Genomic DNA, 144,179 nt, shown 5'->3' with positions numbered 1-144,179 from the left:
AGTGAAGAAAAGATCCCACTGTTTTTAATAGATAGCAAACACAGCGAACACAATACGCAAGCCAGTGCCTATCGTGCGTAGCACCAGCCGACAAATTTAGAGCTGAAACGTGGTAACTACTGTGCACCATTAAAAGGTGCATCGCTTATCAAGATCACTGTTGAGGTATGAAACGAAAAAAAGGAAACGATCAGAAGTAAGCCATAATTATGAATTTTCATATATATCGAGAACAGGCCGTTGTACATGTATTCCCGCAGGCCGACGTAACCTGCAATTCCCATGGCGCTCTAATGAGTCAGTTGTTCGGAAAATCTCTATGTGCGTAAGAAGACCACAATTATTAGTGCACGTCCCTGTTTGTGCAAAAAAACATACGATTAATGCGTTCTAAATAACGATGTTGCTTCCTTGAAACGCAGTTCTCCAAGATCGACGCTTATCAAGTAAAAGTTGTCGTTGTCTTAATAATAAAATTTGTCATCAACTTCTTGCAGTATATATTTCATAAATGAATTTGAACGGTACTTCAACTGCGCCGACATGAAAAAAAGGAAAAGCAAGGACAGCTGTACGATTAAGAGAAGGCATTTTAACAGGTTTTTACAGCACTGTACACTCGAGACATGCTGTAGTGATGACCTACAAAAAAAATTGCGTGGATACTTTGGCAACTAAAGTGTTGAGATGCGAAAGCCGAGGACACTATGCCGTGACGACTTCCGGTGGATGTGACGTCAAAATGTTCTCGTGGCTATACCGATACCCAAATTGTACATCTTTCGGGGATCTTAGGTGTTAATTATGCTTAATTACGCATTTCTCCGTCTAATTTGACACAAGTACGACGTTTTCACGACCATTCTGTGACAATTTTCACTACGCCGTGACGACTTTCGGTGGATGTGACGTCACACCATTCCCGTGGCTATAGCGACGTCCACGCTATTTCGACGCAATTTTGACATTTTTCCCTACAATTCATTAACTAATTAACCTACAGTCATCAACCTTGGCTTCTAGATTCATTTTTCCTCCTCTATCTGATGAAACTATTGGTTTTCTTCTATCTATTCCGTTCTCCAGTTAAACGCGTGTGACACGTTTTGTTAACGGACAACAATATGAGGCATTGAAGGCTTTCGCCTTAAAAAAAAAAAGTTCATCGCTTTTTTTTTTTTAAATACGTCGCGAAAGCACTGCTGTTTCATATCACTGCCACTAGAAGACGCCAGGTGCTAACCATTGAAGCTTGCTCTGGAAAGAAGAGGCAACTGTGGTTCCAGGCAGAAGGCGGCTGCACCTGCTTCAATGTCGGATTTGCTTCGGTTATGGTCAAGATGATGAGTATGATTTCCAGTCTGCAAAGAACGAAGAGAAACGAAGAAAGTATTTAACAATTCAAATGCGTAACCTGGTCCAAAATTTGGTGGAAACAGAAGCCGCAACTTCTACCCATATTTGATGCCAAGGAACACTTTTTTCGCAACGCCACCTATTGCCCGCCTTGTCCGGAACTCTGGCGGAGTGTGCTAGACAGCATTGCTTGTCCAGAAAAACTTTCCTACTGCTAGTGTGAAATAGTTGCATGGTTAAGCAGATAGTTTGGTTTACTTTCTGAGGTTTAACGTCCCAAAGCTACTCAGGCTATGAGAGACGCCGCAGTGGAGGGCTGCGGAAACTTCGGCCACTTGGGGTTCTTAAACGTGCACTGACATCGCACAGTACACGCGCCTTTAGAATTTCGGCTTCATAGAAATTCGACCGACGCGGCCGGGATCGAACCCGCATCTTTCGGGCCAGCAGCCGAGCACCATAACCACTGAGTCACCGCGGTGTAAACAGAAGCCGCAACTTATACCCATAATTGACGCCAAGGAGCACTTTTTTCACAGAGCCACCTCTTGCCCGCGTTGTCCAAAACTCCGGCGGAGTGTGCTACATAGCATTGTTTGTCCTGAAAAACTTTGCTACTGCTAGTCTAAAATGGTTGCATGATTAAGCAGATAGGTTGGTTTAGTTTATGGGGTTCAACGTCCCGAAGCGACTGAGGCTATGAGAGACGCCGTAGTGAAGGGCTCCGGAAACTTCCACCGCCTGGGGTTCTTTAACGTGCACTGACATCGCACAGTACACGGGCCTCTAGAATTTCGCCTCCATCGAAATTCGGCCGATGTGGCCGGGATCGAACCCGCGTTTTTTGGGTCAGCAGCCGAGCGCCGTAACCACTCAGCCACCGCGGCAGGGCCGTATAAGCAGATATTATAGTCTTGTGCGGCCATTTCCATAATTTAAACTGGATTAAACGTCCCGGCTCCCGATTTTTTTTTTTAGCTCACCGCAGACGGTAGGAGCAGTCAACTAACGCGTGGAGTTCTTCTCAGGCAGTCGCTTGGCGGTTTCGCTATCGGTTTTATTTTGTTTTTTAGGTTTCCGTGAATAAATAAATCCATTCAGAGGCTACACAGTGTAAATTAGGCCCACGGAAATAAAAAAACGCGTGTACTCTGCTTTCGCCGATCGCTAAGTATCACACCGCCGACGGCACAGCGGCAAGCAGCCTCGACACTGGCTAAAAGGTTGGTTGACTCCTCCTACCGTCTGCGGTGAGCTAAAAAAAAAAAGGCGGGAACCGAGATGTTTGATCCAGTTTAAATTATGGAAATCGGCCACACAGGGCAATAATTCGAAGTTTCTAAGAATGTTCGGAAAGTGTACATCGAGTTCTCGCGTTAAAAAGACGAGTTCCGATTCCTGTATAGTGCACCTTTAACTACCCTTTGTGCAGCATTTAAACATTGCCAAGTGCGCAAGGCGTGCATTAGCGCCGCCAAAAGAGATTCATGTGTCCTACTTACTGGCTGATATCTTGCAAAAACGCACGGTAGGTATCGTAGACGATGTTCAGCGAACTTGGCATAAAGCCAAAGAAGAACTCAGTCGAAGGAGCCTGAAGTTGTGCCAAAACATCCTTTGTTTTCTGGAAAGCACAATAGCAGAATGGTGAACAATGGAAGAAGGTAAAATTAGCGCTGATGCGGGTTTTACGAGCGAAGACTGTATTTTTTTTTATTTATTGGGGTTTAACATCCAAAACCAGATGCATGCGATAAGAGACAAAGAGGGCAATGTCATTAGCAATATGGATAAGATAGTTCAAGTAGCCGAAGAGTTTTACACAAATCTATACTGTAGCGATTGCAATCAGAATGTTACTTAGAGAGGCAGTGGAACACAGCAATGGGACATCCCACCAGTAACAAAGGAGGAAGTAAAGAAAGCCTTGGGACCAGTGCAGAGGGGGAAAGCAGCTGGTGAGGATCAAGTAACAGCAGATTTGTTGAAGAACAGAGGAGAGATTGTGCAAGAAAAACTAACCACCCTGTATACGCAATGCCTTGTGACCTCGAGCGTACCTAGAGCTTGGAAAAACGCTAACATTACCTTAATTCATAAGAAAGGTGACGCCAAGTACTTGAAGAATTACAGACCGATCAGCTTACTGTCTGTTGCCTACAAGGTATTTACTAAGGTAATCGCTAATAGGGTCAGGACAACCTTAGACTTCAATCAACCAAAGGACCAGGCAGGCTATCGTAAAGGATACTCGCCAATGGACCATATTCACGCAATCAATCAGGTGGTAGAGAAATGCGCAGAATATTTCTGCGCATTTCTGCGCAATAATACTGGGATGCGATGTTATCTCTGGATCACATGACTTTGTATAATACATTTCTTGCAAAGTTGCACCTAATATACTCGACATCATACAAATCTGTCAAAATTAAACAAAGAAAACCAGACAACCACTGGATAACGCAGGAAATTATGGAGTTGTGTTACTTAAAGGATAAAGCCTGGCAAAACTGTAGGAAGGACCCTGAAAACACTGCACTTAGACAGCAATTTCGCACATTGCGAAATCTTGTAACAGCCAAAACGCGACTGGCTAAAAGAAGATACCTATCCCAGCAGTTTGCACTGAACAAGAACGACGGAAAAAAGACATGGAAATTAGCAAACAGTTTAATGGGCCGGGTCAAACAGTCTACGATTGAGGAGACGATCGAAAAAAACTTTCCGAAGGTAGAAACACAGTCATTGTGTGAACTGTTTAACGACACATTCATTCACGCAACAGATAAGCTGCGCGTCGCTCATGGAACAAAACGTCTAGAATACAAGCCAATACTTACATGCGCACAAACAGCGTACCTTCCCGAGTTAACAGAGACTGAGTTGTGGAACATCATACGTAGAATGAAGATGTTCAAGCCGCCAGGTTTTGATAAGATCCGTGTGCGCGATCTGTACTGCAACTTTAACATATTAAAAGGTGTGATCCTCAAAATACTAAACGGCATATTAGAAACCGGAATAATGCCCAGACAATTGAAAATATCGATAGTGAGGCCTGTGTATAAAAGCGGAAAAAGAAATGACTGCGCAAACTACAGACCGATTTCTATTATATCTGCTATTGCGCATATTTTGGAAAAACACGTGGGATTAGTTATGCAGTCTTTTTGCGAGAAGTTTTCTTTAAATAACCCGGCACAATACGGCTTTACAAAGGACCGGAACACAACTACGCTCTTAGAAGAATTCTCGGATTACGTTAACACCGCCATTGAAAACAATCATCTTACATTAGCACTATTTTTAGACCTATCGAAAGCCTTTGACACTATTGATCACGCATTAATGTTGCAAAAGTTAGAAAACATGGGTTTCCGGGGACGATTTCATCAATTCTTTCAGGGCTATTTCACAGACAGAGCACAGTGCGTTAGAATTGATGATAAATACAGTGAATTTAGGGCGATCAAATTTGGTGTTCCACAAGGAAGTACACTGGGCCCATTACTATTCAATATGTACGTCTCTGAACTCGGTTTTTTGAAATTAACGTCGAGAATCTTTCAGTATGCAGACGACACAGCACTAGCACTAGAATTCACTGATCTTCATTTTGCAAGCAAAAGCTTTCAGCAGGATATATGCAAGGTAATAGACTGGCTTGCTCAAAACTCAATTTATTTAAACCAGCAAAAAACGAAACTTCTCTGTTTTAGAAACCCGCACAAGCGAGTACTCCTAAATGAGTCACTTTTTTTACATGGCTCGCATTGTGATTCGTGCACATGTAATGTCATACCATTTGAACCTTCAGTAAAATATCTCGGAATAATATTTGATGAGCATATGGCATGGACTAATCATGTGCAGTATATATGTAACAGGCTTAGAGCCGTGTCCGCGATGATGTACAACCTCAGAGGTAAGACTTCGATGCACTTAAGGCGCGTCATATTCAAGGCACTAGCTGAATCTATTATAACCTACGGCATTACATTATATGGCACCTGCTCTGATCACAAAATGGGATCCATAAATCGCATAATTAAAAGAATTGTAAACAGTATAACTTATGGTACTATGCTGCAGGAGGTTGATAAGGAGGAAAAATACAGTATACTAGGTGTACTGGAAATGCGGGAACTATTTTATTACACAGTGCTCACACGTCATTACTTTACAAATGCTTTCAAAATACCCGTCAAGAAAAACGCTGCCTTAAGAAAGACAGAAGCTTATATTAAGCCGCGCTGCTTCACGCATTATGGGAAAAAGATACGGAGATATTACGTGCCACAGGTATTCAATACACTTGGTGAAGAATTTTACAATTTCAAAACAAAACGTAAAATGACTAAAACAATAAGAAAATGGTGCATATCCTTGCAGATAAATCACTGATGGCCTCTTACATGTTATAATCTACTTTCTCTGTTTTTGCTATAATCTACTTTCCCTTTTGCTTCAGATTTTAGAGTTGTTTAGATATTTTTAGATTTGTTCAGTTGTTTAGATGGCTCATTTCAAGTTGTGATGACGTCTGTTCATGTTTGTTTTCGTTTTTCTCGAGTTGCATTCCTATTTGCTCAATATGCATACATAATTTTTGTATAATATGCATGCATTAGTGTTCTCAAATTTATTGTTTTGTGCATAATTTTTTGTACACATTCGGTGATTCACTGTACTGCCTGAACAACCAACAAGCACGCTGTGCTTAGGTTGGACGGGAAAACTCATGTACTAAATGAAAATGAATAAATTTGATTTGATTTGATTTGATTTGATTTGATTTGAAAATAACCAGCCCCTATATATAGCGTTCATTGATTGCGAGAAAGCATTCGAATCAGTAGAAACCTCAGCAGTCATGCAGGCATGGCGGAATCAGGGTGTAGAAGAGTGGTATGTGAAAATATTGGAAGATATTTATAACGATTCCATAGCTACCATAGTTCTCCATAAATTCAGTAATAAATTTCCAATAAGGAAAGGTGTCAGGAAGGGAGACACGATCTCGCCTATGCTATTCACTGCTTGTTTACAGGAGGTATTCCGGGGCCTGAAATGGGAACAGTTTAGGATAAGAGTTAATGGAGAATACCTAAGTAATTTGCGATTCGCTGATGACATTGCCTTGCTAAGTCACTCAGGACATGAACTGCAAAGCATGACCAATGAATTAGACAGGCAGAGCAGAACGGTGGGGCTAAAAATTTACATGCCGAAAACCAAAGTAATGTTCAACAGCCTAGCAAGGGAACTGCACTTCGCAATTGGTAGCCAGGTGCTGGAAGTAGTAAGAGAATATACCTACTTAGGGCGCGTAGAGACAGCTGATCCAGATCATGAGAGGGAAATAACTAGAAGAATAAGAATGGGGTGGAGCGCATATGGCAGGTTCTCTCAGCTCATGAATGGTAGTTTACCAATATCCCTCAAGAGAAAAGTATACAACAGCTGTATCTTACCGGTATTCACCTATGGGGCAGAAACGTGGAGGCTAACAAAGAGGGTTCAGCTTAAGGACAACGCAGCGAGCTATGGAAAGAAAAATGATAGGTGTAACGTTAAGGGATCGGAAGCGGGCGGAGTGGGTGAGCGAACAAACGCGCGTTAGTGATATCCTAGTTGAAATCAAGAGGAAGAAGTGGGCTTGGGCAGGGCATGTAATGCGAAGGCAAGATAACAGCTGGTCCTTAAGGGTAACAGAGTGGATTCCAAGAGAAGGCAAGCGTAGCAGGGGGTGGCAGAAAATTAGGTGGGCGGAGGAGATTAAGAAATTTGCGGGAATATAGTGGCCGCGGCTGGCGAAGGACAGGGTTAATTGGAGAGACATGGGAGAGTCCTTTGCCCTGCAGTGGGTGTAGTCAGGCTGATAATGATGATGATGATGATGATGATGATGAAGATCCTCTACAAAACGTAAAAGGAGGAGGCGGCTATCAGAGGCTGCAAACGCACCCATGAGTGGAAAAGAGATTCGTTGTCAAAACATACTACTAAAACATAGGTTAAGTGCTAATAAAACACAAACAGTACGTAGAATCATTCACTCCTAAGTGGAGTATGACGTCTATTATAAAAGCGCTGCCTGCAGGACTGGCCCCTAACTGAGCCCAAGTTTGCTACGGCAGTCTCATTCTGCGGGCACCCCAGCACTTCGACACTTCCACCCATGATGATGATGATGATAATGATAGATTTGTAAAGCACAAGGGCATCTGTGGCCTAAGCGCGCCATCACACAAGTTGCTTTTCGACTATTAAAGGTGGGGTCAAAGACCCATTTTCTAAGCATTTAAACCCAGAAAAGCCGAGCACCAGACTAGGAGAAAGCTTGTACCGTATCACCGGTGGGTACCCGGCGGCACAGGGGATCGAACCACGCACCTCCCGCACGCGGGGCGGATGCTCAACCATTTGCCCATCGCTGCGGGGCTACACAATGCAAAATGGCACTGCGCTGAAATCAGCAGTGTTTAACTCCAGCAGTTTATTAGCAACTGCAGTTCCGCCGAGGATTACACAGGCGCTCTCTTCGTCCCACACAAAATTTCAGTTGGGCTTCAGGAGCATTTTCTACCTCTTCTTTGAAAAAGTATTTTTATGGTTCTATGTGCTTTAACAATCCAAAACGACTCAGGATATGGGGGACACCAGACTCCGGATAATTTCGACTACCTGGGTTCTTTTATGTGCATTTACATTGCATAGTACACGGGCCTCTATCATTTAGTCTCTATCGAAATGCGACAGCCTCGGCAAGGATTTAAGAATCTTTCGCGTCAGCAACCGAGCGCCATAACCACTGAGCCAGCCCGGCGGCATCTTTGAGAAAGTAGAAATGACATTAAGCGGGTATGCTGCACCGTAAAACGCAATTAGATGAAGATACTACCAGAGTGTATTCCAAGAGAAGGCAAGCGCAGCAGGTGGCTGAAGAAAATTAGTTGGGGGAATGACATTAAGAAGTCTGTGGGGATACGGTGGCCGCAGCAGGCAAAGGACAGGGTCGACTGGTGAGTCATGGGGGAGGCCTGTGCCCTGAAGTGGCCGTAGTCAAGCTGATGATGATGATGACTACCAGACTGGCTACTTGATTCCTATGAGATGCTCCGGGAAGTTGAACTGTGCCAGTTAAAAGGCATTGCTTGTATGCTGAACAAAGAAAAGGAATTTTAATGAGAAAGCGCTACTTCACTAGGCCTAATCTGAAAATCTCGAGCTTGAGGATGACTTTGGTCAAACCATAAATAAATACAAAACATGAATAGTGGCGCGACTGGGATTCCAACCCGCTGTAGCACGAACAGAACAGCTTCGCTGGCCACTGCACGAGAGCACTATGTTATCACCGCCGCTGATCACGCCTCTTGTTAAACTGCAACCCACTCTCGCGCTGCGCATTGCACATCGTGGCCGTCTTCGAGTAATACTATTTTCAGACTAATATGCACACTCGCACGCTGTGCACTGCACATCGTCGTCTTCGTCAACTAATACTGCTATCGAACTAGTACTGTCACCTGTCGGCGCCTGTAATCGTTAAGCACGTCCCCCCCCCCCATTAATGCTTTGTTTGAGCTGAAGTTTATCACTGTTCAGAATAAGACAACGGGGCCAACCACTCTTGTACTTCAGGAGTGCACGAAGGCTTCGAATTAAGTGTGATCTTCTCAATGAGGTACCACGGCGTCGCAAACTTATATAGTTTACGGCTCCAGCACTTACCTCAGAGATTTGCTGAAGGGCCAGTTTTTCGCTCGACCAGTGAAAGGTAAAAATGCCTGGGGATTCCCGCAAAAGGCCGAAGCCCCTCAAGTCCAGATACTGGCGGATCTCTTGGGCGCTCGAAGCGAACTGCGGTTGGTTAACCAGGCCGTTCGCCTCCGCCACTCTTCCAGTGAAGCTGAGAGTGAAGAGGTACTTGCTGTCGTGAGGCTGGAGGAACAGGTACCGGGTCTCTGCGAATCCCGAACAGTTAAAAGACTGGAACATGACCAAATGAACAGATCCTCCGCAGATGGCGGCCTTAATCGTGTATACTCCCTTAGCAACCAGGAACGCAAGATGTTGAGGGCTCTCAAAATAAAAGAATTTGCTAGAAGATGGATGCGTTGTGGTCTTTCGGAGATGTCTAGCGCAAAATGCAATATTTTCACTACAAGCTGAAAACAGTGGACCCTGCGCCACTGAGGAGCAGACAGCTGCATCTTTGAACGAAAAAGCGTGCCTGTGTTTTCTGGCGCGTCTTCTCCCTGATTGGATCGTTAGCTCGCAACTGGTGAGAAGTACAAACAACCAAGATACTGTCTTGTCTTGCGCGGTTGCACAGAACGTTGGATTGAGGCATGAAATTGCATGAACGCTACTTTGCGGCAGGTTAGTATGTGCGCATGAACGTTATTTTATAGGAACGCTACATTTGGTTTTGCCAGCGGGCATCTATTCTTGGGCGATAAATGAGGCCACAGGTATTGACCAAATTTTTCTATTAAGGTTCTAAATTGGACGAACTTTGGTGAAAGAACTGCGCTGGAAACGGTAGTTAATCGCCATTGCAGGGCCTTCAATGCGTTGAAGTAAATAAAAAAAGAAATAAGCTTGATTCCGAAGTGGCTGACTCACTATTGTAGCTCCCGTCCGGTGACTGCAAGATATCAAGTATGGTGTAGTTGCATATGTCCGGAGAAGGTAGCCGCTGCAGTATGTAATCTGCGCTGCGACTGGGACCACTAGGGGCCTTTATCGTGCACAGTAGGGTCCCTGCCCCTGCAACCAACGGCGTCACTGTATCTAGAGTCCGTCACATGAGAACAGTTTCTCGGCCTACATGCAGAGAGCTCGAGACAGTGCTCAACGCTACCTTTCAACAGAAAAAATTGAATCCGACATTCTCTTTTCGCCGTCAAGGTGCACATCGGAATTTTCATGCGGTAACTGCAATTATATTTTATGCATATTGCTTACTGGCAGTTTCTCTGCACCTAACATATATATATATATATATATAGGAAAGGGGAATGAGGGGCTCGTTAGAAATATGAGAGAAGCCAACAGCCACAGAAACCAAGGAGCACAGGGGATTTTTTTATTTATTTATTTATTTTTTGTGGTGTTGATCAAGTAAGAATATTACTGTCGCTTTAAGCTAATTGATTAGAAAAGCAGAAGAAAAAACAACCACATGCCGCCGGTGGGATCCGAACCCACGACCTCCGAGCTTTAAGCGACAGTAATATTCTTACTTGATCAACACCACAAAAAAATAAATAAATAAATAAATAAAAATCCCCTGTGCTCCTTGGTTTCTGTGGCTGTTGGCTTCTCTCATATTTCTAACGAGCCCCTCATTCCCCTTCCCTTGTTTGCTTAATTGCTTAGCGAGGGCCTCGGTTCTGGCAGCCTTGATGCCATGAAGCATAAGAGGGTTCTCACAGCTTCCACCCTCGCCGTTCGATGGCGTTCTACGTCACACCAGCGGTAACTCAGGACGTTCCACGTCCGCCGCTTACGAACGTGGGTGGCGCTGATGAACACTCTCAAGGTTAGGTTATTTATAAAAAAAAACATAAATACCCCCCAAAGCAGAAGGTTTGACAGCCGTCGCCGTAGCTCAGAGGTAGAGCACCGGACGCGTAATTCGGAGGTCGTGGGTTCGGATCCCACCGGCGGCATGTGTTTTTTTTTCTTCTGCTTTTCTAATGAATTAGCTTTAAGCGACAGTAATATTCTTACTTGATCAACACCAAAAAAAAATAAATAAATAAAAAAAATCTCCTGTGCTCCTTGGTTTCTGTGGCTGTTGGCTTCTCTCATATATATATATATATATATATATTACAGGTTGCGAAAGCATGAAGTACTTGACTGCTTGCAATAGTATATAGCGAAGTGTACGCTTCGTTAAAGGAAACATATTTATTCGACTCGACGTTTCGATCGGAACACCGATCTTCTTCAGGAGAAGGTAGCCCGGTAGGGTCTACCTGAGGATCGGAACGAAACGTCGAGTCGAATAAATATGTCTCCTTTAACGAAGCGTACACTTCGCTATATATATATATATAGTAAGAACGTAGACCAACGTTTGAAACGCTTGAAACAATTTATTGACGTTTCGACCGTGGAACGGCCGTTGCACGGTCTGACGAAGGCCGTTCCACGGTCGAAACGTCAATAAATTGTTTCAAGCGTTTCAAACGTTGCTCTACGTTCTTACTACTACATACCGTGCAAAGATTTCCCCCTTTTTTTGCTGCATTATATATATATATATATATATATATATATGAAGCCAACAGCCACAGAAACCAAGGGTCACAGGGGATTTTTTTTTTAATTAATTAATTTATTTTGTGGTGTTGATCAATTTAGAATATTACTTAATATGTCATCGCTTAAAGCTAATTGATTAGGAAAGCAGAAGAAAAAACAACCACATGCCGCCGGCGGCATGTGGTTGTTTTTTCTTCTGCTTTCCTAATCAATTAGCTTTAAGCGATGACATATTAAGTAATATTCTAAATTGATCAACACCACAAAATGAATTAATTAATTAAAAAAAAAATCCCCTGTGCCCCTTGGTTTCTGTGGCTGTTGGCTTCTGTCATATTTACAACGAGCCCCTCATTCCCATTCCTTGTTTGCTTAATTGCTTAGCGAGGGCCTCGATTCTGGCAGCCTTGATGCCATAGGAAGCATAAGAGGGTTCTCACACAGCTTCCATCCTCTCCGTTCGATGACGTTCTACGTCACACCTGCGGTAAATGAGGACGTTCCACGTGCGCCGCTTATGAACGTGGGTGGCGCTGATGAACACTCTCAAGGTTAGGTTACTTGTAAACATAAATACCCCCGAAAGCAGAAGGTTTGACAGCCGTCGCCGTAGCTCAGAGGTAGAGCACCGGACGCGTAATTCGGAGGTCGTGGTTTCGGATCCCACCGGCGGCATGTGGTTGTTTTTTCTTCTGCTTTCCTAATCAATTAGCTTTAAGCGATGACATATTAAGTAATATTCTAAATTGATCAACACCACAAAATAAATAAATTAATTAAAAAAAAAATCCCCTGTGCCCCTTGGTTTCTGTGGCTGTTGGCTTCTGTCATATTTACAACGAGCCCCTCATTCCCATTCCTTGTTTGCTTAATTATATATATATATATATATATATATATATATATATATATATATATATATATATATATATATATATATATATATACATGCATGCTTGCGAAATTGAGAAACGCTTCATTTATGTAAACATTTATTGCTAGTTTAATGCGAGCCTGTCCTTTCTTGAAAAAGGACAGGCGCTATGCGAAACGTCGACTAGCAATAAATGTTTACCTAAATGCAGCGTTTCTCAATTTCGCATTTTACCATATATATATATATATATATATATATATATACATCGTTAGCCACTGGTGACCTCTCACTGATATGCTGACATGCCAGTGACATGCTGACAACTTCACCATGTCGCGTACTATGTTCTGCCCACTGTGCCAAGTTCACGGCGGCCAGGTTTTCTACTTTCGAACCTGGACATGGTTCGCCTAGGCTATTTTTGCAAATGTGCCTCAGACGCGATGGCAACCGTTACATTCTGCATGTATTTATTTTTATTCTTACCTTGAGTTGTTCGACACATTTTCACCATAGGGTAACCCAGCTTTTATTGTCAGCAGTGAAAAAAATTCAGAGGGCACTTTGACTGTCTAAAGTGCGTAGAGGCGAAAGCGTTTTCCGCACGACTCTGCCTATGTGACACTGGTGACGTCACTACTGGATGACGTCACACATAATTGATGACGAAGTAACGACAAATTACTAAGTAATGACTAATACTGATTAATCACTCAACATTAATTGAGTACTAATTAATGGCGCTTAAGCTCCGCCTTCAGGAGTGGAACGCGACAGCGTGTTGTAGCGCTGCCAGGGAGTCCACGGAACGCCACCATCCGTTCGGCGCGATGCCTTGCCCTTTGAACGCAACGCTTTTTGAGGAAAGGAAATGGCGCTGTAATTCTCAGCCATCTCGGTGGACACCTTAACCGCACTGTGCAGGAAGGGAGGAAGTGGCAGTGAAAGAAGAAAGAGGGGCCGTAATGAAGAAAGTGAAAATTGTATTTGAGGAAAGGAAATTACGCAGTAACTGTCTCACATATCTCGGTGGACACCTGTCAAAACGCGGACACATCTGTCGACACATCTGTCCACACGGCTGCCGACACGGACGCAGACACGGCTGCCGACACGAATTGCTAACGACAGCATGAGGCATTAAAGGCTTTCGCCTTAATATTCTCAATCTGTGACGATTCTACTGTTACCCTGGTGTCATCCCTTTTCGTTAAACACAGTAAGAAATTCGGTTGCACGCGCAGGCAGGTACCAGGCCGGAAACCCGAGGAACGAGTGCAATGACCCGTCAGAGCAACTCCAAGTTTCAAGCTTGTAAAAACGTTAATGAAGGCAAACAAAGCTAAACGAGGGCAAGCGTGCAAGCTTCGTTCAGGCGCATTTATCTTAACCGGTTAAATCGGGGGCAAATTTGTCCCGTTCCGGCCTGGAGCAGTTTTCCCCTCCGAAGACACTAAACCCATCAGTTCATCTCCATTCTACAGAGCGGTTCTTCGTGCTGGATCACGCTACCTGAAACAGCGTGACGCCAATTTTATCGCTGGTCGCGAGTATTTTCGACAAACGTCACGCGGCATGCAGAGTTGCTCGAGGCAGACACATGTCGATGAGGTAATTAATTGAAGGAAAATAAAATTGCAACTCTTAATCATCTCTGGAGATACACAATTAGCTCGGCACATTTCCCAGACTTCCTGAGGCTAACTCTATTGCTTGTTTGTATTATGCGAAGCATACTACTTTAGCTACCACTTCAGCCCTTCACCGCGGTTATGCGCCTCCAAATCACGTGATACATGACGTCACACCACGTGACACGATGACGTCATGACAGTAGAGAAACGGGGCCCACCTCGCGCCGTCGCTGTGGTTGTGCGCCTCCAAATCACGTGATACATGACGTCACACCACGTGACACGATGACGTCACGACAGTGGAGAAACGGGGGCCCACCTCGCGCCGTCGCTGTGGTTGTGCGCCTCCAAATCAAGTGATACATGACGTCACACCACGTGACACGATGACGTCACGACAGTGGAGAAACGGGGGCCCACCTCGCGCCGTCGCTGTGGTTGTGCGCCTCCAAATTACGCGACACGATGATGCTTCGCATTCTCCAGGCTTAACCAAGTTAAGCCTCAGCCATTTTTTTGCAATGTTAGAAATAGTAAGGTTACTTGCATAACGTTAACCCTAACCGTTTTTGTCTTTCACAATCTCACCGCCAACATTAGAGCAGGAACTTATTTACGCCCAGGTTCCAGTAACGCCTCGAAAACTCACATTCCTTTCGCTTGGTGGGGCTAGTCGCCGTTGTAGGCCTTGATGTTACGGCTGTGGTGGTTGTATAGCTCCGAGGCTCTACAGAGATCACAGAGAGGGAATGGAAAGGGCTATAAGAGATGCAGATTTTGATCTAACATAACAGAATTTGCTTCAAATTTCATTTTTCTTGAACCTATCACTCCTTAAAAGGTTTACGTGCTGAGTGCTAATGTTTAATGCAGCCATCATGGGGTGGCCAGATACCAATTCAATTACTCGAGGTGAAGTTTAGCGCAAAAATGGCATACGACGGCAATACTATACATTGTTTGGATAAGGCACTTGCATGATTGAATGAGAATTAATTACAACTTCGAGCCATCTACAGGATCGGAGACAAACAAGCAAGCAACTTCCTCGACGATGGTACTGGTGGCGCCATCTTCTGCCTACGAAATTAACGATTGTTTTCCCGTTGAAGCGCGATGAGGGGGTAAGAAGTGAGCGGCTAATTTCAAGATGCTTTCTCGACTGCTTTCGCTGAATAGTATTAAAGCAGTCATACGGACCGACCATTTTGACTCGCCTATAATCAAGCCATTCGCTAACTGTGCTTATATATGACCTTACAAAATGGCGTCCACATCTGCGGAATCCTCGATACAAAATGGCGTCCACATCTGCGGAATCCTCGCCGAGAACCCAATCGTCATGGAAGGCGACTGCTATGATTTTTATTCATGGAAGGCGGCCAACAACCCGATTGCCTTAACATGCGCCAGGCGATAACTTTGACAGCACAGTATCAGCACGAATTACGTTCGTACTTCAGCAGTAGCAAGCTGTTACTCGCCGTCCTAGGCGACTGCACAAAACACAGGCAAGAATGCAAGTACTTTTTCTCAAAATCTGTTCTTTTTCTATGGCAACGAAACATCAGCCAGCCTGCATGCATTACTGCATTGAGGTAGTAGAGGTGCAGCACGGAATACACGGGTACTTTTTTTAAGTGACCATTTTAATGGCTTCATCGCATACCAATTAAAATCGAAATAAAGAGAGAGCTTTTTACTGAGGCGGCCAACTTGAAAAACAGGTTCATAAATAGTTTCAGGGCGTGAGATGCAGCGCCCTTTAAACGTAGTTCTTGAATTTGTGGTCTCATAATCGCTAGATTAATGCAAATAATTCATCTGTCTTCTGAATTGCGTAGCACAGACAAAATTCTAGGCCAATGTATTTTTTGCTTTGAAACTGGAATAAACGAAAATCGGTGGCGCGCTCGCTTTTGCACTGCATGCCGGTAAATTGTTCTAAATTTCCCTGGTTGTTAATACGTCGACCTGCTTCTTCGGAGTAAAGCTGGTTCCGTCTCTGGCAACTCATTCCAAATGCGCTTTTAGAAAGCAAAGGCACAGGCATGAACTGACGAGATTTCCGATAATCTGATTTTGCGCAGTGTAGTTAAGATTGGTTTCGATATCTGCAAACAGCACAATGCCTAAACAGTTCAAAAAGCTATAGTCGCGAACCGGTGCTTATTCTGTGGTCAACGCAACAAGGGCGCCAATTTAGAGCAGCATCCTAGTAGAGCTCAATATTAAATCAAAACAAATGAATGAATATCAGAAGAGTAAAGCAAAATATAAAATTAAAACTTTACTGGCGTTGATTCCATGAGTTCGGTAGCCTCACAGGTGATCAAAAATTTCCGAACCAAACCATGAGAAAACCATAAAGATACTTACGAATGCGGCCTCTCGCTTATGTAGTTAAGGGAATAAATAAATTTTGGTGTCAGGAATGAATGCAATATCTCAAGTAGTCAACAAAATATAACAAGGAACGCGGTATGCATCAATAAGCACAACACATAACTGCCGCGCAGATCTGTATCAATAAGCACAACACATAACTGCCGCGCAGATCTGTATCTGAAATGCAACATAGGGTTGCATTCGAATGCAACATCGGGTGCTTAACAGGTCGCATCTCTCTATTTATAGCGAACCGAGTGGGATTTAATGATACCTAGCAGGTATCACTGAATTCTAAAAATTCTGGAGGTCTCTTTGGGTGTCGCATAAGTGCTTCACGCAGCACATCGGAGCGTTACACCTAGGAGAGAGTGTGTTCCCAGATCCCAGAGTTGCACGAAAACTCTTACCTCGTTTGGGAATGTCTAGCAGGAGGTGCCATGCCAAAAATAAAGCTCGCGCTTTTGTAATCTTACACTGAATGGCGGCTTCACCTTCACGGGTGGACCACCATGTTGCCGCTGACTAGAAGAAAATGCAGAAGGTCCTCCTACATCAAAGAAGATGCGCTAATTGGTTGATATTTCATACACCACGGAGCGAAAAGTTGGCATGGAATGCGCCAAGCGCAGAATGGGACATAACGCTTCGGTCATTCCTTTTAAGCCGTTTCAGTGGTTGCGACTAGCAATTCACTAAAAATACCAGCCTACACGAAACTCCTCTAATATGAAAAACATGGCAGCTGTAGAGGATCTTACGTGTAATACGCTAAATGTAGCGTTAACATCCTAGTTATCAGGTTGCTCGAAATCTAGTTTAGAATATTTCCTACCGTTGAGTGATCAATTTTGTACGCAAAAGTTTCTCCACTTAAATATTTTGACTTACACCTTGCGTAAAGCTCGCCCCAGTGATGCTAGATTTGCAAAAAACATAAGCTTGCGCACATACATCGAGGATAATTAAGTAAACATCGACCACCAGGAAAGTGCGTGAACTTTCTGAGCTACACTCGTATTGCCAAGTAGAGGCTCTAGCAGACATAGGCATACAAAAAGTTAGAGTGGGCGATTAAAAGGAATGAAAAATAATAATGCCCCGCCCGCACCGCTAAAAGCACAACGGGCTAAACATAGGCATACAATCACCATCAACCTGATTACGTCTGCAACAAGGCAAATGGTTCTCCTATGTCTCTCCAATTAACACTGTCCTGTACCAGCTGCGGCCAACCTATACGGGCAAAAACTTGCCACCGTATACGAGCAAGAACTTCTTTATTACATCCGCCCGCATCTTTCACTTTCTGCTTTCTACGCTTACCTTCTCTTGATATCCAGTCCGTTACCCCTAACGACTATCGGTAGGCTTTCCTTAGCATTACATGCCCGGCCCAAGCCCATTTCTTATTCTTGATTTGGACTAGGATGTCATTACCCCTCGTTTGTTCCCTTACTTACTCTACGTTCTTCCGTTTCCTTATCATTACACTTATCACTTTCCTTTCCAGCCATTACTTGTTCGCTCATGACCCGCAGTAGACCACTGCAAATAAAGACTCTACGATAACGGCGGATGTCGTAGTCTGGCGAGAAGACCATCGAACACCTTTTTCTCCATTCAAGGTAATCGAACCGCAACGCCCACGTTTAATTTAGACGCACTCTGCCACTTTAGATTCGCTTCGGACGCCTGCGACCCCTTGCCGTTCCACACCCGAATGTACACCCGCTATCGCAAACCGGAGCAGACGCACTTACGCGTAACCAGTCCATGACAACTAAGCTTCCTGGAAAAACTGAGGTGATGGACGTGGGCGGTTCCAAAGCGGTTCCCTACATCACTCGTAGCTTTTTCTCTCCTATTCTGTCGCACGCTTCGAGTTGTTCCCGTTTCGAAGTCCTGACCGTCGGAAAACTGGTGGCAGTACGGATGCTTTAGAGCATGCTTTAGTGTGAACCGCCAGTCCTTGGCGTGGCGAAGCCTGCATGGTACACCAGCGGTAGAGTTTTTAGGCTTCCTTCTTATGTGCTTCGGCTGTACGGCTGTGCTTCGGCACTAGTTAACTAGTTAGGCGACCCTGCATCACTCTAATATCAAGCAATCATTTGACAAACTCACAAGCCCTGCCTTTTGTTCACTTATTAACGTGTAAGCCTTACTTGCCCCTGGAAAGTAAGCGTGGATGAGGCGCCGTTGGCCGGCGGCCCCCTGTAAGACTCGATATGCGCCAGTCTCCATCGCCGAAGCGCAAGCCACTGGTGTCCTGGAATGAGGAGCCCGCGCACAATCCGCTCCGGCCTCCTTTGATACAATAAATGTTCATTCTCTTTCTCTTACTCGCACCATTCAGCGAAGACTGTTCTGTGTGTGTGTAATAACGCTCGATGGTACACAAAAAAATGGCCCGTTCATGCAACCTGGCCGGTAGCGGTTAAATTAATGATTGGTCGCGCGAGGTTGCTCGGTACACAGCTTAAGCGTTGCACCGCTGAGCCAGGAGTGGTATGGGTACTCCCAGGGATCTATGAATGTTTAGTAGGGAACGACCAATTCTGCATATATTGGCATTAACTCATAAGCTATAGCGTCATACTCTTAAGGCGAATCGGAGCACAGATCAGAAAGGGTACGGCGGCGTCGCGGCGGCGACAACGCAGAGCCATGTACAGGCAGAATTGCGAGATACGCTGCATTGGGTTGCATCATGCCGCAGCAAGAGGTGACAGTGTTCACAAAGCAAGCGCGCGGGCGTGCGCATTCTCACACATACGCAGTCTTATTTATCTCCTGAGTTTTGCACCTCATCTTCCATTGCACTTCCTCAATGGTCAAATATCCGTGGCAAATAACCACTAAGCAGACGGAATGATTGCGTAATCAAGAAAACAATCAACAATACCTTGTACACAAATGCGTATTGCTTCATGTGAATGCAGCAGAGTCTTGCCCCCACGCTTGCCACGACTGCACGGGTTGGCTTAGTGCTTCGTTGTTATCTAAATGGGCTGCGCCATGCCTGAACAAAGACGAAGCGTACGAGCTGCCCGCGCTCCGATATTCATAATTTTATAATATCGTTTCACAAGTAAAAGATTGGACTGCCAACCGAAGAACCACGATGTAACGAAAAGGGATCACACAGCGCCTATTTGTTTTGTACAATTTCCTCCATCTTCCTGCACTTTTCCACCAGTTCACGCACACATTGCAAACTAGCCAAGCTTTAGTTTATCCAAAGCTCCCCGTTTGTTTACATAGATCAAATATTTAGAAGGAAGAAAAATATGGCCTACAATGCTCCGCTTCTCAGCGATGAAACTAGGTGACATATAATGTCCAGAACTTTTGCGCCAGTGCTGCTCTTATTTATAGTTCTTATATTTATATTCTTATTTACCACAAAAAGACAAGGCCACCTTTAAACCTAGTCGAACGAACATGCACATTTTCCTGCACGTCAATTTTTCCACGCAATAAAGGAAAAAATGCCTAAGTGCTCGAGAATATGCGAGCCCGGCTCAGGACTCAAGAGGCAGCAATTCGAGCCCCAGCTGGACCATTTTTCTCTTTGGCGCAATTGCTATTCTTTGTTCAGGGGCCCGTAATGGTTTTGGTATGACGCCCCGAACATCTAAGCCCTTGAAGAATTGTGTCGTGACATCACCGCTGTTATAACGTGCGATCCTTGGCGGCTGTTTGAATTACTCGCGCGAGGTCATCTGGTAGTGACGTCATTACCATCTCAATCAATCCGGATTTTCTAGGCACGCCAACACAAACTACGCCGGTTTCTGCGCTGAACATGACCCTTAATGCTGGCGAGTTAACGTTGACAGCGTTGAAACATTGAAAACATATGAACCACATGAGTACATCTGGAAACCGCATGCCATGAGGCCAGCGTGTCAGTGGATATGGTGGAAGCAGCGCGGTCCAGGCAATGGCTCGAGCGGCGCCGAGATGACCGAAGTTATTCACATTGGCAAAAGAATTTGGAGGTCGTAGTACTCGACAGTTTTTTGGCAAAAGGTGGGACTGGGCACCCCAAGAGAGCACCTCAGTCGCCCCCACGGTATGCTAAAGCTGTCTGCTAAACGTGTTTGAACACCTGTAGCATACTGTGTACCGCGTTACCGCTACCGTTACCGGAGTACCGGGAACCCTCCCACTGGCGGTGAGCACGCGCTGATTGGTTCCGACAACGCGGGCGCGAGCACAGGATTGGTGTATGGATAGGAGCGCCCCCTTTGAAACGGGGTGGTGGCAATTGCCACCATGCTCAGCTTTTCTTTATTTTTTTTTAACTATGTTGTCAATTTTCATTAAGATCTGCCATCTTCTTTGCCTACGGTTTCCTACACTTCTAACCTTATGTCACATCTCTGCTTTTCAGCCACCAATCCTCCAATCGCTTTTTGCTAACTTCCACTGCAGATTTATTTACATGACCATTGTTATCTTTAAACCCTAGGGCCTCCGGAAGAGTGACTGTGCCTGCATCGACATCCGGATGGATACCATCGCATTTGAGTATGAGGCGTTCAATTGTTTCTACAGATCTACCACACACTGCACATGTGTCATCTTCTTCCCTAAATTACTTTTTGTAGCTGCGCGTTATAAGACACCACGACCTTGGTTCCAAAAGTGGGGCACTGCCTCTTGAGTTATCATAGAAAAATTCTTTCCTGATCTGCCTTTTCCAGTATCGATATAGTTCTGGACTATGTTTATTTTCCATTGAATTAATCCAATTTTTAACTTCCGCGTTTTTAACCTGTAGTTTAATGCTCTTTCTTTCTCCGTCCTCATGACCGCCATACTTACTGGTTAGTGTTCTAGTTCTTTCCCGCCACTGTGAGTCAACGCTCTTTCTGTATAAATAAGCTGTATAAGCTTCCGCGTATGTGGCGCCATCTGCCGCCGTCAAGGCAATTTGCGCATGCGCATTGTCTGCACGCAGGCTCCCGGTACCCCGGTGAAAGTAAAGGTAACACGGTACACGGTATACTAAAGGTGTCTTGATTACCTGGCTGATTACAGGGGTCCGAACGGTAACTCGGACCTGCATCTCGTCGGTCACCGCATCCAATGTCGAACTTCCCATGTGCGATGTGCTCTAACCTGAGAAGATAATGCAGTCTGAGGTGTGTTCGTTTCGAAGTGCGCGAGAGATTGAGTGTCGCGCCCTATCTTCCGAAGGAACGCGGCAGCGTATCGCGTCTGTCAGACGTGTGGCGCTTCGGCTCCGTCATTTTTTGACAGGAGCCACGACTCAAGTTGTCGGACCTCATCAATTTTGCTCACTTTGGATTCGGCATGCTGATCGCCATCCGTGGACACCAATTTCATTCAGGTGGGCCCAGTGTTTCAAATTTTAAAGCGGGTTTTCCTTCCCGCCTCCGGGGCCTACGCTAAGGCTAACGGCTGCGCCGGCGTTCGGCTGCGAGGGAACTCCTGCTTTCTGCAAGATGACGGAAACGCCCGTTCAACGCGGTTATGACCCGGACGCCATGTATTGGTCGACCGTTCCCGTCACTGTGGAACCCAAATCGGCACCCGCGGACCCGATCCGCAATGAATCTCTCCTCCGTCTACTTGAGCGTCGCTCCAGACGAGAGGCCAAAATAGCGGCGGACGCCTCGGCAACCGCCGAAAATGCTACCCGCCAAGCTCCCGCCTCGCAAGCGGCGAAGGACTCCGGCCGTAAGGGCCGCAACCCAGTGACCAAGTGGAGGTCCAAGCCTTTACCAAAGTTTCAAAAGGACGAATTTGTCATCGTGATCAAGCCCCGGAATTCGTTGGCCATCCGGGACGCCTTTCAACACGGCGAGCTCGGTGCCGCGTTCGGCGCTTTCCTCGGGGCGCCTCAGGCAGCCGAGTTGAGCCTCCTTTTAAGCAAGGAACAAAATTTGATCCTCGCCAGCACCCGGAACGCTCACGTCGCATCGCCATCGGGCGGACACTTGTCCCAACCCAACACAAGACAAGTGTGGCCTGTGTGGACAGCAGGCACCCATAAAAGAGGAGGTGCGGGCCCCTCACCAGTGTATGCCAAAATGTGCGGTTTGTGGTGGTGGCCATGCCATGAACTCGCGGGACTGCAGTGCTCAATATCGGCATACCAAGCAAGCCGCCCCTAAGGGCGGGAAATCCAGCAGGTCGGGCAGGCAGCCACGTCAACCAAGCAGCGATGCTTCAAAACGACAGACGCCTACCAGCCGGAAGGACGTCAAGAGCTGTCCAGTGCAACCACCGCCCCCACACGGCGGCCAGGAGAAGCAAGCCCGCTCCCAAGACAACAATGGCGCGGCCAGTTCTTGGGCCAACGCCGTCAAAAATGGCAAACAGGTGAGCGGTTCAGGCAGGGTTGCCTCCTCCTCCCACCCCCTCTCCCCTCCCTCTCGCTCGGCGGCTGACGCTGAGCTCCACAACCTTGTAGCTTCTCTCCGGGCACAAAACGAGATGCTACTTGCAAAAATTGAAGCCTTAGAGGCTAAAACAACTCCCCCTCCCCCTAGTCCCTCCGATACGGACGCTATGGAGAGCGAGACGGCGGCGACGCCGACTATGGAATCTTCCCTTGCCGAACTCGAAGCCCGTCTTAATGCCAAATTTAACACCCTATTAGAAACTGCGATGGAACGCCTCATCGCTAGAGTCATGGAGGCCATCCCCTCTATGATCGCTCAACACGTCGCGACTAACACCCGCCTTTCTCGCAGAACCGGTCCACTTAAGGACGTATCTGGTCGGCCCTCGAGATTGTCCCGCCGAGTAAATAACCTTGACAATGACGAAGACAGCTGCCCCTTTCCAGTTGCTGAGCTTCAGCCCCTGGTATCTGGCTCGGGGGCAACCTCACTTCCACCTCTCACCTCTAAATATGAGCATGGCGGGACACCACCGGTGTAGGCGCTCCCCTCTTTCCAAATCGGCTTCGCCCATTATGATTACTCAATGGAACTGTCGGGGGCTCCGGTCCCGTTCCAAGCGGGCCGACCTCCGACTTTTCCTTTCAACCTTTCAGCATTTGCCTGCCGTAGTTGCCCTCCAAGAGCCAGGGAAAGGCGCCATACTAACAAATTATACGACGTTCCAGCAGGACCCCTCGTCTTGTCTATTAGTCCATAGAAATTATACAGCCAACCAGGTCGACTTAGACATGCAACTTGAATACTCCTATGTAATGGTGACCCTCCTCCCACTCCGCAAACAGGACCCACCGCTATACATACTCAATGTATACTGCAATCCGAAATTGCCGAATGTATCATTTGCGGACCTCTTTAGCCGCGCACTGAGAGTTGCGGGTCGAGACCCCCCTTTTGATTGTGGGCGATTTCAACGCTCACGCTCGGATGTGGGGTTACTGCCGTGAAGAGAAGCGGGGACACAAGTTGGCGGAGCTTGCGTCAACGCTGGGCCTCACTCTTCACACTGACCCAGTCCACCCAACTCGTATAGGCAACTCCGTGACTAGGGATACATGTCCGGACTTGACCTTCACCCGCAAAATTCAATATGCAGACTGGGTCAACACCGAGGAAACCCTCGGCAGCGACCACTGCCTCCTGAATACTATGATTAGGATCCATCCTTTCGCGCGACCAACAACACAAGCCCGACTCCCAGATTGGACCAAGTTCAGGCAGAATTATAACAATGTCACACCCATACATGAGCACGGCTACCAGTCTTGGTCACAACAATTGGTCTCTGGCCTTCGCTCCTCCGAAACTCAAATTCAGCTCTCAGAGGCGGTCTCGGATGTGGACAACCACCTGCTCCATCTCTGGGAGGCCCGGCATTGCCTCGTCCGTCGGTGGTGCCGGCAAAAGCACAACCGGAAACTTAAAGCTCGCATCGCCGAGCTCACACAACGAGCGGCTGAGTATGCGGCCCAACTCGCCGACTCCAACTGGGTGGCCCGATGCAATACGGCCGCGCGGCAAATGTCCGGCCGGAACACGTGGCGTCTCTTTCGCGCCGTAATTGACCCAACGCAAACACGCACGGAAACTCAAAAACAGCTCCAAAGAGCAATACACAGCTTTCAGGGCAACACAAATCATTTGGCACACAAGCTCCGGGACCAGTACTTGTGCACCACCCACGACTCCCGCGGGCCGGCGTACTCTTATGCAGGTTCTGACAACGTTGAGCTGTATCAACCGTTCCAGCTTCACGACCTCAAGGCGGCCCTGGCAAAAATGAAACGCGGCACCGCTCCGGGTCGGAACAAAATTAGTCAAATTGTTAGCCAACCTCCCCGACCCAGCATACCTGTCTTTATTGAATTACATTAACTCAATCTGGCTTGGGGAAGTGCCACTACCCATCGAGTGGAAGACCGCCCTGGTCACCTTCATCCCTAAAGCTGGCAAGGCCATCAACACGGACAACCTCCGCCCCATCTCTCTGACTTCCTGTGTGGGCAAACTCATGGAGACGATGGTACGTGACAGGTTGTCCGAGTTCATGCAATCCAAACGCCTATTCGCAGACACCATGTTCGGGTTTCGCCCACACAGATCTGCACAAGATGTCCTGCTACAACTCAATCGGGCTGTCCTCGACCCCGTGGAATGCCCTCACAATGACAAGGTCGTACTCGCCTTGGATTTGAAGGGTGCATTCGACAACGTTACCCACGAGATCATTCTTACCCACCTCTCTCAAACTAACTGTGGCAGAAATGCCTTTCAATACATTCGGCAATTTTTAACCGACAGACAATCTTACATTCGGATCCAGGCTAAAGAACATGGCCCTTTTCATTTAGGAACCAAGGGTACACCCCAGGGCGCGGTGCTCTCTCCCCTCTTATTCAATTTGGCTATGATGCGCCTACCAGCCCAGCTGGGCGCTGTCGCCGGTGTGCAGCATGCGCTGTATGCTGATGACATCACCCTGTGGGCCACGCAGGGTTCCCTTGCAGACATTGAGGCTAACCTGCAGGAGGCGGCGACCATAGTGGACCGTTATGCTCGCCGCTGCGGCCTCCAATGCTCCACCCAAAAGTCTGAATTTGTGCACATACGCCCCTCACCAAAGTGCACAGCCAAAATTTCATTGTCTCTCGAGACAGGTCCAATCCCTGAAAATATCGAAGTCCGGGTACTGGGGCTCTTTATACATCGAGACAGACGGTCAGAACCAACATTGGCCAAACTCCGTCAGGTGGGGGACCAGGTGGGCCGCTTGGTCCGCCGGGTTTCTAACAAGCGCGGGGGGTTACGATGTAAGGACGCCTTGCGGCTGGCGCATGCATTTGTAACCAGTCGAATTCTATATTCGACTCCATACCTTCACCTGCGGAAGCAAGACGAGGATGCACTCGAAGTCATCCTCCGCAAAATTATTAAGCGGGCTCTAGGCCTCCCCGTGACCACCTCCAACAAGCGCCTCCTGGGGCTAGGCATGGTGAACACATTTCGGGAGCTCAGGGAAGCCCACTTGACTAACCAATACACACGTCTCTCGAAGACATCGTCGGGTCGCCGCCTCCTTGCCCGACTACACATCAAACACACCACTCTCATGGAAGAGCGCGTACGTATTCCATCCCAGTGGAGATGCGCCCTCCACGTGCGCCCTCTTCCCGCGAACATGAATCGTGAGGACCATAATGACCGGCGCCTGGCGCGGGAGGAAGCCCTGGCCCGCCACTATGGATCGAAACCCGGCGTATTCTACGTGGCTGCCTCAGGCCCCCACCATGGGGGATGGTACACAGCCGCAGTCGTCCACCAATCCAAAACAGTGAACGGCCTTACTTTCCGAGCCCGCGACATAACACACGCGGAGGAGGTCGCCATTGCGTTGGCTGCATCTGATTCCAATTCAAAAACAATTATTTCCGACTCGCGAGGGGCATGTCGGAACGTCGAGCAGGGCTGGGTACCGTATCTAGCCTAGCGCATTCTTCAAAACAGCGTCTACACCGGTGACCCCGCGCACCGGCGTATCGTTTGGGCTCCCGCTCACATGGGCCTTGAGGGAAATGAGGCAGCTGACGCCGCCGCTCGCGCGCTCTCTCACCGGACATTCCCCTCCGACCCTGACGATCAGGAACTCGCATTTATTCCAGCTTACACCTTCAAAGACATCGTTTTACTCTATCAATCTGGCCATAGTCTTTATCCCCGCCCGTGTAAAGGTCTGTCAAAGGCGGAGGAGCAGCTTCTGCTCCGCCTGTATACTAATACTTTGCTGTGCACGGCAGCTCTGAAACACTTCGACCCTTCTTTCTCGGGCAGCTGTCCGAACTGTGCGGAGAAGTCTTCGGACATCTACCACATGGTGTGGGCCTGCCCCTCCAACCCTGCTATCCCCCCTCACCCCAACCCAACCCGGGAGGACTGGGAGGCGACCCTGCTCGGCTGCTTTGACCTGCAGGCCCAACGGGCCTTGGTCGCGCGAGCCTGGGCGGCGGCCGATGCCACTGGGGTCCCGAACTAGGGACCTCCACCTAGTATTTGTAAGGGCTGGCCCCCTCTTGGTCAGCTCATGCATATCCTCCTGTATTATACCTGTACATAAATGTTTTCCACCACCACCTATCTTCCGAATATCTAGAGTAGCATGTACTCTGAGAGTGAATCGGGCCCAAAATGAGAAGCTTCCCGCTCGCTACAGCTCATTCCAGGTGAGTGCTGTAGAATGGCTAGCTTTAGTGTAAGTACAGCAGAGCTGATGACTGCAGCCGTTAGAAGGGTTTAATAGGCCTTATAATGTCTGGTGTGAAGCCCGAAAATAATACGCGCTCGCGTAATGTGGCGCGTTCTTTAGAGCCAGCTCTTAAGATAGCCGTGGAATGAGATGAGTCTTGAGTAAATGGTACAATGAGTAATCTCATCGAAGACAATGTTCATGTGGCTCTGAATTATGGTGGCATGAGTTCCAGCTGACGACGAACGCTTAACCTCGTTGCAGGGTTCTGGCTATAGCCCTGTCCCTACATGGCCCATTCCGGTGATATCAATCTTCCTCTTCGTCGCTTTCCGCGCACCACAACCTTAACGATAATATTACTATGTCTAAGTTGTTTTTATGTCTCATGTTAGATAATGTTAGATAATAATGTAGATAATGTTAGTATGTCTAGTATGTCTAGATGTCTATATCGCAACCAGGAACCTCCTCTCCCACAACTTCCCCTCTCATTGTGACAACCGCTGCCACACACTAGATCTTTAGGCGCACGTTTCCTTCGTCCTGCGCTTTTAGCGGTAGTATTCCGGTTCTGAGTGCTTTAATGTCGTTTCCTATTTATTTTCTCTCATTACTAGTGTCGCTATAGAAACCTACATCGTTTCAGTTGCTCCTTATTGAGTACACAATTGTCAGCCGAAATCAGTAACCATCACAGCTTGATCTTTTAATCTCGTACGTTGGATAATATTTCAAAATCTAGCAAACAAGAACACAAAAGGGGCCACAGCGCTACCTCGCAACTAAAGATTTTTGTCCTCACAGGTTTAAATATATAGACAAAAACCAACAATACAGAACAATCACACTCGGTGACCAAACTTCTACTTAGATGTCCTCTTGCGTGTCTAGAAGATGGACATTTGTCAGTGGCCTCCACAGAAAACCTTCTCTTGTAAAGCACCGAGAGGCTGTCACGAAGCCATCTGCCGCGAGCCGAAAGCCATGTAGATGCTCACGCCAATGTTCAAGTCGCTGCCGTCAGCGAACATCTTGACGGTGTCCATTTCGAGGGTGATTCCATTGCCGTTTTGCGTCGGGGCAATGCTATCATGGACACTGCGGGCCATGGCGTCCAACGCTAGGCTCTGGTATCGGTTTCTGAGCTCGAAGCGGCAGACGAACTTCAGAGCCTCCCTCCGTGGGCCGACCAGCTGTACAGCGGCGAAGAAGCGATGCTCCTTGGGCGGGAATCCGTGCTGGTACTTCCTCATCTGGACCACGAAGTGATGGCCGAAGCAAGATTGCAGAGCCACCCAACCGAAGGGCTCAGGACGGTTGAAACCACCCGCGCAGATCACGATGCGCTCTCCTGTGGAGAGAAAGGCCGTTTCACCGTAAAAGAGAAGCGCGTAACAAGTGTTTCATCAGCGGTAACTGTGCACGAGGCGCTCTCTCTATCAAATACTGTCGCTTTCGTATTCTTAAAAATTGGTGAAGGAAAATTGCTATATTATTGCGAAAGCAATACTACGCTAGGTTTCGAGCCTTCACCGTGGTCTCGGCGGTAGTCACGTTTGATGTTTAGACGGCCTCCAGTCTTTGACGTCATAATGAGGTGAAATCTGAGCAACCAAGTCGGTTCGTCGGCACGGCCCCAGCGATACAAAGCTTGCACGTGACGTCACTTCCGCCTCCATCAAGCGCTTGCGGCCATGCTGCCGAACCATTCGGCCGTCTCCGCCCGTCCATCCTGTGACGTCTGACCACACCTCGGACGCTTTGGTTTACTTTCTCATCTTTCGGGCGCGATGCCTACTCCACAGATGAGTGAACCATTCAGTACAGGTTACTGCTCTGAACTTATTCGATCGGCGCGCGCACGCTACGCACACAAAGTGAAAATTTGCGACGATACAGATCCGTACACGCTGCGACCGGGAGTCGACGATGCGTTGTGTTCTCTGAAGTGACCCAGGGGGATATCGTGTACTCTTTCCAGCTTTGTGAATTTGGAAGAAATGAAAGCCATCTAATCAATGGAGGCACACAACGATTTCTGCAGTAGGTAGGTTAGGAGCCTGTCTGCAATGCGCCTGCGAGACGAAAAGCTCGGTCTCGGCACACCGCTTTCTCTGCCGTCATTGCTCGTTGCGGTCGTGGCGATCCAAACCGGCTTGCCTAGTGCTTTATCTAGGATGCAGCGACGCGGGACCCAGTCTGGGTTTGTGTTGTCAGAGAAATCGGATGGGGTCAATCAAAACAGCAACCTTCACTTCAGGGTGTAACCATTGCTTCCCACGTTTTCGCGAACATTTAGTTGACGACACAAGCGTCTTACCTGTCACAAAGTGCGCTCCGCACACAAGTAAATTTGAGTTATCGGGGTCCAAATTGTAGCGCTTAAAGCGAGCTAGCCACAGCTCGCGCAGATTCGTACTGAGTCATGGATCGCTCGCACTTGCATGCCTGCGATTATGTGACGAATGCAGATGAAGTTCGCGTTAATGGGCTCCTTGTTTCACCTGGACCAGTCGCTATGGTTGGAGCAGCTAAGGGTGGCACACAAAACCGTACTGAATCTACGGATGGACGAGAACCAACACGATGCGAGCTACCATAGGCAGCGGTAAGCTAGAGGCGGTCCGCCGGTGGTTCGGCAGCATGGCCGACTAGCAGCCGACGGCCACCGGATGTGACGTCGGTGCAAGCTATGTATAGCCATGGAGCGCCGCAGATCCCAGGCAGTAAGAGAGGAGACTGCTTTAAATTCGAGGAAAGGAAAGGCGTCTTACCAACTCTTTGGTTTAGTGGACACCTCAATAACACTTTAACCTAATTCCAGCGTTCATACATCCTTTCTGACCTAGACAGCGTTGTAGACAGCGTTGATTTGGAGGAAAGGAAAGGCGCCTTATCAACTCTGTGGTTTAGTGGACACCTCAATAGCACTTTTAAGCTAATTCCGGCGTTCCGTGCAGCACTCGGGCTTTAGGCTTTCACTACTTGAGTCGCTAAAGTTGCTCGTAATTTGCTTTCGCAACCTTCCGCGCTTAACCAAGCTAAGCCTCTCCCAATTTTAATTTCACTGTTTTATCCGCTATGCCTGGCTATCTTTTCTCCGATATGTCTGAGAGCAGTTACCTCCAATAATACAACGCTAACCCTCTAACGCTAACCCCTAATTTCTTCTCAAAAAGTGCATTTTTTGCTCCCGAAAAGACAAAGCAACCTCAGAAACAGCCGCAGAATCAATATTCGCAAAGAAAATAATTTAATTCGCGTTTTAGTTACTGACCCTTTACGCACAGTTAAAGCTGATTGAGCAAACCAACTCCCCTGCAACGATTGCCTTGGCTTCCACGAATGACACCATGACCGAAGATCCAACCTGAACACATAAGCCTACCTTGCATATAAAGCTTGTCAGGGGTTAACGTATCCCAAATGCGGCATATTGGATTTGCGAAAATGCGTGGCATTCGGTGCCCTTTTTAGGGAGTTTTAGCGAGCCGCAGGCACAATAGTGCCATTTTTATCACAGGAGTCACTTGAGAGGTGCGCATACATTAAACCTACGTGAAGAAGGCCAGTACTGTGCACGCAGCATCGGGAGACCAACGGTACCTGGTACACGCCCCATTGAGCACGATTCAGGTATGCTATAAGTCACTAATATAAAGTGCGTTTGGATTCTACTCACCTTGAAATCTGGGGACAAATGTGTGTCTCTTCTCGATGTGAGAGATGAGTTCGTAAAGCGAACCCTGCCAGGCACAGGTGTCCGAACCCAGAACGCAAGGGGAGGGTCTGAGAAATTTTCAAGAAAATGAAGGCAAACTGCCTCAGCAAATGACCTTTGGTTTCTTGGTTTTCTGTATCAGGGCTTAAGTTGCACTTTAAATGCTTTTAGAAACATAATCCCAAAAAATGTGACTTCAGATTTCTTTTTTTTAACTGACACGGTGTTCCGTCTAGATCATAGCGCCCGCACATACTTTCGGCACGGAATAATTAGTCAGCATGATACACCTGCGCAAACACTTTCCATTATAGGATCGCCGTTGTAGATATGCAAGCAGGTATGCATCTGTCCGGCGTACCTATAATACCTATTTTTCTATAACACATTACCTTGGTGTAGTTAGCACACTTTGCAAGGATCAGTACTGCAGGCATGCGCTAGAAGGACGGTTTGAAGAGGGCCTAAACGTTAATATGACCGACAGGTCGTTGGCAGCGGTAGCAGAGTGGTGTCTTTCCTTCAGCACTTCTTGTGCGTTTTAGTGAAGTGAAGCAGAATAGAACTAGGGGAGGAAATGTATACGACGAAGGCGGGGGCTAAAATTATGAAATATCCGGCGCCTCTATCAGTTTTCTAAGAGGTATGAGCTTCTCTAGCCTGGTGCTCTATTTATGAAAACCATATGATAATTTCCAAAATAAACCTCTGGCCCCACTCAACAGAGCAAACACATTACATATGATGCTATTTAGATACGCTGCCTTCCCTCGAACCAAATCAAGCATTCGCTATCATCATTACTTATTTGCACACCATGAACGTGTGCTTAAATTGGTTTGGTTTGTTTATTGGGGTTTAACGTCCCAAAGTGACTCAGGCTATGAGAGACGCCGTAGTGAAGGGCTCCGGAAATTTCGACCACCTGGGGTTCTTTAACGTGCACTGGCATCGCACAATACACGGGCCTCTAGAATTTCTCCTCCAAAGAAATTCCGCCTCCGCGGCCGGGTTCGATCCCGTCCGCGGCGGCCGAATTTCGATAGAGGCGAAATTCCAGAGCCCGTGTGCTGTGCGATGTCAGTGCGCATTGAAGAACCCCAGATGGTCGAAATTTCCGGAGCCGGATGGTATATTCCCCAAGCATCCAAAAAGTTTCAAATTTACATTGCAGTACCGATATATTCGAAAAGCAAATACAAAAATGCCCCCCCCCCATCCCAAATTCTGTGTATTCACCGCTTTTTCACCACGAAAAAAAAAATGCGAGCAAGGGAGATGTATGCGTCATAAGGAATAAAGAAGACAAGCCCAATGAATTTTCGAATAAAAATTTCTCTTTGCACGATTACTGCATAGAGAAATTTCTCAAAAGTAAATGGCATTAGCGGATTTTTTCGCAATCACAAAAACTGACGTCTGGAGACCAAGCAACCAAGCAACATGCTGTCAGGTTTCGCGTGCCCTGTTAGGTTGTGCTCACCATACAAACATTTGCGCGGTCTTAGATGCTGTGAAGACGGCAGGGACGTGGCCTTACTTGTTGGTGCCGAAGGAGCTCGTGACTTGGGCTCTGGCAGCTGTTATCGCAAAAGTTATCACGTACTTCTTCTCGAGTGAAATGTTACTGTGCACTACCTGGCAGCTGCTATCGCAAAAGTCATCAGGTATCTATTCTCGAGATCTCTTAAATGCCACTTATATCCAATGCCTTCTGGACCATAACAATTTACGTGGCCATTGAGGTAAACTCATTCGAACATGTGCAAGCTGAGAAATCTGAATGACGCTAAATCGGTCCGCTTTGGCCCACTCCACCATTGACAAAAACGTAACCGAAATTTGCACAGATTCCCAGGCCGCGTACCGCCACTACCTAAAGGGCGTGGCGACGCCGGCAACACATCGTATTCTTGCCACAGTCACCTCTCTCGACCGAACAGTTACTCTGTCGTGGGTCCCTGGGCATGCCTCGATCCCCGGTAATGAGCGCGTTCATGCGCTGGCCCGAGAACTCTCCTCCCGGACCCCGGATGATCAGGCACCCAACCCGGCGAACGAGGCTACATCGGTCCTGTATACATATCATCAAATTACAACATTCTACAAACTCAGCCGCATGACACTGCCACCACCCCACAGTACCTTGTCGCCCTCATCCAGCGCCACATGGCGGCAATTACAGACAGGCTGTTTTATTTCCCCCCACCGTCTCTCATACTTTCACCCCACCTTTCCTCCTGATTGCACCACCTGTGGCGTGCCCAGATCTACACTTTTCCACTACCTTTGGGAATGTCCTCCCCATCCCCAATCCCACTCATTCTTCATGGGAGGCTGCTTTACGGACCGCTCAGCCCGCCGGCCAGAAATGGCTAGTGGATCGGGCTTTACGTGAAGCGCAAGCCCGTGGACTCCTGGACCAGTAGGGGACCACCCTGGAAGATTTTTTATTTTTCTTTGGTGTAATAAAGTTGTTTCCAACCATCCAATCGGTCCGCTTACGGCCGTTGCGCAGCAAAATATGCTTTCATTAATTTTATGTTGAGAGTTCAAAACGGAAGTTTCTTTTTCACTACTCGCTTATAAGTTGTGGTGGTGATAATGAGACGAGGTTAATATATACAGTGACTAAAGGTTTGGGAGAGTTGGCGGCAGCACATGTTAATTGATGAATGGCGTTGCACAGAAAGACGAGGACGACAGGTTAACACACATATAAGGTGGTTGTGTGCGTGTTACGCTCTCGAACACGTCTTTTTCTGTCGAGCCATTATTCGCTTAGGTAATGTGAACTCCATGACCGGTGCGTGGAGAACGATGGCAGCGCGGCCAAACCTCTGACATCAGTCAGTCAAAATCCGCCGGCCGATCAGTGCTGTATAACGCGAGAATAAGTGAAAACAGTTAAGGTATTTTCATATTAAGGTAAAGAATTTTAGAGCTCCATGCATATATAGCTGTCGGCCGATTTTAAGACGTACTCGCTCTACAAGTAGCGCTTTTCATCCAGTCATTGACAGTCATGTGGCGGCCTTGGGATCTGTACAGCGGTAGCAGGCGTTGAACCAATCCTTTTCTCTGAAATAAGTCATCTATCCATACATTCCCGGAGGCCGTCGGCGCAGTGAGAGGAGATACGAAGTAGAGGAGCTGCGCTGTCATACGTGATCTTACTTGGTTCAGTGCTGGTGTAAATTTGTATTCAATTGATCACAATTCCTTCAATAAACGCGGCGAGGTGACCCCTGTATCTTATTCCTGGGTCTTTTCTTGCCTAGGAAAGCTTCGTGCTATGTGTAACTAGCCTCATTTTGTCCAGAACGCTATAATAAATCGGTGTTGACATGATTTCATGAAAAAGAAAACGATTTTTTTTCTAAGTGTAGCTTTAAAGAGAAAGCAGCCTATTTTTCTATACGAAGACCACAAAGTGAGGGGAACATACCTGAAGTTGCAGAACAGCTCGTGGCCTGGCTTCTCCAAGGAAGAGAGCTTCTCCGAACAGCCGAACAATTGGTACTTGCAGGGAAAGGACACAAGCCGTGCCACCTTCTCCATGGCTCGGTTGCGGATTCTGCCTGCAGTGGATCATTAGATTTTGATTCCGAGGTCAAGGTTATCATTTTAATATAGCAACAAAGACCGTTTTCAATGATGGTTAAAAAATAAGTTTTGCACTAGTATTTTGGGGTCCTATTAAGAAGAACCTCTTCGGTCAAACCTAATCCGCAGCAATCCACTTCGGCCAGAAGAATTTTATTATCATCGAGTATTTTTCGTACTTTTTTTCACTGCTTAAAGTGGCAAGTCTACGTGAAAACTATTTGAAGCTCACAGTGTAAGTATTTATTGGTTTATAGGCATGACGTCAACATTGGACATCAGGACTTACTGGATATAACACTCTAAAGGCAGCTTCGGTTACCGTTGTACAAAATAAATCAGTGAATGATAAAGAGCTTTATATAGCAGTGGAAAAGGGCTGTAAAGAAGTTCTTGTCATTTATAAGGAAAAACATTGATCTTTGTCTTGGCACAAAAGCGCCGCTCTCTCCTCAGCGCCTTGTCATGATGCGCCGTAATCATGCGTGAGGCCAGTGTTCGATTTGAGAATACGCCGCATGAACAAAAAGTTGGTTCGAACCACCCACTGCCTTCCTTAAAGCCTGCGGAGGAATATATGGAGGCTTTTCTTACATCAGTACTGCTCTCTTATATTCCGCTCTAGAACGTGTTTAAGTTGCACTGCGCGAACGAAAACGACAACGAACGATAACAAAAAAAGTTCAACTTAAGGACAACGCAGCGAGCTGTGGAAAGGGAAATGATAGGTGTGACGTTAATACACAGCAAGAGGGCAGAGTGGGGGAAAACGTGGGTTAACGACATCTCAGTCGCAGTCAGAAGGAATGGGCTGCGCAGGGCATGTAACGAGAAAGCAAGATAATCGATGGCCGTTAAGGGTAACGAACTGGATTCAAAAGAGAAGACTATCGTAGCAAGAGGCGGCAGAAAGTTAGGTGGGCGGGTGAGATTAAGAAGTTGGCAGGGATACGAGGGCACAACTGGCGAAGGACAGGGTTGATTGGAGAGCCATGGGAGTGACCTCTGCCCTGCAGTGGGCGTAGTCAGGCTGATGATGATGATGATGATGAAGCACCGAAGCAGGACCCACCCACTGGCTTCTCGCAGATGGCGCAGCGAATCATCCTGAGCAGGCAGTACGAGCACGTGATGTGGCCGTTCTCGCACTGGTAGATGGGAGGTAGCGCGTAGTCCCGGCACACGGGACACTCGAACAGACTGACCAGGCTGCTGGCGACGCTCTGCGCTGACGGTGCGGTCGTGGTGTTCGGGACCGGGTAAGACGTAGATGGTCGCCCAGATGCCCGCGAACCTCCCTCCAGGGTGCTTTTCTCGCATTGTACCTTCTTCATTATGCGACCTGTCGAAGAGATCTGACACCACGCCAGAAAAGATGATTGCAACTTTTAGTTGGGTGAGGATGACGTCGCGCTGAGGGCATATAAGACTGAAAGCTGGGCTAGTTGGTGTTTAGATTGAGAGGACATAGTAGTAGCGCTAAAAAACAGGGACAACAGGATAGAACACGTGTTTGCTCACGCACGATTGCAGTTCCACGTGTATAAGAAAGGTTTCCAATAGCTCCCGCTCCTTCTGGTCTGCATTTACATATATCACATGTGTAAATATATCTGTGATATATGTAAATCATATATGTATTACGTGTGATATCAATAAATGCAGACCAGAAGGAGTGAGAGGTATAGGAAGCCTTTCTTATACATGTGGAAAGGCAATCAGGCGTGAGCAAACCGAATGTTTATCTTTCTACTGAGGAGTTGAAGTTCTTGTATCGGGAAGGGCCGTGACGCATGCTATTACATTGTTAATTTTTTGGCACCTGATGGTCACCTGTAAATGCGCGGAATTTTAGGGGATAAAGTCAGTTGATGTCTAACGCCTGTGCTTTCCTCTATCCTGTCGTTCCTGTTTTTTAGCGCAACTACTATGTCCCCGCTGTGCGCGCCAGAATTGTGTCGCTGTGGAAGAGAGGTATATAGAGACAAAAAATTAACTGGCGGTTTGGCATTGTGTTCAGGAAAGTAAAAATAGCGTTAAATTTTACACAAACCACCCAGAAAGACGGACAGGACGGGCGCTGCCTATCAGGTGAACACAATGCCGCACCAACTAGCCCCCCAAAAGGTACTGTTAAACGATTTAACACTGCTAAGCAAGATGCATTGTTCAAAAGCACAGTTTTTGCTGGTGGACACCACCATCCTTTTTAATCGTACTATCGATAGTGATACCGGTAATAATATTGATACTACTATCGAAAGCACCTATCGATAGTACTATCGATAGCCCGCTACCGATAGTACTATCGATAGTTCGATAGTGACTCAGCTATCGATAGTATCTATCGATATTTTTGCATCTCTAGCGGCCCATATACCGCAAGGAGGTTGATCTGCAGTCTGTCGCGCTAATCCGCGCGCGCAGCGGGGCTAGATTTTACCGCGCGCTAACACGTGGCGTGATCACGGAAGGGACAAACTCTTTTCGTTGCTATATTTTTACTTTTTAAGACTAGGCTTCAAGGCTGTCGCCGGACTCTCCCTGCTCAGTATTTTTTCCTTCTGCATGGCCAGTGCCGACGAGAGTGTTTGGTGGCGCCATCACTAAACCAGAGCATTGCGATTTCCAACGCGGCTGCATAATCGGCGCGAAGGACGTAGCAGCTGCTCTAATATGGATGGTGCGGAAGACCCGCGTCATTCTTCAGCTAGCTAAGGGAAACTCGTGATTGGTCGGTTTTTCTGCAGTAAAAACACTTGAGCAGCCATAGCAACGTTGACCAGTGACGGCTCTCGCTGTGTTAAAAGCTTTAACTAAGCCGAAGCGTCGTTTAGACACCAAATTGCCCTGAGATTTAAATGGCTTAATTATTCTGTGGGTGGCGTGGTAATCGGCTTGACACGTCCTGTCACCGTGACGCCACCTTCACGTGACAGATCCCGGGATGTACCTTGCCACTGCGTCATCGTGAGCGGGGACGCTACCGGCGGCGTTAGCAATAGACGACACAAGCGTTCGGATCACTAGCCACGAACGCGCTACCCGGAATATCATGTAGATCCCCAAATCAAAATATACCGCCAACAGAGAGGTAAAAATCTGTTGTAGAGAGAGACGGGGAGAGAGAGAAACTTTAATGATTAATGGACAGGTCTCCCTGGTTATGAGCCTAGCACGCTACACCACTGTGCTGGATAGGTCTCCACCATATCATTCGGGCTTCAACATTTCGCGCCAGTGCACCTCTCACTCACTGAGCACAAAAAAACCACACAAAAAAAATCTCTGCCTCTCCCGTAACCGAGAGTAGAGTAAGCATGAAATGTTTACGGGCATAACACGTAGCGTACGCGGATACGACGAGACGCAGGCCTGACAAGAATGTATATGCAGCGCATTCGAAAGTTTGCGACACACGTCTTTTCTTTTCTTTTTCTCTCTCCTCTGACCTTTAAATTCTCCTCTATCTGCACAAAGATCACTCGGGGAGAAGCAAGAAAAACTACAGGAAGCGGCAACTTGCGTAGAAACTTACACCAGAGAGAGGGGCCTAAGATGCTCGACGGAGAAGTCGGAACTCCTCAGGGTCGGCAAGCATCCCACCCAAGCGATATTGGAGGTCCTTCTCGAGGGACAGAACATCCCGGAAAAGAACATGATAAGGATCCTGGGCATGTGGTTGCAAGGAAGCCGGAAATGCAGCCACACCATCAGCCTGCTGAGTAAGGCGGCAGAGCAGGTGGGCCGTATGATCAGCAGAGTCTCCCAAAAGAGATATGGAATGAGAGAAGACGACACTCTCAAGCCAGTTAACACCATAATTGTCAGCCGAGTCACGTACTCCCTGCCGTACCACGCGACGACCAAGGCGGAAAGAGAGCAAGCCGACATCATTCTCAGGAAGGCGTACAGGACTGCTCTGCACCTACCCAAGCACACGTCGAACGAAAAGTTGCTCCAGCTAGGCATCAGCAACACCTTCAGCGAGCTCGCCGAAGCTCTGCTGGGAACGCAAACCACGAGACTCAGAGGCACCCCCACGGGACGAGCGCTCCTAAGAAGGTTGGGTCGGGACACGAGCGGACTGGTAGACAGATACACGGACGTACCGGACCACCTTAGGAAAACCATTAACGTAGGACGATTGCCGAAAAACATGGACCCCAATCTTCACGAAAACAGACGAAAAGCGAGGGCCGAGTACGTGGAGAGAACGCTAGCCCAGTTAGACAACACCGTATACACGGACGCTGCCGTATATCCGCGCGAGAGAGAACGCGTAGCCGCGACGGTAGTGGTAAACAAGGAAGGCAACATGATCACGTGTGCCACAGCAAAGGTCGCCGGCACAGCGGAGGCCGAAGGGATTGCCGTTGCGCTGGCGGCAGCAGAAGGCTACAGAACGGGCCGATCTCTCAACATACTGACGGACTCGAAGGAGACGTGTAGGAACTACACGAGGGGCAGGATCAGCAGAACAGCCCTTAAAATACTCAGCGGGGTAACCTCCGCCGAGGAGAAACCCAGGCATAACCTAATCTGGATCCCGGGCCACGCGGGCATAGTGGGGAACGAAAGGGCAGACAGCCTAGCTCGAGGTAACGCATTCCGAGCAGGGCAGTCAAATGCTCCGGAGCTCCGCCTACAGGCTTGCGAGGGGGGATACGCAGAGACCTTGCACTTGCATAGGGGAGCTAGAATTAGATATCCACCACCACACAAAGCCCTAACAAAGGAGGAAGCGACCGGCTGGCGCAGATTACAGACCAACTCCTTTCCTAACCTATACATACTTAATAAGATGTTCCCGACACAATACAGAGCCACCTGCCCTTGGTGCGATGCCACACCTACACTTTATCATATCACGTGGGAATGCGAACGCAACAAGGCATTCCACCAACACGAACACCCGAGTGCGGAGCAATGGGAGAGTCGGCTCACCAGCGGCGAGCTCGCGACCCAAAGGGCCTTAGTGCAGCACGCGACTGATGCAGCACGACTCAGTGGAGCCTTGGAATAGGGGCCCACCCTTGCTGACGAGAAGCCTCAAGTCGCCAGCGCCAGAGAAGACGACGGAGACTTCACAACCGCGAATCCCTTGAAAGATACAATAAAGTTTTCACTCACTCACTCACTCTATCTGCATGCAGCAGCGGTGGTGGCTCGGCTCGAGCCAGTAGGCAGGCCCGTGCAATTTCCTTTTCTTCCTTCTCCCAGTCACAAAAACAACAGTATCTAAACTGCGTAGAGGCGAAAGCGTTTTCCGCACCACTTTGCCTATGTGACACTGGTGACGTCACCACTGGATTATTTCACACATAATTGATGATGAAGTAATGGCGAATTACTAATTAGTGTTTAATACTGATTAATGACTAAATACTAATTAACTGTTAGTTAATTAGCTCAATCTTCGCCTTTATAGGAGTGGAACGCGACAGCGTGTTGTAGCGCCGCCAGGCAGTCCACGCAACGCCACTACCCGTTCGGCGCGATGCCTTGCCCTTCTAACGCGACGCTTTTTGAGGAAAGGAAATTGCGCAGTAATTCTCTGTCATCTTGGTGAACACCCGAACCGCTCCGTACAGGAAGGGACGAACGCCACCACCCGTTCGGCGTGATGCCTTGCCCTTTGAACGCAAGGCTTTTTGAGGAAAGGAAATGGCGCAGTAATTCTCTGTCATCTCGGTGGACACCCGAACCGCACCGTACAGGAAGGGAGGAACGCCTCCACCCGTTTGGCGCGAAACTACGGGCGCTTGTATGACGGTCCTGTAGGAGGACTTAGAGAGTCTCGTTAAATCTCGTACGGTGCCTGGGTGTTCTCGTTTCAGTGCCCGGGTGAGTGAAATTCAGTGCCCAGATGTTGGCTCTCGGTCTCGGCTAGACGTCACCACGCTGCCGACAACGGGAGCTAAAAGAATTTCATGCTTAAAACATAAAAAGCAGCAATGAATGAATACGAGACTGCCTTGATCGGGTGTTTGCATATATAAAAAGTACGAGTGTCAGCGAAGCTTTCCCATCCCTGCACGAGCAGGGTACTTACGTTTACGATGCCGCTTTTAGGATATAACACCAGGCCTAGGAGGGTACGGTGGTGGCGTACAACTTCTTTTGTGGCGTCCTTGTTCCTTTTCTGTGATGCTTCACACTTTAGTGCCGCTGCCCAGTGTTGAACCAGAGGTGGTGCTTGTTCTCCTAACGAATCCCAATGGCGCACACCGTCAACTTCTTCTTCACAATTTTTTTGTTCACTGTCACACGTGAGCAGTCAGCGCCATACTCTTCTTCTTTCTCGTCCTCACCAACCAAACGACAGAGTGGCTCAGTGGCTGAGGTTCAGCTCCAGAGATCGGAAATGTTGGATGACCAGCCGCTTCGGCCGTCTTTTCCCAGAGATGAAATAGAAAAAAGAATGCATGTCCGCAGTGTTACATCAGAGCACGTTAGATAACATCAGGTAGACGGTATTAATCCAGAAACCTCCACTGCCACGCCTCTTTCGCTTAAAATATGTTTACTCCCTCCTTCAGTCCTTTCCGCAAGGAGTTTTAAGAGTTTCTTTGGAATGAGACAGTCACTGCACCTTTCCTCCTCTCATAATTACGATTTTCCTTTTCACATCCCGGAATACGGTTTCCAAGAATACGGTTTGGTAAGTTCAAATGCAGACCTGTTCAAATGTGCCGCTCGGTATTCATAAGAAAAGTGCACCAAGCAGACCAGTACAGATGGAGGACGGAAATGAAGGCACTGACTAGCAACTGAACTTTCTTTCTCATTTATTGCATATACATAAGCACATAGAATACAAGTATGTGCGTATGTCATAATGAGCCCGTCTATTCCGTACCCTTGCCAGCTGAATTGCTTTCTTGCATATATGGTTCTTTATTTCAAGTTATCTTTCATTTGCTAGTGCTTCAAAACAAAAAGTTGTGAAATTTGAAACCTTATCCATGAAACCTTATATTTAAACCTTATGCCTTATCAATAACAGCTGACTGACAGCCCTGTCTGGCCATTTTCCACCGCATCAGCTTTTACAAAGCATAGCCGCCCGCCTACATCCCTGCAAAGAAGTGCTGTTTGCGAAGTGTCGATACATGTAGCAACAACAGGTGCATCAGGTAATACACTGGTCACCGTCTAAAACCGACATTTGTGTTCCCCTGGTCGTTGTATGTATGGTTGAATATTGTCATACAGGTGTCAGAAGTACAGAATAAAATGGCACGGATGTAACAAAAACTACCCCGCAAGCAGAGTTTTCCAAAACGAGCCCAAGGGAGACACTGATATCAGCTCATCTCCTATATGTAAATGCAATTATCTGAATCATACGTACATGATAACTGACATATCAGTTACTCAGGCTTCACGTTTTCCGCACGCAAAGCGCTTATTTTTATTTTGAATTGCAAATTGTTGTTTCTGATCATTCTTCCGTCATTACGGTGCTGTGTTCTTACGAGAGAAAACACTGAATTATTTTCAGGATTGTCGCTCGCTATGAGTGGGGCTCCTACTAGAAGCTGCAACTTCTTGAGGCGTTTGCCATTTTAGTTTATAAGCAGAAAACGTCATTGCGCTGTATGTCCGCGCTACCACTCTCTAAACACGAGTAGTATTGCAGACTAACCAGAACGAAGAACCTGGGCAGTTATTTCCGAAATTGGTAAAGGTTCTTTATTGAAACATGTATGCGATCAGTTACGTAAACAGTTTATTGATATTAAGCAGTCGAGCTGAAAAAAAACTGTGTGATGCAATAACCTCACACAGGTGTCGTGATACAAATGTCATACAATTTGTCCAATATTGTATGGCATTTGTATGACAAATGCATGATTTCCCAGAAATTAATGACATTTGTATAATAATCTCGTCTGAATGGAATGATAATTGTATGATATTTCTATGACATATGGTATGAGTTTATTGGATCATACAGCTTTTTTTCAGCAGGTTCCGCTGGCGCTTTACCCACTCTATGGCTTTCATTACAGAGACTTGCTTCGGGAATTAACGTAGCCTCTTGGTAAATACCCTGAAAATTTACCTTCAAGAGAGAGTGTTTATCCAATTTCAATTTTAACGCTAGGAATTAAACCCCTTCGCGCAAATACTTTCAGATAGACAAAAGAGACGAGGTGTCAACGAAAATTGTCTCTATGTGAAATTATTTGCGTCAAGAAGATTTTATTCCAAGTTTCAAGATTCTAAACCAACTAGCCCGGCAACATGCCTTACTGAGCTGTATTTCATTCTAGCAATTTATTTCCTCTGCCGAGAGCATATCTCCAAATCCAAAGCCCATTGAACTGTCAGGAGGGGAGCCTTGGACTGGCAAAATCCATTCCTCATCAAACACCATGCGCTGCCCACAATAGCCGGACGTGACGTCAGCACCGAAGCCTCTAACGGTGTTCTGGAAGGTTCCGTGCTTCAATGAGAACACGCCCACGAGTGATGTCAGCTAGAGTCCAAGAATCTCGCCATTCGAACACTATAGACATGTTTTATTGACAACTCAGGATCACTTGTCAGCTCAGCAGTACCCAGAAACCATATGCGGTTCACGGAGAGCCCACAGTTTTCTCCGACTGTAGTTAAAAAAGTATTCATGTGGGCTCAAATTCCTACGCACGCCTTAAGATATCCTGATGCTCATGGCTGCGGTCGCTAAAGTTTTCTTTACGGAAAGAAAGGAACCCGTGGGTGATTCATAAATTACTTTACGGACCATTCCTATAGTTCCAGTCCACTTCGTGTTTTCAAAGAAATAAAAGGAAGAACCGCGATGAAAGAACCACGCAACTGAATTCCCGTTTCCTGCCTTTCAGTTGTTGGCTGAAAAAAATGGTAAATCTGAATTCCTGGTTGATGGAGGCTTAAGCAATCATTAACCACAGAAAGCAATTGCCCATATATTTTACAAATGCGACACTTGCGGTCTCAGAATTAAAGGCAAGCAGAAATTTGCGTAACAGATAAAACAAAAAGCTCAGTTCAGAGCGCCTCAAAAATCATAACCGCGGTCACTTCTGTTTCTTGAATAACTTAGACACAGCACTATATCAGATCTTTTATTTTTTTGTAGCGCATACAATGGCGGCCCTAGGTACAAGTCTGGAGATAAGTAAACTGAGCTTAAGTAAGCCGAGCATAACTGAAAGGAGCAGAGGTGTTCTCCTTCTGATTGCGATCGTAAGTGACCTCGTGACAGTGCATCGGTGTGGCAATGACAAAGCCAGTGGAACAAAGGGGTTTTCCTACAGGGTGTCCCTTTGGGTGCCGCGAAAGGTGCCTACGAAAATTATTCGCGTATAGGCTCGTTATACATTCCCTATAGTAGGAATTCTCACCGACCAGCAAAACAAAAGAACAGGAGAACATTGTCACTAAAAAAAAAAAACTGTTCGATATGCAATGCAAAGAATGTCTCGGAAAGTTCAAGTCAAGCTCTGCAAGGACTTTCTCTGAAGTAATTTCGTATAGGAAGAAGCGGAGGGTATCGACGCCCGCCCTTAGACAGCTGGCACCCGGCCTACTCCACGCTGAATATATGACCGCACTCATGTATATACAGATGGCTCGGTCTCATCTACTAGTTGAGCTTGTGACCTGTCATTCCTGCGAGATAGACCAGTATTCACCAGCTAATTACTCATCAACCTCTCCGCTCTCCGTGCGGCTGTACAGTACATCGGTGCATGAACACCCCACAAACAGGCACTGTTCCGAGATTGAAAACTTGCCCTACAATATCTCAAATCCACTTTACGCAATGGCTATCACGAACAACCTGCAGCGGAGATAATACACCTTCCACATCAGTCACAGGAAGAGGGTAATAATATCATCTTCCAGTGGCTACCAGGACACGGTCGCATTGCTGAAGATGTAGCTCGATCGGCGCACGGCTGTGTGAGAATTGTCAGGATGCCACTGACAGGAGGAGATGCAGCAAAGCAACTTCCATCGCTTGGCCAAAATAGGATTTTAGTGTCATGGTCTGCCCTTGGGAACTCGGAATGGCGTCTGAACCGCCTCGACCCCTTGCTTCATCTCCCGGCCTTTTCCGCTTCAATGATACGCTGTTGTCTCGCCTGTGGCTGGGAGTGACGCATACAAATGCCTACTCCCACTTAATCCCAATGGCAGCTCGACTCACTTGCGTCTTACAACTGCGGATGCGAATATACAATTGAGCATCTATTTTGTGACTGCCCTTGTTTTGAGCGTGTCCTCCTGGCTGCAACTCTCCGCCGCTTAGATCATAGGCCCCTTGCTGAAGCCAAGATTATGGATCCTTGGACTAAACCCTCATCGCAGACGACAGCTGTGAAGACGTTTTCCAAGTTCTTGAAGGAATCAGGAATGAGTTCAAGGTTGCAAACTTTCAGTGTATGCCTTGTGTACCCAGTTAGTAATGGCCTATGGGAACGTGAAAATGATCTCCTTTCCTGTCTCCCCTTTCTCTCTTACCCTGCATTCCCCTTCCAACGTGTTAGTTTCCCCTCCAAACTATGGCGCTCGGTATTTGCAGTGGCTAGCTGACTTAAGCAGACGTATTTCCCTAACACTCGCAGAACCTCGCTACCAGTTGTAAACTTTTGTTCCCCTTTGTATTAAGTGCATCTCGCTAATGATTGCAAGAAGCTTCAAAACAAGGCAACTAGATTCGTAGCTTCTTGTTGCTCACGGAAAGTCAGCATTTCATCATTTCATCCTTAGAATCTGAATCTTATCTGCGGCTGCTTTCATTTCGACGTCGCATTTATAGTTTTTGTCTTCACCATAAGTTCATCAGGAACCGTACATCTGCGCAGCTACTTTACGCATTTCTTATCGCATCCGACAGCGACCCTTTAGACGTAATTCTTACCTAGGACGCAAGCCGACCGGAACGACCTTCCGCACCACATAGCGGCCATGAGCTGTCACTCCGCATTCCGCCAAAGTTCAACCAAGCGTATTACGCAAAAAATCGCAGTTTTGTTTCTGCGTCGCACCTTATTTAAACACCAATGGGCTCTTGCGCAAAACAATGCACTGAAAAAGGGCATCCTTCTCATCACCCTGCCGTAAAGACTATTTCACTATCGCTACTTCTATTACACCACCGTTGAAACATTGAAAACACATGAAGCACATGAGTACAGCTGGAAACCGCACGCCATGAGGCCAGCGTGTCAGTTGATAGGGTAGAAGCAGCGTAGTCCGTGTAATGGCTCGAGAGGCGCCGAGATGACCGAAGTCATTCATACTGGCTAAATAATTTGGAGGTCGTAGTAGTCCGCAGTTTTATGCGAAGCATATTACTAGAGCTACACTACAGCCCGTCGAGCGCGGCGGTGGAGCTACCATTGACCTTTAGCGTGACCACGTGACACCACGTGACAACATGATGTCACAGCAGAGGAGAAATGGGCTGCCGGCTCGCGCGGTCGGCCGCGGCGGTGGAGGCTACACATCAGAGGCGCTGCAGCTGACCACGTGACGCTACAGCAGCGGTATAAAGCTGAGCTTGCCTCGCTCTGCGGGCACTTACGAGGCGGCCAGGTGTTGGGATGCCGCCTAGAAGCAGGGCTGATTTGAACGAGAAGCGAAAGCTTCAGCGTGCCACAGAGACCGACGAAGAGCGGGATGAACGTCTGGCTAAGCGGCGTGCTCAATATGCGGCTCGGCGACAACGTTCTACAAAAGGAAAGCCATCTATTACCAAGCCTAGCCATCAATATGCTTCGCATCTGACTAGGCTTAACCTTAGCTAAGCCTCAGCCATTTTTTTTTTTGGCAAAAGGTGGGACCGGGCACCCCAAGAGAGCACCTGAGTCGACCCCACGGTATGCTAATGGTGTCTGCTAAAGGTGTTTGAACACCTTTAGCATACTGCGTACCGCGTTACCGCTACCGTTACCGGAGTACCGGGAGCGCGCCCACTGGCGGTGAACACGCGCTGATTGGTTCCGACGCTGCGGGCGCGAGCACAGCTTCCGCGTATTCGGCGCCATCTGGCGCCGTCAAGGCAATTTGCGCATGCGCATTTGCTGCGCGCGGGCTCCAGGTACTCCGGTAGAAGTGAGGTTAACGCGGTACACGGTATGCTACAGGTGTCTTGATTACCTGACTGATTACAGGCGTCTAAACGGTAACTCGGCCCGCACCTCGTCAGTCACCGCTTCCAATGTCGAACTTCTCATGTGCGATGTGCTCTAACCTGTGAAGATAATGCAGTCTGAGATGTGTTCGTTTCGAAGTGCGCGAGAGATTGAGTTTCGCCCCCTATCTTCCGAATATCTAGAATAGCATGTACTCGTTCGTGAGAGGGAATCGGACCCAAAATGAAGAGCTTCCCGCTCGCTACAGCTCATTCCAGGTGAGTGCTGTTGAATGGCTAGCTTTAGTGTAAGCACAGCAGAGCTGATGATTGCAGCCGTTAGAAGAGTTTAATAGGCCTTATAATGTTTGATGTGAAGCCCGAAAATAATTATAGGCGCTCGCGTAATGTGGCGCGTTCTTTAGAGCCAGCTCTTAAGATAGCCGTGGAATGGGATGAGGCATGAGTAAATGGTACAATGAGTAATTTCATCCAAGACAATTTTCATGTGGCTCTGAATTATGGTGGTATGACACTAGCTGACGATGAACGCTTAACCTCGGTGCAGGGTTCTGGCTATAGCTCTGTTCCTTCATTGCCCATTTCGGTGATATCAATCTTCCTCTTCGTCGCTTTCCGCGCACCACAACCTTAACGTCTAAGCTGTTATTATGTCTAATGTTATATAATGTTAGATAATAATGTATGTAATGTGTCTAGTATGTCTAGATGTCTATATCGAAACCAGCAACCTCTTCTCCCACAACTTCCCCTCTCATTGTGACAATCGCCGCCACACACTAGACCTTTAGGCGCACGTTTGCTTTCTAATTTAACTCTTTTATTCCTCTTAGTTCTTCTACTCTACTCTAGGCCCTGATTTTCAGCTTTCAGGTCTTCGTCCTGCGGTTTTAGCGGTAGTATTTCGGTTCTGAGTGCTTTGATGTCGTTGCCTATTTATTTCCTCTCATTCCTAGTTTCACTACAGAAACATCGTTTCAATGAATCCTTACTGAGTACACAATTGTAAGCAGAAATCAGTGACCATCCCAGTTTGATCTTTTTCTCTCGTACGTTGTAGAATATTTCAAACTCTAGCAAACAAGGACACAAAAGAGGCCACAGCGCTTCCTCGCAGCTAAAGATTTTTATCGTCACAGGTTTAAATATATATACACAAACCAACAATACAGAACAATCACACGCGGTGCCCAAACTTCTACTTAGATGTTGTTTTGCGTGTCTACAAGATAGGAATTTGTCAGTGGCCTCCCCAGATGATCTTCTCTTGTAAAGCACCGAGAGGCTGTCACGAAGCCCTCTGTCGTGAGCCGATAGCCGTGTAGATGCTCACGGCGATGTTCAAGTTGCTGCCGTCAGCGAACATTTTGACGGTGTCCATTTCGAGGGTGATTCCATTGCCGTTTTGTGTCGGGGCAATGCTATCGTGGACACTGTGGGCCATGGCGTCCAACGCTAGGCGCTGGTATCGGTTTCTGAGCTCGAAGCGGCAGACGAACTTCAGAGCCTCCCTCCGTGGGCCGACCAGCTGTACAGCGGCGAAGAAGCGATGCTCCATGAGCGGGAATCCGTGCTGGTACTTCCTCATCTGCACCACGAAGTGATGGCGGAAGCAAGATTGCAGGGCCACCCAACCGAAGGGCTCAGGACGGTTGAAACCACCCGCGCAGATCACAATGCGCTCTCCTGTGGAGGGAAAGGCTGTTTCACATTAAAACAGAAGCGCATAACAAGTGTTTCATCAGCGGTAACTGTGCACGAGACGCTCTATCACGCACTGTCACTTTCGCATTCTCACAAAGTGATGAGGGAAAATTGCTGTATTATTGCGAAAGCAATACTACGCTAGGTTTTGAGCCTTCACCGTGGTCCCGGCGGTAGTCACGTTTGACCTTAGACTGCCTCCAGTTCGATGACGCGTGGAGGCGCTCGCGTCTGTGACGTCATACCGAGGTGAAATCTGAGCTACCAAGTGAGTTCGTCGGCTCGGCCCAGCGGTAGCCACGGAGCGCCGCAGATCCCAGGCAGTAAGAGTGGGGACTGCGTTCATTTCGAGGAAAGCAAAGGCGTTTTATCAACTCTGTGGTATGATGATGATGAAAAGCCTTTATTTAATAAAAGAGGTGAGGCTCTCTTAAAGAGCCCCGCAATGGGTGGAGTCCCTATTCCGGGACCCCATTGGTCGAAGCCGCCAGCTTAGCCCTCTTGTCCAAAGCCTTTTGGGCGTGAAGGTCGGAGCAGCCAAGCAGGGCCGCCTCCCATTCCTCTCTGGTAGGGTTGGGGTGGGGGGAGAGAGCTGAGTTGCGCTGGCAAGCCCAAACCATGTGGTAGGTGTCAGCCACCTCGCCACAGTGTTTGCACCTGCCAGTGAACGCGGGATCGAAGTGTTTTAATACTGCCGGGCACAGCATTGTGTTAGTGAATAGTCTAAGTAGAACGCGTTCGTTTGCTTTCCCCAGTCCCTTTGCAGCGGCTGGGTACACGCGGTGCCTATCCTTATAATAAGATGTTATGTCTTTGAACGAGAGTAAAGAGCCACCTTCAGGTTTCAGGTGCTCAGGAGCCAATGGGAACGCCCGGTGAATGAGTGCTCGGGCCGCCGCGTCTGCAGCTTCGTTTCCTGCTAGGCCCTGATGGCCCGGAGTCCAAACTATGCAGCGGGGAGTGGGATCGGTGTCTCGGCTGCAGTTCCTTAGTATTCGTTCAGCTAGTGGAGTTATCCAGCCAGCCTCATAATTTTTACACGCCGAACGCGAGTCTGTTATGATGTGTTTTGATTTGGTATCAGAAGCAGCTAGGGCGATAGCAACCTCTTCAGCTTGCGTTGTGCCTGGGGCTCGAAAGGAGAGCCCATCCACCTCTATTTCTTGATGTATGACCGCGGCCGTGTACCACCCCCCGTGGGTCGGCCCGGCTACATCTACGTAGTAGACACCTTGCTTGTTGCCATAGTGGCGCGCTAAGGCTTCCGCCCTAGCCTGGCGACGACCACTATGGTCTTCCTTATCCATCGTAGTGGGGAGGGGTCGAACTCTGACGGCGCGTCTCCAGAGTTCGGGCACTCGGACACGCTCCTGAATGTGGAAATCGTGTTGGATGTGAAGCCGGGCTAGCAAGTCCCGGCCCGACTTCGTTTGGGATAGCCTCGTGTATTGATTGGTGAGATGGGCTTCCTTGAGCTCCTGAAAGGTGTTCACACTCCCAATGCAAGAAGTCTCACATTGGAGGTGGAGACAGGAAGGTCAAGTGCCCTCTTCATCATTTTACGGAGTATTACCTCAACTTTGTCTTCGTCGTGCTTCCGCAAGTGTAGATAAGGGACCGAATAGAGAATTAGGCTGATTACGAAAGCATGGGCCGGCCGAACTGCATCCCTGCTTCGCAAACCCCCTCTCTTAGTGGAGACGCGACGGACCATACGGCCCACCTGGTCTCCAATTTTGCGGAGCTTGTGCAATGTTGTGTCTACTCTTCTTTGGTTATTGATGAAGAGTCCGAGTATTCGAATCTCTTTGGCCTCATGTATGGGGCCACTTGTTAAGGAGAGATGTATTTTGGTATTGTCCTTAGGTGATGCCCTAAGGTGTACAAATTCAGATTTGCTGGGTGCGCATTGGAGACCACAGTGCCCTGCGTAGCGATCCACTACGTGAGCGGCTGTTTGCAGGCATTCCTCCATGCGCCCTAAGTTTCCCTCTGTGGCCCAGACAGTGATATCATCGGCATACAGCGCATGCCGTATGCCTTCAATACCCTGCAACTGGTCCGGGAGATGTAGCATCGCCAAATTAAACAGTAGGGGGGATAGCACCGCGCCTTGTGGTGTCCCCCGCGTACCCATTTGATACAGACCGTATTCTGCCTCTTGGATTTTGATTAATGCTGCTAGATGGGTGAGAAAGTCTTTGATATAGTTGAAAGTGTTGCGGCCACAGTGGGTCTCATTGAGGTGTGTCAGTATGACGCTGTGTTTGATATTGTCGAAGGCTCCTTTCAAGTCCAAGGCAAGGACGACCTTGTCATTATGTGGATGTTCAACTGGTTGTATTATGTCTCTGTTGAGTAGGAGGAGTATGTCCTGTGCCGACTTATGTGGGCGAAAGCCGAACATAGTGTCTTAGTTGTTCCAAGTATTCGGAGAGCCTATCCCGCACCATTGTGGTATAGTGGACACCTCAATAACATTTTAAGCTAATTCCACCGCGCTCCGACATAGACAGCGTTGTAGACAGCGTTGATTTGGAGGAAAGGAAAGGCGCCTTACCAACTCTGTGGTTTAGTGGACACCTCAAAAGCACTTTAAGCTAATTCCGGCGTTCTGTGCAGCACTCAGGCTTTCGCCTTTCACTACTTGAGTCGCAAAAGTTGCTCGTAATTTGCTTTCGCAACCTTCCGGGCTCAACCAAGCTAAGCCTCTGCCAATTTTTATTTCACTCTTTTATCCGCTATGCCTGGTCATCTTTTCTCCGATATGTCTGACAGCAGTTACCTCCAATAATACAACGCTAACCCTCTAACGCTAACCGCTAATTTCTTTGCAAAAAGTGCTTTTTTTGCTCCTGAAAAGACAAAGCAACCTCAAAAACAGCATCAGAATCAATATTCGCAAAGAAAATACTTTAAATCATGTTTTACTTAGTGACCCTGTACGCACTGTTAAACCTGATTGCGCAAACTAACTCCCCTGCAACGATTGCCTTGGCTTCCACGATTGACACCATGACCGAAGATCCAACCTGAACACATAAGCATATCTTGCATATAAAGCTTGTCAGGGGTTAACGTATCCCAAATGCGGAATATTGGATTTGTGAAAATGCGTGGCACTCGGTGCCCTTTTTAGGGAGTTTTAGCGAGCCGCAGGCACAATAGTGCCAATTTTTATCAGAGGAGTCGCGTGAGAGGTGCGCATACGTTAAAACTACGTGAAGAAGGCCAGTACTGTGCACGCAGCATCGGGAGACCAGCGGTATCTGGTACACGCCCCATTCAGCACGATTCAGGTATGCTATAAGTCACTAATATAAAGTGCGTTTCCATTCTACTCACCTTGAAATCTGGGGACAAATGTGTGTCTCTTCTCGATGTGAGGGATGAGTTCGTAAAGCGAACCCTGCCAGGCACAGGTGTCCGAACCCAGAACGCAAGGGCAGGGTCTGAGAAATTTTGAAGTAGATGAAGGCAAACTGCCTCAGCAAATGACCTTTGGTTTCTTGGTTTTCTGTATCAGGACTTAAGTTGCACTTTAAATGCTTTTAGAAACATAATCCCAAAAAATGTGACTTCAGATTTCTTTTTTTTAACTGGCACGGTGTTCCGTCTAGATCATAGCGCCCGCACATGCTTTCGGCACGGAATAATTAGTCAGCATATTACACCTGCGCAAACACTTTCCATTATAGGATCGCCGTTGTAGATATGCAAGCAGGAATGCATCTGTCCGGCGTACCTATAACGCCTATTTTTCTATAAGACATTACCTTGGTGTAGTTTGCACGCTTTGCAAGGATCAGTACTGCAGGCATGCGCTAGAACGACGGTTTTAAGAGGGCCTAAACTTTAATATGACCGACAGGTCGTTGGCAGCGGTAGCATAGTGTTGTCTTTCCTTCATCTCTTTTGGTGCGTTTTAGTGAAGTGAAGCAGAATAGAACTAGGGGCGGAAATGTATATGACGAAGGCAGGGGCTACAATTATCAAATATCCGGCGACCCTATCTGTTTTCTAACAGGTACGAACTTTTCTAGCCTGATGCTATATTTATGAAAACCACATTGCCGCGTATCTTTTAGCGCAAAGCCGCAGAAAAGGGGTGTTATCATTTTTGTTCATGACGCGAGAAGCGACCGGTCTAATCTCGATTGTTCACAGCCATGAACAGCTGCATCTACGTGTTTCCAGATTACTCTAGATGATCCTGACCTGTTATCTCGAAGTTTCCTTGCCGGCTTTAAATTGAACGATGCCGCTAGCAGCGGGTATTCGTAGTTCGACGATTGACGAGCACGCTTGTTGCTTACGCCGCCACCAGTGATTCAGTTCTTTTGCTGGCGCATATCAGCCAAAATAAAGAGCTTCGTTTGCAAGTCTTTCTGGTGTCTTCCTGACCGCTGGACGGCCGTCACTACAACGTGACATCTGGTGGAGGTGCTGTGTAGCCTTCCAGGTACCGGACAACCCCTGCAAGTCGTGACGCCAGCCCTTTGAGTTATTCACCGGAAGACCTGACTCCAGTCTACCACGCAGCCTCTGGAGCCTCGAGCCATGACTTACGCCGCAGCAGTGCGCCGTCCTGTACCTCGACGACGGGACCCAAGCCCCTATCGAAATTAGCTAGCTGCGCTGGAGCGCCGCCCTCTCGCCCCACCTCGCCCGTCCTACGAGCGTCGCACACGGCCTAGGAAATGCGACGAGTGGATAACTCCCGACCAGCGCCGCCCACTATGCTTCCACTGCGGAGATGCCCGTCACATTCTCCGGTACTGCCCATACAGGAGAATGGGCATCCGAGGGTTCTCTTATGACGCCCCACGAACCCGACCCGGCCAGCGACCAGCCTAAATCGAAGAGTTTTTGCGTCCGGAAGAATGCTTATCGCCGAGCCGCCTATCACGTTCCCCGTCGCCATCGTCACCGCGCTATGTATCTCCCAGCCGAGGCTACGCAGTGCGTGGACGCTCCCCCAGCCCCCGAAAGGTTAAACTGAATAAAGCAGCCTCTGGAGGTGAGGTTTCTTCTGAGCGCAAGAACTAAGATCCTCCATCGACGAAAACACAAGACTATCCCTCAACTACAACGAGAACTACGACGACCCCTACGACGACGGCGACCCCTACGACGACGGCGACCCCTACGACGACGGCGACCCCTACGACGACGACGACGACGACGACGACCCCTACGACGACTACGACCCCTACGACGACGACGACGAAAACTACGACACCACCGACGACGACGACACGGCCAGACTTGAAGCTTTACCGCTGCCCTTAAACCTTATTATCAACGCTAAAAGGACTCGAAGTTCACATTCGCAGTGTTTATTTTCATTTTCAAGCATCGAGACAATGTTCCTTGAGAGGGGGGTAATGCCGCGTATCTTTTAGCGCAAAGCCGCAGAAAAGGGGTGTTATCATTTTTGTTCATGACGCGAGAAGCGACCGGTCTAATCTCGATTGTTCACAGCCATGAACAGCTGCATCTACGTGTTTCCAGATTACTCTAGATGATTCTGACCTGTTATCTCGAAGTTTCCTTGCCGGCTTTAAATTGAACGATGCCGCTAGCAGCACGTATTCGTAGTTCAACGATTGACGAGCACGCTTGTTGCTTACGCCGCCACCGAGTGATTCAGTTCTTTTGCGGGCGCATCGCCTAGTAAAGCTTTGTGCTATGTGCAAGTAGTCTCATTCTGTTCACTACGCGGTAATAATCGGTGTTGATATGATTTCACGAAAAAAAACATGATTTTTTTTCTAAGTGTAACTTTAAAGAGAAAGCGGCCTCTTTTTCTCTACGAAGACCACAAAGTGAGGGGAAACATACCTGAAGTTGCAGAACAGCTCGTGGTCTGGCTTCTCCAAGGAAGGGAGCTTCTCCGAACAGCCGAACAATACGTACTTGCAGGGAAAGGACACAAGCCGTGCCACCTTCTCCATGGCTCGGTTGCGGATTCTGCCTGCAGTGGATGATTAGATTTTGATTCTGAGGTCAGGGCTTTCATTTTATTATAGCAAAAAAGCACTTTTCGAGGATGGCAAAAAAGTTTGTGCACTGGTCCTTCGGGGTATGATTAAGAACCTCTTCGGTCAAACCTAATCCCCAGCAATCCACTTCGGCCTTGTCGAATATTTTTTCGTTGTTTTTTTTTTTCACCGTCTAAAGTAACGTGTCTACGAGAAAACTATTTCAACCTCACAGTGCAAGTATTCATTGATTTAGAGGCACGACGTCTACATTGGACATCTGGGCTTACTGGATGTACTGGGCTTACTGGGCTTACTCTAAAGGCAGCTTCGGCTACCGTGGTACAAAATAAATCAGTGAATGATAAAGAGCTTTATATAGCAGTGGAAAGGGCTGTAAAGAAGTTCTCGTCATTTATAAGGAAAAACATTGATCTTTCTCTTGGCACAAAAGCGCCGCTCTCTCCTCAGCACCTTGTCATGATGCGCCGTAATCATGCGTCAGGCCAGTGTTCGATTTGAGAATACGCCGCATGAACAAAAAGTTGGTTCGAACCACCCACTGCCTTCCTTAAAGCCTGCGGAGGAATATATGGAGTTTTTCTTACATCAGTACTGCTCTCTTATACGCTTTAGAACGTGTTTAAGTTGCACTGCGCTAACGAAAACGATAACGAACGATAACGAAAAAAAATTCAACTTAAAGACAACGCACCGAGCTGTGGAAAGGGAAATGATAGGTGTGATGTTAATATACAGCAAGAGGGCAGAGTGGGGAAAAACGTGGGTTAACGACGTCTCAGTCGGGGTCAGAAGAAATGGAATGGGCACACAGTAAAAAAATTTGGACCCTTAAAGGTGTAGTGCTCATGGCTGCACTCTTACCACACCCTCATTTTTTCTTATTTTTTGGAAAAGGATGCGCTGAGCACGTTAGCACCTTTAATGCACTTATGGACCGTTCAAAGCAGGACGGGTGCAAGGGGGTTGTAGCTCCGTCGGGTGCAAGGGTGTGTAAGGGTGTATGGTATTCTTTGACTTGTCGAACAACATTCCAGTAGTTCAATCAAGCGTGCTTTTAAAATGATGTGAGCTGTTCGAGTTTTCCATTAAAAGACACATGCAACCTCGATGCGAGCACCTATGACTCGGATCTGTGTCCAATGCTATAATTAACTGAATTATTTTAGCTGAATTGCTAAGCGTCACTGACTCCAAATAGGGGGTAGCTGAAATGGCATATATAAACTTGGAGAAAGTATGCGCGGAAGTGTATCTGTTGTTTCAGCCGGCGTCTTGGCTTCGGCGGACGCGGTTGTTGCCATGCGCGTCTGTGCTTTCAGTCTTTCTTCTCACCTCCACAGCAAGGAGGTTCAGAAACACCGTGAGGCACACATCTTGGAATTATAATCATAGTTCGAGATGCCGTAACGTTGGTGCAAAGTTATACAGGTCGTCTGCAGCTTCTCGTAGGAAATGTTTAGCTTCCATTCGAGAGTGCACAACAGAAAAGATATTCATCAGCGCCTTTTAAAGGAATAAGAACGGTGGTTTAGTTTATGGGGTTTAACGTCCCAAAGGGAGTAAGGCTATGAGAGAGGGCGTAGTGGATGGCTCCGGAAATTTAGACCACCTGGGATTCTTTAACGGGCACTGACATCGCACAGTACACGGGCCTCTAGAATTTCTCCTCCAAAGAAATTCTTGCCGCCGCGGCCGGGATCGAACACGCGTCTTTTGGGTCAGCAGCCGAGCACCATAACCGCTGAGCCACCGCGGCGGCACAGCAATAAAAACCTCTGAAACTTTAAAGCAGTCCAAAAAAGGGTGCGAGAAGCATACTTTTCACCCTTTCAGCAGCCAAAAAATAAGGGTGCAACTGTAACGATCCCACCCTTGCTATGGGTGCGACGACCATACTTTGCACCCTTTTGGGAGGGTGCAAGGGTGTGAGTTATCGACACGGAAATGCACCGTATAGGGTGCAAATTTTTTTACAGTGCAGGGCATGTAATGAGAAGGCAGGTTAATCGACGGTCGTTAAGGGTAACGAACTGGATTCAAAAGAGAAGGCTATCGTAACAAGAGGCGGCAGGGAGTTAGATGGGCGGGTGAGATTAAGAAGTTCGCGGGGCTACGGGGGGCGCAGCTGGCCCAGGACAGGGTCGATTGGAGAGATATCGGAGAGGCCTTTGCCCTGCAGTGGGCGTAGTCAGGCTGATGATGATGATGAAGAAGCACCGAAGCAGCACCCACCCACTGGCTTCTAGCAGATGGAGCAACGAATCATCCTGAGTAGGCAGTACGAGCACGTGATGTGGCCGTTCTCGCACTGGTAGATGGGAGGTAGCGCGTAGTCCCGGCACACGGGACACTCGAACAGACTTAAGAGGTTGCTGGCGACGCTCTGCGCTGACGGTGGTGTCGTGGTGTTCGGGACCGGGTGAGACGTAGATGGTCGTCCAGATGCCCCCGAACCGCCCTGCAGGGTGCTTTTCTCGCTTTGCACCTTCTTCATCATGTGACCTGTCGAAGAGTTCTGACACCACGCCTGAAAAGATGATTGCAACTTTTAGTTGGGTGAGGATGACGTCGCGCTGAGGGCATATAAGACTGAAACCTGGGCTAGTTGGTGTTTAGATTGAGAGGACATAGTAGTAGCGCTAAAAAACAGGGACAACAGGATAGAACACGTGTTTGCTCACGCACGATTGCAGTTCCACGTGTATAAGAAAGGTTTCCAATAGCTCCCGCTCCTTCTGGTCTGCATTTACATATATCACATCTGTAAATATATCTGTGGTATATGTAAATCATATATGTATTACGTGTGATATCAGTAAATGGAGGCCAGAAGTAGTGAATGGTATTTGAAGCCTTTCTTATACACGTGGTAAGCCAATCGTGCGTGAGCAAACCGAATGTTTATCTTTCTACTAAAGAGTTGAAGTTCTTGTATCGGGAAGTGCCGTCACGCATGCTATTACATTGTTCTTTTTTTGGCACCTGATGGTCGCCTACAAATGCGTGGTATTTTAGGGGACAAAATCAGCTGATGTCTAACGCCAGTGTTTTCTTCTATCCGGTAGTCCCTGTTTTTTAGGGCTACTACTATGACCCCGCTGAGCGCGCCAGGATTGTGTCGCTGTGGAAGAGAGGTAAATAGAGACAAAAGGTTGACAGGCGGTTTAGCATTGTGTTCAGGAAAGTAAAAATAGTGCTAACTTTTACACAAACCACAAAGAAAGACGGACAGGACGGGCGCTGCCTATCAGGTGAACACAATGCCACACCAACTAGCCCCGCAAAAGGTACTGTTAAACGATTTAGCATTGCTAAGCAAGAAATATTGTGCAAAAGCATAGTTTTTTGCTGGTGGACACCACTATCCTTTTTCATCGTCAATGCCAGTTTATCCAGTGTACGCCGGCGGCCTATGCTCCAGAGCCGCGTTTCTGCAACAATGTTGTCGACGCTGACGCGTATTTCTCTAATGCCGTATTACTGCTACAACGTTATGCACGCCAGCGCATGCCGCCCACATCTATCTCTGACTACCGCCACATAGCACAAGCGCCAATATTCGATCGACATGGTGAAGAATACGATGTGCAATGCAATGCGCGACATTGTGCTGCAATTTAACAAAAGGCGTGATCTGCGGCAACATCTCTTCGCGCACGCCGCGGGTTCGAATCCCAGTCGCGGCAATAATTATTTAGTTATGGTTTGCCCAGAACACTGACTTAACTTGTCCTTCGAATTCGCTTGACTCTTGTCTAGATATTGGCTTGTATTGTTCTCGCGTTTTTGGATTGCAAAGCTGTTATGCTTGAGTTACAAGAGGGTTAGTCGTTCTTGCTAGGTGGCCGTCAGTTGAAACTGCGGTGATCTCTTGAGCTCTTGTCACGACCTGTACTTGGGTTTCCAGGTCGGAGCTGAGCTGCAAGCGGGCCCGCGTGTTCGAGCCTCTGAAGCGATATTGGTGAGGGATCTGTCAGACAGTCCAAGAAGATGTGGTCTACGGTGGTTTTGCCGCCGCATTTTCTGCACTCCGGTTTAAATATATCCGGGTACGCATGGCTTAGGACAGTAGGGTTAGCCTAGGAGAGTTTTAGTGTAGAGTCGTCTCCAGAGTACCTCCTGTCCTTTGGTTAGGCTTTAATGCCGAGGTGGGAAGATTAGCCTTTCTAGCCTATAATCCTGAGTGATCCTTGAAGAAAATTCCTCTTAAAATTGCGTACCATGTGAATTGCCCCCAACCACACCGCACCGTATCCAAATCATTTCACCTCAAATGTCAAAAGTTAAAGCCTTCAGAGACCCAACAGGCTCAGAATTGCTAGAGAGGTAGTGCTTTCGTACTAAAATCAGAGAATAATAACAGACTATCTGGTTGTGGACAGTAAATGTAAACATGAAATGCACAGCAGGAAAGGCGTAGGTAATGTAGGACGGCTCATAGGTGCTAATATCCACACACGAGTCTTGGGGAGCGTCCCACGTCAGCTACTTTTCTTTCCTTCAGCTTTTCTTCGCGAGGGACACGGCGCCTGCTTTTCTTTGCCGTTTTCTATATATGGCAACATCCGCGACCAGCGTCCCACACGTGCCGAAGAGCGGGCGGTGCCAGCGCGTTCTACTCAGAACGCTGGGACATTCGTCAAGGCTAGACGCCATAGAGCTTGACGCCGCCATCTACGCCTCCGTCGACCGCCTCGTCGAACAACACAAAGTAGAGTTGGTTACCGCCCATCCTGATAGATGGCGCTACAGTACCTGTGTTCAAGGTTTTGCCTGCATTTCGTAATGACGCCAACTCACGCGGCGCTGTCGCCTAGCTTGTTAAGTGCATCGGTGACCGCGCTTGCGAGTCTCGGGCTCTAAGGCAATTAACGGGCTCCTTCGCACGCCATGGGATCACGATGACGTTATTATTGGCGCGTGCGCAGTTCCGGCGGAAGCGCAGCACGTAGCACGAGCTTCGCCATAGTTTGTTTAGGTTCGCTTCCGTGTTTTCCTCTGTTGTGTCACCAAGGTCGTACGCAGCGCGCAGAAAAAGTGAACTAAGAGCATTTCAATCTTGAAGAGGAGAACTGGATGTACAGCTACGAGAAAAGCAGTAAAATAAAGCCAGAAAGAAGCCAAACACGAAGACAGCGCTGCACCGCCAGCACCTTCGAGAGTGTTTGGTAGCGCCATCACTAAACCAGAGCAAGGGGATTTCAAAAGCAAAGGGCGTTAGCCTGTTTAACCGGCGCGGAGGACGTATCAGCTGCTGTACAACGGATGGTGCGGCAGTCGAGCGTCATTCCTCCGCTAGCTAGGGGAAAGTCGTGCTTAGTCGGTTTTGCTGCAGCCAGAAATATTGAGCCGCCCATAGCGCATCGACCAGTGACGGCTCTCGCTGTGTTAAAAGCTTTAACTAGGCAGAAGCGTAGTTTAGACACCCAGTTCTTTTATTTATGCCGCGAGGTTCAAATGTCTCAATTATTCTGCATGCGGCGCGGTCGTTGGCTCAACACGTCCTGTGACCGTGACGCCACTTTCGTGACACAGCCCGGGATGTACCTTGCCATTGCATCATCGGGACCGGCGACACCACCGGCCGTGTTAGGAATAGACGACGGAAGCGCTCAGATCGATTGCCACAAACACACTACCCGGCATAACTTGTAGATCCCCAAATCGAAATCTGCCGCCGACAAAGAGGTAAGAATCTGTAGGACAGAGCGAGAGAGAGAGAGACTTTAATGAATAAAGGACAAGTCTGCCTGGTTATGAGCCTAGCATGCTACTTCAGTGTGCTGGATAGGTCTCCATCATATCACTCGGGCTTCAACATTTCGTGCCAGCGCACCTCTCACTCACTCAGCATAAACATACACACACAAAAAAAATCTCTGCCTCTCCCGTAACCGAGAGTAGAGTAAGCATGAAATGTTTACGGGCATAACACGAAGCGTACGCGGACACGACGAGACGCAGACCTGACAAGAATGTATATGCAGCGCGTTCGAAAGTTTGCGACGCGCGTCTTTTCTTTTCTTTCTCTCTTTCCTCTGACCTGTTAATCTCTATCTGCACGTGGCAGCGGTGCTGGCTCGGCAATTTCCTTTTCATCCTTCTCCCAGTCACAACAACAGTATCTAAACTGCGTAGAGGCGAAAGCGTTTTCCGCACCACTTCGCCTATGTGACACTGGTGACATCACCACTGGATTACTTCACACATATTTGATGATGAAGTAATGACAAATTACAAATTAGCGACTAATACTGATTAATGACTAAATACTAATTAACTTCTAATTAATTAGCTTAACCTTCCCCTTTAGGAGTGGAACGCGACAGCGTGTTGTAGCGTTGCCAGGCAGTCCACGAAACGCCACCACCCGTTCGGCGCGGTGCCTTGCCCTTCTAACGCGACGCGTTTTGAGGAAAGGAAATGGCACAGTAATTCTCTGTCATCTCGTTGGACACCCGAACCGCACCGTACAGGAAGGGAGGAACGCCACCACCCGTTCGGCGTGATGCCTTGCCCTTTGAACGCAACGCTTTTTGAGGAAAGGGCGCAGTAATTCTCTGTCATCTCGGTGGACACCCGCACTGTACAGGAAGGGAAGAACGCCACCACCCGTTCAGCGCAATGCCTTGCCCTTTGAACGCAAGGCTTTTTGAGGAAAGGAAAATGGCGCAGTAATTCTCTGTTATCTCAGTGGACACCCGAACCGCACCGTACAGGAAGGGACGAACGCCACCACCCGTTCGGCGTAATGCCTTGCCCTTTGAACGCAACGCTTTTTGAGGAAAGGGCGCAGTAATTCTCTGTCATCTCGGTGGACACCCGCACTGTACAGGAAGGGAAGAACGCCACCACCCGTTCAGCGCAATGCCTTGCCCTTTGAACGCAAGGCTTTTTGAGGAAAGGAAAATGGCGCAGTAATTCTCTGTCATCTCGGTGGACACCCGAACCGCACCGTACAGGAAGGGACGAACGCCACCACCCGTTCGGCGCGAAACTACGGGCGCCTGTATGCCGGTCCTGTAGGAGGACTTAAGAGAGTCTCGTTAAATCTCGTACGGTGCCTGGATGTTCTCGTTTCAGTGCCCGGATGAGTGGAATTCATTGCGCGGATGTTGGCTCTCGGTCTCGGCGTGACGACACCACACTGCCGACAACGGGAGCTAAAAGCACTTCATGCTTAAAACATAAAAAGCAGCAATGAATGAATACGAGACTGCCTCGATCGGGTGTTTGCATATATAAAAAGCTCGAGTGTCAGCGAAGCTTTTCCTTCCCTGCACAAGCATGGTACTTACGCTTACGATGCCGCTTTTAGGATACAACACCAGGCCTAGGAGGGTACGGAGGTGGCGTACAACTTCTTCCGTCGCGTCCTTGTTGTTGTTCTTCTGTGTTGCTTCACACTTTAGTGCCGCTGCCCAGTGTTGAACCAGAGGTGGTGCTTGTTCTCCTAACGAATCCCAATGGCGCAAACCGTCAACTTCTTCTTCACAATTTTTTTGTTCACTGTCACACGTGAGCAGTCAGCGCCATACTCTTCTTCTTTCTCGTCCTCACCAACCAAATGACAGAGTGGCTCAGTGGCTGAGGTTCAGCTCCAGAGATCGAAAATGTTGGATGACCAGCCGCTTCGGTCGTCTTTTCCTAGAGATGAAATAGAAAAAAAAAATGCATGTCCACAGTGTTACATCAGAGCACGTTAAAGAACATCAGGCAGTGGGTATTAATCCAGAAACCTCCACTGCCAGGCCTCTTTCGCTCAACATATGTTTACTCCCTCCTTCAGTCCTTTCCGCAAGGAGTTTTAAAAGTTTCTTTGGAATGAGACAGTCACTGCACCTTTCCTCCTCTCATAATTACGTTTTTCCTTTTCACATCCCGGAATACGGTTTCCAAGAATACGGTTTGGTAAGTTCAAATGTAGACCTGTTCAAATGGGCCGCTCGGTATTCATAACAAAAGTGCACTAACCAGACCAGTACAGATGAAGGACGGCAAGGAAGGCACTGACTAGCAATGAACTTTTTTTCTCCTTTATTGCACATACATAAGCACATACAACACAAGTATGTATGTCATAATGAGCCCGTCTATTCCGTACCCTTCCCTGCTGAATTGCTTTCTTGCACATATGGTTCTTTATTTCAAGTTTATCATTCATTTGCTAGTGCTTCAAAACAGAAAGTTTTGAAATTTGAAACCTCATCAAGGAAACCTTATATTTAAACCTCATGCCTTATCAATAACAGCTCACTGACAGCCCTGTCTGGCCATTTTCCACCGCATCAGCTTTTACAAAGCATAGCCGCCCGCCTACATCCCTACAAAGAAGTGCTGCTTGCGAAGTGTCGATACATGTAGCAACAACAGGTGCATCAGGTAATACACTGGTCACCGTCTAAGACCGACATTTGTGTCCCCCTGGGCGATATGTATGGTTAAATATTGTCATACAGGTGTCAGAAGTACAGAATAAAATAGCACGGATGTAATAAAAACCACTCCGCAAGCAGAGTTTTCCAAAACGAGCCCAAGGGAGACACTGATATCAGCTCATCTCCTATATCTAAATGCAATTATCTGAATCATACGTGCATGATAACCGACATATCAGTTACTCAGGCTTCACGTTTTCCGCACGCAAAGCGTTTATTTTTATTTTGAATTGCAAATTGCTGTTTCTGATCATTCTTCCGTCATTACGGTGCTGTGTTCTTACGAGAGAAAACACTGAATTATTTTCAAGATTGTCGCTCGCTATGAGTGGGGCTCCTACTAGAAGCTGCAACTTCTTGAGGCGTTTGCCATTTTAGTGATAAGCAGAAAACGTCATTGCGCGGTATGTCCGCGCTACCACTCTCTAAACACGAGTAGTATTGCAGACTAACCAGAACGAAGAACCTGAGGAGTTTATTTATTTATTTATTTACAATACCCCTAAGGGCCCTCGTGCGAGGGTATTACATGGGGGGGGGGATACAAGCATAAAAATATGGGACAGGAATTTGAACAAAATACACGTAATAATGAATTAAAACTAGTAATGTACACAAATAATAACAACAAACAACGCAGAATAAAATACTCAGTTATTTCCGAAATTGGTAGAGGTTCTTTATTGAAACATGTATGCGATCAGTTACATAAACAGTTTATTGATATTAAGCAGTCGAGCTGAATAAAAACTGTGTGATGCAATAACCTCACACAGGTTTCGTGATACAAATGTCATACAATTTGTCCAATATTGTATGACATTTGTATGACAAATGCATGATTTCCCAGAAATGAATGACATTTGTATCATAATCTCGTCTGAATTGAATGATAATTGTATGATATTTATATGACTTATTGTATGAGTTTATTGGATCGTACAGCTTTTTTTTCAGCAGGTTCCGCTTGCGCTTTACCCACTCTATGGCTTTCATTACAGAGACTTGCTTCGGGAATTAACGTAGCCTCTTGGTAAATACCCTGAAAATTTACCTTCAAGAGAGAGTGTTTATCCAATTTCATTTTTAACGCTAGGAATAAAACCCCTTTGGCGCAAATACTTTCAGATAGACAAAAGAGACGAGTTGTCAACGGAAATTATCTCTATGTGAAATTATTTGCGTCAAGGAGATTTTATTCCAAGTTTCAAGATTCTAAACCAACTAGCCCGGCAACATGCCTTACTGAGCTGTATTTCATTCTAGCAATTTATTTCCTCTGCCGAGAGCATATCTCCAAATCCAAAGCCCATTGAACTGTCAGGAGGGGAGCTTTGGACTGACGTTCTCCATTCCTCATCAAACACCATGCGCTGCCCAATATAGCCGGACGTGACGTCAGCACCGAAGCCTCTAACGGTGTTTTGGAAGGTTCCGTGCTTTAATGAGAACACGCCCACGAGTGATGTCAGATAGAGTCCAAGAACCTCGCCATTCGAACACTATAGACATGTTTTATTGACAACTCAGGATCACTTGTCAGCTCAGCAGTACTCAGAAACAGTATGCGGTTCACGGAGAGCCCACAGTTTTCTCCGACTGTAGTTAAAAAAGTATTCATGTGGGCTCAAATTCCTACGCACGCCTTAAGATATCCTGACGCTCATGGCTGCGGTCGCTAAAGTTTTCTTTACGGAAAGAAAGGAAGCCGTGGGTGATTCATACATTACCTTTACGGACCATTCCTATAGTTCCAGTCCACTTCGTGTTTTAAAAGAAATAAAGGGTAGAACCGCGATGAAAGAACGACGCAACTGAATTCCCGTTTCCTGCCTTTCAGTTTTTGGCTGAAAAAATGGTAAATCTGAATTCCTGGTTGATGGAGGCTTAAGCAATCATTAACCACAGAAAGCAATTGCCCAAATATTTTACAAATATGACACTTGCGGTCTCAGAATTAAAGACAAGCAGAAATTTGCGTAACAGATAAAACAAAAAGCTCAGTTCAGAGCGCCTCAAAAATCATAACCGCGGTCACGTCTGTTTCTTGAATAACTTAGACACAGCACCATATCAGTTCTTTTATTTTTTTGTAGCGCATACAATGGCGGCCCTAGGTACAAGTCCGGAGATAAGTAAACTGAGCTTAAGTAAGCCGAGCATAACTGAAAGGAGCAGAGGTGTTCTCCTTCTGATTGCGATCGTTAGTGACCTCGTGACAGTGCATCGGTGTGGCAATGACAAAGCCAGTGGAACAGGGGGGTTTTGCTACAGGGTCTCCCTTTGGGTGCCGCGAAAGGTGCCTATGAAAATTATCCGCGTATAGGCTCGTTATACATTCCCTATAGTAGGAATTCTCACCGACCAGCAAAACAAAAGAACACGAGAACATTGTCACTAGAAAAAAAAAAACAGTTCGATATGCAATGCAAAGAAGGTCTCGAAAAGTACAAGTCAATCTCTGCAAGGACTTTCTCTGAAGTAATTTCGTATAGGAAAAAGCGGAGGGTATCGACGCCGGCCCTTAGACAACTGGCACCCTGCCTACTCCTCGCTGAATATATGACCGCACGCATGTATATACAGATGGCTCAGTCTCATCTACTAGTTGAGCTTGTGACCTGGTTATTCCTGCGAGATAGACCAGTATTCACCAGCTAATTACGCATCAACCTCCCCGCTCTCCGTGCGGCTGTACAGTACATCGGTGCATGAACACCCCACAAACAGGCACTGTTCCGAGATTGAAAACTTGCCCTACAATATCTCAAATCCAGTTTACGCAATGGCGATCACGAACAACCTGCAGCGGAGATAATACACCTTCCACGTCAGGCACAGGAAGAGGGTAATAATATCATCTTCCAGTGGCTACCAGGACACGGTCGCATTGCTGAAGCTGTAGCTCGATCGGCGCAAGGCTGTGTCAGAATTGCCAGGAGGATACTGCCAGGAGGAGATGCAGCAAAGCAACTTAGAGCGCTTGGCCGAAATAGGATTTTAGCGCCATGGTCTACCCTTGGAAACTCGGCATGGCGACTGCACCGCCTCGACCCCTCGCTTCATCTCCCGGCCTTTTCCGCTGCAATGATACGCTGTTGTCTCGCCTGTGGATTGGAGTGACGCATACAAATGTCTACTCACACTTAATCCCAATGGTAGCTCGAAGCACTTGCGTGTGAGAACTGCGGATGCGACGATACAATTGAGCACCTATTTTGTGACTGCCCCCTTTTTGGCGTGTGTTATGGCCGCAGCTCTTTCCGCTGCTTAGATCACAGCGCCTTTACTGAAGCCAGGATTCTGGATCCTTGGACTAAACCCTCATCGCAGACGACAGCTTTGAAGGCGCTTTCCAAGTTCTTGAAGGAATCAGGAATCAGTTCAAGGTTGCAAACTTTCAGTGTGTGCCCTGTGTACCCTGTCAGTAATGGCCTACGGGAACGTGAAAATGATCTCCTTTCCTGTCTCCCCTTTCTCTCTTTTCCTGCGTTCCCCTTCACACGTGTTAGTTTCCCCTCCAAACTATCGCGATCCGTGTTTGCAGTGGCTAGCTGCCCTAAGCAGACGTATGTCCCTAACACTTCCAGAACCTCGCTACCAGTTGTAAACTTTTGTTCCCTTTTATATTAATTGCATCTTGCTAATAATCTCGAGAAGCTTCAAAACAAAGCCTCTAGATTCATAGATTCTTGTTGTCCACGGAAAGTCAACATTTCATCATTTCATCCTTAGAATCTTAATCTTATCTGCGGCAGATTTCATTTCGACGTCGCATTTAGAGTTTCTGGACCGTACATCTGCGCAGCTACTTTACGCATTTCTTACCGCATCCGACAACTACCCTTTCGACGTAATTCTTACCAAGGACGCAAACCGACCGGAACGACCTTCCGCACCACATCGCGGCCACGAGCTGTCACTCCGCATTCCGCGAAAGTGCTACCAAGCATATTATGCAAAAAATCATAGTTTTGTTTCTGCGTTGAGTCTTATTTAAACCCCAATGGGCTCTTGCGCAATAAAATGCACTGAAAAAGGTCATCCTTCTCATCACCATGCCGTAAAGACTATTTCACTATCGCTACTTCTATTACACCACCGTTGAAACATTGAAAACACACGAAGCACGTGAATACAGCTGGAAACCGCACGCCATGAGGCCAGCGTGTCAGTTGATACGGTGGAAACAGCGTAGTCCAGGTAATGGCTCGAGTGGCGCCGAGATGACCGAAGTAATTCATATTGGCTAAATAATTTGGAGGTCGTAGTAGTCCACTGTTTTTTGGCAAAAGGTGGGACTGGGCACCCCAAGAGAGCACGTCAGTCACCCCCACGGTATGCTAAAGTCGTCTGCTAAAGTTTTTTGAGCACCTTTGGCATACTGTGTACCGCGTTACCGCAACCGTTACCAGAGTACCGGGAACGCGATTACTGTGATTGGTTCCGACACTGCGGCGCGAGAACAGCTTCCGCGTATGTAGCGCCATCTGGCGCCGTCAAGGCAATTTACGCGTGGGCATGGGCTGCGCGCAGGCTCCCAGTACTCCGGTATAAGTAAGGGTAACACGGTACACGGTATGCTAAAGGTGTCTTGATTACCTGGCTGATTACAGGGGTCCAAACGGTAACTCGGCCCGCATCTCATCGGTCACCGCCTCCAGTGTCAAACATCCAATGTGCGATGTGCTCTAACCTGAGAAGATAATGCAGTCTGAGATCTATTCATTTCGAAGTGCGCGAGAGATTGAGTGTCGCTCCCTATCGTCCGAATATCTAGAGTAGCATGTACTCTGCGAGTGAACCGGACCCAAAATGAAGAGCGTCCCGCTCGCTACAGCTCATTCCATGCGAGTGCTGTAGAATGGCTAGCTTTAGTGTAAGCACAGCAGAGCTGATGATTGCAGCCGTTAGATGGGTTTAATAGGCCTTATAATGTCTGATGTCAAGCCCGAAAATAATAGGCGCTCGCGTAATGTGCCGCGTTCTTTAGAGCCAGTTCTTAAGATAGTCGTGGAATGGGATGAGGCTTGAGTAAATAGTACAATGAGTAATCTCATCGAAGACAATGTTCGTGTGGTTTTGAATTATGGTGGTATGACTTCCAGCTGACGACCAACGCTTAACCTCGGTGCAGGGTTCTGCCTATAGCCCTGTTCCTTAGTGGCCCATTTCGGTGATATCAATCTTCCTCTTCGTCGCTTTCCGCGCTCCACAACCTTAACGATAATGTTAGTATGTCTAAGCTGTATGTCTAATTAAGCAAACAAGGTAAGGGGAATGAGGGGCTCGTTATAAATATGAGAGGAGCCAACAGCCACACTAACCAAGGGGCACAGGGGATTTTTAATTAACTTATTTATTTTGCGGTGTTGATTAGTTTAGAATATTACTGTGATAATGTTAGATAATGTAGATAATTTTAGTATGTCCAGTATGTCTAGATGTCTATATCGCAACCAGCAACCGCCTCTCCCACAACTTCCCCTCTCAATTTGACAGCCGCTGCTATACACTAGATCTTTAGGCGCACATTTGGTTTCTAATTTATCTCTTCTTTTATCCTTTCTTAGTTCTTCCGTCCTCTACTCTAGGCCCTGATTTTCAGCTTTCAGGTCTTCGTCCTGCGCTTTTAGCGGTAGTATTTCGGTTCTTAGTGCTTTAACGTCCTTTCTTATTTATTTCCTCTCATTCCTAGTTCCACTACAGAAACCTACATCGTTTCAATGGCTCCTTACTCAGTACACAATTGTAAGCAGAAAACAGTGACCAGCACAATTTGATCTTTTTTTCTCGTACGTTGTATAATATATCAAACTCTAGCAAACAAGGACACAAAAGGGGCCACAGCGCTTCCTCGCAACTAAAGATTTTTGTCCTCACAGGTTTAAATATATAGACAAAAACGAACAAAACAGAACAATCACACTGGGCGACCAAACTTCTCTTGACCTTCTCTTGACCTTCTCTTGTAAAGCACCCAGAGGCTGTCACGAAGCCCTCTGGCGCGAGCCGAAAGCAATGTAGATGCTCACGCCGATGTTCAAGTTGCTGCCGTCAGCGAACATTTTGACGGTGTCCATTTCGAGGGTGATTCCATTGCCGTTTTGCGTCGGGGCAATGCTGTCGTGGACACTGCGGGCCACGGCGTCCAACGCTAGGCGCTGGTGCCGGTTTCTGAGCTCGAAGCGGCAGACGAACTTCAGAGCCTCCCTCCGTGGGCCGACCAGCTGTACAGCGGCAAAGAAGCGATGCTCCATGGGCGGCAATCCGTGCTGGTACTTCCTCATCTGGACCACGAAGTGATGGCCGAAGCAAGACTGCAGGGCCACCCAACCGAAGGGCTCGGGACGGTTGAAACCACCCGCGCAGATCACGATGCTCTCTCCTGTGGAGGGAAAGGCCGTTTCACCGTAAAACAGAAGCACGTAACAAGTGTTTCATCAGCGGTAACTGTGCACGAGACGTTCTCTCTCTCACGTACTGTCGCTTTCTTATTCTTACAAAGTGATGACGGAAAATTGCTATATTATTGCGAAAGCAATACTACGCTAGGTTTTGAGCCTTCACCGTGGTCCCGGCGGTAGTCACGTTTGACATTTAGACGGCCTCCAGTTCGATGACGTGTGGAGGCGCTCGCGTCTGTGACGTCATACCGAGGTGAAATCTGAGCTACCAAGTCGGTTCGTCGGCGCGGCCCAGCGGTAGCGTGAGACGCGCGCGTTCGCACGGGGAGTCAGACGTGCTGCTCGTCGGCTCCGGCGATTTTCAGCCGGAGCAGCGGAAGTTTCCGCCTTACCCTAGCAAGATCATCCCCAACGTGCACCGAAAGCTGTCGGGAACATCTGGACACCAGTTTTTCCAAGGTTGGTCCGGTTAAACCCCTTTTTCGGGCAACACATGGCCCGATCGGGCCGGTGGCGCGGCTAGGCCTAACGGCCGAACCGGTACCCGGCACATCGGGGCCTCTGGCCACTGACGCCAGTATGGCTGCTGCGCAAATCTCCTGCCGAGGCTACGACCCCAAAAACATGCACTGGACAACGGTTAACCCAGCGGCAACCGAAGGCCCAGTTTCGGCAACGGTTACCCTGGAAGATTTCGCAGCGCAGCGTTGAACGCCGCAGTGCTGCGCCGAGCGCAAGACCAAGCCTTAGATCCGGCGTCCGTAGACGCGGCCCGCCGGAAACCAGCAGTCACCCGCCCCGCGCGCGGCGGGCCGCAGTCGGCGACTGCTCACGAAGTGGAAACCGCCTGTTATTCCCAAGCCTGCTCCAGACGACTACGTCGTCGTCATCAAGCCCCGGACCCGCGTCTCGTTGTACGAGACTTTCCAGGGGACCGGCTACGGCCGGGAGTTCACGGCTCTCCTGGGCACGCAACCCGCAACAGACCTTACCATAATACCGGTAAGAGAACAAAACCTCATTATTGTTCAGACTGCGAAACCTGAGCTAGCCGACCGTATCATCGGTGAATTTGAACTTAATGGACCCGACGGGAGGGTCCCCCTTGTGATGCACCTGCGCCAAGACGGCAAGGACGTCTGCTACGGCGTCATTACCGTCCGTAACTCTGAAACTACGGACTCGCTCAGTACTAGGCTCCAATGGCGCTACGGCACCATCGTGGAAGTGCGAAAATTTGGGACATCCAACAAAGCGAGACTGACTTCCGCGGGAACAGAGAAGCCACGTTTCGTGCACTACGACTCGGAGCTTGTACAAGTTAGGCCTTACCAGCGAACCATTCCAGCCTGCCGACATTGCGGTGTGGTCGGCCACCGCGTGGACGCCTGCCCCGGCCAGAAGCTGGACCGGTGTGGCCTGTGCGGACAGCAGGCTCTAATCGTTGAGGGGGTGCGGGTCCCTCACCAGTGCAACCCAAAGTGTTCAGTGTGCGGCGGGGCCCATGCCACGGGAGGCCCTGCGTGTACGGCTAAATATCGCGCTATCCAGCCCCCGCATGCCGAGCGCGGGCGTAAATCGGAGCGGAACCGACGCAAGCGTGGCAAGCGTCGCCCGGACAAGCTGAAGGTCAAGGCTGCCGACCAAGCCATGGACCAGCCTGTGAATTCCTCTACCGGGAGCCAGGGGAAACCTCCAGCTGCGCCACCGCCGCCTCAAGCCGGTGCAGCGAAGCAGCTCGGACCTCCCCAGAACGGCGGCTCCAAGACGTGGGCAAACGTTGTCAAGCAACACTCCCAGGTGACCGGCGCGAGCAGGGCAGCTTCTCCCTTCCCTCCCCCTTCCCAATCCCAACCACGGCCAATCTCTGCCGAACAAAAAGAAATATCTGCTCTCCGCGAGCAGGTTGCAAATTTTCAAAAGCGCCTCGCAATAGCGGAGGCCCGCCAAAATTCCCCCAACCCCACCTCTGCCTCACCCGCAGCAGAGGCAATGGAAAGCGACGCAACCCCTTCAGGACAGGCTGCGCATGCCTTCACGGCACTCGAGGCGAGAGTGAGCGCGCTCGAAACTCAAGTTAACAACAGAATATCCGCATTGGAAACGCAAATCAATGCCACACTTACGGCGGCACTCAACAAAATTAGCCACCTTGCGGCATCTATCCCAAACCTCATAACCGCTCAGTTCGCTCAACTCACCCGCGCTCCCAAGCGCGCTGGCCCGCTGAAAACCTTCGCAGGCCGGCAGCTCAAAGCGTCTAGGCGTCGAATCGCCGGAGAAGAAGAAGAGGTCCCCTGTGCCATCCACAGTATAGAGAACGCTCCTCTCTTTGGAGCCACTGGCTCTCAAGCCTCCACTCTCCAAACTCACAACTCTACCCTTGATCATGGCGGGCGCCCCTAGAAATAGGAAGCATCCGCGAAGCAATTCGATCCCTATTCAAATTGTACAGTGGAACTGTCGCGGATTCAAGGCACGCACAAAGCGAGCCGATCTACGCCTTTTCCTTACAACTTTCCCAGAATTACCTGCTGTGGTGGCCCTTCAGGAGCCAGGAAATGGCGCCACCATTGCCAGTTACACGGTGTACCAGCAGGATGCGCAGAGCTGCCTCTGCGTACACAAAAATTACACGGCCTCCCAGGTTGACCTGCATCTTAGCGCTAATTTCTCCTATGTAATGGTGACGACCTTCCGCTACGCAAACAGGATCCCCCATTGCACATACTCAACATTTACTGTCCCCCAAAGCTACCAAATGTTACATTCGCAGATATCTTCAGCCGGGCTTTGAAGGTCGCGAATCGGGATCCCCTCATAATCGTTGGGGACTTTAATGCTCCCAGCACCTTATGGGGGTACACACGTGAAGAGAAACGCGGACGCAAGTTGGCGGAGCTTGTTTCCACACTGGGCCTTACTCTTCACACGGATCCCGCGCAACCCACTCGTATAGGTAACTCCGTTACACGCGATACGTGTCCGGACCTCACCTTTACGAAAAATATTCGCTATGCAGATTGGAGGACCACCGAGGAATCCCTCGGTAGCGACCATTGCATAATTACCACTACAATCCATACCAAGCCACTCACAAGACCACAGGCCAATGCAAAACTACCCGACTGGACCAAATTTAGGAGCAGCTACACCAATCCTAAACCGATAATGGACCAAGGATACTCAGCGTGGTCCCAACACCTAGTATCCCATTTGAAATCAGTCGAGCAAAATGTTCAACTCTCAGAGGCGAGCCCGGCGGTGGATAACCGCCTCCTCCACCTCTGGGAGGCACGACACAGCCTAGTCCGCCGCTGGCGTCGTCAAAAACACAATCGGAAACTCAAAATTCGCATCGCGGATATCACCCAACAGGCGGCAATATACGCGGCCCAACTCGCCGACTCCAATTGGGTGCACCGATGCAACACTGCAGCTCGGCAAATGTCGAGTCGGAGTACGTGGCGCCTCTTCCGCGCCCTTATTGATCCGGCACAAACCCGTACTGAGACACAAAAACAGCTTCAAAGGGCTATACATAACTTCACTGGAGACACGGCCAAACTGGCCGATGCGCTCCGCGACAAATATTTGAGTATACACCAGGATCCCCGTGGTCAGGCGTACTCGTATGCAGGTTCCGAGAACGCGGATTTGGATCAACTGTTCCAGCTCCATGACCTAAAAGCGGCCCTGGCTAAAATGAAGCCAGGTACAGCACCAGGCCGGGACAAGGTGACGGTAAAGCTTATTGCCAACCTCCCAGATCCCGCCTACGAAACTCTCCTCGATTACTTGAACACTATCTGGATTGGAGGCACACCACTCCCCATAGATTGCAAAACGGCACTAGTAACTTTCATTCCCAAGCCAGGTAAAGCCATTAACACCGACACCCTCCGGCCCATCTCCCTCACTTCGTGTGTGGGGAAGCTGATGGAGACTATGGTCCGCGACAGATTGTCGGCTTTCCTGGAACAGCAAAACATTTTCGCAGACACCATGTACGGTTTCCGCCCACACCGGTCCGCACAAGATGTCCTGTTGCAACTTCACAAGGAGATTCTCGACCCCGTCGAGCACCCCAGCAATGATAAAGTAGTCGCCGCACTTGACCTGCGGGGGGCTTTCGACAATGTGACCCACGAGATCATCCTATCCCACTTGTCGCAAACAGACTGTGGGCGCAATACTTTCAATTATATCAAACAATTCCTTACAGATCGCCAATCCTATATCCGGCTGCAAGACACAGAATATGGCCCATATCAACTTGGCACACGAGGGACCCCACAGGGAGCTGTCCTCTCGCCATTACTATTTAATCTGGCCATGATGAAGCTCCCTACCCAGCTGGCAGAGGTCGCCGGTGTGCACCACGCTCTGTATGCGGACGACATCACCCTCTGGGCAACACAACAATCGGTTGGAGACATCGAGACCAACCTGCAACAAGCGGCAGCTATTGTGGACGAATACGCTCGTCGCTGTGGTGTTGAATGCTCCCCGAGCAAATTTGAATTTGTGCACATACGCCCCAACTCAAAGTGCACAACAAAAATTGCCCTTTCCCTACTTAGCGGACCGATACCTGAACACGAGGAGATCCGGGTACTGGGGCTTTTCATTCATCATAGGCGCAAGATAGACACTAACCTAAACAAGCTACGTAAGGTGGGGGGACCAGGTGGGTCGCATGCTCCGCCGGGTGTCCAATAAAAGGGGGGGACTCCGATGCAAAGATGCCCTGCGGCTGGCCAATGCATTCGTGACCAGCCGGATTTTATATTCGGCTCCCTACCTCCACCTACGCAAATGCGATGAGAATGCCTTAGAAGTAGTTCTCCGCAAGATTTATAAGAGAGCGCTCGACCTCCCCATAACGACGTCCAACAAGCGTCTCCTCGGTCTGGGGATGACCAATACCTTTGGGGAGTTACGAGAAGCTCATCTTAACAATCAATACTTGCGCCTAAGCAAAACACCTGCGGGGAGCCGCCTTCTGACCCGCTTACACATATCCTACGCAACACATACAGAAGAACGGGTCCGCACCCCTGAAGCCTGGCGCTTTGCACTCCAGGTGCGACCCCTTCCGAAGAACATGACTGCAGACACCCATGATGGTCGCCGTCTCGCGCGGGCGGAGGCTATTTCTCAACAATATGGCCATAAGCCAGGTGTCTTCTATGTGGATGCGGCCGGCCCACACCATGGGGGCTGGTAAACGGCGGCCGTCATCCACCAAAACACTACAGTTCAGGGCCTTACTTTCCGTGCCCCAAACATTACATTTGCGGAAGAGATCGCCATTGCACTGGCCGCCGCAGATCCAGAGTCCCGAGTCATTATTACGGACTCCAGGGGCGCCTGCCGCAATATTGAGCAAGGGTATATTCCAGACCGTGCTTTCAAAATTCTCCACGCATGCGAATACACAGGGTTTCCGACCCATCGTACCATCGTGTGGGCTCCGGCTCATGCGGGTCTTGAGGGGAACGAGGCAGCCGACGCTGCCGCCCGCGCGCTTACTCACCGGGCGTCGCCTCATCCGCAGCCTGATCCGGAATTCAATTTCAATCCGGCCATCACCTTTAAACAGATCACCTCTCTTTATCAAAATTTTCATGGTCTCTATCCCCCTCCCTGTAAAGGCCTCACCAGGGTGGAGGAGCGCTGGCTTCTCCGCCTCTATACCAATAATGTACTGTGCCCGGCAGTACTTAAGCACTTCAATTCTTCTTTCTCGGGCGCGTGCCCACACTGTGAGGAGGAGTTTTCGGACACCTACCACATGGTGTGGGCATGCCCTTCCAATCCTGCCTACCCACCCCACCTCCACCCCACTCGAGAGGACTGGGAAGCTGCCCTGCGCGGCTGCTCCGAACTCCATGCCCAACAGGCATTGGTAGCTAGAGCCCGGGGCGCTGCGGAAGCTACAGGTATCCCGGACTAGGGATCCCTCCTAGTGTTTGTAAGGGGCGGGCCCTTCAGGCTCGCCCCATCGACCTTTCACTGTAAATAGGAATAAAAGTTTTCCTCCTCCTCCTCCAGCGGTAGCCACGGAGCGCCGCAGATCCCAGGCAGTAAGAGGGGGGACTGCGTTCATTTCGAGGAAAGGAAAGGCGTCTTATCAACTCTGTGGTTTAGTGGACACCTCAATAACACTTTAAGCTAATTCCGGCGTTCATTGATCCGCTCCGACATAGACAGCGTTGTAGACAGCGTTGATTTGGAGGAAAGGAAAGGCGCCTTACCAACTCTGTGGCTTAGTGGACACCTCAAAAGCCCATTAAGCTAATTCCGGGCTTAACCAAGCTGAGCCTCTGCCAATTTTTATTTCACTCTTTTATCCGCTATGCCTGGCTATCTTTTCTTCGATATGTCTGAAAGCAGCTACCTCCAATAATACAACGCTAACCCTCTAACGCTAACCCCTAATTTCTTCGCAAAAAGTGCATTTCTTGCTCCTGAAAAGACAAAGCAACCTCAAAAACAGCATCAGAATCAATATTCACAAAGAAGATAATTTAAATCATGTTTCACTTAGTGACCCTGTACGCACGGTTAAATTTGATTGCGCAAACTAACTCCCCTGCCTTGGCTTCCGCGAATGACACCATGACCGAAGATCCAACCTGAACACATAAGCATATCTTGCATAAAAAGCTTGTCAGGGGTTAACGTATCCCAAATGCGAAATATTGGATTTGCGAAAATGCGTGGCACTCGCTGCCCTTTTTAGGGAGTTTTAGCGAGCCGCAAGCACAATAGTGGCAATTTTTATCAGATGAGTCACGTGAGAGGTGCGCATACTTTAAAACTACGTGCAGAAGGCCAGTACTGTTCATGCAGCATCGGGAGACCAGCGGTATCTGGTACACGCCCCATTGAGCACGATTCACGTATGCTGTACGTCACTAATATAAAGTGCGTTTCGATTCTACTCACCTTGAAATCTGGGAACAAATGTGTGTCTCTCCTCGATGTGAGAGATGAGTTCGTAAAGCGAACCCTGAACGCAAGGGCAGGGTCTGAGAAATTTTGAAGTAAATGAAGGGAAACTGCCTCAGCAAATGACCTTTGGTTTCTTGGTTTTCTGTATCAGGGCTCAAGTTGCACTTTAAATGCTTTTAGAAACATAATCCCAAAAAATGTGACTTCAGATTTCTTTTTTTTAACTGACACGGTGTTCCGTCTAGATCATGGCGCCCGCACATACTTTCGGCACGGAATAATTAGTCAGCATAATACACCTGCGCAAACACTTTTCATTATAGGATCGCCGTTGTAGATATGCAAGCAGGTATGCATCTGTCCGGCGTACCTATAATGCCTATTTTTCTATAACGCTTTACCTTGGTGTAGTTAGCACGCTTTGCAAGGATCAGTACTGCAGGCATGCGCTAGAAGGACGGTTTGAAGAGGGCCTAAACGTTAATATGACCGACAGGTCGTTGGCAGCGGTAGCAGAGTGGTGTCTTTCCTTCAGCACTTCTTGTGCGTTTTAGTGAAGTGAAGCAGAATATAACTAGGGGAGGAAATGTATACGACGAAGGCGGGGGCTAAAATTATGAAATATCCGGCGCCTCTATCAGTTTTCTAAGAGGTATGAGCTTCTCTAGCCTGGTGCTCTATTTATGAAAACCATATGATAATTTCCAAAATAAACCTCTGGCCCCACTCAACAGCGCAAACACATTACATATGATGCTATTTAGATACGCTGCCTTCCCTCGAACCAAATCAAGCATTCGCTATCATCATTACTTATTTGCACACCATGAACGCGTGCTTAAATAGGTTTGGTTTGTTTATTGGGGTTTAACGTCCCAAAGTGACTCAGGCTATGAGAGACGCCGTAGTGAAGGGCTCCGGAAATTTCGACCACCTGGGGTTCTTTAACGTGCACTGGCATCGCACAATACACGGGCCTCTAGAATTTCTCCTCCAAAGAAATTCCGCCTCCGCGGCCGGGTTCGATCCCGTCCGCGGCGGCCGAATTTCGATGGAGGCGAAATTCCAGAGCCCCGTGTGCTGTGCGATGTCAGTGCGCATTGAAGAACCCCAGGTGGTCGAAATTTCCGGAGCCGGATGGTATATTCCCCAAGCATCCAAAAAGTTTCAAATTTACATTGCAGTACCGATATATTCGAAAATCAAATACAAAAATGCCCCCCCCCCCCCAATTCTGTGTATTCACCGCTTTTTCACCACGAAAAAAAAATGCGAGCAAGGGAGATGTATGCGTCATAAGGAATAAAGAACACAAGCCCAATGAATTTTTGAATAAAAATTTCTCTTTGCACGATTACTCCATAGAGAAATTTCTCAAAAGTAGATGGCATTAGCGGATTTTTTCGCAATCACAAAAACTGATGTCTGGAGACCAAGCAACCAAGCAACATGCTGTCAGATTTCGCGTGGCCTGTTAGGTTGTGCTCACCATACAAACATTTGCGCGGTCTTAGATGCTGTGAAGACGGCAGGGACGTGGCCTTACTTGTTGGTGCCGAAGGAGCTCGTGACTTGGGCTCTGGCAGCTGTTATCGCAAAAATTATCACGTACTTCTTCTCGAGTGAAATGTTACTGTGCACTACCTGGCAGCTGCTATCGCAAAAGTCATCAGGTATCTATTCTCGAGTTTTCTTAAATGCCACTTATATCCTATGCCTTCTGGACCATAAGAATTTACGTGGCCATTGAGGTAAACTCATTCGAACATGTGCAAACTGAGAAATCTGAATGACGCTTAATCGGTCCGCTTTGGCCCACTCCACCATTGACAAAAACTTAACCGAAATTTGCACAGATTCCCAGGCCGCGTACCGCCACTACCTAAAGGGCGTGGCGACGCCGGCAACACATCGTATTCTTGCCACAGTCACCTCTCTCGACCGAACGGTTACTGTCGTGGGTCCCTGGGCATGCCTCAATCCCCGGTAATGAGCGCGTTCATGCGCTGGCCCGAGAACTCTCCTCCCGGACCCCGGATGATCAGGCACCCAACCCTGCGAACGAGGCTACATCGGTCCTGTATACATATCATCAAATTACAACATACTACAAACTCAGCCGCATGACACTGCCACCACCCCACAGTACCTTGTCGCCCTCATCCAGCGCCACATGGCGGCAACTGCAGACAGGCTGTTTTATTTCCCCCCACCGTCTCTCATGCTTTCACCCCACCTTTCCTCCTGATTGCACCACCTGTGGCGTGCCCAGATCTACACTTTTCCACTACCTTTGGGAATGTCCTTCCCCAAAGGCAGTACTCCCCATCCCAAATCCCACTCATTCTTCCTGGGAGGCTGCTTTACGGACCGCTCAGCCCGCCGGCCAGAAATGGCTGGTGGATCGGGCTTTACGTGAAGCGCAAGCCCGTGGACTCCTGGACCAGTAGGGGACCACCCTGGAAGATTTTTTATTTTTCTTTGGTGTAATAAAGTTGTTTCCATCCATCCAATCGGTCCGCTTACGGCCGTAGCGCAGGAAAATGTGCTTTCATTAATTTTATATTGAGAGTTCAAAACAGAAGTTTCTTTTTCACTACTCGCTTATAAGTTGTGGTGGTGATAAGGAGACGAGGTTAATATATACAGTGACTAAAGGTTTGGGAGAGTTGGCGGCTGCACATGTTAATTGATTAATGGCGTTGCACAGAAAGACGAGGACGACAGGTTAACACACATATAAGGTGGTTGTGTGCGTGCTACGCTCTCGAACACATCTTTTTCTGTCGAGCCATTATTCGCTTAGGTAATGTGAACTCCATGACCGGTGCGTGGAGAACGATGGCAGCGCGGTCAAACCTCTGACATCAGTCAGTCAAAATCCGCCGTGCGATCAGTGCTGTATAACGCGAGAATAATTGAGAACAGTTAAGGTATTTTCATATTAAGGTAAAGAATTTTAGAGCTCTATGCATATATAGCTGTCGGCCAATTTTAAGACATACTCGCTCTACAAGTAGCGCTTTTCATCCAGTCATTGACAGTCATGTGGCGGCCTTGGGATCTGTACAGCGGTAGCAGGCGTTGAACCAATGCTTTTCTCTGAAATAAGTCATCTATCCATACATTCCCGGAGGCCGTCGGCGCAGTGAGAGGATATACGAAGTAGAGGAGCTGCGCTGTCATACGTGATCTTACTTGGTTCAGTGCTGCTGTAAATTTGTATTCAATTGAACACAATTCCTTCAATAAACGCGCCGAGGTGACCCCTGTTTCTTATTCCTGGGTCTTTTCTTGCCTAGGAAAGCTTCGTGCTATGTGTAACTAGCCTCATTTTGTCCAGAACGCTATAATAAATCGGTGTTGACATGATTTCATGAAAAAGAAAACGATTTTTTTTCTTAGTGTAGCTTTAAAGAGAAAGCAGCCTATTTTTCTATACGAAGACCACAAAGTGAGGGGAACATACCTGAAGTTGCAGAACAGCTCGTGGCCTGGCTTCTCCAAGGAAGAGAGCTTCTCCGAACAGCCGAACAATTGGTACTTGCAGGGAAAGGACACAAGCCGTGCCACCTTCTCCATGGCTCGGTTGCGGATTCTGCCTGCAGTGGATCATTAGATTTTTATTCCGAGGTCAAGGTTATCATTTTAATATAGCAACAAAGACCGCTTTCAATGATGGTTAAAAAATAAGTTTTGCACTGGTACTTTGGGGTCCTATTAAGAAGAACCTCTTCGGGCAAACCTAATCCGCAGCAATCCACTTCGGCCAGAAGAATTTTATTATCATCGAGTATTTTTTGTACTTTTTTTCACTGCTTAAAGTGGCAAGTCTACGTGAAAACTATTTGAAGCTCACAGTGTAAGTATTTAATGGTTTAGAGGCATGACGTCAACACTGGACATCAGGACTTACTGCATGTAACACTCTAAAGGCAGCTTCGGTTACCGTTGTACAAAATAAATCAGTGAATGATAAAGAGCTTTATATAGCAGTGGAAAAGGGCTGTAAAGAAGTTCTTGTCATTTATAAGGAAAAACATTGATCTTTCTCTTGGCACAAAAGCGCCGCTCTCTCCTCGGCACCTCGTCATGATGAGCCGTAATGATGCGTCAGGCCAGTGTTCAATTTGAGAATACGCCGCATGAACAAAAAGTTGGTCGGAACCACCCACTGCCTTCCTTAAAGCCTGCAGAGGAATATATGGAGGCTTTCCTTACATCAGTACTGCTCTCTTATATTCCGCTTTAGAACGTGTTTAAGTTGCACTGCGCTAACGATAACGATCGATAACGAAAAAAGTACAACTTAAGGACAACGCAGCGAGCTGTGGAAAGGGAAAGGATAGGTGTGATGTTAATATACAGCAAGAGGGCAGAGTAGAGAAAAAATGCTGAGGGGCACTTTGTTGACCCAAACTGCGTTGAGGCGAAAGCCTCAAGAGCGGTGTTGCTGCTTGTGTCACTGATATGTTATGAAGATGTTAGTTAAGCTTCGCCTCTAAGAGTGAAACGCGACCGCGTCTTGCAACGCTGCCAGGGAGTCCACAGAACGTCATCGCTTGTTGGGTTCCGCGCCTTGCTCGTCGGTAAATTGATTTTTGAGGAAAGGAAATGTATCTGTCTCCCATACCTCGGTGGACACCTGAACCTCGCCATAACGAGAAGAGAGGAAGATGGGAGTGAACGAAGACACCGTATTCACTAGACGCGCTTTTTATGCGAAGCATACTACTTTAGCTACCACTTCAGCCCTTCACCGTGGTTATGCGCCTCCCGATCACGTGGTACATGACGTCACACCACGTGACACGATGACGTCACGACAGTAGAGAAACGGGGGCCCACCTCGCGCCGTCGCTGTGGTTGTGCGCCTACAAATCACGTGACACGATGATGCCACACCACGTGACACGATGACGTCACGGCAGTGGAGAAACGGGGGCCCACCTCGCGCCGTCGCTGTGGTTGTGCGCCTCCAAATCGCGTGATACATGACGTCACACCACGGGACACGATGACGTCACGGCAGTGGAGAAACGGGGGCCCACCTCGCGCCGTCGCTGTGGTTGTGCGCCTCTAAATTACGCGACATGATGATGCTTCGCATTCTCCAGGCTTAACCAAGTTAAGCCTCAGCCATTTTTTTCCCTCCAAACCAGGAGAGGCTGGCTGGACGTGGCGTGGATCGGACGCTCGTGCGAACGCTCCTCGCTTCACTCATGCCCACCGCTGAATTCAGCGACGGTCAACACCGCTCTCGCCTGGATTTCGTGTTTGAAGCTCGGATAACGCCGTAGAACGCATCGGCAAGTCCCTTTTTGCCTGTTTGTGCGGACTTTTTTGCGATTCGGCTCTCGCCGGTACGCACGGCCCGCTAGGCCTACGCCAGGCCTAGCGACCCCGCTCTGACGGGGCTGTGCCGCATTTTCTGAGTGGGATCTTCGCCCAACATTGGCTATGGAAGTCACCGTGGAGGGGACTGATATAGCCCCCGAAGAAGTTTCGCACCAATATGGTTGGTTCACCATCGGTGAATCTCAACGATCCGGTCACGAACGCCGAATGACTGAACCCGCGGCACACAATGGAACCGATTGCGCCCAGGGACAGGGCAGCATGCGGCAATCTGCCGACTCCTCTGCGAAAAAGATTGGCCGACGACTTGCTCGACAATCGGTGGCGTCGAACCTACCTCGCCTACCCAAGGGCGTAACCAAAGTGATACTCCGGCCATCGGGCGGCCTCCGTATACTCGAGAGCTGTGGCCAACTCGGAATCTTTCAACTCATTCGTGACGCCGCGGGTGTAACCTTGGCGGAATCTTCTGAAGACTGCATGCTCCTCAACTTCAAGACAACACCATACTGGTGGCCACCCATTCCGCGGCACGAGTGGAACGCTACTTAAGCATCCAGGAGCTCACCTACGGCGAGAACAAGATCGCCATCACCTCCTATGTCGCCACGCCGGACGGCAGTGGTAAAGGAGTGATCCAAGGCGTTCCCAAACATCTATCGGACGCTGTCATCCTAGCGAACCTTCAGCATCCCAGAAATCCTCCAATATGTGGTGTCCGGCGCATGGGTGCGCAGTCGCAGATGGTCCTCATTCTCTTCAACGGTGAGAGAGTTCCCCGTTGGATCAGCTTCGGCGGTGGCATGATTCGTTGCTGCCTCTACAAAAAAAAATGGCTGTGGCTAGAGTTCCGTCCAGACGGAACTACAATTTGCGCTAAAGTTCCGTCCAGACGGAACTGCTTATAGCGATGGGGTTCCGTGCAGACGGAACTGTATCTGACACCATACAATTACGTCCAACATTATCTGCCACAAGAGTTATGTCGAGACGGAATTAAAGTTGGTGTTAGGGATTGGAAACCCAGTTTGCTTGCAAACTTTTGCATGTCCGTTTAAAAAAGCGGCAATCCTGTTCCGCCTAGTGTGTGACAGCGCTTCTAGCGTCGAGCTGAATCAAAATAAAAGCAATAAAAGCGTGCAGCAACAAGTGTTTGTACACTTTATGACAGTATGCACTAGACGTATAGTCTGGACAGTACGGACATTAGACAGTTTTAGTTTTACGTGCGTAGAACCTTCACGTACGTAAACGTGAGCAGTCTACGTAGCGTACGCGCGTGTCACTTCGTACTGTTTTAGCTACACGCACGGGACTCAAACTGTGTAGATCTGCCATAGAACCTAAAAAATGCGCTAGTAAGTTGTGCCCCGCCATCTAGTACAGATAAATAAAACTAATTTTGTTTCACACTCGTTGCTATGACGACCACAAACGCTTCTCCGGCAGGCTTAGGAGCTGCTGAAATGGATTTCTAACTGGAAAACAAAAGCTAGTTCTGACCTAAAACATCATGCGAGAGCAAGAATGGACCAACTGAAGGCAAATACAGCAGTTTACAGCACGATACCACGTCGAGGGATTAGCGACGAAGCTGTTATCGTTGTGAAGCGGGCGGGCAGGGCGCCGCCATCTTGCAACGCCACGTACGCAATCAACGTGAAGACCGCAACGCAAAGATCCGAATCTCATGTACGTCCGTGCGACTCACGCAGACACTTCACGTTCTGCGCAAGAGCACTGGTGACCCGTAAGCGCTCTGCGTACGCGAAGCTTCTACCTATGTGAAACTAAAACTGTCTATTGTATGGACGGAACTCTAGCTGCATTAAATATTCCGTCTGAACGGAGCTGCAGCAGCAGCAAATGTTCCGTCTGGACGGAACGCTAGACACTCCGAAAAAAAAATACGAAGTGTGTTCTTTGTGCGGACAACTCGGACATCGCAGAGACGTTTGCCCGGACCCGAAAAACGCTCGCTGCCGCGGATGCGGCATGGCCAACCCTCCTGAAACGCATACCTGTGAGCCTAAGTGTGCCTTGTGCGGTAAGGGCCATGAGCTGGGCAGCAACAAATGCCGCGAGATCTACCGCACTCCATACATTGTGACCAAACGCCGCTGGGAACAGGAACGCCAACATCAGACCCAGAATAGCCAAGAGACGCCGCAGTCTAAAGAGCGACGCAGCCGCTCCAAAAGCAGGGGGCGGACGGACTATAGACATCGATCCAGCTCTTTTCCACGACTGCAACAGAGAGGCCGGTCCGCCTCCAAATCCAGGACTCCTTCACACCAGCCACGGAACCCCGGTTTGAACCAGGACGCCGTCGGCACGCAAAAGGTAGGCTGGGCAGATAAAGCCTCCCAGAAATCTAACTCCAACCCCTCTGAGCTAGCTGACCTGAAAGTGCTGGTAGGGAAATTACTTCGCGAGGTGGAGGAACTAAAGAAAGAAAATGCCGCTCTAAAACAGCAACAAATGCAGACTGGGTCACCGCCTATGACCGGTGGCGCCAATAACCCTACCCCGTCTACCTCCACCGGAGCGGACATGCATGTTGGATCACCGCGGGCACCCCCGCCTAAGCGAAAAGCGGGCGGTTCCCTCTCCGAAGACCAAAAACTAGCCGACAGCATTCACAAAATTGAAGAAGCGCAAACGCAGACTACTAACACCCTCATTCAAATGCAGCTTACAATGACTTCCATCATGGAAGAATTATGCACACACCGGCAGGAATTAGTTAACTTAGGCACCTGGCAGCAGGAAGCAGAGAGTAGGCTTTTTCCCGTCAAAATTCGCAAATGCGCTTCTTCTGAAGCGGTATCAGACTAGCACAATATGGCGCCACAACCAAACTACACCATCTGGCAGTGGAACTGCCGAGGATTTAGCCGCAAACGAGCTGTACTCCAACAATTCCTCCACAATAGGGACGGACCGGACTTAATCGCACTACAAGAGACACAAACCAATAGCAAGCTAGCTGGATATCAATCCTTTTCATCGGGGGGTGAAACGCTTGGAGTCACGACTCTCGTGAAACGAAATATTACGGTTGTCCAGCACGATACCCCAGTCACAAATGTCACACACGTGCTAGTCGAATTAATTCCGCCTAGGACACCTGACCACAGTCTGTTTGTGCTGAATGTCTATAGCAGCCCAAAGTTACGGAAAGCAAGCTTTGGCCCGCTCTTTCAGGCGACCCTGAGAATTGCAGGCAATCACCCCGTCATTTTCACGGGAGACTTTAATGCCCAACACCCGGCTTGGGGGTACCCACAGGAGGACATTAAAGGTAGAAAATTGTGGCTCACCGCACAACAGTGTGGGTTGACTCTTCTTACAGACCCAGTAGTCCCCACCCGCTGCGGCAACAGTTTCCAGGGATACGACTCCTGATCTGACTTTTGCTAAAAATTCGGGCACTCCAACATGGATAAACACTCAACAAAATTTCGGCAGCGATCACTACATATTGGAAATAGTGGCTTCAACTGGCCCCAAGCGTCGTAGCGCTCGAGCTCCCACCCTTGTCGATTAGGACATGTTCCGCGCTAAAAGGGCCGCCCGAGAAGCTGATACCCCCGATATACTAGACATAGATATCTGGGCACAGGATCTTTGTCAAGATACCAAGGCAGCCACCCGTACGTTAAAGCAGGCTGACCACCTGGAGATTGCGGACAGCCGGCTTCTTCACCTATGGGAGGCAAAGAGAGGACTCGAGAACCGACTCAAACGACAGCTGTGGAACCGCAATCTGCGCAGAAGAATAGCTAGGCTAAACAAGGAGATCGAGGATCATGCGGTCAAACTTACTCAGCAAAACTGGGAGGACATATGCAACCGCATGGATCGCAATATGGGAGTCTCTAAGACTTGGAACTTGCTCCGTCATCTACTTGACCCTGCAGGTAGCAAAACCACCCAGAGGCAGAACCTGCAAAAGCTTGTGCATGCATACGCAGGCACATCAGAGGACCTTTTCCTTGAACTTAAAGACAGATATATTGGCAATGCTCGTATCCAAGCCTTCCCAGATTATGCTGGTCCGGAAAACACGCAGCTCGACTCCCCGATTACTGTGGATGAGGTTAGGGCAGAGATTGCCAGGCTAAACTGTAAATCCGCCTCTGGCCCAGATGCAGTATCCAACAAGATCCTCCGCAACCTAGATGAACAGTCGCTACAATCACTAACTGAGTATATGCAGAAATGCTGGTCGGAGGGCTCAATCCCACAAATATGGAAAACGGCAGAGATCATTCTCATTCCAAAACCTGGGAAGGCACTAAGCCTTGAGAACCTCAGGCCAATTTCGCTCACGTCTTTTGTGGGTAAGCTCATGGAGCACGTAGTTCATACCCGCCTCAACCGGTTTATGGAGGAGAACGAGCTTTACCCCCAAACCATGATTGGCTTTCGACCAAAACTTTCTACGCAGGATGTAATGCTTCAGCTCAAACATCAGATTATTGAGGCAAAAACGCGGGACACCAGAATAATTCTTGGACTCGACCTGGAAAAGGCCTTTGACAATGTCAGACATGATGCGATCTTGGAGAACCTTCATGAACTCGGGGTGGGAGCCCGCACCTTCAACTATATCCGCGACTTTCTCTCAGGTAGAAAGGCGCATTTCCAAGTAGGAGGTCTCCACTCGCGTGACTTCCCCCTCGGCAACAAGGGCACCCCGCAGGGATCGGTCCTGTCACCCTTTCTCTTCAACGTTGCAATGTTGAAACTTCCACACCAATTAGCGCAGATCCCGCAACTCCACCACAGCCTCTATGCTGACGATATCTCCTTGTGGACCGCCGAGGGCAGTGATGCCGAAATCGAAGAGAGACTCCAGCGTGCCATCGATATCGTGGGGAGCTATGTAGACCCCAGGCGGCTGCGGTGCTCTCCAGCCAAATCTGAATTTCTCATATACCGCAAAATCAGATCCCTTGCGCAACCCCCACCGGCCATCGAACTCAGTATTCGTGGAGTCCCCATTCCTCGAGTACCCAAAATTAAAATCTTGGGCCTAATTCTACAAGAACACGGCTTCAATGGTGACGTAATTCAGAAGCTTCAGGGAACCTCGCAGCAAATTATGCGACTCATTCGCCGCATTAGTAACCGCCACTCGGGCTTGAAGGAAAGCAATACTCTCCGTTTAGTACAAGCCTTTGTGATCAGCTGCATCGCTTACGTATGCCCTTACCTACATCTCAAGTCAGCTGAAAAAGAGAAAGTGGAAGCCATAATCAGAAAATGCGTCAAACAGGCAGTTGGGCTACCCATGCACACAGCGACTGAGAAAGTCTGTAGACTTTCTCAGTCACGACATCATGTAGACACTTTGTTAACGAACCACAGTATGAGCAATTAAAGGCTCTCGCCTTAATACGGTTAAGGGTCCCGTATCGCAGCAAAGCCGCTGTCGTCGTCAGCGGCTTTGGCCGTGGCCGAATCCCGATGCAAGCGAAGAAATAATAAAATTGGTTGGTTTGGTTTATGGGGTTTAACATCCCAAAGCGACTCAGGCTATGAGAGACGCCGTAGTGGAGGGCTCCGGAAATTTCGACCACCTCGGGTTCTTTAACGTGCACTGACATCGCACAGTACACGGGTCTCTAGAATTTCTCCTCCAAAGAAATTCAACCGCCGCGGCCGGGATCGAACCCGCGTCTTTCGGGTCAGCAGCCGAGCACCATAGCCACTGAGCCACCGCGGCGGCTAACAGACAGATGTATCTGACGGTGTGGGGTTATAGCCCCATCAAGTGGCCATGAGCCCGTGGCGTTCGGCGACTTCTAGGGCTCTTGTCACAACCCGGATCTGTGTGTCCGAGTCGGAGCTGAGCAATACGGCCTCCCACTGGTCTGGATTCGAGAGCTGCAAGCCTCTAGGGGGGTAGTCCCGAGGGCAAGCCCAGAGTATGTGGGATAGAGTGGCATGCTGGCCACACATTTGACAGGAAGGGGAGTAGACCCCAGGGTATATGCGGGCATATATCGCGACCGGGGTTCGATTCCTGAGCTCGACCAATTTCTTAATCGGTTTTATTTATTTATATGGCCTGACTAGTAAAGATAATTAGGCTAATTGGGTAATTAACCAATTAACTAAGCTCAGTCCCACTTAATTGGAGCATCACTATACGATCCCTTCAAATGGTTGCATGGTTACTAGCCAAAGTACAATTGGCCCCGTTTGAAATTCGCGCACTGTGACGTCACGACCGTTTCCATTAATTGAAAAGCGTGACATTTTCTGTCGACAACTGCTGCTTACAACGATGAGACATTAAAGGCTTCCGCCTTAAAAAATTTGCACCCTTAAAGGTGTAGCGCTCATGGCTGCACCCTTTCCATACCGTCATTTTTTCTTATTATTTTTTTGGAAAAGGGTGCGCTGAGCACGTTAGCACCTTTAATGCACCCATGGACCCATCAAAGCTGGGCGGGTGCAAGGGGGTTGTAGCTCCGTCGGGTGCGAGGGTGCGTAAAGGTGTATGGTAATCTTTGACTTGTCGAACAACAATCCAGTAGTTCAATCAAGCGTGCTTTTAAAATGATGTGGGCTGTTCGAGTTTTCCATTCAAAGACACATGCAATCTCTATGCGAGCAGCTATGACTGGGATCTGCGTCCAATGTGGTAATTAACTGAATTATTTTAGCTGAAGTGCTAAGCGTCACTGACTCCAAATAGGGGGTCGCTGAAATGGCATATATAAACTTGGAGAAAGTATGCGCGGAAGGGTATCTGTTGTTTCAGCCGGCCTCTTCGATTCGGCGGACGCGGTTTTTGCGATGCGAGTCTGTGCTTTCCGTCTTTCTTCTCGCCTCCACAGCAAGGAGGTTCAGAAACACCGTGAGACACACATCTTGGTATTATAATTATTCTTCGAGATGCCGCAACGTTAGGGCAAAGTTAGACAGGTCGTCGGCAGCTTCTAGTAGGAAATGTTTAGCTTCCATTCGAGAGTGCACCCCAAAAAAGAAATTCATCAGCGCCTTTTAAAGCAATAAAAACCTATGAAACTTTCAAACAGTCCGAAAAAGGGTGTGAGAAGCATACGTTGCACCCTTTCAGGCAGCCAAAAAATAAGGGTGCAACTGTAACGATCCCACCCTTGCTATGGGTGCGACGACCATACTTCGCAACCTTTTGGGAGGGTGTGAGTGAGTTATAGACAAGGAAATACACCCTTCAGGGTGCAAATTTTTTTTACAGTGCAGGGCATGTAATGAGAAGGCAAGATAATCGATGGTCGTTAAGGGTAACGAACTGGATTCAAAAGAGAAGGCTATCGTAGCAAGAGGCGGCAGAAAGGTAGGTGGGCGGGTGAGATTAAGAAGTTCGGGGGGATACGGTGGCCGCAACTGGCGAAGGACAAGGTTAATTGGAGAGACATGGGAGAGACCCTTTGCCCTGCAGTGGATGTAGTCAGGCTGATGATGATGATGAAGAACCGAAGCAGGACCCACCCACTGGCTTCTCGCAGATGGAACAACGAATCATCCTGAGCAGGCAGTACGAGCACGTGATGTGGCCGTTCTCGCACTGGTAGATGGGAGGTAGCGCGTAGTCCCGGCACACGGGACACTCGAACAGGCTTAAGAGGTTGCTGGCGACGCTCTGCGCTGACGGTGGAGCCGTGGTGCTCGGGACCGCGTAAAACGTAGATGGCCGCCCAGATGCCCCCGAACCGCCCTCCAGGGTGCTTTTCTCGCATTGCACCTTCTTCATTATGCGACCTGCCGAAGAGTTCTGACACCACGCCAGAAAAGATGATTGCAACTTTTAGTTGGGATAGGGTGACGTCGCGCTGAGAGCATCTAAGGCTGAGAGCTGGGCTAGTTGGTGTTTAGATTGAGAAGACAGAGTAGGAGCGCTAAAAAACGGCGAAATTCGATGAAGGCGAAATTCTAGACGCCCGTGTGCTGTGCGATGTGAGTGCACGTTAAAGAATCTAAGTGGTCGAAATTTCCGGAGCCCTTCACTACGGCGTCCCTCATCGCTAGAGTTGCTTCGGGACGTTAAACCCCAATAAACAAACAAACAAACAAACAAAAAACAGGGACAACAGGATAGAAAACGTGTTTGCTCATGCACGATTGCATTTCCGCGTGTATAAGAAAGGCTACCAATACCTCCCGCTCCTTCTGATCTTCATTTACATATATCACGTGTGTAAATATATCTGTGATATATGTAAATCATATATCTATGCAGAAGGATGGATAGCTGGGTGAGTTTGTACTGATACATCGTGGGAGGGAACAGCGCGAACAAAACGCTTCGTCTCTTGCTTCGGCTGTCGTTTTGTACGCGCTGTTCCCTCCCACGATATATCTATTGCGTGTGATATGAGTAAATGCAGACCAGAAGGAGTGAGAGGTATTGGAAGCCTTTCTTATTCATGTGGAAAGGCAATCGTGCCTGAGCAAACCGAATGTTTATCTTTCTACTAAAGAATCGAAGTTCTTGTATCGGGAAGTGCCGTCACGCATGCTATTACATTGTTAATTTTTTGGCACCTGATGGTCGCCTATAAATGCGTGGTATTTTAGGGAATAAAGTCAGCTGATATCTAACGCCTGTGTTTTCTTCTATCTTGTCGTCCCTGTTTTTTAGCGCTACTACTATGTCCCCGCTTAGAGCGCCAGGATTTTTGTAGCTGGGGAAGAGTGATAAATAGAGACAAAAATATTGACTGGCGCTCGAGCATTGTGTTCAGGAAAGTAAAAATAGCGCTAAATTTTACACAAACCACCCAGAAAGACGGACAGGACGGGCGCTGCCTATCAGGTGAACACAATGCCGCACCAACTAGCCCCGCAAAAGGTGCTGTTAAGCGATTTATCATTGCTAAGCAAGAAATATTGTGTTTTTGCTGGTGGACACCACCATCCTTTTTCATCGTCAATGACAATTTACCCAGTGTACGCCGGCGGTTATGCTCCAGAGCCGCGTTTCTGCAACAATGTTGTTAACGCTAACGCGCATTTCTCTAATGCCGTATTACTGCCACAACGTATTACTACCACAGTGCATGCCGCCCACATCTATCTGTGACTACCGCCACATAGCACAAGCGCGAATAATCGATCGATAGTAGTATTAGTTGATGAAGAACACGATGTGCAATCCAATGCGCGACATTTCGCTGCAATTTAACACGAGGCGTGATCTGCGGCAACAGCCTAGTGCTCTCGTAGCCAGCCAAGCTGATCTCTTCGAGCCAGCGTGGGTTCGAATCCCAGTCGCTGCAACAACTATTTAGTTATCGTTTGCCCATAGCATTGCGTTAACTTGTCCTTCCAATTCGCTTGACTCTTGTCTAGATATTCGCTTGCATTGTTCTCGCGTTTTTGGATTGCGAAGCTGTTATAATAGGCTTGAGTTACAAGAGGGTTAGTTGATCTTGCTAGGCGGCCGTCAGTTGAGACTGCGGTGATCTCTTGAGCTCTTGTCACGACCTGTACTAGGGTTTCCAGGTCGGAGTTGAGCTGCAAGGTCTCTGGCGGGCCCGCGTGCACGAGCCTCTGAAGCGATATTGGTGAGGTAATCTGTCAGGCAGTCCCCGAACATGTGGTCTACGGTAGTTTTCCCGCCGCATTTACTGCACTCCGATGTAGGGACAGCTTCCGATAGCTGTCCGATAGCTTATGACAGCGGCGTTATGGAGAGTTTTAGTTTGGAGTTGTTTCCACAGTACCTACTGTCCTTTGGTTAGGTTTTTATATTTTATGCGGAGGTGGGAAGATTAGCTTTTGTAGCCTGTAATGCTGAGTGATACTTGAAGAAAATTTCTCTTAGAATTGCGTAGTACGTGACCTTCCCCCAACCACACCGTATCCAAGTCATTGCACCTCAAATGTCAGAAGTCAAAGGTAGAGGCTTCAGAGACCAACAGACTCTTTCAGAATTGCTAGTGAGGCGGTGCTTTGGTACTTAAAGCAGAGAATAATCGCAGACTATATGGTCGTGGAGAGTAAATGTAAACATGTAATGCACAGCAGGAAAGGCGTACGATAATGTAGAACGGCTCATAGGTGCTAATATCCGCACTCGTGTCTTGGGGAGCGTCCCACGTCAGCTACTCTTCTTTCCCTTAAGCTTTTCTTCGCGAGGGACACGGCGCCTGCCTTTATTTGCCGCTTTCTATGTATGGCAACAACCGCGACCAGCGTCCCACATGTGCCGAAGAGCGGACGGTGCCAGCGCGTTCTACTCAGAACGGTGGGACATTCGTCGCGGCTAGACGCCATGGAGCTAGACGCCGCCATCTACGCCTCCGTCGACCGCCCCGTCGAAGAACACCAACAAGTAGAGTTGGTTACCGCCCGTCCTGATAGATGGCGCCACAGTGCCAGTATATTCTAGGCACTATATCTAGGTTTTGCCTGCATTTCGTAATGACGCCAACTCATGCGGCGCTGTCGCCTAGCTTGTTAAGTGCATCGGTGACCACGTCGGTGACTGCGCTTGCGAGTCTCGGGCTCTAAGGCAAATCACGGGCTCCTTCGCCCATCATAGGATCACGATGACGTCTCTATTGGCGCATGCGCACTTCCGGCGGAAGCGCAGCACGTAGCAGGTAGCTTCGCCATACTTTGTTCAAGTTTGTTTCCGTGTTCTGCTCTGTTCTTGCACCAAGGTCACACGCATCGCGCAGAAAACGTGAACTAAGAGCATTTCAGTCTTGAAGGCAAGAACTGGATGTACAGCTACGGGAAAAGCAGTAAAATAAAGCAAGAAAGAAGTCAAACTTGAAGACAGCGCTGCACAGCCAGCGCTGACCAGAGTGTTTGGTAGCGCCATCAGTAAAGCAGAGCAAGGCGATTTCAAACGCAAAGGGTGTTAACCTGTTTAACTGGCGCGGAGGCCGTATCAGGTGCTGTACTAGGGATGATGCGGAGGTCAAGCGTAATTCCTCCGCTAGCTAGGGGAAAGTCGTGCTTGGTTTTGCTGCAGCCAGAACAATTGGGCAACCCATAGTTCATCGACCAGTGACGGCTCTCGCGTAGTTTAGACACCCAGTTGTTTTATATATTTACGCCGCGAGGTTCAAATGGCGCAATTATTCTGCGTGCGGCGCGGTCGTTGGCTTAACAGGTCCTGTGACCGTGACGCCACTTTCGCGTGACAGAGCCCGTGATGTACCTTGCCATTGGATCATCGGGACTGGTGACACCACCGGCCGCGTTAGGAATAAATAGACGACGCAAGCGCTCGGATCACTTGCCACAAACGCACTACCCGGCATAACCTGTAGATCCCCAAATCAAAATCTGCCGCCGACAAAGAGGTAAAAATCTGTAGGACAGAGCGAGAGAGAGAGAGACTTTAATGAATAAAGGACAGGTCTGCCTGCTTATGAGCCTAGCATGCTACTCCAGTGTGCTGGATAGGTCTCCATCATATCATTCGTGCTTCAACATTTCGCGCCAGCGCACCTCTCACTCACTGAGCATAAACACGCACACACACAAAAAAACATCTGCCTCTCCCGTAACCGAGAGTAGAGTAAGCATAAAATGTTTACGGGCATAACACGAAGCGTACGCGGACACGACGAGACGCAGGCCTGACAAGAATGCATATGCAGCGCGTTCGAAAGTTTGCAACGCGCGTCTTTTCTTTTCTTTTTCTCTTTCCTCTCATCTTTTAATTCTCCTCTTTCTGCACGTGGCAGCGATGGTGGCTCGGCTCGAGCCAGTAGGCAGGCCCGTGCAATTTCCTTTTCATCCTTCTCCCAGTCACAACAACAACAGTATCTAAACTGCGTAGAGGCGAAAGCGTTTTCCGCGCCACTTTGCCTATGTGACACTGGTGACGTCACCACTGGATTACTTCACACATTATTGATGATGAAGTAATGATAAATTACTAATTAGTGACTAATACTGATTAATCACTAAATACTAATTAACTGCTAATTAATTAGTTTAATCTTCGCCTTTAGGAGTGAAACGCGACAGCGTATTGTAGCGCAGCCAGGCAGTCCACGGAACGCCACCACCCGTTCGGCGCGATGCCTTGCCCTTCTAACGCGACGCTTTTTGAGGAAAGGAAATTGCGCAGTACTTCTCTGTCATCTCGGAGGACACCCGAACCGCACTGTACAGGAAGGGAGGAACGCCACCACCCGTTCGGCGGAATGCCTTGCCTTTTAAACGCAAGGCTTTATGAGGAAAGGAAATGGCGCAGTATTTCTCTGTCATCTCAGTGGACACCCGAACCGCATCGTAAAGGAAGGGAGGAACGCCACCACCCGTTCGGCGCGAAGCTACGAGTGCTTGTATGCCGGTCCTGTAGGAGGAATTATTAGAGAGTCTCGTTAAATATCGTACGGTGCCCGGATGTTCTCGTTTCAGTGCCCGGATGAGTGGAATTCGTGCCCGGATGTTGGCTCTTGGTCTCGGCGTGACGCCACCACACTGCCGACAACGGGAGCTAAAAGCATTTCATGCTTAAAACATAAAAAGCAGCAATGAATGAATACGAGACTGCCTCGATCGGGTGTTTGCATATACAAAAAGCACGAGTGTCAGGGAAGCTTCTCCGTCCCTGCACGAGCATGGTACTTACGTTTACGATGCCGCTGTTAGGATACAACACCAGGCCTAGGAGGGTACGGAGGTGGCGTACAACTTCTTTTGTGGCGTCCTTGTTCCTCCTCTGTGTTGCTTCACACTTTAGTGCCGCTGCTCACTGTCGAACCAGAGGTGGTGCTTGTTCTCCTAACGAATCCCAATGGCGCACACCGTCAACTTCTTCTTCACAATTTTTTTTGTTCACTGTCACGCGGGATCAGTCAGCGCCGTACTCTTCTTCTTCCTCGTTCTGGCCAACCAAACGACGGAGTGGCTCAGTGACTGAGGTTCAGCTCCCGAGATCGAAAATGTTGGATGACCAGCCGCTTCGGTCGTCTTTTCCCAGAGATGAAATATAAAAAAAAATGCATGTCCGCAGTGTTACATCAGAGCACGTTAAAGAACATCAGGCAGTGGGTATTAATCCAGAAACCTCCACTGCCACGCCTATTTCGCTCAACATATGTTTACTCCCTCCTTCAGTCCTTTCCGCATGGCGTTTTAAAAGTTTCTTTGGAATGAGACAGTCACTGCACCTTTCCTCCTCTCATAATTACGTTTTTCCTTTTCACCTCCCGGAATACGGTTTCCAACAAGCGGTTTGGTAAGTGCAAATGTAGACCTGTTCAAATGTGCCACTCGGTATTCATAAATAAAGTGTACCAACTAGACCAGTACAGACGAAGGACGGCAAGGCAGGCATTGACTAGCAACTGAACCCTTTTTTTCTCCTTTATTGCACATACATATGCATATACATTACAAGTATGTATGTCATAATGAGCCCCTCTATTCCTTACCCTTGCCTGCTGAATCGCTTTCTTGCATGTATGGTTCTTTCTTTCAAGTTACCTTTCATTTTTAATGCTTTAAAACTGAAAGTTGTGACATTTAAACTGGTATTTTTCTGAAAAAGCACCCTCGATCAATTTGTTTTTTCGCATACTGTGTGATTATTAAGGAAAACATCACTGCTACATTAATTATTACCGGCCTGTTTGATAACCTTGAATCGCAGCTGGTAAAGAAACATATTATAGGCCTTTTCAGACTCGTGTGTTTAGAAACCCTTTCACCGGGAAAAATGAAAGTAAACGAAACAAAACTAGCGTAATGACATATGGATGGTTTTTTTTTTCTCGAAAGAAAAATGAAAAACTAATAAAGCCTAAGTAGGTTATAGTGGAAGTGAGTTTTATGCAAATGTTATTTCTTTGAAACATTGGCATTCCGCAGGAGCCAAATTCAAAGACAGGCGATACCCCTATCTCAGTCTCCCTCATGACACCGGCTGGGGTCAGCGCTTTCCTCTTCATTTCTTCAGATATGTGGATATTCTGTAGAACTGCGCAAATGATCCGTCTGTGTCGGAGTTGATACAGCTCCCTACCTGCGAGCGGTTCAAGATTCAAGTACGGGCAATCAACTGGCCAATGAGGTCGAGCCGCCATCTAGTACTCGTCTCCTGCAGCTTGCTCTCGATACAATAAATGTATTAGAATCCAATCATCAGATATGCGGGCGCATTTTGCAGATATTATGGATGAGCGCGTTCGTGGGAAGCGTCCCAAGCACGTTTCGTATGATCGACCCGTTCAGACTCTCACGTTCTGGCTATGTGCTGAGCCTGAGAGGCGTTCCGGAGAGCCTGGGGCGTCGAACGAAGGCGCGTCCCACCCGATGAAGGTAAGAACTGCAGAAAGCGAGAGGCCCGTTGCTCATAGAGTGCGGTCACGTGACAGCTCCCCCCCCCCCCCCATGAAGGTTTCCCCACGACCTACTGTAGGTCATGGGCCACGACCTACTGTAGGTCATGGGATTCGCACCCCATCTGAAGACAACCAAGGCAGCGTGAGGCACCTGCAGAGAGTGGGCACGTGTCCAGGGAACGCAGCCACGCGTAAGCCGTCTTAGGGTGTGCGTATATCACAGCTACGCTGCTAAACCCATTTTCCAAGCATTGCGTTGCTGCTTACCATGGATTCTGAAGCGCTGAATGCGATACAGCTGACCCGGTGAAAAAAAATTACCGACGATTACGTTACTTCCTAATGCGAAATTTGAGCGCAGCAAATAAGCTGTTTCACCTTTTCGATAGATTGAGGCAAAGAAATCGAGCAACACATGTATGCGCTATCACAGAATTTTTTTTTAATTTTCACACGTATTCCTTAAACAAACACTCCACTAACAGTTCTTGACAGTCATGAAGGAAGCTTTGTGGTCGGAGAAATAGACTGATATATGTTCGACTTGGTACACCAATGCTTGATTCTCAAAGACGAGATCTATACAAGTGCCTCGCGAGGTTGTCACAGCCGTGGGACGCGTTACGAGCGAGAGGAACGGGATGTTCTCCCGCATAAGTGTTAGGAAATTGCTGTTTGTCTTTATGTCAACATTAAAGTCCCCCACTACTAACATCGGTGTGGATCGATGGACGGTTAATGCGAGTTGCAGGAATGCACGACGTCTTTCGTGAGTGCGGTAGGGGCGAAGTAGGCAGCTACTACCAGCAAGCCGTTGGGCAACTTTGCGGCGCACAGTTCGCCAACTTCATGTGACGTGCCAAACATTTCGACTGGTATTGCAGAGAGACCTGTGCGCAAGTAGATAGCGACTCCCGCCGCTCTGTTGTGGTCTCTGCGAGCACCACAGCAGTATAGGAAATCTATGATTTCGAGAGGCTCTTCGGGATCCATCCAGGTTTCAGCAAAGCAAAGTACAGAGGAATGGCGCAGAATGTGATCGTGGTGTACGTCCTTGGCATGTGCGGCAAGGGAGCGTACGTTAAGAATGTGGTTGTGAATGATGAATGAAGTGCTGCCAGCGAATGACGCGTCCATTGGCTGTCCGCGTGTGTTACTGATGTGTGGTTAACATGTTAAGCTTCGCCTGTAAGAGTGGAACGCGACAGCGTCTTGCAACGCTGCCAGGGAGTCCACAGAACGCCATCGCCAATTCGGCTGTACGCCTTGCTGGACGGTAAATTTATTTTTTGAGGAAAGGAAATGTATCTCTCTCGCATATCTGGGTGGACACCTGCACCTCGCCGTAAGGGAAAGGGGGAAGATGGGAGTGAACGAAGACGCCGTATTAGCTAGACGCGCCTTTGTTCATTCCAAACCATTCAACTGGCATTACGGAGTGGCTAGCGTGCTCGTATCGCACTCCGGAGACCCTGGTTCGATTCCCCAACTCGACCAATTTCGTTCTCGGTTTTATTGATTTATGCGGTCTAACTAGAAAGGTTAATTAGGCTATTTCATATTTATATTATTGTATTTCTATCCATCGTGTTCTGTCATTAACCTGTCAATTGTTGGAACTGTCTAGGATGTTCGACACAACGTATATGAAACGAGCAACGTCTTACTGAGTGGGGAAGTGCGTGGTGGTGGAGGGAACGCGGCTTCGTACTTATCTGTTTTTTTTCAGCAGCGTCTCCTTCCGCGGACGCTGTTGTCGCTGCGGCGCGCGTCTTTCTTTTCTTTTCTTCTGACCTCTTCATTCTCCTCTATATTAATTAGGCTAATTGATTAATTAAGCAATTAACTAAACTCAGTCCAACTTAGTTGCAGCATCACTATACGATCCCTTTGATTGGTTGCATGGTTACTAGCCAAAGTACAATTGGCCCCATTTGAAATTCGCGCACTGTGACGTCACGAGCATTTCGACCAATTGAAAAGCGTGACATGGGGGGCGGAGCTGGTTACGAGGCCGACGACGACGCGAAACCCAGGAACGGACGCCAAAGAGCTGCGCTCTAAAAAAGCATTATTCAAGCATAGTGGCTTTCTCTATAAGTTGCGCAAACGTTGCAGGCATCTACAGGGTTGTCTTCAGGTGGCAAGGGAAAGAAATCAGCCCTACAGGAGCCCTGAGAGGTGTTTCAGAGAACATTATCATTCTGTAGATAGGAAATGCCAATGGTTGAAAAGCAGCTCAAGTGGACAGTTTCAAAAGCAATATGTGGACGGTGGAGCGCGTAACAATTACAAGCTAATAGCCACAAAAGATGCGAATTCAAGGCAAGAATATCCCATCTCCTGCACCCATAGTTCGGCTATAAACCAACCCATCAAATTCATTACGACTTCGTAGCCGCAAGAAAGTAAACCATAAATCTTTCTGAAGCGTCTTTTAGCCATCCTTGGTTGTGCTTGATAATTAAAAACGGCTCATATAACTCCAGCTACAAAGCCCCTTCGCTTCTGAGGCGTATAATATCGCTGCACCCACAAAATGACGTCCAAAATTAAGAACGGCTCTGTTAAGTTCGCTGAAGTTTCTGCGGTGCCATCCAGCCTCCACCATTTATTAGATCATAGGGAGAGGTGTTGGGGGTCGTGACCTGAAGGGTCACGCCCTTACAACCACTAGGTGGGATGCCTAGAGAAGTACCCCATTGGCGTTTGCCGCAGCCCGGGCGCGCTGCGTTAAGGCCCTTTGGGCCTCGAGGGTGCAGCAACCGGACAGGGTCGCCTCCCAGTCCTCTCGGGTGGGGTTTGGGATAGAGGGAAGGGATGGGTTCTGCTGGCAGGCCCACACCATGTGGTAAGTGTCAGCGGCGCCGTCGCCAGAACGCTCGTTCACTTGTTTGTTGCCACTGGACGCTGGACCCCTCAGGGACAGCTTTCCTTTTTTATTCTATAAGGAGCGTTCGGTGTTTGATTGGCTGGCATCCTTTCTCCAATATTTGATTGGTTGCTGTCCCCGCAAAGGGCGGAGACAGAGGGTTTAAAACGGAACGCTCCGGTGAAGTCGGGCTGATTTTGTGTAATAACGTGTCAGTCATCTTGTAAATAGTTTTCTCCTTGCTTATTTCTTCTCGTTTATTTTGTGCAAATAAATAGTTAACCTTCTTGTCCCGCCATCGAGTAACGTGAATGTTTGCGACTCCGAACCATCAATTCATCATCCTCAAGCGTTTCCCCACGTCACCACCTGAAGGGGAAACGCAACTGGAGCAGTCGAGACAGGATCTCAACTGGCGTAGACGATCATAGGATTTCAACTGGCTCCCTGACAATGCTTTCCAATGATTATATTGCCATTCATATTCTGAAGGATCCGAGTTCAGTGCACGTTTGTTCAATATTTAGCGTTATATTCCTGAAAAGCATTTTCCTTGAAACGACCACTTGCCTTTGTATTTAGGCAGATGTAACTCGCTTTTTCTGGCAAAATGTGTGCCTTATCAATAACAGCTGACTGACAGCCCTGTCTGGCCATTTGCGACCGCATCAGCTTTTACATGGAGTGAAGCATAGCCGCCCGCCTACAGCCCTACAAAGAAGTGCTGTTTGCGAAGTTTTGATACCTGAAGCAACAACAGGCGCATCCGGATACAGTGGTCACCGTCTAAGACCGACATTTGTGTTCCCCTTGGCGATATGTATGGCTAAATATTGTCCTACAGGTGTCAGAAGTACAGAATAAAACAGAACGGATGCAATATAAACCACCCCGCAAGCAAAGTTTTCCAAAACGAGCCCAAGGGAGACACTGATATCAGCCCATCTCCTATATGCTAAGTGCAATAATCTGAATCATACGTACATGATAACTAATGTATCAGTTACTCAGGCTTCACATTATGACGCGGCAAAGCATTTATTTTTATTTTGAAAGTGCAAATTGCTGTGTCTTGACATTCTTCCGTCATTACGCTGCTGTGTTCATACGATAGAAAACATTGACTGATTTTAAAGATTTTCTCTTGATATGAGGGCGGCTCCTACTAGAAGCTGCAACTTCTTGCGGCGTTTTTCATTTCAGTGATATCCGGAAAACGTCATTGCGCGGTATGTCCGCGCTACCGCTCTCTCAACACGAGTCGTATTGTAGACTAACCAGAATGAAGAACCTGGGAAGTTATTTCCGAAAATATTACAGGTTCTTTATCGAAACATGTATGGGATCAGTTACGTAAACGGTTTACTGATATTAGGCAGTCGAGCTGAAAAGAAGTTGTTTGATGCAACAACCTCACACAGGTTTTGTCATACAAATGTCATACAATTTGTCCAATATTGCACGGCATCTGTATGACAAATGCATGATTTTCCAAAAATGAATGACATTTGTATGATAATCTCGTCTGAATTGAATGACAATTCTATGATATTTCTATGACATATTGTATTAGTTTATAGGATCATACAGCTTTTTTTCAGCAGGTTCTGCTTGCGCTTTACCGACTCTATGGCTTTAAATACAGAGACTTGCTTCGGGAAATAACGTAGCCTCTTGGTAAATACCCTCAAAATTTACCTTGAAGAGAGAGTGTTTATCCTATTTCATTTTTACAGCTCGGAATAAAACCACCTTGGCGCAAATACTTTCAGATAGACAAAAGAGACGAGGTGACAACTGAAATTATGTCTCTATGTGAAATTATTTGCGCCAAGGAGATTTTATTCCCAGTTTCAAGATTCTAAACCAACTAGCTAGCCCGGCAACATGCCTTCCTGAGCTATATTTCGTTCTAGCAATTTATGTCATCGACCAAGAGCATACCTCCAAATCCAAAGCCCATTGAACTGTCTGGAGAGGAGCCTTGGACTGACGTTCTCCATTCCTCACCAAACACCGTGCGCTGCCCACAATAGCCGGACGTGAAGTCAGCACCGAAGCCTCTAACGGTGTTCTGGAAGGTTCCGTGCTAAGAATCTCGCCATTCGAACGCTACAGACATGTTTTATTGACAACTCAGGATCACTTGTGAGCTGAGCAGTACCCAGGAACAATATGCGGTTCACGGAGAGCCCACAGTTTTCTCCGACTGTAATTAAAAAAGTATTCATGTGGGCTCAAATTCCTAAGCACGGCTTTCTTAAGATGTCCTGATGCTCATGGCTGTGGTCGCTAATGTTTTCTTTACGGAAAGAAAGGAACCCATGGGTGGTTTATACATTACCTTATGGACCATTCCTATAGTTCCAGTGCACTTCGTGTTTTAAAAGAAATAAAAGGAAGAACCGCGATGAAAGAACGACGCAATTGAATTCGCCTTTTTTACCTTTCAGTTTTGGGCTGAAAAAAGGGTAATGCTGAATTCCTGGTTGATTGAGGCTCAAGCAATCATTAATCACAGAAAGCAATTGCCCAAATATTTTGCAATACGACACTTGCGGTCTCAGAATTAAAGACAAGCAGAAATTTGCGTAACAGATAAAACAAAAAGCTCACTTCAGAGGGCCTCAAAAATCATAACCGAGGTCACTTCTGTTTGTTGAATAACTTAGACACAGCACTATATCAGTTCTATTTTTTTTATAACGCATACAATGGCGGCCCTAGGTACAAGTGCGGAGATAAATAAACTGAGCTTAAGTAAGCCGAGCATAAGTAAAATGAGCTCAGGTGTTCTCCTTCTGATTGCAATCATAAGTGAAGTCGTGACAGTGGATCGGTGTGTCAATAACTAAGCCAGTGCAACAGGAGGGTTTTGCTGCAGGGTCTCCCTTTGGGTGCCGCGAAAGGTGTCTACGAAAATTATCCGCGAATATGCTCATCAGACATTCCCTGTAGCAGGAAGTGTCACCGACCAGAAAAACAAAAGGACAGGAGAACATTGTCACTAGAAAAAAAAAACAGTTTGATAAGCAATGTAAAGAATGTTTCGGAAAGTGAAAGTCAAGCTTTGCAAGGGCGTTCTCTGAATTAATTTCGTATAAAAAAAGCGCCGGGTATCGGCGCCGGCTCTTAAAAAGCTGGCACCCGGCCTACTCCACGCTGAATATATGAGCGCGCTGATGTTGTACAGATGGCTCGGTCTCATATACTGGTTGAACTTATGGCCTGGTCGCGAGATAGGCCAGTATTCACCAGCTAATTACGCATAAACCTCAGGCAGGTCCGAACGGGCCACTCTCCGTGCGGCTGTACAGTACACCGGTCCATGAACACCCCACAAATAGGCTCTGTTACGAGATTGAAAACTTGCCCTACAATATGTCAAATCTAGATTACTCAATGGCCATCAAGAACAGACACCTCTCACATCAGGCGCAGGAAGAGGGTCATGATATTGTTGCGGGGAAGAATATATTTACAGATATTTACCAATAGACAAGAACAGCTGCGAGCGGCACCGAGAACACAGTCCGAACTTCGTTGTCGTCTTCTACTCTTCCCACTCGTGCCATCGCTCTTTGTCGTCGTCGTCTACCCGCATCAGGACCGCCGGCTGCTGAAACGCCGTCTCGGCGTTAGGGCGGCGACGTATGGGCGTCGTGATAAGGTTTAAGGCGACAGACGTGGACGATGTCGGTGGTGGCGCCAGAGGATGATGGCGATGTTTCAAGGGGAGCAATTTCATAGTTCACGTCGGTAACACGGCGCACGACACAGTAACGGCCCCGGTAGTGCGAAAGGAGCTTCTCGGAGAGAACGACGCTGCGAGAGGGCGTCCAGAGAAGGACGAGTGATCCCGGGGTAAATTCGACGGCCTGGTGACGGCGGTCGTAGGCTGACTTCTGGGAAACTTGAGAGGCTTGGAGCCTACTACGTGCTATTTGGCGCGCCAGCGTGGCCTGGGAGATGGCGTCCCGAGCGTAAGCAGTGGTGGGGGCTGAAGAAGGCGGCAAGAGTGTGTCCAAAGGCAAGGTGGGATGCCTACCAAACAAAAGGTAGAAAGGAGAATAGCCTGTTCTGTCATGAAGGGAAGAGTTATATGCAAATGTAACATAAGGCAAGGCTGCGTCCCAATCTCGGTGGTCTGGCGATACGTACATGGCTAACATGTCGGTGAGCGTGCGGTTGAACCTTTCCGTAAGCCCATTGGTTTGTGGGTGGTAAGCTGTCGCGAGCTGGTGCTGCGTGTCACACGAACGAAGAATGTCGTGAACTACTCTGGATAGAAAATAACGACCGCGGTCGGTGAGCAGTTGACGAGGGGCGCGTTGGTGAAGGATGACATCTTGCAGAAGAAAATCGGCAACATCGGTAGCGCAGCTGGACGGCAAAGCACGCGTGATGGCGTACCGCGTCGTATAATCAGTTGCGACAGCGATCCACTTGTTGCCGGAGAGGGACGTCGGAAAAGGGCCAAGAAGGTCGAGGCCAACACGGTGAAAATGTTCCGGAGGTATGTCGATGGTTGCAGAAGACCGGCAGGCAAAGTGGAGGGCCTTTTCCGACGTTGACACAGGTCGCATGCGGCCACGTAACGCTTGACGGAACGATAGAGACCAGGCCAAAAGAAGCGATGCCGCACCCGAGCGTACGTGCGGGACACGCCAAGGTGACCGGCTGTCGGCAGGTCGTGCAGTTCTTCAAGGACCGAAGAGCGTAGACGTTGGGGTATCACGAGCAGGAGCGGAGGGCCATCGGAGCGTAGCTTTCGGCGATACAAAATGCCGTTCTGGAGCACATAAAGGTTCAGAGACGGAGATCGGTTTGCAGAACGGATGCCATCAAAGATAGGACGTAAAGATGAGTCGTGGCGCTGTTCGTTGGCAATATCGGCAAGATCGGAGATAGCTAAGAGGCAGGGCAGGGTCTCAGCGTCCTCTAGGTCAGGTGGTTCCACAGGGTATCGGGATAAACAGTCAGCGTCCTGGTGATGGCGCCCTGACTTGTACATGACGGAGTATGAGTATTCTTGGAGGCGCAATGCCCAGCGACCAAGGCGACCGGTGGGATCTTTTAGTGAAGACAGCCAACAGAGAGCGTGGTGATCAGTGACAACAGCGAATGAACGGCCGAACAGGTAGGGTCTGAATTTATCCACTGCCCAGACAAGGGCAAGACACTCGCGCTCAGTAATGGTGTAATTTTGCTCTGCGGCTGAAAGTAGGCGGCTGGCATAAGCGATGACTCGATCTTGACCCTGTTGACGTTGGGCAAGTACGGCGCCGATGCCATATCCGGAGGCGTCCGTGCGAACCTCTGTGGGAGACGACGGGTCAAAATGTGCTAAGATGGGCGGAGTGGTCAGCAAATGGAGGAGGGATGAAAATGAGTTTTCTTGAGCAAGGCCCCAGGTAAAGGGGGTGTCGTTCTTCAGAAGATCGGTGAGGGGACGAGCGATGCCGGCGAAATCTTTGATAAAACGGCGAAAATACGAGCACAAGCCGACAAAGCTGCGCACATCTTTCGACGACCTTGGAAGAGGAAAGCCTTTCACAGCTTGAATTTTGATGGGATCTGGGCGTACACCAGAAGCGTCAACGAGGTGCCCGAGAATAGTGAGTTGGCGACGACCGAACTTGCATTTCGATGAGTTCAGCTGAAGGCCGGCGTTACGAAAAACTGTCAGAATATTGGAGAGGCGCTCGAGGTGCTTGGCAAAAGTAGGCGAGAAAACCACAACATCGTCTAGGTAACAGAGGCAAGTGGACCATTTAAAGCCACGAAGAAGGGAGTCCATCATTCGTTCGAAGGTAGCCGGGGCGTTACAGAGGCCGAACGGCATGACTTTAAACTAGTATAAGCCATCAGGCGTCACGAAGGCGGTCTTCTCGCGGTCCTTTTCATCAACGGCAATTTGCCAGTACCCCGATCGAAGATCAATTGAAGAGAAATATTTGGCGCCGTGGAGGCAGTCTAATGCATCATCGATCCTTGGGAGTGGATATACGTCTTTTTTTGTGATGCGGTTGAGATGCCGATAATCAACGCAGAAGCGCCAGCTGCCGTCCTTCTTTTTCAACAGGACGACTGGTGAAGCCCAAGGACTTGACGAGGGCTCGATGATGTCCTTTGCGAGCATCTTGTCCACCTCTTGATTTATGACGGTGCGTTCGGCGCTGGACCCTCGGTACGGACGTCTGCGGAGAGGAGCGGAATCACCGGTGTTTATGTGATGCGTCACCACAGAGGTCCGAGCCAAAACACGGCTATCAAAGTCGAAGATGTCGCGGAAAGATGATAAGAGACACCTAAGATCGCGAGCTTGCATTGGCGGTAGGTCAGAAGCGATCATGTCGGCGTAGTCGTCCGTTGGGTTCTCAGTTGATGGGGCCGCAGGCAGCCGGCATTGCTGAGTGGAAGGTAAGCAGGTGTCCTCCACTGATATCACACATTCGGCAGCAGGGCACAGCGTGGCGAGTGAGATGCCTTACGGGAGCGGTTGGATGGATGAACCAAAGTGCAGGACCGGGAGGTACGCTCGGTTGGCCGACATTGTAAATACAATATGTGGAAGCGCAATGCTGCGCGTCAGGGCGACGTCAAGTTCCGGAGTGACTACGTAATGACCATCAGGTCCAGGGGGAACAGATGAGAAAGAAATGTAAGTTGCGGCTTGAGGCGGTAGATGGACAAAGTCGACAGCACAAAGACGGTGTATAACTGGGGACGGCGACTCAGCAGAAAGAGAAAGGTCAAGCTGAACAACATTAGTGGCGCAGTCAATGAAGGCTGAATGCTCAGACAGGAAGTTGAGGCCAAGAATGACTTCATGAGGGCACTGGTCCAGAACAGAGAACAGAACGGAGGTATGGCGGCCGGATATGGTCACACGGGCTGTGCATAGTCCAACAACATGGGGCGTTCCGCCGTCGGCAACGCGGAGAACGGCTTTGGGTGCAGGGGTCAGTACTTTTCGGAGGCGGCGTCGTAGGGCTGAACTCATGACGGATACGTGCGCGCCTGTATCGATCAGGGCTCGCACAGGCACTCCATCGACATGAATAGCGAGCAAATTATGGTGTGCGCGAAGGGCTAATCGAGGATTTTGGGACTGGGGCTGTACTGGAGCATCACCTCCAGACACTGCAGCGTCTAGTTTTCCGCTTGCGAGCGTCCGTAGGGGCCAGGAGAGGAGCGACGGCGTTGGGGCGAACGAGACTGTCGACGCAGGGGGGACGGGGAGCGGCTGGAGCGGGGAATCTGGCCGTCGACTGAAGCACTGTGCTGGGCTGGAGGGGGCGTGTAGTGGCTGGGCTGTTCGTCGTCGCGGTGGGAGCTGAGAGGACGGTATGTGCTGCGACGGGACCAATAATTTCGACAGTGGCGGGATATGTGGCCAATGCGGTGGCAATGGAAACAAATGGGCCTGTCGTCGGTTGTCCGCCAATCGTTAGGGTTTCGCCGACGTGGAGTGAAGTACGAAGGTCGTCCAGGAGCAATCGCAGTGATTTCGGGTGGTGGTGAAGACCGTACAAGGCTGACGGGCTGGAAACCGAGGTTTGCAAGCTCTTGGCGGACGACAGCCTGTACCAGAGAGATGGTAGGCAAGCGGTTGTCGCCATCATGTAGATGCAGGGGGGCAGGGGCCATTGCTTCGAGCTCGCGTCGGATGATGCGGATCAAATTTTCTGGGGGCGCTGGAGTTTCCCGGTGTCGCAGGTCTTCACATGAAGAAGTCGCAGCCGTGTTGGGGAGGCGTGTGTACGGCTGGCTAATACGCCTGCTTTTGGCTTCCTCGAAGCGTCGACATTCCTTAATAATTCCGTCGACTGTAGTGCAGTTCTTGTATACGAGCAAGTTGAAGGCATCGTCGGCGATTCCCTTCAACACGTGGCCGACTTTGTCAGACTCGGGCATGTTGGCGGCAACTTTGTGACAGAGGGCCAGCACATCTTGAATGTACGACACATAGGACTCCGTAGATGTTTGAGCTCGGGAGGCGAGGTCCTTCTTAGCGGCAAGCGTTCGGCCGAGCGGCCGTCCAAGCAATTCGCGGAGTTTCTCTTTGCACACGTCCCAGCTGGTCAGATGGTCTTCGTGCGTCTCATACCAGACCCGGGCGGTGTCTTTTAGATAGAATATTACATTTGCGAGCATGAGGGTCGGATCCCAGCGGTTGTAGGTACTCACTCGCTCGTACATGTTGATCCAGTCGTCGACGTCAGCGTTGTCGGTACCAGAAAAGGTCCCAGGGTCACGAGGGGGAGAAAGAACGAGTGATGTCATGGCCGGGGCTGAGGTTTGCTGGGCGGCGTCTTTGGTCATGATGAGTGAAGGCAACTGGCGGCCGCTGCGGAGCTCCGTCGTCGGTAGACGTAGGGGAAAGCCGCACATCCACCAAATATGTTGCGGGAAAGAATATATTTACAGATATTTACAAATAGACAAGAACAGCTGCGAGCGGCACCGAGAATACAGTCCGAACTTCGTTGTCGTCTTCTACTCTTCCCACTCGTGCCATCGCTCTTTGTCGTCGTCGTCTACCCGCATCAATATCATCTTCCAGTGGCTACCCGGACACGGTCGCATTGCTGAAGCTGTAGCTCGATCGTCACACGGCTGTGTCAGAATTGTCAGGATGCCACTGACAGGAGCAGATGCAGCAAAGCAACTTCGAGCGCTTGGCTGAATTAGGATCTTAGTGTCATGATCTACCCCTGGAAACTCAGCATGTCTTCTGCACCGCCTCGACCCCTCGCTTCATCGCAGACGACAGCTGTGAAGCCGCTTTCCAAGTTCTTGAAGGAATCAGGAGGGAGTTCAAGGTTGCAAACTTTCACTGTGTGCCCTGTGTACCCCGTTAGCACCCTCATCGCAGGCGACAGCTGTGAAGGCGCTTTCCACGTTCTTGAAGGAATGAGTTCAAGGTTGCAAACTTTCAGTGTGTGCCCTGTGTACCCCGTTAGTAATGGCCTGTGGGAACGTGATAATGATCTCTTTTCCTGTCTCCCCTTTCTCTCTTTCCCTGCGTCCCCCTTCCCACGTGTTGGGTTCCCCTCCCCGCTCTCGCGATCCGTATTTGCAGTGGCTAGCTGCCGCAAGCAGACGTATTTCCCTAACAATCCCGGAACCTCGCTACCAGTTGTAAACTTTTGTTCCCCTTTATATTAATTGCATCTCGCTAATGATCGCGAGAAGCTTAACAACAAGGCCACTAGATTCATAGATTCTTGTTGCTCACGGAAAGCCAGCATTTCATCATTTTATTCTTAGAATTTGAATCCGATCTGCGGCAGCTTTCATTTCGACGCCGCATTTATAGTTTTTGTCTTTACGATAAGTTCATCAGGAACCTTACATCTGCCCAGCTACTTTACGCATTTCTTACCGCATCCGACAACCACCCTTTCGACGTAATTCTTACCTAGGACACAAGCCCACTGGAACGACCTTCCGCACCACATCGCGGCCATGAGCTGTCACTCCGTATTCCGCGAATGTGCTACCAAGCATATTATGCAAAACATCACAGTTTTGTTTCTGCGTCGCACCTTATTTAAACCCCAATGGGCTCTTGCGCAAAAAAAATGCTCTGAAAAAGGTCATCCTTCTCATCACCCTGCCGTAAAGACTATTTCACTATCGCCACTTCTATTACACCACCGTTGAAACATTGAAAACACACGAAGCACATGAGTACAGCTGGAAACCGCACGCCATGAGGCCAGCGTGTCAGTTGATATGGTGGAAGCAGCGTAGTCCAGGCAATGGCTCGAGTGGCGCCGAGATGACCGAAGTCATTCATATCGGCAAAAGAATTTGGAGGTCGTAGTAGTCCACAGTTTTTTGGCAAAAGGTTGGACTGGGCACCCCAAAAGATCACGTCAATCGCCCCCACGGTATGCTAAAGGTGTCTGGTAAAGGTGTTTGGACACCCTTATAATACCGCATACTGCGTTACCGCTACCGTTACCAGAGTACCGGGAGCGCGCCCACTGGCGGTGGTGGTAGTGGTTGAAACATTTATTGCCAAGCAATGCAGAGGGGCCAAACCCTGCCTCCCCTTACGTGGCACGAGGCAACCCGTAGGGGGTTGCCCTTAAAGGGCAAAGGACAACCCTTGGAGGGCTATCCGCTTCAAGGCGTCGGTAATTATCCGGGGCTGGTCAGCAACAGCGGAGCTGGCCAGGAGAGTCTCCCAGTACGACTCCGCCGTGGTTGGGGATGGAGGGTGTGCGAAGGTGGGGAATGTGAGAAGGTTATGAATAAAGTCTCTCGGTTTCCCGCAGAGCTTACAGGAGGAAAGGAACAGACCGGGGTAGCGGGCATGAAGAAGAATAGTGTACGGAGCAGTACGGGTCTGGAGTCGGCGCCAGTGGGAGGCCTGGGTTAGGGTGAGCACGCGCTGATTGGTTCCGACCACGGTGTAAGACTATTTCTTACACCGTGGTTCCGACACTGCGGGCGCGAGCACAGCTTCCGCGAATGTGGCGCCATCTGGCAACGTCAATTCAGTTCGCGCATGCGCATTGGCTGCGCGCAGACTTCCGGTACTCCGGTAAAAAAGGGCAACACGGTACACGGCATGCTAAAGGTGTCTTGATTACCTGGCTGATTACAGTGGTCCGGACAGTAACTCGGGCCCGCATCTGGTCGGTCACCGCCTCCAATGTCGAACTTCCCATGTGCGATGTGCTCTAACCTGAGAATATAATGCAGTCTGAGATGTGTTCGTTTCGAAGTGCCCGAGAGATTGAGTGTCGCGCCCTATCTTCTGAATATGTAGAGTAGCATGTACTCGTTCGTGAGAGTGAATCGGACCCAAAATGAAGAGCTTCCCGCTCGCTATAGCTCATTCCAGGTGAGTGCTGCAGAATAGCTAGCTTTAGTGTAAGCACAGCAGATCTGATGATTGCAGCTGTTAGAAGAGTTTAATAGGCCTTAAAATGTTTGATGTGAAGCCCGAAAATAATAATCGGCGCTCGCGTAATGAGGCGCGTTCTTTAGAGCCAGCTCTTAAAATTGTCATGGAATGGGATGAGGCTTGAGTAAATGGTACAATTAGTAATCTCATCGAAGACAATGTTCATGTGGCTCTGAATTATGGTGGTATGACTTCCAGCTGACAACGAACGTTTAACCTCAGTGCAGGGTCCTGGCTATAGCTCTGTTCCTTCATGGCCCATTTCGGAGATATCTTCTTCTTCACCTCTTTATAATGGCACATACCCACGTGGGGGGATTGGCCAAGGTGTAGTGGTATACATAAGAAAATTTTCATAGGATTAAACGTGAATTTTGAAAAATGTATTCATGAAAAACGACAGAAGAATATTTGAAGTGAAATAACAAAGAACATTTTGGCGAGAATAATAATAATTAAAAAAACCAAAAAAAACTCCGAGACTTTTAAAGGAGTTAGCAAATCAACCTACCAGTTGCAATTATGTAATCATGTAGATTCCCACAAATTGAACTCAAAGCAAATCCTTTGGCGCTCGCTCCGAACGATAACAACACTGGCATAGATAACGGCCCAAGCAGCACACCAACAATGGACCGACGCTGGCATAATGCTGGTCAAAACCGGCTCGAAAGTCGTACCGACGTCGGCATTGGGGCAAAAAGTTACTTTTTCCAACCTTGGCCTGATGTTCGGACCAAAACTGAACCGACATTCATGCCACTATCAGACCACTGTTCAGCCGCTCTACCAACACTGAACCGACATTCATGCCACTCTCAGACCACTGTTCAGCCGCTCTACCAACACTGAACCGACATTCATGCCACTCTCAGACCACTGTTCAGCCGCTCTACCAACACTGAACCGACATTCACGCCGCTATTGTACCCACTTTCAGCCGCTCTACCAACACCAGCTTGACATACCACAATTAGGCCACTGTTCAGCCTTTCTGCTAACGCTTGCCCGAAGTTTATGCCATTGCATTTCCAGTTCAGCGAATATTCACATTCCAGTTAATGTTCGCATTGGGAAAGCCATGGGTTTTGGCATTGCAAAGCTGCAATCATCTCTTCTATACACATGCACAACAAAATGAGGCAACGAAAGAATCCAACTGAGAAAAAATTTAATAAATAATTAGGCACCGTGGCTGGGGACGCGCGGTTGCGCGAGTCCTGCGAGGCAGCGAGGGCCGCGCAGGAGGCGGGACCTTGGGAAGGAGCCAGGGCCGCGCGGGAGGAGGATTTCTGGGAGGTGGGGGCCGCTTGGGGAAGGGAGGGCACTGTGCTGGGGGCTGAAGCACAGGGGCTCGCAGTGGTTGCCAGGCCGGCAGCGGTACTTGGCAGAAACGCTTCGGCAAAACGCCTTTTGCGTCCGCCGCCACGGTCCACCGAACCTGGCAACCACTTCCTAATAAACCCCTGCGCTTCCACCACATCCGCCCCCGTCTTCTCACAGATGGCATCTGCATAAGATAAGCGTTCATTTTAGGCCAGCAGAAAAAGTTTGCTCGTTAACAGAAATCAAGATTATTTCAGCAACAGAGAAAACAGAAAAGGCCACAAGTACATGTTAACTCAAAGTGCGTGCCAGAATGAAAGGACTACAGTATCCAAATACAAGTTGAGGAGAAAATCCACCTGAAAGCTCTTCTAACCAACTGTATAAAGCTGCTGCGACATCACGGTCGACCACTTTGCACTACTAACATATGGGAGCACAAATGGCTGGCAGATACAAGGCACGACTACGATCCATGACAAGAGATGGATGTGACTGATGGGAGGGCTTTCTTTGAAAGGCATCTGCTGACTCATATATCTTCAGATGCACAAGAAGAAAACTGCAGATGACTACCCCCATAAAAACAGTAACAAAATATTCACCTGTAATGAAAAAGAAAACTGGTAAAGTATCAACTGAAAAGAAGAAAAGAAAACAAAGCGCAGCAGAACCTGGTGCATGTTCTTCCACTCATCTTTTAAAATTCAGTTAAAAGCTACTGCAACAACATACCTGTTGCCACCTTGCAAAACTTCAGGGCAATAAATGACCACTTGCCCTTGCGGCCATGGAGGCTGTACATCCTCTGTACAGCCACCCCCATGATGGCGGTCATTATGTTGGAGCCCACCTCCCTCAGGCCCTTGCCCCCCAGGCAGACCAGCTGCTTTCGCTGAAAAGAAACACCACAGGTGCACAAGCTATTAGGCACAAACATCAATTATAATTTCATTTAGTTTAGCAGAATCAAATAGCTAAGACAATTGTGTGACTACCTGTCAACAGCCCATGCGAGTACCTACAATCATAATGCATAATTTCTGTAGGATACAATAGCTTGACTAGTTGCTACCAGCAGAAAGCACCACCACCAATATGGACATTCTTTTTTTTCCCAGTTTACTAAGAGCAGGGAAACTTTAGCGATTAAGCAAAGGTGGCCAACTCCTACCCATTATGCTTTGCATCTTGGACATTATTATATTATAACTATAATGCTTTTTGCAGATATCTATGTGCTGGATGTGTTTTCTCTGCACAGCCGTTACGCTAAAATTGATTTGGTTTGTAGAACTTAAAGTTCCAAAGTGACTCAGGCTATGATGAGGGACACCATAGTGGAGGGCTCCGGAAGTTTCGACCACGTGGGGTCTTTAACATGCGCCACTGACATCACACTGCACACGGGCGCCTTGCTTTTCGCCTCCACGGAAAACTGGCCATCACGGCTGGGTTTGAACCTGAGCCTTTGGGTTCAGCAGTCGAGTGCCCTAACCACTGAGCCACCATGGCGGGGCTCACTACCCTGAAATTGAGCAGTCTAATTAATGCCATACAAAGGACGCTTATTTAAATCCCCAAGCACCTGAGTAAAGCTGCGTGCTTAGCAACCACATTTAATTAAACGATGTTGCTTGTTTTTGGCAGCAGATTAAGTAATGAAATGTGCATAATGTGAGCAAAAGACAGGGAAGAGGTGGGTTAAAGCTGCCCCATTATTTGGGAAACCTAGCCGAAATTAAAGACGCGCTGAGAGAGGACCAACTTCCAGCTGTGTTCACAGCAGTTCATGCAACAGTATATTAACCGAAAGCTCAGCTTCCTGTAAAACAGACCTTACAACATCCTTAATGTTAGCTACAAAGTCCACTGCTGAACTAAATTAAAACAGCACAACAATAAATGACAAATGTAAGGAAAATGAGGGGCTCGTTATGAGACACATACGAAGAAAGGCAGCCACAGGCAACAAAAGCATAGGGGATTTTTTTTTGCTGTTGACCGATGTAAAACAATAATGTAATCACAGAAATATTTGACTGAGAAAAAAAATTTGTTGGAACCAAGGCTGTTATGCAACGACCGGCCACCGGCAGAGCTCTGGAAAACTACATCGAATGACATTGAGTGACACCATCTGAGAGCAACTGCCCCAAAAAAGCCTGTGACTGCACCGCCAAATACCAAGCTACTACAAGATGTGACAGGTGCAATGCTTCGCACAGAACCAGCATCAGTAGCTTGGTTTGCTGTTTAGCGCTCCTTCTCGCCTAAACGCTCTGATGCGACAGCAGTCTCGCAGGTGGCATTTTCTTTGCATTGCGTGGCTGAAACATGATGTGACAAATGGCACTTGCCGTAAGCAATATTGCGAGCACCACATGTTCAGCACTGCTACTGAGCCCAACAAATTGATAGCAGCCAAAGAGCAGATAAAGAGAGTCCCCTAACAGCTGTCCCGACACGTGATGCAGTTTTTGCAAGCTCTGCTACCGGCTGGGCATTGCGTACCACTTTTGCTTCCAACAGTAAATCTCACCACACAAGGAATCGACAGGGCGTTCCAGTGAACACTCTCAAAAATTCCTAAAGAAGCGCAAGTTCGATATGGGAAAACAATTTTTTTTTTGGAGGAACGATCTCTCAGCAGTGGTGGACATAATTTACTGCATAACTGTGCGTGTGTACCTGCAAATATTTCTTCTATTTTGAACTCCCTATTCTTAGGAATTCCTGAAAATGTTCACTGAAACAGCCAGTGTGTATATCAGCAAGCAACTTTCATGAACAAGACATTTACATTAACAAAACACACTGTGACAGCACACTCCAGCACAACACTAGGAATTATATCTATGAAGAGCATGTTATTCACAGAGCACGGCATGCAAATACTCTTGGAGCTCAAGATTTCTTCACAAACCTCGGAATTACATTATGCATGCAATTCGTTAGTAGGCATTCATTTTTTCCAGACACGAATTATCAGAAACATTAAATCACCAGTCCAGCAGCCACGCTGTCGTCCTGGACGGCAGCTTCCACAGTGTCCAACTCCTCGGGGGAGAATGCGGGCAGTGCAAGGGTGGGAGGCGGTGGCGAGGGGGACACTGGCCGAGTCCTCTGCTCCAGCTGCCGGTCCGACCGCAGCAGCACGTGATCCTCCAGCCTTTGTAACCGCTGCATTAAGTCGCGCTGCTGTTGTCGGACCTCCAGCACCAGGCGCATCAGCTTCAGCAGGGTAGCTGAAACTGAAGCAATCAACAATTTCAGTGAGAGCAGGGTTAACCTGGGTGCAATAATGTCATTTGCGCACTGAGGTACAATAAAGAACAGTATGAGGCTAACAGTAGGCAGCAACACACTCTGTACTATGCTCCTAAACTTCCACCAGTTTTTATCCTCCAGGACACTTCTAATTCATGTTCTATTCCTTGCTAGCCTAATTTAAATGCCATAAATGTCACCATGCACTGACAAACACCTAGGTGAAATGGAGCTGCTCTATGTGTGATAGCTAGCACAGAACCTGCAGCCTTGTTGTGTAAATGACTTCTCAGTCTATGAGCTCCGCCAATTTTTACATTGCTTCATGGGCATTTCCATTGCTATTGCACTATGGCAGAGATGGCAGCAGTTAGTCGCAAATGGATTCTTCCAGTGTCATGAGAAGCATGTGCTAATAGAAGCCAGAAAGGAGAGCAGGCCTGTGCCCTTAATATAGCATTGCACCATTTGGAAAGTATTGCTTACGGCAACACCCACATTGGCCAAAATGCTGGAGGTAGACATCTGTTCTAACTGCAAGTGCCGGCAGGGATCAATGCATTAAAACTGCAACAAAGATAGCTCTTATGGAATTATAGCCCTTAGCTGACAAGCGAAATGCAACAAAGAGGTGGACCAAACGTTTCTTGCTAGGCACAGGAGGTGCCAAACCGTTGAGAAATAAAACAAGGTCACATTTATCTCTTACCACGCATCCATTTTGCTGCAGGCAAGACAAGACTAGGAGCCAGCTGATGTGCTCCACAAGGCAGTTAGGCTGTTCAGTTCTTTCCTAAGCAAGAGGTCCTCCTTCAGAGCATGCCACTATTATTGGCTGCTTATCTCCTTCAGCACCCTTTATGGGAGCTTTGTGATATTGCAATTAATTTTTTTCAGCACATTTCGCTGCATCCAAGGCACTGCACTCACTTCCAACCAATAAACTTTTAAAATAGTTTGAAAGACAATGAAAAATTACAATATGGGCCTTGCTGACCTGTGTGCCTCTGGAAGCGACCAAATTATGCTGGTAAGGAAACAAATGCACAGAACATGGGACTACTGTGTAGAGTGCAATTTGTAGGAGTGGCTTCCTGGTGGTAATGTAGGCAGAGAGAGGCAACAGAAATGCCAGGATCCAAAAGAACCCAACAAAAGCACAACATACAGCTCTTTGGAAGGGCACACAACAACCAGTCTACTATGAATCACAAGAGGAGAAAGCAATGGAAGTACTAGGTTGTAAATTCCAGTACCACTTCAGTTCAATACAATCGTTTTTGAGAAATACATGTGATGATTTTCAGAGTGACCCCTTTCAAAGCACATAGTTTGAAACTAGAAATGTGCTCCTAGCACCATTGCAAGAGCCACTGACGAGAACTCCATGCAAATATCTTCCTGAATAAGTATATTCTCTAGAACTTTCTGGGCCTGTTGACTGCTGCTCGGCAGCAGCAGGTACAATGAGAAATTTAAAATTTGCTCTGTTTTTCTATAAGGCAAAGCAGATCTAGCTTCTACATCTTGTCGTGTCACTTGATACTAGACAAAATAGGAGTGTAATTAAAAGAAAGGAACACAGTGAAAAGACGGGACAAGCAGCATTTGTCCTCTCCTCTCACTGTGTCCCCATGTTTGGCTTGCATTTCTCTTTTTGCACAAAAGTAAACAAAGTGAAAATCTCACCATCAACAGTCCCAGCTGTCGACTCCTCCAGCTCGCTGGGTGGCGCACTGTTTTCGCTCACGCGCTCCCCAGCGTGATTCAGTGGGGCTGAAGATGAACATGTGTCATTGATGGCAATCCAGGAAGTACAGAACACACTACTGTGTACAACCACAATGTCACATTTCTATCCTAATTGAATGCAGAAATGCTACTTCAGGATATTTTTGGAGAAGGGACAGAATAGTTGCATGGCCAGGCTGTTTTGCATACAGGTGATCTTAAAACACAATAGACACAAAATTACGAAGTTCAGAAACAAATTCCTGGTTATATAGAGATGTCCCCCAGGCAATACTAACACTTCCTTTGGCCGAAAAGATATTTTAATTTGGCTTCAATCACAGGCTGTACAAAGACTTCATAATTCAAAACCCACCAAAACCGACACCTCCATGACAAGTAGTTGACGTGACAAACAATGTCACATCATGCAGATACCTATGACACATAAAAGAACGTTGTGATCCGACTGCGGCGGCGCGTTTCGATGGAGGCGAAATGCAAAAGGCGCCCGAGTGCTGTGCGATGTCAGTACATGTTAAAGATCCCCAGTCGGCTGAAATTACCCCAGGGCGCTGCGGCACCTCTTTCTTCCTTTCTTCTCACACTCCCTCCTTTATCCCTTCCCTTATGAATGTCCACCGAAATGCGAGAGAATTACTGCACCACTTTCTTTCCTGAAAAATCAGTTTTCAATTTTTTAAATATGTGTCTATAGTACTTCAATAATTACATTTCTCATGCACCAGCATGGTGCATTGGTACCGAATTTTACGGTGTATAAGACGCGGCTTTTTTTCAAAAATCTTGCTGGTGCGTCCTATACAAGGGTGCGTCTTATATGCGAATTTTTCGTTTTTTTTTAGAGAGTTCAGAAATTACTCAGGTTCATTTTCAAGCTTTTTTTACCGAAAAAATATCACTAGCAATGATGCGGTTGTAACACGGTTAATACTTCAATACGGGGACCACCGTGCGCAACTTTTTTTAGGTGAACTTTATCATGAAACAACGGGGATGACGACTTCCGGGATCACAAACACACCACCGTTTCGGAGGCCCCAAGCAAAAGTAATGTGAAATGCCAAAAGATGACAACAATCACGCTTCTCACCATTGTCAAGACAAGCCAGGACAAGCCGGCGTTCTTATTTTAGCCACCCTTTCCCACTTTGTTTGCTCCATGTACGCATGCGAAGAGAATATTTCAGTCGCATTGCCACCAGAAATGGGCGAACTTTTTGATAGCGCATCCGAAGGTGAAGACTTCCAAGATTTTAAGTAGAAATAAAATGTTCTTATGGACATATGGGAGAGTTTTTTCGTTTTTCTTTCTTTTTCTAAAACGTGGGCAGGAATGGCGTGAGTGTTGCCTTTTTCGACCACTTAGCGTTGCTTAAGAATTTCTCACAAGTACGGTGAATTTCGTGATGGTCGCGTAAGCGTGTTTAATTGATCCTCACTAGCCCAACTGGGTAAACTGGGGTGCGTCTTATATAGCAACTTTTTCAATTACAGCCTGCATATATGGCGGGTGCGTGTTATACACCGGAAAATACGGTACATTTAAGGACACAAAAGAAACTGTCATGGCGAAACCAAAAACAGAGAGCGGAATATATGTCATGTGAATAGAAACCTGTTCACAGTACTGTTAACGTGGGTAAGAGAGTTTGCCACGAAATGGTTACTGGCAGATTCACTGCTGATCTGAGAGCATGGCAAATGTAAAAAGCTGATGCCAAGTCTGAGCACGTTCTATTTCTCTGCAAGTGCAATTAGCTACGGTGGAGTTTTTTTTCCCAGATTTTGCAAGCATACTACCATAAATCCCCAATCAAAACTAACACAATGTCGACCTTACATTAAATAGAAATGAGAAATGGTGTTTTAGTTTTAAGGCGGTTAACATCCAAAGACGACTCAGGCTATGTGGGACGCCGTAGTGAAGGGCTCCGGAAATTTCGACCACCTGGGGTTCTTCAACGTGCACTGACATCGCACAGTACACGGGCCTCTAGAATTTCGCCTCCATCAAAATTCGACCGCCTTGGCCGGGATCGAACCCGCGTCTTTCGGGTCAGCAGCCGAGCGCCGTAACCACTGAGCCACCGCGGCGGCTTAACAAATGAGAATTCATGTCGTACGTGGTGACGGCAGCTGTACAACATTGTTGTGGCCCTCATTTCCTAAAAAAATAATTGCACATGAACGTCTTGTTGAGTATGCAAAATAATTTCTCATCAATAAAGAAATATGAGAATTTCAATTACCAGAAACTGCCGAGCTTTCTAGGGCTGAAGTGAACTCGTAGCGCCGCACCTTTTTTTCGGCGCTCTTGTAGGATCCTGCAAACATTCTCAATATCTCGACAAAAACCATGTCATCTCCAAGCAACAGTACGGATTTCAAAAAAACAAAACAACTGAGGCCGCCTTAATCAAAGAAAAGCTAATTGAAAACATAGAAAATAAACTGCTAACAGTTGGCATATTCCTTGATATGAGGAAAGCGTTTGACTCGGTTAACCATAAGATATTGCTTGAAAAAAATGCAGTGTTATGGAATACGCGGCGTTCCTTTAACCTTATTTGCTAGCTACCTTGACAACCGATCTCAAACAACTATCATTAACGGTATTTCATCTGGGATCGGTCAGATTGTGTCTGGTGTGCCACAGGGCTCCGTTCTAGGACCAACGTTGTTCTTATTATATATTAATGATATCGTCAACCTTCGTCCAGCAGACAACATTATAATCTATGCAGACGATACTAACGTATTTTTTTCAGGGCAAGATAGTAATATTTTGCAAGCAGCCTCCAATAGTTGGTTATCCCAATTGTCTGTTTGGTTAAAATCAAATAGGTTAGAACTTAATGTCAGGAAAACAAAGTACATACTGTTTAGAGCCAAAAATAATGAAGTTCCGAACAACTTCCAAATTCACTTCGAGCAAGCTCCTATAACTCGTGTCAGCTCTACAATGTTCCTTGGAGTCATTTTTGAAGAACATTTACTCTGGACAGATCATGTAAACTACGTTAGCACTAAAATGGCTCGCTCTGTTGGTATCCTGAATAAATTTCGCACAATACTGCCTCGAAAATTCAAACTACAAATTTATTTCTCTCTAGTCTTTTCGCATGTACAATATTGTTTGTTGATCTGGGGAACGACTACCTCAACCAATCTTGTGAAAGTACTTACTTTACAAAAAAGAGCTGTACGAGCGATTGATAACTTACATTACAGTGAGAGCACAGGTCCTTCCTTCCTCAACCATAGACTGCTAACCATCACGGCCGCTTACCACAAGAAGCTTGCTGTTTATATCAGAAACCTTATGAAAGGAAACTGGCAGACTTTCGAGAGCACATATTTAATTGCCCAAACAGCATACAGTCTTAGGCACCCTCAATACCATGCATCAAAATCCCGTACAAACTATGGGTTCCAAAAACTAACTCACATAATTCCTCATACATTAAACACCTATCCATATTTAACATAATTGTCACTACAAAATATGTCCGAGGTCAGATTTAGGAAAACTGTTCATGAATATTTTTGTTATAGCTAGTTGTGGTGTGTTTTTACCTAATCAGTTTTTGTCTGTTATGTTTTGATCTTAGTTTTGTTGTGCTTAGCTCTATGCATGCCTGATCTCTGTTTCGTTGTCAATATATCCGCTGCTTTTCTAGTTTCTGTTACTTATGGAAACTTTGTACCATTGCCAAGTGCCACTTTGTATTTTTGTTTTTTACATGGGGAGGGCAGGCCTCTGTCAGGCGCTACTAGGCGCCTTTAGCTTGCTCTCCCTTGTTTGCAGTCTCTGTACTGGCCAAACAAAACCAATAAATGAAAATGAAAAATTACAAATCAAAAACCAAACTCTTGAGCAATCTACATGAAAATTCTACTTCATATGAAATAAAGCAACATTTCTCACATTGCTGGGATCCATTGACACCACACTACACACACACAAAAAAATAATGTGAGTGTATCATGCTGGTATTTCAGGATGAACATCTTAGAGCAGCCTGATTGTTAGAATAGACAAGGAAATGCTCCAGCTCATTTTATATCGCAGTTTACTGTGTTTTATATTCCAACCAATTATTTGGCACATTTCAGGACAACCAGTTCACACTGCAAGTCACGCCATTATGCACGTAGTTTAAATATGCTTGCTTTCTGGCATTTGTAATTTCCAGGTAGCAAACAGCATATATAAGGCCAAGGTACAGTGTGGCAATGACACAGGCATCTTACATCCCTGTCAGACGGGCATTTCGAAGGCTCTCAAACTGATAGTCTATCACCTCACGCTGAGCGCTGCTACAAAGGCAGTTTTAATGGCCATTGAGTATATAGTCTATCGAGTCAAAGCAGTGTGCAACTCTTTAGCGAGATTTCAAGGGCCCTCGAGCATTGTACAAGGTTGTTAGCATTGTTTCGAGCGGCACCAAAGCATGCTCTCATGCATGATATGTTCACAGTAGAAAAACGTGAACAAAGATTACCCTCCCAAATTTTAATGCAAGTACCAAACTTTAGCTTCTACAAAGATTTAAAGATTGTGTCAGTCTGGTTTAAAGTGCATTACTTTCATACTCGGCATTGCAGAAGACTGAAACACCAGCAGTATTAGTATTCCCAGAGCACTACAAACTGCGAAAGCAAATCACCTAAAACGGCAGTGCCTTTCAAGACAAGGCAACTGACCTGCAATAATAACTCAAAACCTCCTACGATCCCAAATAAGGCTGTTTCCGTGCCGATGCTCGAGAAGCTGCATGTGTGTGCGCACATGTTAGTCAAACACACTAATTTTTTTCGGCTGGTAAAGCCCTTTTGTAAAACCATGGTCAGTGTGACCATTACCAGAGCATGGGAAATGATGGCCGGCACACGAAAGCACGCGGCGCTGCCACCCCAGTCCTGCCACGGTAGATCCCGAAGTGATCCAAAAGCTTCACTGCCCACACTGACCAACAGCCACTGCTGTCTCCATTTCACTTCACCCACAGCCGATTGTGCGGCAGTGACAGGATCCCGAAGTTCCACTCGCTTTTCTCAGTGCTTGTTAAGCAAATCACTCGTGTATACAATTAATGAGTGCTTCAAGATTCCTGCAGGAATGCACCGATTCGTAAATTGCAAGTATGTACACCCCAGCGTGTTTGTTTACAAAGCTAGCGTACAAGTGGCTGTATATATTGCTCATTTGTACAGGATGAGACGCAAGGTAAGTTCACATTACCAAAAATGTTCTCTTCTGTTTCTCACCAGTTGTAGCTTTATTTGTTCACACACTGTAACAGTGCTGCAAGAAGCGTCAAGGATGTGACTTCCAACATTGGGATATTAGAGGATCTCCACTTCCCGCTAATTACATGTGCATGCTTTATTCGATATGACTAGTACTTAATTTTAAATTGTTTAATCCAGAAGCATGCTTGGTGACCATTTGCATTAAATAAAGGCTACAAATTTGTTGCCCACAAGCAGCGCCGACTCAGCCTCTGGTCTGCCGAAGACAGATCGAGTGACCATCCGCCGGTTGGTTTCATCGGTCGCAGGCTTTAGGCGATCACTGGTTGCGCTGGTATCGTCACCGGTATAATGTGAAAGATTGGTGCATCAATCAGCTAAGGCCTATACCGCCCAGCCCACCGAGTGCAACCATGCCTTAACTATGCCAATAGAAACATACATTAAGTTTATCATTTTAGCAGAGTAACACGTTCATGACACTCCCGCATGAGGGAGGACCACTACTTCATTTATGCACAAAAGGAAGGAGACATGTCCTTTGACAGTGTAGCCTGCATTGCAGATGACACTCTGCCATCTATTGTGACATCACATGAGCAGTTCAATATGGTGACCACTCTCAGTGGGAACAGCTTCCCGATCACGATTTTTATCGCATTTTTTTTTAAATAAAGCGCCCCACGTACTAATACTTCCAGGAGTGGAATCAGACTTTCATATTATTCCCAGAAGCGCAAAACTGCCTTTCCTCAAAAACCAATTTACCAATATGTCGAATGACCCTGTCATAGCTCCTTCAAGTGCACCGGGATTTTTTTTCCAATTTCACTAATAATACTGCTGTGGCTTCATTCCTCAGCACCTAACCACAACACTGCCATTTGAGAGTGCACAGCACTACTGCATGTAAACACTGTTCTGGGCTGCTTTGCTGACTTGACGCCCGTTCAGCTGCCTGTATAGCAACACTCAGGCCAACAGACCATCAGTTTGAAAGCCTGTGAAACACTCATGTGGCAGAGGCATTGTTTTATTTACAATTAAAAGTGTGATTCTGATTTCTAGGATTTAACAGCTTTAAGCTATGAAGAATGACGTAGCGGAAGACTCCAGATTAATTTAGACCACATGGGGTTGTTTAACATGCACTGATATTACAGAGCACAAACGCATTCTGCACTGCTCCATTTCACCACAGACAGGATGTAACCTGGGCCCTCGGCTCAGCAGTATGGACCACTCAGCCACTGCGACAGGCTTACAATTCAAACTGAACTAAATGTAAACAGCTGAATGAGTTGGTTCTGAATTTGCATTATGAAACACTGTCTCAGTGCACAACAAACATGCATGAGGAAAGAGCACACAACGCAAAGCATCAATTGATGTCTGGCATTTGTATTGTGTGCTCTTTCCTTGTCTGTGCTTTTTGTGTGCCAAAAAATGTTTCATAATGCAAAAAAAAAATTACCACACTAAACCTTTCTGTACTAAATATTATTAAGCATACTGAGTGCAGCACTAATTCTGGGAACTACAGGTCTTCAAAAACAAGGCACTAATGAGTTTCAGAAGTAGTTCATCAGCTTCCAAGTGCAATAGCTAACAGTTCATTCTGCTCCTCTTTTTGACAGCTGGCTAAGCGGTGGCTATCAACATGACTTCTTACTCGTAATTTAGCCATGCAGAGGTGCAGACTCACAGAATCTAGCAAAGAGGCCTTTACAATCGCTGATGAAGCTACCATCAATATGTCTGCAATAAGACTACTTATGGCAAGTGGTAACGACGACCACTGGGCAACGCATCCACTCCCCTCCGAGAGCTGGCTCGGCCTCAGCTTTTGCGAGCCGCGTCACCTCCGAGCTCCTGGCCACAGGCCAGTAGCACTCTTCTTTTGTCTCTGTGAGCCATCCGACAGGGATGACTGCAAGGCAGTCGTCCTCAAGAGGAAACTTCACCACAGCGAATGGTTTTGACATGCTGCACAGAGGAAACACGACAAAAGATTAATGGGGAAACAAGGATTTTTACCAGACACTGTCTGTGCCATACTCTACTGGCACTTGCCTGTTTGGGTGCCGAAAACTTCACACTACCATGACAACTGACAGGTACTCTTACAACCATCTCGTTCTACTTCGCAACGCACTTCTGAACTTTCATGAGTTGAGAGTTACAAGTGTCACGAGCGCCTGCAATTTGGGACTTATTTAAACAATATTTCTGTGCCTGCTGTCATCTGAACCAAATAACAGCCAGCAATAGTGGCATGCAACTTCACTGCATTGAACATCAAACTGAGTGCAGTCTACCAGGAGCATAGCGATGAAAAAGAAACCAGTAAAACGCAAGATTGACCAAATGAGGAAGAGAGAAAACAAGCGCGTTCAATTAGCGAGCTCGAAACTAGCACTCGCTATATGTAGAGTCACACTGATCTAGACTTTGTAATACAAGGCTCTGAGTAGCGGGAAGGGACACATAAATAAAAAGTACTCTCAATTTTTTTTCTGTAACCGATCACTGGCAGGATCTTGAGAACAAACAGCGCTTACAGACAAAGGACCAGAACAAGAAGGACACACAACTGCGCTGACTTACAACTTTTATTTGTTTGTTCTCAAGATGTTCCCCAACCAACTCGCCCAGCAACATAACTGGCAGGAGCAGCATTACTTCTGGCAGTACAGAAGAATTGTGTTCATTCATCCTGTCACATTTCTCTCATCGCACGGAGACTCGCAACGCAACAATGTCAACACTGCCATGGAAGCATTTGTCAATCAAGCACAAGGCATGCAGGCTGCGACTCTATGACGTCTGACATGCATGCCTGAACCAGGCGATTAGCCTCACAAAAGGAAAAATTGGCGATGAAAAACACTCAACTGCATCGCACGTGGCAACTGGTTGGTCATGGGGGGCGCCGCAGAGAACGGCTCCGGAAATTTCGACCACCTGGGGTTCTTTGGAGTGCACCGATATCGCGCACAGTACACGGGCCTCCAGAATTTCGCCTCCATCGAAATTCGACCGCCGCAGCCGGGATCGAACCCGCGTATTTCGAGTCAGCAGCCGAGCGCCGTAAACACGTGACGACTGTCATTGCGATCATGATCATAATATCTATACACGTACATAAATGTACGATGTGCCGTGAGAAACAAACCCTCTCAGAAGCAATGCGCCAACAAGATTTGCCGGGATAGTGCGTTCACCCTGATGAAGGAACACACAAACACACACGACATTTAGAAGCGCTTCCCTTCGTGTACGTGTGTTACTTCATATTACCCCAATCCTTACACGCAGTTACACCTTGCAATGCGCCGCTGAGTTAGTCAAAAGACAACTGCTGACAGATGCCTACAGACCCAAGCAGCACATGACAGTGGTCCAACGTAGGAAGGGAGTTGGCAAACTACGGTCCTATGAAGGCCCCGCGTTGCCAATGTTCTCCCCGCCTTGGCTCAGCCATTTTCAAAAGTTGGCAGTATTGGACCAATTTCTCGGGCGTTTTCCCTGCCTTGGCTCAGCCATATTTCGAAGCTGGCAGTATTGGACCAGTTTCTCGAATGTTTCCCTTGCATTCACTTTATCATATTTCGAAGTTGGCAGTATCTCACCAGTTCTACAATCTCTTCCTGCAATTGGCAGCTCGACTTCGTGTCGTAGGCAGCGCGACGCTGCCTACGACATTGAGAGCAGTCTAGGAGCGGAAAAAAGGGTGGGTTAGATAAACAAAAATAAAAAGTCTTGATCCCCGTTCTCAAGTCGCGAAGCTATGTTGTAAAGCTTTTTCTGACATATTTAGATTAATGTTGCACTAGCCCTCCTGTAGCTTGAAGACGAATTAGTTGGGCGAGAACGAAGGCTCTCTAAGAAGAGCTCCGCGTTTACATAAATACCGCAGTAGCGCATCGTAATTCCCAGTGGCGGGGCTAGTTGTTGATGCATTTTCTTTTCCCGAAATTTCCTCGCGTCGGGGAGATGCCATGCTCGCATGTAAGCATACGGCACGCGGAAGCAGGGGGAGGGGGGGGGACAGCAGGTCACAACTTGAGTGTGGTCTGCTTTGTTTTCCTTCCGAGAGGGTATTGTGTAGGCGCCCAGGGCGGAAGAGGGGGCCCCGAAACTAGGGTGTCTCGATGTGCGGGAGGGGAGAGCAGAGAGAAGCGCGCGCACACCTAGGCGCCCTACGAGCACCTGTTTCTATTCACCCCAGCACTCGACTTGCACTTGCCGATCTGCGCCCTGCCTGTGGGATTAGTGCATTTTCCTGGCGCATTTTCCCTGTTTACATGAGTGGGATGCACGAGAAAGTTGACATGATGCGCTGCTCTCGCGTTCTTGTAAACGGAGCTCATCAGCCGTCCTAGTGTTATGCGCTTTTCTTACAGTTGCACTGTAAAAACTAGCCGCCACTTTGACGGTCAATCTTTGGTGGGGCCTCGCTGTATTCCGAAAAGACAGCTCTTTCGGCGGGAATCAGGGGGAGATGGCACAGCAACGAGGAGCGCAAAAAATAAACAAAATTCTCGGCCTTCTGATTAGCTCTTCTTCGCAAACGTCATACGACCGATGACCTATCGCGATGCGGTCGCGTTTGGCGTCACGCGGACTCTGCGTGCGAAGCATTTTTGGCCTCCTCGTGCGATCTTGGCGTGGTCGGTGTGCGCGGGCCTTTTTTTTCGAGTTCTGGCGCCATTTTGTTTTTCCGCGTTGGTGAGAAGACGGCGAGGCTTGGGTTCATGGAAGCGGCTGCTGTCTCAAACCAAGTGCGCCTGATTACCATATGTGTACTGCATGTTTACTATATTTGCTTACATTTTCCTTTCGGAACGTGGTGTATGACACAAGCGCGGAGAGTCTCGTTCGAGCCGTCGTGGCGTGCACTGTGAGGTACCAGTTCGCCACTACCTCACAGATGGCGCCACCATCCCAGCGACGACGCCTTCCCCGCTGCCGCTCGGAGCTGGGGAGACGACGAGTGTGTTGTTGTGCAGTTGCCCGCCCGCCATGCGGTGCGCTCTCCTAGCCCCTCTCAAACCACATGCCCCGTGTAATTATTGTAAATAAGAGTTGGCCGCAATAAAGGCTGACTTCTGTAGTACGCAAGCCTGGCACGTGGTCGTCAAGCCCCAGCAACGCCCTCACATTTGGCGCAGTCGACGACAGAACCTGCAGCCTCGCCGTTCGAGCACGCCGCTCCTGCCATGCCTGACTAGACGCAGCCTTTGTTTCTCAGCCCCCGCCATGTTCGCCATGCTGGTCTAGACGACGCCTTTGTCTACTCGTACGAAGTAAGCGCCATGCCGGGCATCAATTGGGCCGAAGTCGACGCCGCTACAGTCGCGTGCTTCAGCTCTGACTTTCTTCAGAGAGAGCTCATGCGCCGCGGAATCGACGCTACTGGGTCAAGAGAAGAATTAGTCCAGCGCTTCACAGCGTGCCTGGAAGACGCCCGTGCAACCTTGCCCATGCAAGCGCCCAGACCTGCCTCTGCGCCAGTTGCTTCGAACAGTTTGTCTTATGAACATTATATGTGCGCTTCGCCTGGAGTGCAGTTCAGTGCCTCTCCTCCTACTACGAAGGTTCAAGCAGCCCCAAATGCAGCCTCGTGCGTCATGCCTCCGCCATTGTATCTTCCCGCGCAGCCGCTCGTTGACAATGCCGCAGCCATGCCAGCGCAAGAACTTTTCTCGCCACCGCGGCAACCGCAGCCTTTCGTAACAACACCTGGACTTGCAACGGAGCCACAGTACTCCCAAACGCCATTTGGAATGCCATTTTCTCCAACGTCGTCACCGCAATACCAAGTTCCTTACATGCCGCAGATACACGTGACAACCATGCCTGACGTATCGTCTACCTTGCCATTTTTCGAGAACTGCCACAAGCAAAGTGCGCGTATGTGGATCGAAGAAATTCAACGAACGCAGCAGCTTGCTTCATGGTCGCCAGAAACCACCCGCCTCATCGCTGCAAGTAAGTTGAGAGGGACAGCAAAAAATTGGCACCTGACTCTTGGCGCGCATTTCCCGACTTGGGATGCGTGGCGTAAAGCTTTTCTCGACGCATTTGCCGACGAACTGACGCTACTGCAATGGCAACGGCAAGTTATGTCCCTGGTGCAGACCAGCCCTCAGTCTCTCCGCGACTATGCCTACGCAAAACTTCGCGTCATCGAAAAATGTCCAGCGCCGCTGACCGAGCCTCAAAAAATTGAATATCTCTTGCAAGGTATTTTGAGCCCAGGCACAGCGACAAGCATAGCAGCGCAACGTCCATCGTCAGTGGCGACCTTCATTGACATATGCACACAGCTTGACCGGGCAATACAACATATGGAGATCGCAAGGAGCCCTGCTCATTGTCCTGGGCAGACCGTTCACAGTCACAATAACGGCAGCCCGCCTTCCAGACAAGTCTCTTCGATGCCATTTATATCTGAAGTGACACCTCCAGCTGTCTCCAATCCCAAGCCCAGCCGTGCGCCTACATCCCGTGCTGCCAGCCCTCCAAATCGTCCTCGTATAGCGGATCTGTCGCCTTCTGAAAAGGAAGCTCGGTACTCAGCCCTGTCAGAACGTTATGGTGTTCCAGCCTTTCGTCCAGGACAGTCATTGAGTGAAGCTGTTTGCTTCAAGTGTCATGAAAAAGGCCACCTAGCATCAAAGTGCCCCACAAAACAAAAGACTGTCACACAACAGCCGGCCACAGCCGCCACATTACTTCACGCAGCAGCCCCTGCATTGCACGCTAGCCCTTCCGAAGACATCTACGGCTCTCAGCTGGAATGCTCATTCTTCACAGCTAGCATCGGACTCTTGGGATCCTACGATGCATTTCCGGATACAGGGTCCAAGGTAACTATAATTACCAAGTCAGCAGTCAAAGATCTTCCACTGATGCCTTGGACACACAAGCCCTTAGCAGTCGTTGGTGGATCAAGTGTGTATCCTGAAGGTACAGTCTGCCTGAAGATTACAGTGGGCCCCATCACAGCTCTAGTGGAAGCCGCCGTCATCAGCAACAATGTCTTGCCTGTGATACTGGGTGAAGATTGGTTTCGTGCCAGGAACACACGACTCGTGTTCGAGCCTCCAAATCCAGCCGAACTTCACCATCCTGCCTCGGGTACTGTCATAAAGGCGCAGCAGAAGCTCTATCCACGTGCCTCATGTGCAGTGATCCTTCGGCAGTCCTTCCTGGCTCAATGCACTGAAGTGTCATCTTCACTGGCTCTCCAGGACGTGCCCCTCCCAGGAATGGAGCCAGTTTGGAAACCCTTGTGCAAGAACCTGCCAGAACAAGGTACTACTGCACCGGATGGTACAGTAGCTGTAACAGTTCATCCTGACCTGCCTCCTGCCTTAGTTGCAAAGGATCTCTCAGAGACACAGAAAATAACTCTGGCTACTGCTCTTTCTGATCATCATCTCACATTTGCTCGTGATGAGGATGACATTGGCCATTTCCAAGGTGTGGAACATTGCATCGACCTAGTGCCCAATGCTGTGCCTTACAGCAGAAGCCCATACCGATACTGTGCAGAGGACCGCAAGTTCTTAGATGAACAAACAACCAAGCTCTTGCGTAAAGGCATCATCCTGCCTGCCACTGGGCCGTGGGCCTTTCCAGTCATCGTTGTGTCAAGAGGAGCGAAGAAGCGCTTCTGCGTCAATTATGTTCCACTGAACAAACTCACCATAACTGTTGCACACCCGTTGCCCCATGCTGATGATATCATGCAAGACGCCGCTGGAGCATCTTATTTTGCATGTTTGGATCTGAAATCTGCCTACTGGCAAGGCAGCCTACGACCGGCAGACTACTCCAAGACTGCGTTTATCACACATAGTGGGACATACATGTGGACACGCATGCCCTTTGGACTAAAGAACGCCCCTTCAACGTTTCAACGTGCCATGCAACTCATCTTTCAAGACCTTCAACCTCCTGCAAGGTCGGGTGTCAGAGTGAATTTGGACGACATCCTCGTGTTTGCATCGTCCTTCACAGGCCCACCTATCTCCAGGACTATGAAGTGGACCTTTGAAAGTGTTGTGCTTGTACTTCTTGGCTTTGTTTTGTGTTATTCTTGCCCGTCTTTGACTTTGCCTTTAATTTGTAGTGCTTTTGTGAACCTGCCAGGCCTATTGTTAGTTGCCATTTGCCACATTGCCATTTCCCACATTGCCCAGGGTTTACTTTCCTTTTTGCGCTCATCAAAAGGGACTGATGAAAAAGTGGGGCCGGATGTGAGGTAGTAGCTCCTCTGAAACACAGTTCGCCACTACCTCACAGATGGCGCCACCATCCCAGCGACGACGCCTTCCCCGCTGCCGCTCGGAGCTGGGGAGACGACGAGTGTGTTGTTGTGCAGTTGCCCGCCCGCCATGCGGTGCGCTCTCCTAGCCCCTCTCAAACCACATGCCCCGTGTAATTATTGTAAATAAGAGTTGGCCGCAATAAAGGCTGACTTCTGTAGTACGCAAGCCTGGCACGTGGTCGTCAAGCCCCAGCAACGCCCTCACAGCACACCGCGGCGGCCGGCGTACGTACGTTTTTCGCCTCAAGCCCGTCGTGGATTCGTCTCGCGCTGTGCTCGCCCGCTTTCCTACACAAGGGTTACCATCTCTGCAAACTTTCTTCTGTGCGTTCCCTGTGAGCCCGCTCCTTCCTAACGCGAGAGGTGGCCTTGTATGCTTCTACACTCAGGTGAAGGGAACACGCGAGCCGATCGCGCGCTTGTGGCTGTTGCAAACAGAGTGCTGTCGTGTTTTTGCGCGGTCTGCTTAGACTGCTGGTCTTGCGGCTGGTAAGATGTGGTGTGACAGCTATTACCCTATAGTGCTCCTTCGGTGCGTATTCGGCTTTCGAATTAAATCGTCCTCACTGTTTTTAATACTCTTACTGTTCCAAAAGTATAGCACGCACGCATCGTATTGCTCAAGACGTGGCCTGCCTCCAGTTTTTAGAACAGCCGCAGGGGCTCGATCGGCCCGCATCGCGATGATCCCGCGTGTTCGCTGCAGTATTGCTTCTACCTGCACTAGGTGCGTTCGCCTTTCCCTTCGTTTTTTGCGGGGACATCTCGAGCACGCCTGTATCGTACAGCCGGCCAAAACTGGCGTGCGCGACGGCTGCCTTTTCTGCGCTCCTGCGCTTCACAACGAAGAAAACTTGTGGTAAGCTTTATAATAAGCACGGGCTCACTGAGCCCCTGCTTAGATTTCATATTTTAGCAAGTTTACTCCGTCATAGGCTGCAGGAGCACGGAAAACGCGGCAGTCATGCACGCCAGCTAAAGAATTGGCCGGCTGTACTTTCGCGCTCTGCCGCGCCTATTTCGTCTGTCCGGAACTGTCCTGCAGCTCTTCGGTCGGCTGTACTCGCCCCAACGCTGCAGCCGTGCGAGGCGGCGGCGGTCGGCCCGCTGGTTGTTGTATGTTCCTGCTGCACTGGCCGTAGTTTGACGTGATAACTCCGAGGTCCGGTGTGCCTGCAGCAAGCTGTGATAGCTTCGTGCAAGCGGGCCCCGATTTTCTAGAACGAGCATCTTGCTAGGAATACATATTCGAAAGCAAAAGTTCAGGCCAGACCGAGAGCTTTCGCTGCCTTGTAACCTTAAGGGTGAACCGAGTATAATCTCTGATGTCTTTCCTATGGCACCAAGCTTGTCGTATGCGTAGTCTGTGTTAGTCTTGAAATTGCACAGCAAAACTTTTGACTCAATAGTATTATGTGCTAGTAATTTTGTTCCCATGCAGGCTCAGGTGTGGGCGACATCCACCTACTTGCCCTTGCAGTCGACAGAGAGGAGTGGACAAGTCTGGACAAGGCAGTGGGACTCCTTCTTGGAGCCTTTCTTGGTTTCAACATCTGTGATCCACCCGGCAGCCCTCTCACTATGGAACGTTTGCAGAGGTAAATGAGTGTGAAATAATTAGAAGGACCTTTTCTATAAAGGTTGGTATTTCAGGAGCAGTAAAAAATTTATTCAAATAATATGCGTGACTTAAAATCGAGTACTTATTCGAACGAAGAAGCTTAGCTGACCTCTGGTCAGCTTCCTTGGCTTTGTGGGTTTTTGTAGGGTGCTGCAATACAAGGTGCAGGACTGAAATCTTTTCTTTCAGGGATTTATGGTTTATGCACTAGTGAGTAATCTCATAACTTGGCAACCCTTAGCATAGCAAGCTGGCACTATTCATATTGCGCATCATCGCTTACAGCGTTTACCAGATTTGTTACATGTTATTCAGTGTTCTAGCAAAAAAACAGCAAAAACTGAGACACAGGTCGATGAGACGGTACACACACTACTGCCGAACTTACAGCTGATTTATTTTTGCAAGCGCATATGCAAATGAAACAAGCCCAGTCGTCATTCTATTCCCGATAAAAAGCGCCTCTTTTTCTGTGATAAGGACAGAGAACCACTTATTCTTTTTTATAATTTGTTAGAAGTGTTTCAAGCAGTTCTTGCTCATGCCTGGACTTAGGCGACCCCTGCTAATAATGTTTGTACCACTTTTTCTTTTTTCTAATGTGTAAGAAGAGTTTCAAGCAGTTCTTGCTCATGCCTGACTTACCCCTGCTAATAATGTTCGTGATGTGAAACAGAGGCTGGCATCTGCTGCAGTCCTTCACATACAAAGCAAGGTTGCTACCGGTGCCTGCTTGCAACTTCTTGCCATGTTATCTGCGACGTTCATTCAGGCATTGCCGAGTCTGCTTGATGTATACTTTCCCACTGGACATCTGGATTTAATACACAACCCTCATTACACACACTTTGAACTCCAATTGGTGGTTGCTCTTGCAGGCTGAAAACACAAACTGGATACCAAAATTTTCGGACACTCTTTCAACCCATGGGAAATTTTATGGAAGTATGGGACAAGAAACACTGAAGTGATCCTGTTCTTCCATAAGATTTCCCATGGGCTGAAAAGAGCGTCCGAAAAATTTGGTATCAACATGGTGTTTTCAGCGCCTCATGAGCTATGTGGTCTTTTCACCCGCATCTCTGGCTGTGCAGAGAACAAGCATGCAAAAACAACCACCAAACGACGTTCACAAAGTGTGTGTTAGGAGTTGTGTATTCAACCCCATGTGCTGTGGGAAAGTATACATCGAGCAGGCTGGGCAATGCCTGAATGAATGCCTCAGGAAACACATTGCGTGTGAGCACAGGGAGCAACCTGGCGTTGCATGTGAGGAACTGTAGCAAATGTTTGCCACTGTTTCACCGCACGAGCATTACTAGCTGGGGGAAGTCCTTGCACGAGCGAGGACTGGTTGAAGCATTTTTAATCAAAAAGAATGAGCAATCCTGCATAAGCGAGCCATCTATCCTTAGCATAGTGAAAGACTGCTGTTTTTTGCCTGGGATGGAAAGATGATTGAACTTGATTTTTTCATTTGCATGGGCGCTTGAGCGAGAAAATGGCTTCGAGTACGTGGATGAGCAAAAATGAATCATCTGTAAGTCCGCCAAAAGTGTGTGACTTCTTCTGGTCCTGTGTCACGGTTTTCAGGACATTGCAGAAAACACCTGGTATAATTGTTTATGTAATTCGAAATATCTTTGGTCATCTATGATGCTCAATTAGACTTGAAGCAAGTAATGCGTAACCCTATCAGTACATGTGTTGTACACCTTGTGATGGTCACAAGTGCTTCCTCCAGAATGATGCATTGATCTGCCAGAGTTGTCCAGTTGAAAGGAATGCTTCTGATACCATCCACTTCCAGACCTGCCCTCCTAAGACCGCCTAGATTGGTTTATGTGCCGTTGTCTGCTGATCAAAGCTTTGCCTTGAGGAAATATGATGTGTACTCTCTTCGACAAATTAAAGTAGAGTGACTGTGTTGCTTTCAAGTGGTAAATGTAAAGGTAATGTCGTGTATATGGCCTGAATGGTTACATCAACAAAAGGATGATGCAATAAGGGAACAAGAAAGTACACCTTTTGAACTACAGTGTAAAATTTTTCCACAAGGTGCGATATATTACAGCGGTGGACTGTCGTCGCAACTTGACAAAGCCCATGCCTTGCAAGCCACGTTAAAGAGTTAGAGTCAGGTTAAAATTCATTGTTGTGCATGACAGTTGAAGCGCAACACAGTTCATAAATGGAAGTTGGACAGATGCGTTATCTCCTTTTTATAGAAAAGAGAATTATGTTTTGATTTCATTTACAAGTATTTAATGATGGCAACAAGTTCTAGCTTTAGTAAATAGTTTTTCATGTTCCCTTTATTTAACATGTTTTCACAGATTTATTTTAATTGTTTGGAAAGCTTATTGGAGCTGAAAATGCCCTTCGAACCTGCGGTGTGTAATAGAAGCTGCAGTCACTTGCCTTCTATTTATAGGCATCTATGATGCCACTTAGCAGGTGCAAGGTGGTCAATCGCAACGAGAAGCCAGTGTCAATGGATTGAGGCCCCTCTAGTGATTCTTTACTTCATTGTTTAGTTGTGTCAAGGTTTTGTATGTTGCCTTGATTATGAGGCAAGTAATAATGTATCTGTTTACTATATTTTTTACCTGATGTCCTGGCTCAGGTGCTCAGCTACTGGTTCCAAGTGAGGGATCAAACACCATCCATGGTACCTGCACTGCTCTGGAGGCTAAATGCAAAGAAGCAAGTGTGCTAAGCGATGTCAGTGCATCTTAAATTAAGAACTCTATGGGGCCAAATTTAATCTGGAGCCCTTCAGTACAGCATTTCTCATTGGCCATTTCCTGGAATTTATTTTCTTACATTTTTCTAAAATGATGGACATGATTTTTGTGTGCCTGGAAATAATGTCTATTTTCTTTGTTCACTTTTCCTGTGCAGATGCCATTTGCGAAAAACTGCATTTGATGCATCAGAGGCACAAGGTTTTATTCGCAGGTGGCTGCCCGGTTCATGTGATAGAGGGAGTGGAAGGAAGAGACGCTTTGCCAAAGTCTTCTCCCCCCCCTCCAACCAAGCACGCCACCTGCGAGTGCGGGGACAGCCCCCTGCACTGTGCCCGCATGTGTGCCTCCCAATCCCCTGGCCTCTTCCACTTCCTGAGGTCTCTCTCTCCCTACAGCCCCTGCCCCCACTCACCACACAGCCCCTGCCATCATCCCACAGCCCCTGCCATCATCCATCCGACAGCACCTGCCACCACCCATCCCACAGCCCCTGGCACCACCCTTCCCGGCCCCTAACGATTAATTCTATTTGGACTTTTTCATAAAATAAATGTTCTTTTCATGAATACTTTGGTTGTCTCATTTTATGAATATTTGCATGGCTGCTTACGAGTGAACATTTGCATTAATGTTGGCAACTGAAGATAAAAATTAACATAGGCTTTACTAGCGAGTAGTAAATAGAAAAGGGCAGTGGCATGCCAACCATTAAGCCACTGATGTGACAGGTTGTATGCACTGTCATGAATGGAAAAGCCTGTGCTTAGTCTGCATTGACAGTGCCAATAGGCTGAACATATCAATGTTGGCATCCACACTGGGATATTTCAGTACATATTGGTAGGGCCAGAATGGCTGGCTATCCATGGGACTAATATTGGCATCAACAATGAGACATCCATGGAATAGCTGATGTAGAGTACATAGTGGTAGTACCAGCATGGCTGAACATTGAACCGATACTCGCAGGACCAATGAAGTATGAGTGGAAAGGCCAGTGATATGCCCATAATGGCAGTGCCAGAATGGCTGAACAATGGGACAATCTTGGTAGGAAGTATGGGCCAAGGTTGGAAAATGTAGTAACGTGCTTGTATGCCAATGCGAGCCCATATATTGATGCCACTGTATTCCAACAATGAGCCATTGTTGGTCCAATGCTGGCGTGCTGCCTGGGGACAAGTTAGATAAGGGGGCGACACACGAGGCGTGCTCCTTGTCCTCACTCTTGACAAGTTCACAAGCAAATATTAGCTGACAACTAACATGAAAGGGAAAAAAGGACAGAATGTATACTTACGCAAGCAGTGCCTTCTGGTTCCCCTCGGTGACTCACGCGTGCCGCCACCAAACTTGAAAAAGCTTGAAGAAATAAAAATTCACAAGCGCGCGCTTTGCTGCCAAACGTCCAAACGAAATGACCACAAGCTATGGATTGGGATTGGCTTGGAACGCACGTGGGAGCGAGAGCGGATGCCTACGTTAATGCGTAAAGCGGTGGATAAATACACGTTTAGTTTCGGAAAATTTCTTTGAAGCTTAGTGTTGACAACACCGCCAAGAATAATTTTTATCAATTTTTTTACACTTCAATTTATTAATGAGCAAAACATCTTATTTTACGCGACAGCGTATAAAGCTAAGATAGAATGGCATGGCTACTTTTGACTACTTTCAGCTCAAGTTTTGGCTCCTTTTAAAATGTTCCCAACGGCAACCCTGCCCGCGAGTCATGCCGCGAGTACAGTTACAGTGCACTGTAGTACAGTGGCACTGTACCGCGAGTGCTCGCGCTTGTTTTTCTTTTGTGGTGTGGAGGTGTTGGTCGCACTGCCTGTCTGCTGTCCCTTTGTGCGGCTGTTGCGGTTCCCGTCTTTCACCGCAAAGCTTCTGCATTTCGCCATGAATGCAAAGCAACGCAAGTACTGTATCGTTGAAAAAGAATACCGTGAGATCTTGCAAGATCTCGGTATTTCACAACGGCCGGTCGCATCTACGTCTTCAAGCTTGGATCAAGGCGGCAGGAAACGATCGCACTCCGAAACATCAGTCGACGTACGCACCCCCCAACTCTTGCTACCGTCCGAAGCAACCACGCGACGCAGAAGCGAAGTGCGCGCTGAAGACGCGTGATTGAAATCTATAACCGTAATCAATATTGTCACAGATGGGTCCTTAATCACACAGGCTAGGCACAGGCCGCAAAACAGAGAAGCAGAGTCTCAGCTCCGAGAGCACGCGAGTTCCACACTTCTTCGTCCTTTCGGCGCCGCCCGGGGACACCTGGCGGCATTATCCCCCCCCCCCCAAAAAAAAAAAAGAAAGCAAAAACGTGGGCGCACATTGAGTGAACGGTCACATGCCGCTCAACGGCTGCAGGTACAAATAAAAAGAACACGCGGAAGAGGCTACGCCCCTTACTGCGTACAGTAAGGCTTCATGCGCAGTACGTGCACGACCTCAGGCTGAGCTCGACGGCGCGAACTCGGTAGAGTGCCATCGGGGCGGACTTCATACGTCACATCCGTGATACGGCGCAACACTGTGTACGGTCCAAAGTAGCGGCTCAGGAGCTTCTCCGACAGGCCTGGGCGACGTACTGGGGTCCATACCCACACTTTGTCGTCGGGGTGGTACTCTACGTGTCGATGTCGTTGGTTGTAGCGTTGTGCATCTGTGACCTGCTGCCGTCGGATGTGCATACGGGCCAATTGCCGGGCTTCCTCTGCGTGCCGGGTAAACTCCTCGGCGTCCGACGTGAGCTCCTGGTCGTCAGGGGCGCACGGAAGCATGGCGTCGAGCATTGTCTGTACGTCACGCCCGTAGACGAGGCGAAACGGCGTAAAGCGAGTCGTTTCCTGAAGCGCCGTGTTATAGGAAAACGTCACGTATGGGAGGATCTCGTCCCAGGTCTTGTGCTGTACATCGACGTACATGGCGAGCATGTCCGCTAAGGTTTTGTTGAGGCGCTCCGTGAGCCCGTTTGACTGCGGGTGGTATGCAGTAGTCTTGCGGTGGGTCGTGTGACTCAGCTGGAACACCTCGTGCATGAGCTGTGCAGTAAACGCAGTGCCTCTGTCGGTGATTACGGAAGACGGGGCGCCGTGTCGTAAAACGATGTGGTGTATGAAGAAATGCGCGATTTCCGAGCATGTACTGCGCGGCACCGCCTTGGTTTCCGCATAGCGCGTCAAATAATCAGTCGCAACTATAATCCACTTATTGCCAGATGCTGATACAGGAAATGGGCCCAGAAGATCAATGCCGACTTGGTCAAAAGGTGTGCGAGGTGGTTCAATTGGATGGAGCAAACCTGCAGGCTTTAGCGGTGGCGACTTACGACGCTGGCACTCACGGCAACCTCTGACGTAGCGATGGATGGTCGCTGCAAGTTTAGGCCAATAATAGGCCTGACGCACTCGGGCGAGCGTGCGGGCAAATCCCAAGTGGCCAGATGTGGGCTCATCATGACACGCTGAAAGGATGTCGTCGCGGAGGTCTGATGGCACGACTAGGAGGTAGGTCCGGTCACCGTTACGTGAGTTTTTCTTGTAGAGTACGCCATTGCGAATACAAAAAGAGGACAGGTAGCGGGAAAAGGGTCGAGGTACGTTGGAAGCATGGCCCTCTAGGTGATCCATGACAGACCGCAGGTCAGCGTCAGCACGCTGCCTTGCCACCAAGTCCGAACTGCTGACCACACCTAGGAAACGATTGTCGTCCTCTGTGCTGTCATCAGCTTGCTCGACGGGTGCGCGCGAGAGCGTGTCGGCATCTTCGTGTTTACGTCCGGACTTATAGACAATTGTATAATCAAATTCCTGAAGGCGAAGGCTCCAGCGTGCCAGGCGGCCTGATGGGTCTCGGAGATTTGTCAGCCAGCACAAGGAATGGTGATCTGTGACGACTTTGAAAGGGCGACCGTAGATATAAGGCCGAAATTTCATCGTGGCCCAGATGACGGCGAGGCACTCCTTTTCTGAGGTGGAATAGTTGATTTCGGTGCGCGAGAGTGTGCGACTCGCATACGCGATCACACGTTCCACGCCTTCTTGATGCTGAACGAGGACGGCACCAAGCCCAATATTGCTAGCGTCGGTGTGTATCTCGGTAGCAGCCTCCTCATCAAAGTGAGCAAGCACAGGGGTAGTGTGCAGCCGTCGTCGCAGCGCTGTGAAAGCAGCCTCTTGCGCGGCAGTCCAGACGAACGGTGTATCTTCACGCGTTAAGCGGTTCAAGGGTTCAGCGATGCTGGAGAAGTCTGCGATAAAACGGCGGTAGTAGGCGCACAAACCCAAGAAGCGCTTGAGCGCTTTCTTTGTAGTAGGACGGGGAAACTCGGCTACGGCGGCTGTTTTCTCGGGGTCGGGTTTTACACCGTCGGCGCTCACAACATGGCCAAGAAACTTGAGCTCTTTGTAGCCAAAGTGGCACTTCTCGGGTTTAAGTGTTAAGTCGGCCAATCGCAGGGCATCCAGCACGGTCCGCAGGCGTTCAAGGTGTTGGTCGAAGGTTTCTGAGAACACCACCACGTCATCTAGATAAACTAAACAGGTTTGCCATTTGAGGCCAGCCAGGACAGTGTCCATCATGCGCTGAAACGTCGCAGGCGCTGAACAAAGACCGAAGGGCAACACCTTAAATTCATATAGGCCGTCGGATGTGATGAAGGCAGTTTTTTCGCGGTCACGTTCATCAACCTCAATCTGCCAATATCCGCTCTTGAGGTCGATCGATGAAAAATACTTGGCGCGGCGAAGTCTGTCGAGTGAGTCGTCGATGCGAGGCAGCGGGTAGACGTCCTTTTTCGTTATGGCGTTCAGCTTACGGTAATCAACGCAAAAGCGCAAAGTCCCATCCTTCTTCTTTACCAGAACAACAGGCGACGACCACGGGCTCTTAGAAGGCTGAATTATGCCGTCTGTAAGCATCTCCTTCACCTGCGTTTGGATGGCGTCGCGTTCCTTCGGGGAAATGCGGTATGGCTGCTGTCGTATGGGGCGAGCATCATCGGAAGTGATGATTCGATGCTTTGTGACCGCCGTTTGCCGCACTTTCGAGGAGGATGCGAAGCAGGTTTGGTATTGAAGCAGTAGGGCGCGTAGGGCGCGCTGTTGAGTCGCTGATAGCCCGGAGCTAATATCGATGCGATCCAGGGACGTGTCCGGTTGTACCATGCCCTCGGACGCAAAACACTCAGTAACATCTGCCAATTGGTCGGCCCACGCGATGGCAGTAGCTCGGAAAAGGCGACGAGGTTCGTTGGTAAAATTAGTAATCAGGAGTTCCGACCGACCGTTATGGAGGTGGACAAGGCTTCGGGCCGAGCAAATGCCGTGTGTCAGTAGCAAGGAAAGGTTACCCTCGGCGACTGCAGGTCCATCACGTAGCCTATCATCGCATTCAACTCTTGCAAAAACACTGGCGCGCGGCGGGATCAAAACACTCTCAGTGGAAATACGAAGGGCGGAGCTGCGTTGACGAACATCGGAGGTGTCGTCGGCTTTCGCTGTAGAAAACGTAACGGTTCTGTTCCGCAGGTCGATAACGGCCCCATTCTCACGGAGAAAATCTACGCCCAAAATCAGGTCCCGAGAACAGTCGCGGAGCACCAGGCAGCTCACTACGAACGTCGAATCGATGATCTGGACCCTAGCCGTGCACTGTCCAAGCGGAGTAATGATATGGCCCCCCGCCGTCCGGATCTGGAGGCCAGAGCAGGGAGTCGTGACTTTCTTGAGAAGCGCTGCCAATTTGCCACTAATAATTGAAAACTCTGCTCCTGTGTCCACCAACGCGCTAATGCTCTGACCGTCGAGAAGCACGGGTATGTCGAGTGAGAATCGCTCCTTTAGATCACCTGCTGTCGTCGACGTCGACAAAGCTCTATCATCGGATGTCGGCGTCGTCAGGGGGTCCTTACAGCATCGATATCCAGCGACCACGCCCCCGGAGGTCGCTGTCTTCAGTTTTCCCGGCGAGGACTGGGCGAGCGGTCCGATGTCGCTCGCGCAAAGTTCTGCGGATTCGGTGAAAATGATGACCGGCGAGGGGACGGTGATCGGGACTGACGGCGCGCCATGGACCACATTGGTTGCTGCGTCACGTACGCTTCAATCGCAGGGGGCCGTTGACCAAATCGGGGTCTTGGCGCATCGGGGGAAAAACCCTGCAGGCCAAGTTCACGATATGGGCACCGCCGGAACAGGTGACCGGGCTCCCCACAATGGAAACACAAACGTCGTCGGTCTGGGCCACGCCAGACGTCCGCTCTGCGCAGGGATCGTCGGTCACTCGGGATGTGCTGCACTGGCTGCACCGAGGATAGCGGGACGTCGTGATTGGCTTGAACAAACGCCGTTGCATTTGGGGCAGGGCGTCGTAAAGCGTCAGCATACGTCGGGCGGCAGTAGTCCGTCTCGATAGGCTGTGTAAATGCCGCTGGATTCGGGGCAGGGCGTCGCAGAGCTTCAGCGTACGTCGGGCGGTAGTAATCTGGCTGTACTGGCTGTGGTTCGCCGCGTAGCAACTGTGGCCTGATAGCCTGCTGCACCTCGTCGCGGATAACGCCCATAAAGGAGCTGGCCGTGGTCTGCGACGTACCGCAGATCTTCTGCAGCTCCTCGCGGACGACAGTGCGGATCATGTCACGGAGGAAGTCGGTATTGGTGTTGAACGCCGGGAGAGGCTCCGTAACAGAAGCAGCAAGGACTGGCCGGTCGTACGCGGTGGAACGCTGCCGGAGAACCTGCTCCATCGTGATAGCCTCTGCTAGAAACTCGGCAACAGTGCTTGGGGGGCTGCGCACGAGGCCGGCGAAAAGCTGTTCTTTCACACCACGCATTAGGTGGCGCAGCTTTTTGGCTTCCGACATGGCTGGGTCAGCCCGTCGGAAGAGTCGCGTCATGTCTTCGACGTACATGGTAACCGTTTCATTGGGCATCTGCATGCGGGACTGCAGGGCGCGTTCAGCTCGCTCCCGACGATCAGCGCTGACATACGCGGCGAGCAATTGACGTCGGAACTCATGCCATGACAAAAGAGCGTCCTCACGGTTTTCGTACCACGTCCGAGCACCGTCCTCCAAGCTGAAGAAAACGTTCCTCAGTTTGGCGGCGTCATCCCACTGGTTAAATGTGGCGACACGTTCAAACTGGAGGAGCCAATCTTCCACGTCCTCCAGCTGAGTCCCGTGAAAGGATTTTGGTAGCCGTGGGTTGTGGAGGGTGTAGTACGCGGTGCCTTGCATGACTGGTTGAGGGGCAGGCGCCGAGGTAGTGTCAAATGGCCTGAGCTCAGGAGGCAGCCGGCCAGGTGTCGAGGTAGTCTCCAACAGCCCATGCTCAGGGGCAGTCCTAGATTGCCGCGACTGACCCGATGCACTGGCGTGTCGATAGGGAGAGGTCTGGGGTCCTCGGTGTTAGGAGGGGTGTGCGACATATTCCAGGGCGATGTACCCCGCACCTCCACCACAAATGTCACAGATGGGTCCTTAATCACACAGGCTAGGCACAGGCCGCAAAACAGAGAAGCAGAGTCTCAGCTCCGAGAGCACGCGAGTTCCACACTTCTTCGTCCTTTCGGCGCCGCCCGGGGACACCTGGCGGCAATATGAAGACGATTAACCGATAGCGATTAATACGTCCCTATCGAAAAATCTCGTATATATGTGTCATATGTGTCTGGTTCATACGAGATTATGGAATATGTGTCTGGTTTACAATTATTGGGAAAGGAAAGGGAAGGGCAGGGGTGGAATTTTAAGGCAATTAACAATAAAATAGCTTCCATTGAAGTTAGTAAACTAAAGAAAGTAAAAAAAAAATCGGACGCGAAAAAAAAACTACGCGTCGTTCCGGATTCGAACCACTGACCTAGAGATTTACAGCTCACTACACTACCCACTACACCACTGCTGACATGGCAAAAAATGGTTTACATTTCGATGACAAGACTTATGCTATGCTTCCCACTACTATAGAATTCGACGGTTAGGTGCGAGGACAAATGTTTATTTTTAAGGTATAAGGAGCTGAACTACAGCCGATTGCACTTCCACTGATATTGTGGATCTTGATGTGCTCTGTGATAAGCATTGAAAGATCTGATATTTGTATGTATTTTAATTTTCACAGCGCCTGCACCATTGATCGTAGTACTCTCATTGCGCACATATTGTTAACTACAGTCGGAGCTCTTGCATGAAAATACCTGGCGTTATTAGCTCAACTAAGCCCAGAAGGCAACATTTGCCTTCTGGCTGAACGTTTGTCCAAGCACATTGGAAACGCCTAACGTCGTACTGTTTGGATAGGCGCGGTTTACAACAGGAGGGCACAAGCAGAGAATCAAGGAGAAAAATATTTGAAACAGGCCAAGAGTTTTTTTTATGCGTTGGTTGGGCACTTGTTAATCGCTTGTTCATCCCTTTTCCGCGTGTTTCAAACAGCAAGGCCCACTCTATAGGAGGCACTCATCAGCGGCTATGTGTTTCGCACGAGATTTATGTAAGCTGATACGGTGCATATCGCAGCTCTTGTGTACGCACGAGTGTCGCGTGTCAGTTAAGGTATGCCACATATGTAATAAGTCCATACAAGTCACCTTTCCGTAGCGCGTAAACTACTATATATGCAGCAGATGTGTTCATCTGTGACATTTGTGACGCGTATGAGCTCGTACGCAGCCTATACGCGTTCATACGAGACACATTAATTTGTGACACACATGAACTCGTATGAAGTATATGTGCTGATACGAGGCGCATTTGTCGACACATATGGCTCATATGGTGCCCATATGAGTCAAACGAGGCACATATGAACTCGTATGAAGCCTATATGTGTTCACATGAGGCACATATACTGACACATATAACTCATATGGGCTGCATACGAGGCAAAGGGAGAGAACGAGTACCGTGGAGGCGCAGTGCCTTCGCATTCTTCCAATTCGAGTTCCCGCAGACGATGTAACGTTTTTTTCTTAAGCTATATGTATCTCTTATATAAGCGCATGGTCAGCGCTGTCCTACCATGGAGCAAACGCACGTTACTGTTTACCCATTCCTGCTTTAATGGAGTGCTCGACACGTTGCGCCATGCATATAGTTTTGGTGCTGTTCTGCAGGTATACCGCATTAACTGCGACGCCCAAGCACATCAAGGTACAGCGGATTTAACGTTAGAATCGAGAAGTTATCTTTATAATTATAGTTTTTGAAATTCAGGCCTGAAAATCGGTGCTGCATATATTTTTCTCCGACTCGCATTCTTTCATTGCACGACTGGACTTTTTACATTTACACAGAACGAAGACCACAACCTTAAAGGGGGAAATAATCGCATGCATGCATGCAACTTTGCATATTTTAGTTTAAAAAACTGAGATTTAAAAAATCTCACAGGAGGTTATGCGGGTTTTTACGAAGATATCATTATCTACGCCCCGAACTATATATGCTTATAAATAATTAACAATGTGCGAGCTATATATATATATCGCGCCTATCGCCGCAATTGAGAAAACTAAGAAGTCGCAATAGCAACTGCATGATGCTCCATAGCAGTCGGCAAGTTGCGTTGCCTATTGCAGGAATTGGCCAGCTTCTAAATATGGCAAAGTCAATGCAGGGGAAACATTCGACAAAGTGGTCCAATACTGCCAACTTCTAAAAATGGCTGAGCCAAGGCGGGTGAAACGTCCGAGAAATTGGTCCAATACTACCAACTTCTAAAATTGGCTGAGCCAAGGCAAAGCCACCTAGACTACTTAAGGCCTCTCCGCTTGCTCCGTGACGTCACGCTAGTTGTCCGACCTCCGCTCGCGACTGCGGGGGTTCGCCGGCAGTTTTAAGCGCACTTTTTTACTATCCGAGGTACAATGGCTTTAGAAGTGAGTCAATAAATATGGATTAGCGACTAAACAACAGCTTTTTAAACGCGAGCATAATATCGCTAAATATCTTCCTTATTAATTTATAATTTATGCTATCTTTCGTGGCCCTTGCAACATACTTCGTATTGGAGCTAAGTGCTTCGTTTTTATAGCTGCATGATAATACTTGTGACAGAGCATTGCATTGCTGTAGTTCCTGCTCTTCAGTTCATCGTATGTAGTTCATATTAACTTCAAAATATTTTTTCCTAGACAGAAAAGCAGTAGAATGAGGCAGAATGCATGA

At 48.3% G+C, this 144,179-nt stretch overlaps 4 protein-coding genes across 4 annotated transcripts in view; all 4 read right to left on the bottom strand.

Annotated features, from left to right (window-relative positions):
* The window catches only part of LOC149348246 (uncharacterized), a 28,372-nt gene extending 9,586 nt beyond the window's left edge, over nucleotides 1-18,786 (bottom strand). The window contains exons 1-6 of the mRNA XM_089541708.1: nucleotides 18,708-18,786; nucleotides 14,804-14,881; nucleotides 9,994-10,137; nucleotides 9,097-9,329; nucleotides 2,859-2,980; nucleotides 1,244-1,361 (exon numbers count right to left, since the gene is read on the bottom strand). Coding sequence (XP_089397834.1) covers nucleotides 1,244-1,361; nucleotides 2,859-2,980; nucleotides 9,097-9,329; nucleotides 9,994-10,137; nucleotides 14,804-14,881; nucleotides 18,708-18,786 — 774 coding nt within the window. The remainder of the gene's footprint in view (nucleotides 1-1,243; nucleotides 1,362-2,858; nucleotides 2,981-9,096; nucleotides 9,330-9,993; nucleotides 10,138-14,803; nucleotides 14,882-18,707) is intronic.
* Nucleotides 18,787-27,935: 9,149 nt separating this feature from the next.
* Nucleotides 27,936-39,894, bottom strand: LOC149348245 (E3 ubiquitin-protein ligase SIAH1-like). Its single transcript, XM_089588032.1, has 5 exons — nucleotides 39,686-39,894; nucleotides 35,625-35,907; nucleotides 34,395-34,527; nucleotides 30,908-31,014; nucleotides 27,936-28,576 (listed from the first exon to the last, which is right to left on the bottom strand). Exons 2-5 carry the CDS (start codon nucleotides 35,884-35,886, stop codon nucleotides 28,179-28,181), a joined length of 900 nt encoding a protein of 299 aa, XP_089444158.1. The 5' UTR covers nucleotides 35,887-35,907; nucleotides 39,686-39,894; the 3' UTR covers nucleotides 27,936-28,178.
* An 8,082-nt stretch (nucleotides 39,895-47,976) lies between these two features.
* Nucleotides 47,977-120,622, bottom strand: LOC149348243 (uncharacterized). The gene is made up of 9 exons (XM_089541707.1): nucleotides 118,278-120,622; nucleotides 115,963-116,049; nucleotides 114,010-114,257; nucleotides 111,739-111,898; nucleotides 110,838-111,187; nucleotides 89,055-89,337; nucleotides 79,675-79,807; nucleotides 51,738-51,844; nucleotides 47,977-48,374 (listed from the first exon to the last, which is right to left on the bottom strand). Exons 1-9 carry the CDS (start codon nucleotides 118,384-118,386, stop codon nucleotides 47,977-47,979), a joined length of 1,875 nt encoding a protein of 624 aa, XP_089397833.1. The 5' UTR covers nucleotides 118,387-120,622.
* Nucleotides 68,154-76,252, bottom strand: LOC149348244 (E3 ubiquitin-protein ligase sina-like). Its single transcript, XM_089588031.1, has 2 exons — nucleotides 76,200-76,252; nucleotides 68,154-69,226 (listed from the first exon to the last, which is right to left on the bottom strand). Exon 2 carries the CDS (start codon nucleotides 69,126-69,128, stop codon nucleotides 68,829-68,831), a length of 300 nt encoding a protein of 99 aa, XP_089444157.1. The 5' UTR covers nucleotides 69,129-69,226; nucleotides 76,200-76,252; the 3' UTR covers nucleotides 68,154-68,828.
* Nucleotides 120,623-144,179: the final 23,557 nt, after the last annotated feature.

Source organism: Amblyomma mixtum, chromosome 4 (genome assembly GCF_055824585.1).
Source record: "Amblyomma mixtum isolate Tamu chromosome 4, ASM5582458v1, whole genome shotgun sequence".
In the NCBI taxonomy this organism is placed as follows: domain Eukaryota; kingdom Metazoa; phylum Arthropoda; class Arachnida; order Ixodida; family Ixodidae; genus Amblyomma; species Amblyomma mixtum.
The sequence above is the reverse complement of the archived record's forward strand: the minus strand, read 5'-3'. Positions and strand labels throughout refer to the sequence as shown.

Excerpts from the sequence above, each read along its gene's own strand:
- LOC149348245 (XM_089588032.1), bottom strand. The coding sequence starts at position 35,886 with ATGAAGAAGGTACAATGCGAGAAAAGCACCCTGGAGGGAGGTTCGCGG. Across the intron at positions 34,528-35,624 it reads CATCTGCGAGAAGCCAGTGG|GCAGAATCCGCAACCGAGCC; the intron begins GTGGGTCCTGCT and ends GATCCACTGCAG. Across the intron at positions 28,577-30,907 it reads ATTTGTCCCCAGATTTCAAG|GAGAGCGCATCGTGATCTGC; the intron begins GTGAGTAGAATC and ends TTCTCTCCACAG.
- LOC149348244 (XM_089588031.1), bottom strand. The coding sequence starts at position 69,128 with ATGAGGAAGTACCAGCACGGATTGCCGCCCATGGAGCATCGCTTCTTT.
- LOC149348243 (XM_089541707.1), bottom strand. The coding sequence starts at position 118,386 with ATGGTTTTTGTCGAGATATTGAGAATGTTTGCAGGATCCTACAAGAGC. Across the intron at positions 116,050-118,277 it reads AGAAAGCTCGGCAGTTTCTG|CCCCACTGAATCACGCTGGG; the intron begins GTAATTGAAATT and ends GTTCATCTTCAG. Across the intron at positions 111,188-111,738 it reads GTTTTGCAAGGTGGCAACAG|ATGCCATCTGTGAGAAGACG; the intron begins GTATGTTGTTGC and ends TATCTTATGCAG.